The 107,490-nt window shown below is 52.1% G+C and overlaps 5 protein-coding genes, 2 long non-coding RNA genes and 1 pseudogene across 37 annotated transcripts; 3 read left to right on the top strand and 5 right to left on the bottom strand.

The window, feature by feature from the left end:
* Positions 1-4,513, bottom strand: part of LOC140255269 (olfactory receptor 14J1-like) — a 5,298-nt pseudogene extending 785 nt beyond the window's left edge.
* A 45,539-nt stretch (positions 4,514-50,052) lies between these two features.
* Positions 50,053-55,844, bottom strand: LOC140255847 (ciliary microtubule associated protein 1A-like). 10 transcript variants are annotated; one of them, XM_072343800.1, is made up of 10 exons: positions 55,525-55,843; positions 54,342-54,479; positions 53,800-53,925; positions 52,861-53,663; positions 52,566-52,695; positions 52,113-52,313; positions 51,631-51,732; positions 51,168-51,289; positions 50,860-51,000; positions 50,053-50,322 (listed from the first exon to the last, which is right to left on the bottom strand). In XM_072343800.1, the coding sequence occupies exons 5-10, from the start codon at positions 52,681-52,683 to the stop codon at positions 50,239-50,241; spliced, it is 768 nt and encodes a 255-aa protein (XP_072199901.1). In that variant the 5' UTR covers positions 52,684-52,695; positions 52,861-53,663; positions 53,800-53,925; positions 54,342-54,479; positions 55,525-55,843; the 3' UTR covers positions 50,053-50,238. The 10 variants fall into 10 exon arrangements, with proteins under 10 accessions (XP_072199901.1, XP_072199892.1, XP_072199891.1 ...); XM_072343791.1 differs by having other exon boundaries at positions 50,860-51,289; positions 53,788-53,925; positions 55,525-55,844; XM_072343790.1 differs by having other exon boundaries at positions 50,860-51,289; positions 55,525-55,844.
* A 103-nt stretch (positions 55,845-55,947) lies between these two features.
* On the top strand, positions 55,948-57,898 carry LOC140255853 (uncharacterized). The gene is made up of 3 exons (XR_011904571.1): positions 55,948-56,592; positions 56,866-56,975; positions 57,749-57,898. It is a non-coding gene; the product is annotated as an uncharacterized lncRNA (long non-coding RNA).
* Positions 57,899-58,077: 179 nt separating this feature from the next.
* Positions 58,078-62,118, bottom strand: LOC140255845 (uncharacterized). Its single transcript, XM_072343788.1, is given in 8 exon segments — positions 58,078-59,088; positions 59,388-59,499; positions 59,963-60,087; positions 60,578-60,663; positions 60,864-61,120; positions 61,299-61,452; positions 61,756-61,908; positions 61,910-62,118. Coding segments are annotated over 8 exon segments (1,734 nt in total). The 5' UTR covers positions 62,078-62,118; the 3' UTR covers positions 58,078-58,409.
* A 1,378-nt stretch (positions 62,119-63,496) lies between these two features.
* Positions 63,497-77,972, bottom strand: LOC140255850 (E3 ubiquitin-protein ligase Itchy-like). Of its 13 annotated transcripts, XR_011904569.1 has the most exons (11): positions 77,717-77,972; positions 77,163-77,275; positions 75,220-75,315; positions 75,055-75,134; positions 74,382-74,486; positions 73,857-73,993; positions 67,432-67,530; positions 67,150-67,254; positions 66,867-66,963; positions 66,275-66,347; positions 63,497-65,597 (listed from the first exon to the last, which is right to left on the bottom strand). XR_011904569.1 is itself a non-coding variant. In XM_072343812.1 (10 exons), exons 6-10 carry the CDS (start codon positions 67,495-67,497, stop codon positions 65,570-65,572), a joined length of 369 nt encoding a protein of 122 aa, XP_072199913.1. In that variant the 5' UTR covers positions 67,498-67,530; positions 73,857-73,993; positions 74,382-74,486; positions 75,055-75,315; positions 77,163-77,275; positions 77,717-77,968; the 3' UTR covers positions 63,498-65,569. The 13 variants fall into 13 exon arrangements, 9 of the variants coding, with proteins under 9 accessions (XP_072199913.1, XP_072199915.1, XP_072199918.1 ...); XM_072343812.1 differs by having other exon boundaries at positions 63,498-65,597; positions 75,055-75,315; positions 77,717-77,968; XR_011904566.1 differs by lacking the exon at positions 77,717-77,972 and adding an exon at positions 77,372-77,508 and having other exon boundaries at positions 63,715-65,597; positions 75,055-75,315.
* A 2,375-nt stretch (positions 77,973-80,347) lies between these two features.
* On the top strand, positions 80,348-84,138 carry LOC140255846 (uncharacterized). Its single transcript, XM_072343789.1, is given in 9 exon segments — positions 80,348-80,515; positions 80,517-80,669; positions 80,973-81,126; positions 81,305-81,561; positions 81,762-81,847; positions 82,338-82,462; positions 82,926-83,037; positions 83,337-83,650; positions 83,864-84,138. Coding segments are annotated over 9 exon segments (1,521 nt in total). The 3' UTR covers positions 84,016-84,138.
* Positions 84,139-84,526: 388 nt separating this feature from the next.
* LOC140255854 (uncharacterized) lies at positions 84,527-86,477 on the bottom strand. The gene is made up of 3 exons (XR_011904572.1): positions 85,833-86,477; positions 85,450-85,559; positions 84,527-84,676 (listed from the first exon to the last, which is right to left on the bottom strand). It is a non-coding gene; the product is annotated as an uncharacterized lncRNA (long non-coding RNA).
* A 101-nt stretch (positions 86,478-86,578) lies between these two features.
* Positions 86,579-92,372, top strand: LOC140255848 (ciliary microtubule associated protein 1A-like). 10 transcript variants are annotated; one of them, XM_072343803.1, is made up of 11 exons: positions 86,579-86,900; positions 87,946-88,083; positions 88,500-88,625; positions 88,762-88,914; positions 89,046-89,564; positions 89,730-89,859; positions 90,112-90,312; positions 90,693-90,794; positions 91,136-91,257; positions 91,425-91,565; positions 92,103-92,372. In XM_072343803.1, exons 6-11 carry the CDS (start codon positions 89,742-89,744, stop codon positions 92,184-92,186), a joined length of 768 nt encoding a protein of 255 aa, XP_072199904.1. In that variant the 5' UTR covers positions 86,579-86,900; positions 87,946-88,083; positions 88,500-88,625; positions 88,762-88,914; positions 89,046-89,564; positions 89,730-89,741; the 3' UTR covers positions 92,187-92,372. The 10 variants fall into 10 exon arrangements, with proteins under 10 accessions (XP_072199904.1, XP_072199905.1, XP_072199902.1 ...); XM_072343804.1 differs by lacking the exon at positions 88,762-88,914 and having other exon boundaries at positions 88,998-89,564; XM_072343801.1 differs by having other exon boundaries at positions 88,762-89,564.
* The last annotated feature ends 15,118 nt before the right edge of the window (positions 92,373-107,490 follow it).

Genomic DNA, 107,490 nt, shown 5'->3' with positions numbered 1-107,490 from the left:
TGAACAAAGATGACTGTTATCCCACTGTGTATTAAGGATGCCAACTCCTGGACTTACAGCTGCTCCTGTCTTGAGAAGGAGGCAACGGACTGCCTGTGTCACACCTGTAGCAGCATTTGCTGGTGATAAGGACTCTTGCATTTGCTGTATCCAACCTCCAGAGCTTCTGCAAAGGATACCAGGGCAGAAACAGGCATCCAAGAAAAGCAGCGCAGAATTAAAAACACATTACAGTAACCTGTAACTGCTGGCTGGACCATTTTAGAAGAGGCCTCACAGGGCACTTTGTACCTCAAAGAACATCTCAAAACATCTGAAAGCAATACTTGAGAGAGCGTGAATCACATTCACTTTCTCACACTGACTTTCACCTCCCCAGTTACGCTGTGGATGAATCACTCAGGCAAATAAACATCCACCAGTCTGTACATGGTGAAATGCTGCCTGGGAAACACATGCAGTACAAAAAGTAACAGAGAGCACTCACTTGATTAAGTAGTTCTACTTTAGACAAAGGGGTCTGTTCCCCCCTGTAGGGCAAGGACAGAGCCTTTATTTGAAAAACAGGTGCTATAGGAAAAGATATCAGAAGGAATTAACTCACCCCTCCTGGTAACAGCTTGGAGAAAGGGACGAGCTGAGGAATGTGACCCTCCCTCCGTACCTACTTGTAGGTGACGTCATACTGGAATACAAGGTAACACAATATCATACAATATAATTGGAATTGAGGCTAATAAATCAAGTGAAATAAGAAAAAGAGAGGTTTCTGAAGACCGAGAAGCCTACTTTGAAATTGAAGGTGCACAGCTTGGAAGCACAGCCACTCCAGCTGCCAGGCAGTGAGAGACAGAGTGAGCTTCACTTCCATGACGTGTTTCCCTCTCCGACCGTGAGCTCCTCTGGGACATGTAGTTCTTCTTCTCTGTGCTCCGCATGATATCATGATATTGGAATACCAATAGCAAAGATTACAAGACCATGACACCTGTTTCAATTCCAGTGCGTCATTAAGAAACAGACCCATTAATTGCCCAGCAGCCAATTTGTATTTTCTCCCCTGGAAAGGCAGTGTGCAGCCATCCAAAGAGAGGCGCTCCAGCCCCACTTGTCCTTTAAGCAGACTTCATTCCCATGGAAAACTGAAGTAGCCATATTTAGGTCTACTTTGGTTTTTGGCATTCCAGTGCTTGCAGTGTCTCTTAGCAGTGCACGGACCCAAGGGTTTGACTGTGCAATTGTCATTTAAACAATGTTTACACCTATGACAAATATCCCAGTGCTTTCAAAATTTTGACACTTTTGTTTTATTTTTTATTTTTTATTTTTTTTAAGTCACTATTGTAATTAAAAAGAAATAATTGAAATTCAAATGTTTTGTTATTTATCTGTTAACAATACTGTATATTTTATGAGATTCATCAAAGACAGAATGACTTGTGTTGGAAGGGACTCCAGGGATCACCAAGTTCCAACCCCCTGCAAAAGGGAGGTCCACCAACCTTCAGCGATAAGAGCTGCTCCAGAAGTAATGCCTCCTCTTCTATTTCCTGGGCTGTAAAACCAGAGGTGGATGTTGGAGGTTTGGCTGTAGAGGTCGAACCTTGCCACCAACATCCCATTAAAAACTGCTGTCGTGTGACAGATGACAGCAGAGGGGCAGCCTGACAGAATGTCATCTGACATGGAGGTACACATGAAGCAAAGGTTTGCCACTGAATTCCTCCAAGCAGAAAACAGGCGCACTCGTTGACATTCACCAAAGCTTGATAAATGTTTCTGTAGACCAAACAGTGGACGTGAGCAGAGTGAGGCAGTGGGAGGTGTGTTTCAGCAGCAGTAACTGTGGGTCACCTTTGCTGGTGCAGACGCTTATGAGCATGGCATGTAGGCTCCTCTTCCCTCCCCTCAGACTCCCATCTCTGTTCTCCAAGCTTCTCCTGACCTTCTTGTGTCAGTTAGCTCATTAGGGCCAGCTTCCTACCTACCAGCCTGTGCTCCAGAATGGCTCCTGTGGAACCTGGGTAACTTTAATCAGACCTTTGTGCACGATTCCTCTTCCACAGGCCATCCTGGAGGGAGTGACCACCTCTGTGTAGAAAATGGAAGAAGCCCTGAAGGAAGCTTGGAAACTTCTGACATGATAACCCACATCCAAGAACTTGTCCTGTGCAGGGTATCACAGGAAATGAGGAAGAGGGGACGTGACAACCAACATGCAAACCAGCTGCTGCTGCCGCTGGCCTCTCAAAGGCACTGACAGATGTGAGCCTGAAAGCACAGACCCCAGCCAGGAGCCCAGGGATGGCCCATCAGCTGTTGCAGGCTGAAGGCACCGCACAGATTGATGAACAGCTGTGTGCTTCCTGCTGGATTGTGGGTTTCTGAGAACATCCAACCCCGACAGCTCCAGAAATGTCTCACAAGTAGGAGGACAGACAGAGTCACTGCATGTTCTTTATTCTGTTAAGGTTCACAGACAGCCTGATTCATTACGTACAGTGTGTCTGGACTACAATACAAAGGTACAAGCTGAATAAGAATTGGTTTCAATAATGGGGTTTTAGTGAAAAACATTATGGTATTTAAAAAAATAATAGGAAGAATAAATTACACATACAAAATGGCACAAAACAAACAATAAAAGAGAGCCTGATTCAGTAAAAATCTGCATTACAAGACATGAATTCCAAAAGATGGGCAGTTCACAGATTTTGAAACACATCTGGTCATCAGATCTGTCTGCAGATGACACCAAATTGGCTGGGAGTGTGGATCTGCCTGGGGATAGCGAGGCCCTACAGAGGCATCTGGACAGGCTGGAGAGCTGGGCCGAAGCCAATGGGATGAGGTTCAACAAGACCAAATGCCGGGTCCTGCACTTCAGCCACAACAGCCCCAGGCAGCGCTACAGGCTTGGGGCGGAGTGGCTGGAGGACTGTGTGGAGGAAACAGACCTGGGGGAACTGATTGATGCTCGGCTGAACATGAGCCGACAGTGTGCCCGGGTGGCCAAGAAGGCCAACGGCATCCTGGTGTGTATCAAGAATGGCCAGCAGGACTAGGGAAGTCATCCTGCCCCTGTACTCAGCATTGGTGAGGCCTCACCTCGAGTACTGTGTCCAGTTTTGGGCACCTCACTGCAAGAAAGACATTGAGGCCCTGGAACACGTTCAGAGGAGGCCTACGAAGCTGGTGAGGGCTCTGGAGCACAGGCCTTATGAGGAGCGGCTGAGAGAGCTGGGATTGTTCAGCCTGGAGAAGAGGAGGCTCAGGGGAGACATTATAGCTCTCTATAACTTCCTGAAGGGAGGTTGGAATGAGCTGGGGGTCAGCCTTTTCTCTTGTGTAGACAGTGATAGAACTAGAGGCAATGGTTTCAAGCTGCGTCAGGGGAGATTCAGGCTGGACATTAGGAAGTATTACTTCTCAGAAAGGGTAGTCAGGCACTGGAATGCACTGCCCGGGGAGGTGGTGGAGTCACCAACCATGGAGGTGTTCAAGAAAAGTTTGGATGTTGTGTTGAGGGATATGATTTAGCTGGGAAGTATTGGTGATGGTTGGACTGGATGATCTTCTATGTCTTTTCCAACCTTGATAATTCTGTGATTCTGTGATCACTTTCCGCACTGCATCCTTGACCTCCCTGTTCCTCATACTGTAGATGAGAGGGCTCACTGCTGGAGGCACCACTGAGTACAGAACTGCCACCATCAGGTTCATGGATGGAGAGGATTCAGAGGTAGGCATAAATACCAGTGATGATAAATAGGGAGACCACGACCAGGTGAGGAAGGCACGTGGAGAAGGATTTGTGCCTTCCCTGCTCAGAGGGCATCCTCAGCACGGCAAGGAAGATCTGCACATAGGACACAACTAGAAAAACAAAGCAGCCAGAGACTAAACTGATAGTAAAAATGAGAAACACAACTTCCCTGAGATTTGTTTCTGAGCAGGAGAGCTTGAGGATCTGGGGGATTTCACAGAAAAACTGGTTGACAACATTGCCTTGGCAGAGAGGCAGTGAAAACGTACTGGCAGTGTGCAGCAGGGAATTGAGAAACCCAGTGCCCCAGGCAGTTGCTTCCATGGTGGCACAAGCTCTGCTGTCCATCAAGGTCCCGTAGTGCAGGGGCTAGCAGATGGCAACGTAGCGGTCATAGGACATGATGGCGAGAAGGGAACACTCTGCTGAGGTGAAGAAGGAAAAGAAAAAGACCTGTGCAGCACATCCTGCATAGGAGATGGCCCTGGTGTCCCAGAGAGCATTGGCCAGGGCTTTGGGGAGAGTAGTGGAGATGCTGCCCAGGTCGAGGAGGGCCAGGTTGAAGAGGAAGAAGTACATGGGGGTGTGCAGGCGGCGGTCGCAGGCTACGGCTGTGCTGATGAGGCCGTTGCACAGGAGGGCAGCCAGGTAGATGCCCAGCAAGAGCCAGAAGTGCAGGAGCTGCAGCTGCCGCGTGTCTGCCAACGGCAGCAGGAGGAACTTGCTGATGGAGCTGCTGTTGGGCATCTGCTGTTGCTGGGCTTTGAGTCCTGCTCAGAGTGCAGAAGATAATGACCAGTCCAGACCATTCTCAGAGACACTCCTTCTGCTGAACTGTGAAATGTTTTCCTTTCCCTTAGGAAAATGATCATTTAACTCCATAACTTGAATTTAATTTCACAAGCTTCACCATCCCTAAAGAAGTAGAAGATTAAGGTGATCTTACTTTTTCTCATTTCATAATCATGTCCCAGCCTCCTGAATATTTTCCTCTCAGGAGCTGTTTACAGGTCTCATATCTTTACTCTAACTGGTCTTAAAGCCCCCAGCCCCAGCCTCTTTGCACTTCAGTTTGTCTTAGACGAATCTGTTTGCAGGATAAGAGCACTATTAAAGTCTGCAGAAAACAATAAAAACTTAAACTGATTCTGTCCTATTAGAAACGAGAGGCTGAAAGCACAATCTGTGTGACTGTTCACAGAACAACGGATGGATTGAAGAAATATTTGGGAGTAACATAGCTGTCTTTTACATTATACAGCCCCTATTAGATTTCTGTCGCCAATCCTTCCTGCCTTCCCTCAGAACAGGAAATGGAAAATCCCTGCCTTGGCTCTCCTCTTGCAAAGTACCCTCGCAAAATTCTGCTGTGCAGTGGAGCTGTGATCCCCTGCCCCAGGCAGCAGCTGTGGCAGCACAAGCCCTGCCGGGGGGCTCCTTCCCCCCACACGTCTCCCCGCAGCACCCTGGGCAGCTCACCGGGCAGGCTGAGTGCTGAGCCTGGCAGGCGGAAGAGTCCCGTAGCCGGCACACAGCCATGGGGCACAGCAGGGACCCTGCTCTGCAGGACAGCCCTGCAGTCTGCAGCCGTGCTGGGACACGCAGCCCTCAGGGCTGTGCTCTGACGCTGCAGCACGGAAGCCCTCAGCTGGAGCAGAAGGCTTTTTCCACAATAAAGAAACATGCAGTGCCTGAAGCCAGATCAGCTATGGGATGTCTTAGTTTAGTTAACCCTCTATGAAATGCAGCTGCACGGTCTGCAGTGAGTCTTACCGTGTCGTGATCTGTGAGCAATGCTCCTGCAGTGAGCTCACAGCCTGCTCACACTAGGCACATCTTGGAAGCTGTCTCCCCTTTCTCTCCTCTCCTTCTGTCACCTGCAGGCTGTGCTGTGCACAAGAGCTGCTCCTGGGCACAGCTGTCTCTCTGCAGCGCTGCCCACTTGTATGAGCTCCCTGTGTCCCAGGAGCCCGGCCCAGCTGAGCAGCAGAGGATGTCATGTTTATCCTTCCCACTCGTCTCCCCTGAGATGTCCCTGGGTCTTCTTGGCCAACAGCTCCTGAAAGACAACAGCATCCTGACTGTACTTTGAAATCTGATTAATTAAACACCGGATGTTCAATGCTCAGTGATTAATTCCAGACATATGGGGAGTCCTACCAGAGATTGTTTGATGAAACAAAATGGGCACCCAAAGAAAGACAGAGAGGGGTGGTCTTTCTCTGTGCAGGGCAATGATCCAGCTGAGGTACTTCAGGCAACTCATTCCAAATACAAACCATGGGCCAGAAATGGGACACATAGGAGCTGGGATTCTTGTGGTTCTGTTCTGATGTGCACAAGGAGTTGCCTGCATGTGAGCTCCTGCTCTGAGTCCTTGGTCCTTCAGCAGGGAGGCAGTTGCTCACACACAGACACTGGGTGATGCCCAACGAGCCTGGGCTGCTCCTGGATGTGTGGCAGAGCTTGTAAACCATGTGGGAAATCCCTGAGATAGACACCTCCTTCCTGAGCATCAGCTGAGGGCCAGAGAGGCGATAGAGATCTTGGCTATTCTAAATGTCAACAGACCACAGCATTTAGAGCACCTCAAAGTGCCTTTGTCACCCATCTCCCCAGAGTATGCAGAGTTACTCAGCTGACTAAATGGATGAGCTCACAAAAGAAGAGCCAGATCTTTCTCTCTTCTCCATCTGCTGGATATTCTGGAGCTCAAGGCAATACAAAGCTAACACATGTCTTTATTCTTCAACAGACAAAACCTCAGTTTTCTATGGGCTCTCAGCTGAATGGCATCAGAAGCAGCCTAGTTCAGGCCAGTTCCCTGGGCCGTCCAGCACATTCACACAGCTTGGAAGCACACCTACACATACTGCCAGTAAATGAAAGAGAGCGAGCGTCACTTCCGTGACGTATTTCCCTCTCCGACCGTGAGGTCCTCTGGGACATGCAGCTCTTCTCTGTGCTCCACAGGATGTTATGATGTGGAACACCAATAGCAGAAATACAAAACCATGACAGACACAGACAGCGGAGAATATTCCCAAAGCTTTTTAATTTGTACTTCATTCCTGTTTTCTGTCCTGCGCTGTGAAGCAGCAGCCATCAGTGACACGCAGGTATTCCCGTGACAGGGTGAGATCCGCCCGCTCTCCCCTGGCCCCTCTGCTTTGGGAGAGCCATGCTCCCCTCCAGCCTCCTTTTCCCTGCCTGATGCGCTGAGAGCTCCCCCTCCTGTCGCAGCACACGTTCACCGCAATCAACAGATTAATATTATTACCTCATTTAAATTAATTCTTCTTCTCGACCCCTCCCCCCCCAAATAAGTAAATAAATAAGTAAATAAATAAAAGCACATCTGGTGCCTTTCAGGGCCATACAAAGCCCTCTTCTCTCCTCCCACCCTCTCCCGAACATCAGTCGTAGCCTGACTGGGGAGGTGAAAGTCAGTGTGAGAAAGTGAATGTGATTCACGCTCTCTCAAGTATTGCTTTCAGATGTTTTGAGATGTTCTTTGAGGTACAAAGTGCCCTGTGAGGCCTCTTCTAAAATGGTCCAGCCAGCAGTTACAGGTTACTGTAATGTGTTTTTAATTCTGCGCTGCTTTTCTTGGATGCCTGTTTCTGCCCTGGTATCCTTTGCAGAAGCTCTGGAGGTTGGATACAGCAAATGCAAGAGTCCTTATCACCAGCAAATGCTGCTACAGGTGTGACACAGGCAGTCCGTTGCCTCCTTCTCAAGACAGGAGCAGCTGTAAGTCCAGGAGTTGGCATCCTTAATACACAGTGGGATAACAGTCATCTTTGTTCAGTAAGGAGGTTATCATTACCTGCAGTAAAGCCCATCTGTTCTGCAGGAAAGTTGATGTGGAATGACTGCTAATGAAAGTAGAGATTTTCTCTGTCGGGTTCTCAGTCCAGCCCACAAGGCAAAATGAAAATGTGCTAATAGTTCTTGCTGAGTTCTAATTGCAAAGCAAGTGACTGCCTGCTAGTCAGAGCAGGACGGTGCCTGCAGTCTGGGAAACCTCATGCAGAAGCACTGGCGCTTTTGCATCATGTACTCCCACCCTCGTCCCCTGCCTGAGACGGGCCATAGGGCACCCACAGCCTCTGGGCAGCCTGGCCAGGGCCTCACTGCCTCTGGGGGAGGAATTTCCTCTACCCTCTACCTCAGTTTCCACTCCTGGAGGTTAAAGCCATTCCCACTCGTATTATCGCTGTCTGCCAATACCAAGTGACATGCAAGGTCTGGTAATGACACGACAACAGCACACGGACAGCTGTGCTATTACTGTCAATTTATTGGTAGTGCGGAGCCTGGAAAACTCTGGTTGATGACAGCAGTGGTTCTGTGGATGTCAGATGGTGCCCCAAACCAACTCATTGGGGTGCTCCCACCTCCTGATGGATGGTGGAAGGGAGCGAGAGGGCAGAGGTGGTGCTGGGGAGGGCTGGGGGCTGCCGGGCCTGATCTGTTTCCCCCTGGCAGTGGTTTTCCAGATGTCTGATGCCCCTAAGCTGACACGGTGGGTTGGCCGCTCCTACCTCCTGAAGGATGTTGGTGGGGAAGGGGAGGGCCGTGGGGGAGCCTGAGGTGACTGAGGGTGACCAGGCCTGTCATGCTGGGGGGGCTGCTGCCATCCCCTGAATGATGGTGTAGGGAAGTGGTGTTGCTGGGGGGGCTGGGGGCTGCTGGGTCTGGTCTGTTTCCCCCTGGCAGTGGTTCTCCATATGTCTGATGATGCCCCTGAGCTGACACCTCGGGGGGCTGCTCCCACCTCCTAAAGGTAATGGTGGAGAGGAGAGGGAGGGCAGTGGGGGTGCCTGAGGGGGCCACTCCCGTCCCCTGAAGGACCATGGAGGGGAATGCGAGGGGGTGACGGTGCCTGGGGAGGTGGGGAGCTGCTGGGCTGGTTGTGCTTCCCCCAGGCAGTGGTTGTCGGTCTCTTGGACAGTTTCCCCACGTCTGCACTCTGCGTCCCCTGATGGATGGTGGGGGGGAGGAAGAGGGCAGAGGTGGTGCTGGGGGGGGCTGGGGGCTGCCGGGCCTCTCAGGCTTCCCCAAGGCAGCAGTTGTCCGGGTGCTGGGTGATGCTCCGGAGCTGACACCCTGAGGGGGCCACTCCCGCCCCCTGGAGGATGGCGGTGGGGGTGGGGGGTCGGCGTTGCTGCCCGGTGGGGCCGGGGGCTGCTGGGCCTGTCGCTCATCTGCCAGTTAGCCGTTGTTTCAGTGCTGGCTGATGAGCACAAGCCTCCAGCCCGGGTGGGTTCTTTCTGTCCCCCGAAGGATGGTGGTGGGGGACGGGGGGGCGGTGTTGATGCCTGTTGGGATCGGGGGCTGCTGGGCTTGTCAGAGATCCCCCGCTAGGAAGCTTGACCGTGAGCTGTAGGTGCTGGTATTGTCCTGGGCCCATTTTTTAGCTTCAGAGAGCTGCCTGCGAAGAGAGGAATGTGCTGAGGGCACAGGAGAGCCCCTGCTCTGCTTTCTCACAGCGCATGGCAAAGAGCCACCCTCAGCTCCCAGCCTGTCTCTGGCCCAGCAGTAAGAATGGGCTGAAGCCAATGACAGCATCTAACTGTGTCAATCACAGACCATGTGAGCCAACAACCAACTGGTCTCTTTACGCTGCTTTAACTAGAAACGCCTCCTGGCCCACAGCAGCCCTACAGTAAAGAGTTGGGCAGGATGGGGATGGGGGTAAACTACTCACTTTCTCTTCCAGCACCAGCAAATAAGAAGGCAGCACAGAATCGTCATCACCAATAGGGAACCCGAGGCAGCTCCAGCAAGTACCAGGTAGGACTTCCATTCAGCTTTAACTTGCTCGGCGTTTGCACGTCCTGCACCAGCCACACCTGGAGGAACAATGTGGTCATTGCTGTGTCTTGTGCCCTAATGGCAATCTCAAGGAGGTCTGACATTGCTACACAACTCTTTTCCATTTTGTTGGCCTCCTGGAACAAGTGCAAATCCTCAGGCTGCAATGCTTCCCTGATTCCAGGGGAAGCAAAGGGAGCTCCCAAAGGCACCACGCATCGAGGCGCTCTCAAGCCTCTATTTTGCCTCTCAGCTTTGGGTACGCTCTGGCTCTGCCACATTTGCTCCTTCTTCTCCATCATGCTCTAAGATGTCTTCTGCACTGACCTACCCTCGCCTTGTGAGGCTGGGTAGTGCTGCTGCAGGCAGGCACACCATGACTCTTTGGGACACGTCGTTGGACTAAACAAAACTCATTAGAGCAGAAGGAGAGCGTGTGCATCTGTTTAATCAGTTGCTGCTATGAGTGACGTGGACAAGAACCACTGTCGTGTTGTGCAGGGCGTGCTGCCCTGAGCTCTGCCCTCCCACTCAGACCCCACTCCTCGGGGGCAGAGTCAGGGCCCCTCAGCAGGCACCTGAACCTGTTTCTCCCCTTCTCCTTCCCTCCGGCATGGGCACAACTTGCATGCTCCTAGTTTTCAGGATGTTTCTCCTGCTTATGAACTCCTGGCAGATCGTTGCTTACCTGGATTCCTCATAAAATGATAGATCCCGTTGCGGTGGGCTTCCCCGGGCTCTGACAGCGCTGTGAAGAATGAGAGAAAGGCAAAGTCTCAGCACCGTGCAGGCACAGAGGAGGCAGAAGGACGAGGAGGCTCCCTCTATGCCACTGCGCCATCTGTGAGTCAGCGCATCTCTCTGGACCTCAGTTTGCAGGACCTGTCTCTCCCCTTCTCCTTCCCTCCGGCATGGGCACAACTTGCACACTCCTAGTTTCTCCTGCTTATGAACTCCTGGCAGATCGTTGCTTACCTGGATTCCTCATAAAACGATAGATCCCGTTGCGGTGGGCTTCCCCGGGCTCTGACAGCGCTGTGAAGAGTGAGAGAAAGGCAAAGTCTCAGCACCGTGCAGGCACAGAGGAGGCAGAAGGACGAGGAGGCTCCCTCTATGCCACTGCGCCATCTGTGAGTCAGCGCATCTCTCTGGACCTCAGTTTGCAGGACCTGTCTCTCCCCTTCTCCTTCCCTCCGGCATGGGCACAACTTGCACACTCCTAGTTTCTCCAGCTTATGAACTCCTGGCAGATCGTTGCTTACCTGGATTCCTCATAAAACGATAGATCCCGTTGCGGTGGGCTTCCCCGGGCTCTGACAGCGCTGTGAAGAATGAGAGAAAGGCAAAGTCTCAGCACGGTGCAGGCACAGAGGAGGCAGAAGGACGAGGAGGCTCCCTCTATGCCACTGCGCCATCTGTGAGTCAGCGCATCTCTCTGGGCCTCAGTTTGAAGGAGGGACCCCGCTCCGGGCTGCTGGTGTGCCTGGAGCCTCAAGGGAGGCACAGCAAGCTCTGGAATGCAGGGACTGTGTGAGGGAGGTACGTTGAAGGCTCCTATTCCCTCTCATCTCTGCTGAATGTGGTTTTGGTGGCCTTGTTCCCAAAAGTACAAAGTTCCTAAGTCCCTGGGAACTGGGTGCAGTGGGAGGGGTGCTAGCAGCCTTTAAGCATGGCCACGGAGCTCTACCGGTGGCCCGTACCTGGAGTGCCAGCTGTGTGCGTGGCCTCTCTTTCTCCCAGAGGGACGGGCAGTGAGCGACGGCTGCCTTGCTGAAATGCATCCCTGTGAGCAGGCTCTCCATCAGTCCCTTTAGAAAGGAGGGCAGAGAGTAAGGCTGTAAGTAACTGCTTCTCATCAGGAAGATGGGATCTTCAGGAAGAAGGTGATGCCGCAAGCCAGCTCAGACACAGCTCTGATCCATCCTTTCCCACTGTGCACGCTGCAGTTGCTCCACGTATACATCTAGAAACTCAGCTTCCCAGGTCTTTCAGTGGAAAGACAGAAAAACACCCACCGTGTGCCGCCTTCTCCTTTGTGATTTTCTTTAGCATATGGGAAAGTCCCTGCGGGTATCTTCCTCTTCCCAACGCCTCTTTCTGTCTCTCAGGACCTGAACAGAAAGTATTGAGATCAATTGCAGACAAACAAGGTATTGAACTGAGTGGTCTTTTCAGCGAAGTCAATGGAGACAGCAGCCACTCCTGGGATGCCTGTGGGGCTCCAGCACAGGAGGCAGCCAAGTGTTTGGCACGGCCTTCCCCGGAGGCAGTTCAGCACCCAAAGAATGGGAACTTTCCAACACACACTGCAACATGCACTACTGCATCACTGAGGAGCAGATGGTGCCAGGGGGTCGTGCGAGGACAGGGCACGCACACACGGGTGTGCGTTCTCACTCACAGCTGCAAACATGCCTGGCTGACATGAGGGCTGTGAGCTGGCATCTCTCAAAGGAAGCAAAAACTCACGGCATACCCTTAGGAGTTGCTGGGGCTTCTGTCCTGGAGCTCAGCAGGGAAGCTGGATCCCATCCAATGCTACCCACACCTGTCAGCAAACACAGACAGAGCAGCTCCTGTCAGATGTGGCCGGATGGTTATTTAACCTGGAATGGCAGCACTGCTGCACAGCACTCTTCTTTCACTGCTGCACTGCAGCATCTGGCTCAGAGTTGCTGGGTGCCTGCAGAGGCACCGTGCCCGTCCAAAAAGGAACCGTGTGTGGAACTGTCTGGAGAAGAAAAGGAGGTGGAAGGAGAAGGGGAAGATCTAAAGGCCCTTTCCTGTGGGATTGCCCTGAGGCTTATGGACCAGATTACTCTGAGGCTTTGGCAAGGCACTGCTTATAGGCAAAGCTGTAATCAAGCAGCGATGAGAAACATTCCCACTGTGTGTTGTGATCTCTCTCTTCCTTAGGGACCTGCAGTGACTGGAAGGGGCTCGGGTGAAGATGTGGCACCCAGACCTGGACTGAAAGTTGCAGAGGGGCCAGGTGGGCAGTTGGCTGGCAGTCGGCTGGCACTCAGCAGCTTTGCAGATACTCTCTCTAGGCCACGTGAAACAATCCTCAGAGACAGCATGGAAGAACATTTGGGTTTTCTTACTAGAGCGATCTCCGATGGGCGGAGAGAAAGCCAACGGGACTGTGGGAGCACACAGCACCCAAGGAACAGTGCCTACCCAAGCGTCTCATGGAGAAGAATCCACCAGGCAGCCAAATCTGAACCCTTCCTGAACTTCCACAACCAAATATGAGCAAAGATGATGAGGTGAAGACTGGTGACTTACCTCTGGCATCCACCCCAGGCTCAGGGACAGGACTCCATTCTGGTAATCCACCAAGAGGGCCTGCAGGCACAAGTGTGATCAGACACAGGTGAGGAGAGCTTCCACTGCACATTGGGGCCTGGTTTTTCTGCGGTGACCTGCAAAGACTGGCAGCAGGTCGGGGAATTATATGGCCCAAACAGCAAAGGCAAAGGTTCTCTCCTCCAAAGGAGGAGGGCTGCCTTCCCACTGCAATGTGACAACTCTCCAAGTAAAGAACTACTCACAGCTGATCTGTGTATGGCCTTTAAGGAACGAAGAGACTTGAAAGACCTTTGGAGGTTCTTAAGTACCTGAACAAACTATTACAGCGCTCATTTTTCTGCCTTCAAGGAAACAGACACAACTTACCTCTGGGTTTCCCCTGAGGCACAAAGTCAGTATCCACCAAAACATCTGGATAAGGAACTCCAACATCATCACCTAAAATCAAGAACAGATGAGAGATGTTCCCACTGCATGTTGCGCCTCCTCCCTTAGTGACTGGGGACTGGTCAGGTAATGGGATGGGAGACTCAGGCCGTGATTGCCAAAGCTACAGAATGACCGTGGTGACCTGGAGCCTGGCACTCAGCAGCCTTTCAGATGCCCTCTCCAGGCCACTTGCAACACACCTCTGGGACCGCACGGAAGGGTATACAGCCCGTCAGGGCTTTCTTACTGGGAGCTTCCTGCTGGATCTCCCACTAAAGCACCAGAGGAAACGATGCCGGTTTCTTCCTCTGGGCTCCAGCTGGGTGTCTGTCACGGGGTTCTCTCTAGAGCTCGCTCCGTGACAGGGGAACAAATCCAGGGGGGCAGGAACAAAAGTACCTCCCTTCCCTAACAGCGCGGTGCGGCGCGGCGCGGCGCGGCCCGGCCACGTGCGCTCCGGGAGAGGGGAAGGGAAGGGAGACCGCGAATGGGTCTGGGAGGAAAAAAAATGAAGAAAGAAAGGATGATCTGAGAACGAACGGCAGTTTAATAAGCCCAGTAACACTAAACAACAACGAGCGAGTTTCAACAAGGAGAAAACCAAATCCCGATCTCACCGACGGGCTGCGGGAGGCAGAAAGTCCCGACCACGCTGTCTCCTGGCAGGGAGCCGGGCCAGAAACCCCGTCCCCTTCCCGACCTCCCCTCCGGTGCCGCTCCCCACATGCCCGTTTAAGGCAGTCCGCAGAAAAAAAAAAACTTGTCCCCTTAACTCCCATTATCCTACATGATGTTTTGATGTGGAATACCAACACCAACCAGATTACAAAACCATAATAGTGTCTCTGTTGGGAACTGGGATTTGCCTGTGGGGAGCACCAGCACTCTCCCATAGGAAATCTCCAGGGTGAAGGCTGGGCTCAGTCAGCCCTGGGGGGAGTGGTGCTTCCACAACCCACATCCTGCTCCTGGGGTGCTGCCTGGCCCCCTTCCCAACAAACCCCCGTGGAAAGGCAGCCCCGGGGCAGCGTGGCACGGGGCCACAGGGACAACAGCCTGGACCTCTGGCCTGTGGTGCCGCTTGGTCCTATCTCTGCCCACCCACCTGCTGCTGGAGCTCGCCACGGTGCAGCACAAGTCTCCTTGGAACCCATGACCATCAGAAGGAGGAGGAGAGCAAGGCAGGCAGGGGACACGGCCCCCCACACTCGTGCCATGCTGCCACCACCACCACTGTAGCCACAGCAAGTGCTGGGGCCAGCACGGAACACCTGGGGTACACACACTGAGCACTGTGACCTCATCGAGCACGGCAGGCGCTGTGACCTCACGTCCCCCCCAGGATGCAGATCTGTTCCGCTGCCAGGGCCAGGTTCCCCCTGGGCTTGTGTGCGCTGTCGTGGTGGGAGGGGATCGGCACTCATCTGGAGCAGCAGGAGGCCACAGCTGAGGTTTCCACATTGACAGCATGGAAACAGAATCGTGGAAAGGCTTGGGTGGGAAGGGATGCTGGAGACCCAGAGATGCTGTCAAAGGAAAAAGAAAATCACTGTAATGTTGCTTTTATTGCTTCATACAGGTCCAGAGATTTACTTTTGACTTTCAAGGGCACCAAAGAAGCTGTTTCTTCAGTGACGCTATATTTGTTATCGCAACCTCTAACCAAAATGGCAAATTGAGCTGTATCTGTAGCACCAACAGTTCCATCGATTGCCAGAGCATTCTGATGGGTTGATTGATAGATTTTCCTATTTCTTCAGTCTTCCTGGCTCTAGTTTGTTGTAACAGAGCAATTTTAGAAAAAGCCATTTGTTTTTTCACGACAAATGATATCTGCCATGCCGATTTTGGTCAAAATATATCATAAACTCAATTTCAGAGTGAGAGTGTGTCACAATTTCTGTTAGAATATGTCAATAACTCTATTTTGGAGTGTGAAAACATCATAGATTGGGCCAAAATAGGGACATAACCCAACTTCTGAGAGTGAGAACTTCACAACTCGTGTCAAAATATGCCATAAATCCGATTTTGGAGTGTGTAAAGGCCACAATTTGGGTCAAAATACTTCAGAAACCGAATTTTGGAGTTTGAGAAGGCCATCATTGGGTCAAGATTTGTCACTGATTCTATTTCAGAGACTGAGAACATCACAGTTTTGCTCAAAATAAGTCATTATCTCAATTTTGGAGCATGAGAATGTCACGATTTGGGTCAAAACGTGTCACAAACCCCATTACTGAGTGTGAGAAGGCCACAATTTGAGTCAAAATATATCATTAATCCTATTTCAGAGAATGAGAACGTCATGGTTACTTTTATTCTCCCAGGGTCTGCAGGCCTTTTTCCACTTGCACACTGCACTCGCTTGTCCAATGCATGACACAAAGCCCAAGTGAAACACCTGCTTGCAAAATAAGTCTTTGCCAAATCAAGATAAACAACCAAGGTTAGCTCTCTCTACAAAGCAAGATCTTTGTGACCACAGCCACAAACAGCAGCTCCATTAAAACTATCAGAATTCTTTCTTCCATTCCAGGATTGTTCTTCAGTCACAGGCCTTCAGGTCCCCGACAAAACTCCCTGAGAATGTCACTCCAACATTACTCCCTGATATCCCCCCCTCAGCAATAACCCAATGCCACCCCCACCCCGTCACTCTCAAACATCACCCCTGTGTCACCCCAGCATCATGCCGGCAACATCACCCCCCCGCAATACTCCCACATCATCCCCCAACATCACTTCCCAGCATCACCCCAACAACGTCACTCCTTGATGATAAACTCCAGCGATACCCCAACAGCGACACTTCCCGATGTGACCCCCCAGTGATACCACAACGTCAGCCAACAGCATCACCCCCAATAGCAGCATCCCTTGATGTGAAACCTGAGTGTGCTCTCAGCTCCACTCCTGTGTCAGGGTATGTTTGGGTCTGACTGACAGAATGTCTCGGGAGCAGACATAATCAAACTGTACTCAGAGCAGTACAGAGGGTTCTGAGTTGCTCAGTTTTCTGGGCTCCACCAGAAAAGGGGTGGCCAGAAGGGACAGGGAGGTGATTGTCCCTCTCTACTCTGCCCTTGGGAGGCTCCATGTGCCCATGGTCTGGAGCCCCCAGTACAAGAAAGACAGTACTGCTGGAGAGGATCCAGAGGAGGGCCAGGCTGAGGGAGCTGGGCTTGTTCAGCCTGGAGAAGAGAAGACTGCAGGGTGACCTCACTGCAGCCTTTCAGTACCTAAAGGGAGCCTATAAACAGGAGGGGAGTCAACTCTTGGAAAGGCAGATAACAGCAGCACAAGGGGAAATGGTTTGAAGGTGAAGGAGGGAAGATTGAGGTTGGATGTCTTTGAGAGTGGTGAGGTGCTGGAACAGCTGTCCAGAGGGGCTGTGGATGCCCCGTCCATCCCTGGAGGTGTTCAAGGCCAGGTTGGATGGGGCCCTGGGCAGCCTGGTGTTAAATGGGGAGGTCGGTGGCCCTGCCTGTGGCAGGGGGTTGGAGCTTCACGATCCTTGAGGTCCCTTCAAACCCGGGCCATTCTGTGTGATCTGTGTGAGTTCAATTCAGCATACACACCCTCACAAACACACACAGGCATCCATTGCAGATAATCCCAGTAAGCAAGAAGCAGAAACTCCCTAAGCAAGTGCACTCTTACTTATCAACTGCTGAGAGATGGCAAACAGCTGAAAAGGAGAGAGAAGGACCATGCTGGCATTGGATGCAATAGACATTGCTAGCAGGGCATCAAATGCTTCAAAGGGCCCTTCTCCTCTCTCCCCCGATGCTTTTCTCAGGGTCTGCAGGCTTTTTAGCACTCAAATGCTGAACACACATGGGCAGCACATGATGCCTGTAAGGACAGAAAGACAAGGTGGTCTTAATTATTACTTGGGATGTCTGAGTTCTCATCTCTACCACCTGCAGTGCAGAATAAGCAGCCAGTAACTGGTTTTCAGTCATACTGTACCTTTTTTTCTGCTCTGTGCCAAACTTAAGACCAGAACCCAATGGGTTCAAACAGAATTTTGGCACTGCCACAGACAGGAGCCAAAACCATCTTGAGTTGTATGCATCTAGTTCAGCTGGAAGGGTGGGATCAAATACACCCTGTACTGGGGCCTGTTGAACAGCTAGTTTTGCTTCCTGGAATGCCTCTTCTTCCATTCTTCCCCAGACCCATTTTTGGTCTGTCTTTGTGAGTGTGCCTCAGCAGCTGAGCTAGATGAGGTATAAAGGAATGTCAGCATCTCAATATACCCAACAATTCCTGCAGCTGCCATGGCACGGCAGGGACTGGGAATGCCTAAACCTTGCCTATTATTTCACTGACCAAATGACACCCAGTGAGAAGAGAGCAGCCCTGCTCTCGCTGCAATCACCTTTCAGATATTGGAAGAGAGCAATCAGGTCTCCCCTCAGCCTTCTTTTCCCCAGACTAAACAGCCCCAGTTCCTTCAGTTGCTCCTTGTAGGCCTCCAAGCCCTTCACAAGCCTCGTTGCCCTTCTCTGGACCTGCTCCAGTACCTCCATGTCCTTTCTGTACTGAGGTGCCCAAAACTGAACAGAGTACTCGAGGGGAGGCCTCACCAGTTCTGAGGGCAGGATGACTTCCCTAGTCCTGCTCACCACACCATTCCTGATACAAGCCAGGATGCCATTGGCCTTCTTGGCCACCTGGGCACACTGCTGGCTCATATTTGGCCGTATGTCCATCAGCACACCAAGGTCCTTTTCCATCAGGCAGCTTTCCAGCCACACCTCCCCAAGCCTGTAGAGTTGCCTGGGGTTGTTGTGACCAAAATGGAGGACCCGACACTCGGCCCTATTGAAACTCGTTCTGTCATTGACAGCCTTACCTTCATCCACTACACGGGTCACCTTGTCACAGAATGAAATCAGGTTTGTCGGACAGGATCTACCTTTCATAAACCCATGCTGACTGGGCCTGATCCCCTGGGTGACTTTTAAGTGGTCCATGATGGCTCCTGAGATTATCCATTCCATAACCTTCCCTGGCAGCGAGGTGAGACTGATAGGTCTGTAGCTGCCAGGATCATCTTTCCAGTCCTTTTTGAAGATGGCCATCACATTTGCCAGTCTCCAGTCCACCGGGACATCCCTGGTTAGCCAGGACTGCAGAAGAATAATGGAGAGTGGCTTGGCAACCACATCTACCAACTCCCTCAGCACTCCAGGGTGCAATCCATCCGGACCCGTGGGCCTGTGAGCATCCAGCTTTCGGAGCAGGTCCAAAACCATGAAACAAGCTTTTGAGAACTCTGGTCTTCTGGGGGAGGATGGGGTTCATCTCTCAGTGAAGGGGAAGACCATCTTCAGCAGCAAGCTTTCCAGTTCAGTCTAGAGAGTTTTAAACAAGAATCACCAGGGGAGGGAACCCATCCCACTCTGAGGCTGATGAGGCCCAGGGTCTGGAGCTGGAACGCAGGCCAGGAAGACAGCACCTCAAGTGCAGGATAAGGGAATTCCTACTGGTCAATCAGCCTCACTGGGAGCCCAACTCAGATGCCTGCACACTAACACGTAGAGCATGGGGAGCAAGCAAGAGAGTTACAGGTGTGCATGTGCCTACCGGGCTATGAGGTAGTGAGAGAGAGGTGGGATGGCTCTCAAGATTGGAATGTAGGAGTAGAGGCATATAAACTCTTAGGAAGGACAGGCATGGCAGAAGGGAATTGACCTCTACATCAACAACCAGCTGGAGTCCATGGAGCTTCACCTGATGATGGATGAGGAAATGACAGAGAGCGTTTGGGTTAGGGCTAAAGGGAAGGCAGGGGAAGGAGACATCACAGTGGGGGCTGGACCAGGAAGACTGAGTGGATGAGGCCTCTATAAACAGATAGGAACAGCTTCACGTTCACAAAATATGGTCCTCAAGGGGGACTTCAACCACCCTGGTATCTGTGGGAAGCAGGGCACCAACAATCAAAGGGGTTCTTGGAATATGTTAATGAGAACTCCCTCTTCCAAGTGGCACAGGAACCCACAAGGAAAGGTGCTATGCTGGATCTTGGCCTTACCAGCCAGGAGGGGCTTCTGGGTAATGTGAAGCTCAAGGGCAGTCTTGACTGCAGTGACCACAAAATGGTGGAGTTCAAAATCTTTAGGGCATCAAAGAGGGTGCAGAGCAGGCTTGCTATGCTGGACCTCAGGAGAGCACACTTTGACCTCTTCAGGGAGCTGCTTAGTAGGGTGACATGGCAGAAAGCATTGGAGGGAAGAGGGTCCTAAGAAAGCTGGTTACTATTCAAGGACCATCTCCTCCAAGCCCAGAAGCAGAGTAACCCAAGAAAGAGGAATGCAGGCAAGAATGCCAGGAGGCCTCTATGGATCAACAGGGAGCTCCTGGACTGACTTGGTCACAAAAATAAAGTCTGTAGGGAGCGGAAACGGGAATGGGTTACCTGGGAGGACTGCAAGGAAGTTGTCTGAGCAGCCAAGGATTGGATTAGGAAAGCTAAAACCCAGACAGAATTAAATGTAGCCAGGGACATAAAGGGGAACATGAAATTCTACAGGTGTATCAGTGATAAAAGGAAGGCCAGGGAAGACGTGGGGCCTCTCTGAAAGGAAACTGGAGACCTGGTCACGAGGCACACAGAGAAAGCTGAGGTGCTCAGCTTTGCCTTTCCAAAAACATAAAAAGTGCTGAGGTCCTCCTTTGCCTCACTCCTCACAGACAAGTGCTCCAGCCATACTGCCCCAGCTGCAGACAGCAACGGTAAGAACTTGGAGAAGGAACATCTGCCCGCTGTGAGTGAAGATTGGGTTCAAGACCCTCCAAAGAACCTGAAGGTGCACAAGTCCATCGTCCTCAAAAGATCCATCCCTGGGTGCCGAGGGAACCAGCGGACGAAGCTGTCAAGTCACTATCCACCATATTTGAAAGGTTGTGGCTGTCTGGTAAAGGTCCCTCTGATTGGAAAAGGGAAAACACATCCCCCATTTTCAAGAAGGGAAGAAAAGAAGATCAAGACCCACTTCCACCCACTTTTCTCCAGTTTGGAACATTTCCATTACTTATTAGGCCACAGTGAACCACTTTTTAAAAGCAGTGTGTGTGGAACCCAACGAAAATGTCCTTGCACACTGCAAGGCAAAAGATAAAGGTATTCTATTGTCACTCCAATACTTTTAGTGAGGCAAAATTGTTGAGGTAGAAGATGAAGTATTCTGTCATGTCCCAGTGCAAAGTTATTGAGGAAAAACAAGGCTGTTCACCCACTGAAACTGAAATGGAAAGTTTCAGAACTATCACTTATGGATTCCTTTGGCTAAACCAATATATTGGTACTTAAATGAATGTACTAATCCCCATTGCTAAAGAAACCAGCCTACATCACAAGTGACATTGCTGTTGAGGTCCAGCATGTGGCTGTAGTGGTAGGGGAGGTGTAGATCCAGGGATCCTCCGTTGTTTTTCATGACAAATGATATCTGCCATGCTGATTTTGGTCAAAATATATCATAACCTCAATTTCAGGGTGAGAGTGTGTCACAATTTCTGTTAGAATATGTCAATAACTCTATTTTGGAGTGTAAGAATGTCGCCTCCCGATCCGGCAACAAGTTTAGGCTGCCGTGTGAAAGTACTGTGCCTCAGCGCACGGGGAACAGACGGGACACACACACAGTGCGTAACGCCGAAAGTACCAGTTTAATGCCTCGCAGCAAACCCTATGTAGTGGTACAGGTGACCGCCCCTACCAGATACCCGTGACCTCCCTGACCACCCCAGGTGCACGCAGGCACCACCTACCCAATACCCAACATCTCCCCCCTCTTTATCATCTGCAAGCCCCTGTAAAGGTTCCCCCGCATACTCCCTGTTACCCCAAGGGTGATTCTCACATTTAAGGCTATTCCGCAAACAAATCAAACATTAAACATATGCAAAAAACAATTAAGCTCTCACAATAACATACCAAAGAGATGCAGCTGCAGTGCCCACAAACCTGAAAACACATAACAACAGCTATATGCCTAACAGTTTTTGAAATGCTGTATGGCAACACCTAGTCAACTTGAAAAGAACAATGCATTCAAGTTCAAGATAACAGCACAGTATACATCGGAGTTACAGTTTTTCCAAGTTCAGTGTAACACTATTGTACAGAATCTTCATGACATTCCAGATCAGTCCAGTGTACATTACAGATATCACACTCCATAACCAAATAACAAGACAAAAACATATTGGTTGTGCAGAATCGTTCCGAATGTCCACTGCTGGGGGATTATCCAGGACAAGGTCTCCCCCGCTCACGAACTATCAGTCCGGCATGAAGGCTAGATTCCCAGTTCATACTGACTTGCGGAATCAAGCTCTATAATCCAGAGATTGGTTATAAAGCAGGTATGTTTATTCCAGCGTTGTGCAGTGCCGGGTGCAAGGGGGTAGCTCCTCCAAACTTGCACCCCGACTTGTAAAATTGTGACACAGATAGAGGTACACCTCATACATAGTCAATGATTTCCTGGAATTCTGATACATATTCAATAGTTCTTTAGCATGCAGACCCCCTCTTGTTATCACCCATCTTATCAGGGAGATGCAACTCCTCTTCTGATATTTAAACTTCTAATCCCCTCCTCGCCAGGTGTCTCAGGGAGATCTCCTTATCTGCATCCTTCCTGCTCTCACAGACCTGTTCTCTCCATTCCTTGTTATTCTAACTAACTAGATCATTCCTTTTCCCACCTACAAACTACATTTAACTATCCCCCTTTATTCTAAATTCCAACAAAGCCTCTGCTTCTTGCTTCACTGTTCAGTTCGTCTATTACATTATCTTGATTGCTCAGTTTTTCACTCACTTTTGCAATGGCTGAACCGCAAGCTCGTAGAAGGGTTAAATGTAACTTGAAGTCTATTATAGTCAGTTTGTTTGTAAGGGGTCTTCTTCCCCTCTGCCATACATTTCTGCAAATGTACTGACATACCTTTCTGGTGCAGTCTTTGTGAAAATATGCCACATATTTGGTGTACACATGACTCTCTCAGGATCATGCTCTTGGGAACAATAAACAGCAGAGGAAGAGTGAAGATGCGGGTAAAAGAGCGGTGAAGAAAAGCAATAAAAAACGATCATAAATGGTGGGCAGAGGCAGAAGAAACAGAAGTGAGGAAACAAGGATGGAGAAAGAAAAGCAGAAGAGGAGTGTAGGTGCAGAAAAAAGATGAGGGAGGATACAAGGAGGAAAGGACAGCAGAAGAGGACCGCAGCCGAAGGTGAATGAGCAGTGAGAATACAGGGATGAATAATTATGAGTGCAGATGTGTCATGGGTTACCTAGATTTATCTGTGCCTGTGACAGGGGGCAGCCACTCCGTAGGGCCCCGGCCTGAAAGGGAAGGGAAAAGGGGAACGGGAAAAGAGAACAGCGGTGGCAATCTGAGGAAGAAAACTTATTTTATTAAATATGATATTGGAATACAAGATAACACAATATAATACAATATAATTGAGGCCAATAAATCAAACAAAACAGAGAGGGCCTGGCAATGTCTTCTGCTGTCTGATGGCGACAATTAATTCTGTTCTCTGCAGCTCATGCTGGAAGCAGACGGTATCCCTGTGTGAATGAAGGTCAGCGTAGCAGCGGCTGCTGATGGAAGGAAGGAAGTCAAGGCTAATGAACTCTGCAGCATCTCCCGGTATGATACCAGAGGAGGCAGGAATGACATTGCAAAAGAGTGAGGAGCTCCCCAGCAGGAAGCCACAGACCCTGCAGAAAGCTGCAGGAGAGTTGGAGCACGTGTGGATGCCCAGGAGGAAATGCAGCCCCAGTGTCTGAGCAGCGCCTGGCCATGGAGCGCTGCGGCCCAAGAACAGAGCTGTTGTGCCTCTGCCAAGCTGATGTGCCAAGAAAGACTTGTCTGTCCTTGTAGAAAGCAGAGGGCTGGTTTGTCCGAATGCTTGCTGGTTGCTTGGGAGCTCAAATCCTTCTGGCCTCCAAGCTGGAGGCAGCCTGGGGGCAATGCCTCCTTGGTCTGACAGTGCAGTAGCCAAGCAAGCGCTGGCTGCACAAGAGTCATCTGAATTTCTCTCTTAGTTTACCTCAAGTAAGCCCATTGGGTGACCCTGCTGTTGGTTTCTTAGAATTTGGTTCTAGGAGGTGACTGTTCTTTTTGCCTATGATGAAAGCCCAGAAGTGATGCGGGCACAGGCTGAGGTCACAGTCACCACCGGGGTGGGAGCGTTTGTCCCACAGCTGGCAAGCAGAGCTGGTGCTCTGGTGAGAATGCTGCATGCAGAGACTGAGCTGTGAGCCATCCTTGAGAGAGATCACCCTGTGAGAGCCCATCAGAAGCAACGCTGCAGCATGTGTGTGAGCTGGGCACAGCTTGAGCTGAGCAGGCCGAAGAGGTGAGCTGGGCTTGGTGCTGGGTGGTTGCTGGGAGATGTCTCAGCAGAAAATCTGGGCCGGGATGGCACGCTGCATCTGCCCTCGTACAGGCTGGTGGTGAGACCAAGGGAGTTTGCTTCATGACAACAACAGCAGCCACGAGCTTCAAGGTGTATGGCTGTTGAGGGGATGCAGAAGGACTCTCGCTGTCAGAAATGGTGGCAGCTGTGTCTTGGAGATGTATTTTGGGGTTGGTTCTTTTAACTGGCTGGTTTGGAGACGTTGCTCTGCTGAAGAGTCTGAACTGCTTAATAGAAGAAAGCTGAGGAAATGCTTCTTCCTCACTATTTTTCACTTGCAGCTTCTTTCCTTAGGGTTCCTTTCCCAGAGGAGATCTCAGGGATCGATGCAGTTGAAGGAGTGAAGCTAGCTCTTTCCAACAGCAGGCAGGGGATGTCCCTGTGGAGAGGACTCCAGCTTCTTCTGAGACGTTCCCCACCATGTCTCAGCAGGGAGACAGACGCAGTTTCCGTTCCTGCTTTGTGCGTGGAAAGGCATGGCTGGGTTTCTCTAGCTTGGCTTTTCTTCCTCTCTCTGGTTTGAAGGGGAAGGGGTGGAGCAGGGGGAGCCCTCCTCATCCTCTGTTGCCTCAGTAAGCGGTTGGGTTGTGCACATGCTGCAACAGGACAGCATTGCTAGGCTCCTTGAGCTGCTGGGGCAGGCTGGGAGCAAAGAGCAGGCACTGCCCTCTTGCCAGCTGCGCCTGGTTATGGTTTGCCAGGGCCCTGCTGCCCTGCGTTTCTCCTGAGAAGTTTGTTCCAGCTGCTTGCAGTAGTAAAGGGTGGGGAAGAAATGGTGGTCAAGAGCTAAGGCTCTGCACAGTGGTTTTGCGTGGACTGAGCTGTGACATCTGAAGACACTGTTTCCCTTGGAATAATTATGGCATCTTGCAGCTGTGTTGGTTTAACCCCCTGAACTGATGTCTGAGAGCACCTGTCTTCCCCACTGGAACAATAAGCAAGCTGAATTTCATCTTTTTTCCGTAATGTGATGCTTTCTCCCCAAAATACACTTTTTTGTCTCAAATACAGGACTATTTCTCCCCTTAATATCAATTTATGTAATAATTTCAACAACTATTCCTATTGAATGTCACAATTTATCCTAGAAATAAGACATTTTCTCTCTTAAATATCACACTTGAACCCACCAAAATGACATTTCCTTCCCAAAATACTGCTTTTCATCATGAAAAAAAGACAATTTTTACAAAAATATTCTCTATTTAGCACAGTAAGTCACTTTCTCGCCAAAATAATATTTTTGACCCGATAATATGACAATTTCTCCATTTCATATCAATTTATGTCAAAATTTAAACATTTTCCCCTTGAATATCACTACTTATCCCATATATAAATGATCTCACTAAAATGTCACACTTTATCTTAGGAAAAAGAATTCTTCTCCCCAGAACACTGCTTTTCATCTCCAGATGAAGACCATTTCTAAACAAATTTCATCTTTTCAGTGCAATATGACGCTTTGTCCCCAAAATACACTTTTTTGTCTCCCTTAATTCTACCCTTAATATCAATTTATGTCCAAATTTAGATATTTTTCCCCAGAATATCACTATTTCTCCCAAAAATAAATAATTTTCTCTGTTAAATATCACACTTGATCCCACCAAAATGAAATTTTCTTCCAAAAACACTGCTTTTCATCCCCCCCAAGTATACATTTTCCTACACAAAATTCTTCTTTTGCAATTTCTCCTCAATATAATATTTATGCCTTGAAAATGTGACAATTTCACCATTTAATATTAATTTATGACAAGATTTACAAATTTCCCTCCCAAATATCTCTCTTTACCCCAGAAATAAAACATTTGCTCTGACAAATATCACACATGATCCCACCAAAAAGACATTTTCTCCCAAAAATACTGCTTTACATCCCCCAAAGAAGGCATTTTTTTACGAAAAATTGCTCTTTTTAGCACATTACGACAATTTCTCCCCAAAATTAATATTTTTGTCTCAAAATTGCCACAATTTCACCATTTAAGATCAATTTATGTCAAAATACAGGTATGTTCCCTCCAAATACCACAATTTATACCAGAAATAATGCGATCTCACACTTTATCCCTGGAAAAAGACTTTTTCTCCCGAAACACAGCTGTTCATCCCCGAATGAAGACATTTTCTACACAAATTCCATCTTCTTAGCATAATATGACGCCTTTTCCCCAGAAAGAGATATTTTGGTGATGAAAAGCAGTATTTTGGGGAGAAAATGTCTTTTTGGTGGGCTCAAGTGTGATATTTAGCAGAGAAAATGTTTTATTTCTGGGATACATTGTAGTATTTGGGTAAAAATGTCCGAATTTTTTTATATATTGATATTAAGTGGTGAAAGCGTCATATATTGGAGACAAAAAAAATGGTATTTAGGGGAGAAAGCGTCATATTATGCAAAGACGATGAAATTTGTGTAGAAATGGTCTTCATTTGGGATGAACAGCTGTGTTTTCAGGAGAAAAAGTCTTTTTCCTGGGATAAAGTGTGATACTTTAGTGAGATCGTATTATTTCTGGGATAAATAGTAATATTCAAGGGAAAACTGTCTAAATTTTGACATAAATTGATATTAAATGGTGAAATAGTCGCATTTTCAAGACAAAAATACAATTTTAGGGAGAAACCGTAATATTGTGTTAAAAAGAGATTTTTTTTGTGTATACAATGTCTTCCTTTGGGGATGAAAAGCAGTGTTTTGGGGAGAAAATGTCTTTTTGGTAGGATTGAGTGTGATATTTGACAGAGCAAATTTGTTATTTCTGGGATAAAAAGTGATATTCGAGGGAAAAATGTCTAAATTTTGACATAAATTGATGCTAAGGAGAGAAACTGTCATATTTTGGAGACAAAAATGTGCATTTTGGGGTGAAAGCGCCATATTATGTTAAAAAGAATAACTTGGAGTAGAAAAATGTCTTCTTTTGGGGATGAAAAGCTATACTCTGGGGAGAAAATGTCTTTTTGGTGTTACTTTTAACAGATAAAATGTTTTATTTCTGGGATAAATTGTGATATTTGGGAAAAAAATTGACAAATATTTTTGATAAATTGATAAACTGACATTTGAATGTCATTTAAATTGATATTAAGGGGAGAAATCGTCATATATTGGAGACAAAATGGTATTCTGGGGAGAAAGCATCATCTTACGCAGAAAAGATGAAATTTGTGTAGAAATGGTCTTCATTTGGGGATGAAAAGTGGTGTTCTGGGGGGAAAAAGTCTTTTTCCTGGGATAAAATGAGGTATTTTAGAGAGATCATAATTATTTCTGGGATAAATAGTAGTATTCGGAGGGAACATGCCCAAATCTTAACATAAATTGATATTAAATGGTGAAATTGTGGCACTTTCAAGACAAAAACATAATTTTAGGGAAAAATGTTCATATTGTGCAAAAAAGAGGAAATTTGTGTAGAAAATGTCTTCTCTGGGGGGATGAAAGGCAATATTTTGAGGAGAAAATGACACTTTGGTTAGGTGAAGAGTGATATTTGACAGAGCAAATTTGTTATTTCTGAGATAAAAAGTGTTATTCGGGGGAAAACTGTCTAAGTTTTGACATAAATGATATTAAATGGTGAAATTGTCTTATTTTCAAGACAAAAAAACAATTTTGGGGAGAAATGGTAATATTGTGTTAAAAAGAGAATTTTTTTGTGTATAAAATGTCTTCTTTTGGGGATGAAAAGCAGTGCTTTGGGGAGTGTTTCCCTCTACAAAATAAAGACATTTCCACCCTAAAGAAGTATAATTTTCATTCAAAAAATCAAGCTTTTCATCCCTAAAAATAGCATTAACTCCACAAAATACTGGTTTTCATCTCCAAAAGAAGACATTTCCTCATCAAAATGATGCTTTGTAGAATAATATGACACATTGTTTCCAGAATATATTTTCCTCTACAAAATAAGCGCATTTCCATCCGAAATATCAATTTCTGTCAAAATTTGAAGATTTTCATACAAACATCACTTCTTATCCCAGAAATAAGAAGTTCTCTCTTAAGTATCACTCTTTATCCTTGCAATAATATAATTTTCACAGCAAAATATTGGTTTTCATCCTGAAAAATAGAATTTTTCCCCAAAATACTGGTTTTCATCCCCAAAAGAAGACATTTTCTCTATGAAATCATGCTTTTTAGCATAATATGACACATTGTTTCCAGAATACCTGTTTTCCTCTACAGTGGCAGCCATTGTAACAAGCAGGCTTCGCTTGCCTCGGTCATTCTGCGGCAGCGGCCAAGGTTCTCGGCCGTGCCATGCTGGTATGCGCAGGCACGGTCCACCCGGCCTTATCGGGCTCTGCTCAGCTTGATAGCTCTGCAATAGCAGCCAGTGGTTGCTCCCATGACAGCTTAGCTACACCAGCACGGTCTAACCAACTCTGCGGTGGACACTAGTGGTCAATGCCCGACCACCTCGGCTGTGCCAATTCGATCTGCCAGGCTCCGAGCAACAGTTTGCCATATGTGCCAGGCAGCTGACAGTGCTGGGCAGCTTGCGGCTTATGATCTGCCCAGCCCCAGCAGGCTTCAATCCTCTTGGTCATTCTGGGGCAGGGCAGCAACCAGGGGATGTCGCTATGATGGCTCGGATGGACTGGCACAGTCTTCCTGTAACCAAGCGTCAGGCGCAATTTGCAGCAGCAGCAAGGGGTCGCCGCCCAGGTGGCTGGTGTATGTTATCACAGTCTACACGGCTCCACTGTGGATGCTATATGTAGGTGACTGACTGGTTTGGCTGCACCAGCGTGTCTAGAAAGCCCAAGCGGAATATGCGCAGCTCGGTAGCTCTGCAACAGCAGACAGGGGTCTCAGCCGTGGCAGCTTGTTTGCACCAGCACAGTCCACTAATCTACGGTGGGCTCCGCTCAACTTGATTGTTAAGTGATGGTGGCCTGGTGTTGCTGCTGTGGCAAATCGGCTGCGTCAGCTCAGTCTACCTGGCTACGTCGCGGGTGCTAGAGATCGCTGACTGACTGTCTCGGTTGCACTGTTACAGTCTACCAAGCTCCAAGCTACCGGTGCATTTTGTGGCCGTGGCCAGGGTTCACTGCCCAAGTGACTAGCATAAGTCAGCAAGGTATACCCAGGTCCACCACGGATGCTGGAGGTCGCTTTCTGACTATCACGGCTGTGCCGGTATGGTCTGTTAAGCAGTGAACGAGAGGCATGCTTTGTGGCGACAGCCAGGGCTCTCTGCCTGGGTGACTAGCATTAGTCAGTACGATCTACCCGGCTCCAAGGGACTGGTGAGCTCGACCATGGCTGCTTGAGGTCTGTGCCCAGGCGGCCCACGTGTGCCAGCAGGGTCAACCCGGTCCAGGCAGGCCCTGCTCTGCTCAGTTGCTCCGCAATGGTTGCCCGGGGTCACTTCCGTGGCGTCTTGGATGTGCCAGAACAGCCTATCCGGCACTGAGCGCCTGGCGTACTACACCTCAGAGGCCAGGGGTCTCTGTCCAGGCAGCTGGCATACCTTGGCATGGAATACCCGGCTCTGCCGCGGATGCTGGAGGTTGCTGTCTGAGTGGCTTGGTTGCGCCTGCCGTTTGCAGTCTGTGCCTGGGCGGCTCATGTGCAACAGCACTGTCTAGTCCACTGAAGCGGAATTCACCCAGCTCAGTAGTTCCTTGGCAGTGCCACTGTGGAACCAGAAAGTTGAGTGGAGGCCGCCGCGGTTCTGTGGACTGTGTGGGTGCAAATAAGCTGCCATGGCCTGGACCCCTGGCTGCTGCCATGGAACGACCAAGGTGAGCAGGGCCCATTATGGCAGGCCAACCTTAGTAGTGAACACCATCTGCAACTGACAAGACCCCTATCTATAGCTGCGGAACCAGCAAGCTGAGCAGTGCCCACCTGATGAAGTGAACCATGCTGGTGCACCCGAGCCGCCACACCCAAGAAACCTGTCTGCCACCGCGGTATGACCGAGACAAGCGGAACTTGCCAGGACCAAGAGTGACGTGCCAGTGCAACCAAGCCGGCATAAACAAGCTGCCACAGCCAAGAACCCTGTCCACTGCAACAGAACGTCCAATGCGAGCAGTGGCCGCTATGCATGGGAACCCTGACCTGCGCACGCCAGCTGCAACTGACGAGACCCCTAGCTAGCTCCGTGGAACCATCAAATTGAGCGGAGCCAACCTGATCAAGTGAACCATACTGGTGACCCGAGCCACCACACCCGAAAAAACTGCCCGCCACCACGGAACAACCAAGCCCAGTGCAGCTCACCAAGACCGAGAGTAACATGCTGGTGCAATGTTATGGTTTTATAATTTGGTTGGTGTTGGTATTCCACATTAAAACATCATGTAGGATAATGGGAGTTAAGGGGACAAGTTTTTTTTCTGTGGGCTGCCTTAAATGGGCATGTGGGGAGCGGCACCGGAGGGGAGGTCGGGAAGGGGACGGGCTCTCTCTCTCCCCGGCGCCCGGCGAGGAGACAGCGTGGTCGGAGTTTCCCGCCTCCCACAGCCCGTCGGTGAGATTAGGATTTGGTTTTCTCATTGTTGAAACTCTCTCGTTGTTGTTTAGTGTTACTGGGTTTATTAAACTCCCGTTCGTTCTCAGATCATCCTTTCTTCGTTTTTTTGTTTTTTTTTTTTCCCAGACCCATTCGCGGTCTCCCTTCCCGTCCCCTCTCCCGGAGCGCACATGGCCGGGCCGCGCCGTGCCGCGCCGCACCGCGCTGTTAGGGAAGAGAGGTACTTTTGTTCCTGCTCCCCTGGGTTTGTTCCCTTGTCACGAGGGAGCTCTAGAGAGAACCCCGTGACATTTTTGGTGGAGAATGCGGGCAGCGTTCTGGGCAATGTTTTGGGCAGTAGTGAAGTTGCTTATTTCAGCAGCCCTGCATGTAGGACTGCAGGTCCTTATGTTCCTGTGGTCCCGGCTTCAGAGCATAGTGATGTGGGGGTTAGTTGTACAATCATTCTACCTATGGAAGCCAGTGATAGGGATACCTGACTGGCTCCCTTTCAGCCTAACAAACATCACAGACACTGTGCTCGGACTGGCTTATGAATGCTCTGAGTTCCTTAAGTATGACTGGGGTGTCAAATGGGATATGGTGTTGTTAGTCTCTCTGATTATAACAAATATAGTATCTTCCTATAAAACACAGAGAGACTGGCAAACAGTAGTGAGAGACTTAGGAAAAAGGCTAGAAGCATTGGGACCCCTGGTGTCAGGTAATCTTACCCCTGAACACCAGAGGGACCTTGAGAAAGGGTGTAGCTCAGGGGGATCTCAGAACGAACGGATTATGATGGAGATAGAGAGTCTCAAAAATGAGATCCAAACCCTAAAGGAAAACCTCCAAGTCAATCCCAGCAAACCACAGGAAGCACCAGCATCAGTGTCAGTCGCCCCAGTGAAAGGCCAGAGATGGGAACGTGGATCTTCACGTCTGGAACGGAAGGAGGAAGTAGAGGAAGATCCTGGCGAGGGGCCCTCCCCAAAACCACCAAAGAAGGCAACTCAGAAGACTAACAGACATGGAGAGGATAGTGATGATGAGGGGGAAGTCACCATTTCCTCTACTCGTAAACCTATGAAAATTACTGAAATCCAAGGCACGAGAAAGGAGTTCACCCGAGTCCCAGGTGAAAGCGTCGTCACTTGGCTGCTTCGATGTTGGGACAGTGGGGCCGGCAGTGTGTCCCTAAGCTGCAACGAGGCTCGTCAATTAGGAAACATCTCTCGAAACCCATCTGTTGATAGAGGGATCAGCAGATGTCTGGATGGAGTCGCCACTCTCTGGGACAGAATACTATCATCTGTAAAGACAACTTTTCTTCTCAGAAGTGACTTGGAGCCTGTACTGAAAAAATGGAATACGGCTGAGGAAGGCATTCAGTGCTTGAGAGAAATGGCTGTGGCAGAGATGCTGTATGATCCCATGTTTGTCCCTGAGGACCCACATGATGGCCATGACCCGGAGAAGGTGAGCACTACTCCTGAAATATGGAAGAAGCTCATAAGGTCAGCACCGGACAGATATGCCAGTGTACTCTTAGCAGCCGCTAACCGGTATGAAGAAATGGATAGAAGACCTCAAATCTTTGAGCTTATCCTTGCACTCCAAAATACGGAGAGCACACTAGCGCCAACCCGTGCCTCCATTGCAGCCATCTGCCAAGTGGGGAACAGACTGGACCAAGTAGAGAGAATACTAGACGGCTTGCTGAAGAACTGGTCCGCGGCAAGGAATAATAGTGAACCTGTGGCAGTCTCAGCCATCAGACGCAAACGCCCACCTGCTCGAGTGAATGACCGCAGTGAGCCTATGTCACGTGGTGCCCTGTGTAATTACCTGCGTGAGCATGGAGAAGACATGAGGAAGTGGCACGACGAACCCACTTATGCACTACGAGCACGAGTGAAAGAATTACAAAAGAGGTCAGCCAATACTGAAATTGCCTCTGCTGCTGCAGGTAACCAATAGAGGGGCCCTGCCCTCAGCCAGGGGGGGGAGAGGAATAATAGAGTGTATTGGACTGTGTGGATTCGGTGGCCTGGCACATCCGAACCACAGAGATATAAGGCACTGGTGGATACCGGTGCACAGTGCACTCTGATACCCTCAGGCTACAAAGGGACAGAACTGATACATATACATGGAGTGACTGGGGGTTCGCAGGAACTATCTGTGTTGGAGGCCGAGATCAGCCTCACCGGTAAAGACTGGCAGAAGCATCGTATAGTGACTGGCCAGGGGGCTCCCTGCATACTTGGGATAGATTACCTAAAAAGGGGACATTTCAAGGACCCCAAGGGATACCGATGGGCTTTTGGAATAGCTGCTATAGAAACAGACAACATTAAGCAGCTGTCTGATTTGCCTGGCCTATCAGGGGACCCGTCTGCTGCGGGCTTATTACAGGTGGAAGAACAAAGGGTACCAATTGCCATGAGAACGGTACACAGACGACAGTACCGTACTAATAGGGATTCCTTGCTCCCCATCCATAGACTAATTCAACAACTAGAAAGTCAGGGAGTAATTTGTAAAACCCATTCACCCTTCAACAGCCCCATATGGCCAGTGCATAAAGCCAGTGGAGAATGGAGGCTGACAGTGGACTATCGTGGCCTTAATGAGGTCACACCCCCATTGAGCGCTGCTGTGCCAGACATGTTGGAACTCCAGTATGAACTGGAATCGAAAGAGGCAAAATGGTATGCCACCATTGATATTGCCAATGCGTTCTTTTCTGTCCCTTTGGCCACAGAGTGCAGGCCACAGTTTGCCTTTACTTGGAGGGGTGTTCAGTACACCTGGAACCATTTGCCCCAGGGGTGGAAACACAGCCCGACCATTTGCCATGGGCTGATCCAAGCCATGTTGGAACAGGGCGGTGCTCCAGAGCACCTGCAGTATATTGATGATATCGTTGTGTGGGGTGATACAGCAATGGAGGTTTTTAAAAAAGGAGAGCCAAATCCAAATCCTCCTGTCTGCTGGTTTCGCTATTAAGAGAGACAAAGTGAAAGGACCTGCCCAAGAAATTCAGTTTCTAGGGGTGAAATGGCAAGATGGGCGTCGTCACATCCCAACAGATGTGACTGACAAAATTACTGCTATGTCTGCACCCACTGACAAAAAAGAGACACAGTCCTTTCTGGGTGTGGTGGGCTTTTGGAGGATGCACATCCCAAATTATAGCCTCATTGTGAGCCCCCTCTATCAGGTGACCCGAAAGAAGAATAACTTCGCGTGGGGTCCTGAACAGCAGCAGGCCTTTGAGCAAATTAAGCAAGAGATAGCCCGTGCTGTGGCCCTAGGGCCAGTACGAATGGGACAGGATGTGAAGAACATCCTTTACACTGCTGCTGGGGAGAAAGGTCCCACGTGGAGTTTGTGGCAGAGAACCTCAGATGAGACCCGAGGCCGATATGGAGAAACCTGTCCACCACCACAGAACGACCAAGCAACGCAGAGCTCACAAGAACCAAGAGTAACGTGCTACTGCATCCAAGCCGACACGGCCAAGACCCCTGGCCCCTGCAGCGGAACAACTGAACTAAGCGGAATAAGCTAGGCCCGGGCGGACTGTGCCTGCACACCTGAACCACCATGGTAGAGAAATCTGTCTGCCGACACAAAACTACTGAGACAAGCAAATTCCGCTCAGGTGGGCTAGACAGTGCCATTGCACATGAGACACCCAGGCACAGGCCACAAACAGTAGTGGTAAAGCTCACTGGTCACTCAGAGCCTGTTAGACTGGGCCGGCGCAACCGAGCCACTCAGACAGCAACCTCCAACATCTGCGGCGGAGCTGGGTATGCCACGACGGTGTATGCCAGCTGCCTGGGCAGAGACACCTATCCTCCAAGGCGCAGTGCACCAGTCGCTCAGAGACGGATAGACTGTGCTAGCACATCCGAGATGCCACGGAAGTGACCCCTGGAACCTTCATGGAACTACCCAGCAGAGCGGAAACTGCCGGGACCAGGTTGACCCTGCCAGCGCACGTGGGACGCCTGGGCACAGACCTCAAGCAGCCACTGTTGAACTCACCAGTCACTCAGAGCTGGGTAGACTGTACTCACTAACACTAGTCACCTGGCAGAGAACCCTGGCCGTCACTGCAAAGCATGCCAGTGGCTCACTGCTTAACAGACCATACCAGCACAGCCAAGAAAGTGAGGAAGCAACCTCACAACCAGTCGGTTGGAGCTGGGCGGACCACAAAAGTTGCCACAGCTGAGACCACTGGCTGGCGTTGTGGAGCAATCGAGCCGAGCGGAGCCCTCCAGGGCTGGGCAGACCCTGCCAGTGCACAGAAGTTGCCACGGCCAAGACCTCTGGCCAGCATCATGGAACGACTGAGCCGAACAGACCACGTAGGGGCCAGCTAGACCGTGCCAGCTGTCATGGGTTTATAATTTTTGCTATTGGTATTCCACATCATAACATCATGTGGAGCACAGAGAAGAACTACACATCCCAGAGGACCTCATGGTTGGAGCGGGAAACACATCACGGAATTGACGCTCGCTCTCTCTTTCACAGCCTGGCAGTGGGTATGGCTGTGCTTCCAAGCCATAGCACCTTCAGTTTCAAAGTAGGCTTCTCGGTCTTTGGAAACCACTCTTTCTCTCTCTCATTTTACTTGATTTATTAGCCTCAATTCCAATTAGATTGTATGATATTGTGTTATCTAGTATTCCAATATCATAGTTGGTAAACTAAGTTTTCCTCCTTAGATCATTTGCGCTTCTCTGCTTCCTAGAGCCCAGCTCTCCCTACCCCTTTCCCTTTTTCCCTTTGCATTTGCCAGAAGCCAGGGGGTCCATGGGCCTACTGCTCCTCCTGTCACAGACACAGACTGATGTAGATAACTCTGAGACAGTTGTTTGGTGATGAATGCGGGCATAAACATAAGATTTGAACATTACTTCGAAGTTAGGAAAAAAAAAGGGCCAAGGGGCAGGGCCACGGTGCCAAGGGGCCAAGGGGCAGAACTGGAACATTAACGGTTTAACTCCTGGTGCACTACATGATGTTATAATGTGGAAAACCAGTAACAAAAAATCATCCAACTATGACATTCCACTCCTTATTCTACATCACTATGTCGTGCTTAATATACACAAAGAAACCACAATTAACAAGGGTTAAACACATGCACACAGAAACCTATACGTATTTACATGCAATTACTGACTGCACTCCCCCAACATCAAATTCCCTTGTGGTACACACTGACTATCCCCATTTTTCTGCATCACCCACCAAGTGGACCCAGGTCCCTGGACAAAAACAGTTGCACAAAGAGGCTTACCCTTTCCAGAAGCTGGAAAGACCCAAATAGCTTTTCCCAACAGGTTCTTTGCATGTACTACAGGGACCTTATCTCCCTTGACAGAGTGTAGGGAGCTGGCACGACCGTTGCGATTGATAGATCCACGGGTGTTGACCCACCAGGTGGCTTCCGCCAAATGCTTCTCCCAATTTATAAGTGTTCCACCTCCCATTGCTTTCAATGTGGCTTTCAACAACCGATTGTATCATTCAATTTTACCAGAAGCTGGTACACGGTTGGGGATGTGATAAATCCATTCAATGCCATGCTCTTTCGCTCAAGTGTTATTAAGGGGATTTTTGAAATGAGCCCCATTGTCTGACTAAGTTCTTTCTGGGATGCCATGTCACCCCAGGACTTGTTTCTCAAGACCCAATATGGTGTTTTGGGTGGTAGCATAGGGGACTGCGTATGTTTCAAGCCACCCAGTGATTGCCTCCACCATGGTAAGCACATCACACTTACCATTGTGAGAGTGTGGCAAGGTGATATAATTGACCAGCCACGCCTCCCCATATTTATATTTTTGCCACCACCCTTCCTCCGAGAGAGGTTTCATTCTCTTGGCTTCTTTAATTGTGGCGCATGTGTCGCAGTCATGAATAACCGGTGCGATAGCATCCATAGCTGAGTCCAGCCATCTGTCTCTAGATCGCTTGTATGTTGCATCTCTTCCTTGATGGCCTGAAGTCTCATGGGCCCATTGAGCTGGAAATAATTCACTCTTATGTTGCCAGTCCAAGTCTATTTGAGCCACCTCAATTCTGGCAGCTCAATCTACCTGATGGTTGTTTTGTTGTTCTCTAGTAGCCCAACTCTTGGGCACGAGTGCATCCACATGACGCATCTTTACAACCATATCTTTTGTTTAGGCAGCACTGTCTTTCCCTACTCCAGGGGCCCAAATAGGTTTACCCCTTGCTGCCAGTTATTTTGTTCCCACAGCTGTAACCACCCCCATATGGCATTTGCCATCATCCATGAGTCAGTATAAAGATACAGCATTGGCCACCTCTCCCGTTCAGCAACATCTAAGGCCAGCTGGACAGCCTTTGCCTCTGCAAACTGACTTGATTTCTTCTTTACCTTCACTGGAAGGACAGTCTCCCTCATTATATTTATTAGCTTCAGTTCTAATTATACTGTATTATAGTGTGTTAACTTGCATTCCGATACCATATTTAATCAATTAGTTTGTATGTACTCAGATCTTTGCAGCTGTCTTTAATTATTTTGTAGACCCCTGTTTCCCTTTCCTGGACGCATGGATTTTGCAAAATCCCTCTGCCCCACTAGTCACAGAACTGAGCAGGACCAGACCGTAAACCATCGACATTCAGCCAACAGTACCCATAAAACAAAAACAAAGACAAACCGCGCCTTCCTCCTAAGCACCACCATTCCTGCACAGACTCCCATCACTCCACACATACCAACTGCCATTCTCAGCTTGACTAAAGCACGAGGAACTGGGCCCAGGCAGCCCACAGGGGATGAAGTCAGAGAGACCTCCTTACAACCAGCCCGCAACCCCTCAAGTGCAACCCTCAACCCAAAATGGCCACTGTAGGCAAACACAAGAGCAGACACAGCTTTAAATAACCCAAGAAACACTAAGGACTCACTCAGTAAATAACCACAGAACTGCTTACCCCTTTCTGAGGAACAGGACACACAAAACACCACCCAGGAGCAGACCTCCAAGCACTGCTCCCTCCCTGCGGGCAGCCAGCCCTGAAATGAGGCTCCGGAGGGCTGGAACCAGGCCACACGCCTTGCTCATGCAAGTGAGTTGCTTCCACCTGCTCTCTGCAGCACAACAGGGTTTGGTGAAGATTCAAGCCTGCAAAGTCTAAAGGAGAACTGCCACGGTGCTTTCTCCTTTGTGTTATCCAACTGCTGTTTGACCCAGGTGCACTTCCTGTGTCTTGCTCACAGAAAATAATAATAATAATAAAACCTCCCAAAGGAGCAATCTCCAGAAATAGATCCTTCCTTGAGAGCTGCAGCCAGGCTGCACCCCTTCCAGTCACACAGAGGAACTGCCTTTCTCCTGCGCTCCCACAGCTGACTCAGGGCTTGCCTCAGCTGGTCAATCAGAGGTTCAGGCCATAATTCAGCAGTTCCCATACACCTGCCTTTTAAGTTGTACCCACTTTCTGTTGTGTGAAAAGCTCTCCTTTGTTTTGCAGCTTTCTGTATAACACTTGGCTTTGTTAATTCTAGGATGGCCTTCATGAGGCTGTGATTCTATCAGACAACTATCTTTGCAGAGATCTTGCTTGTGAGGACACCTGGATGTGGATGTCTCACTGTAAACATTCTGCTACCATGCAAACGTTCTTATTGTTTTGTTTGTTTTCTTTGTTTTATATATATATGAAAAATGGATATCCCTACCTGAGAGGTTACTTCTGCTATTTGAGGCTAGGAAGCCCATTCCATGTTAAGCTTGTCATAGTGTAATGTAAGAGGCAAGAAATGTAAAGGAAATTGAACAGCTATTGATTTTCCTTTCAGCGTTTGGAAGAGGCTGGGCTTGAGGTCCAAACTCTAGGAAGAGAGTCCCTAGAAGTTGTGGGAACGTTGTATAGGATCTGCAGAGGAGAGAATAATTTCTCCTGCGTTGGTCTAGGATATGGTGTGATCTCTAGGGACTAAGCACCATCAGTGAATGTTGCTGCTGCCCCAGTGCACCAGCTGCACTGCATTGAACTTAATTTGCTATCTGATAGCTAGTGATAGAAACAAAGCCAAAGTTGGAGGCAAAGCCCTACTGTACAGGAAAAAAGAAACTCCTATAACGTGCCTATGACTCTTCTGAGTCAGAGAGAAGTTGTTCACAGAGGGGGAGCTGAGGCCCTGGCACTGCTGCCCAGAGAGGCTGTGGGTGCCACATCCCCACAGGTACACTCAACTCAGCTCCTATTGCAGTGAATGGAGGCACGGGGAGGGATGTGGCTGATGACACTCAAAGACGTGCTGGCATTGCAGGGCTGTGGTGCTTTGACTCCAGAAAGCCACCCAACATCCCCCAGCTCGCTGTCTCCCTTCACACATCCCCCTGACACAGGAGCACAGGGGCTGGCAGGGAGCTCTGCAGATGAGCACACAGTACAGCCTCCCCACAGAGCAGCTTCCCTGCTGCAGTCGCACAGGGGAGTCTGCCTTGAGCTGGGGAGCCCAGAACCGACCCAGTGTTCCACACGTGCCCAGTGCTTCTGCGGCCCTCAATAGCCTCACAGGGCCACCAGTCTTGCCAAGTGTCCCCACGTCAACACAGCCAATGCTTAGTACGTGACCATCTCCTTCCCCAGTGTCACGGTTTAACTGAAAATCTACCTGTGCCCGTGACAGGGGGACAGCCGGCCTGCAGGCTGCTATCCCAAAAGGAAAAGGGAAAAAGAAAATAAATACAGTAGCAACGATCTAAGGAGGCACACTTATTTACTAAATACTATATTGAAATACAGGATAACACAATATAATACAATATAATTGAAATTAGTGCTAATGAATCAGGTAAAATAAGAGAGAGAGTGAGTCCCGAAACCGAGAGGCCTACTGAAACTCTAGGCAAAACAGCTGGAATGCTCCCACACGGCTCACCCCTGGCTGGCAAGATCCAAGAGAAAGTCTGGCCCCAAAGTCAGATTATATAGCGTCCTTGTCATATGACTTATCCCTGACCGTGATGTTCTCTGGGATATGTAGTCTTCTTCTGTGAGCTGCACATTTAGTTAACATTATTCATTCTTACATGACGTTATGATGTGGAACACCGATAGCAAAATTACAAAATTGCAAAATCATGACACCCAGGCACAAAACAAGGCAACAGGGACAACGGCAGCAGCAGCCGTGATGGCAGACTGTCAGTGAGGAAGAGCTTGAGGAGCTGCAGCTCCTGGTTCACCGCAACCAGCCCAACATCTCCCAGCCGCTGACCACACTGTACGGGACAGGCACCTCTGGGCGTGCGCTGTATGGACGTGCTCTGCAGCCTGCCTAGCGCACGGCAGGGGAAGAAGCACGGTGGTGGCAGCGCTACGGGGAGACCTGCCGTGCTGCAGCGCGTGCCTCCGGTCCCGCTGCCGGGCACCACCGGGTGCGCTCTGGCTCCGTCCTCTCTGCACCTCCCTGCGGGCGCCCGCCTGATTCTCTGCCAGGCTTTCACACGTCTCGATCCGTGGGATCGGTCCCTCTCTTTCGGGGCTGCCCGGCTCAGCCAGGAGCTGCTCCTCGAGACCGGGCGCGTTCCGCCGCTCGCGGTCAGCCGCCGCTTCTCACCGCCCAGCAGCGCCCCACCGCCACGCTGACTCCGGAGGACGGCTCAGTTCTGCCCCTGCGCTGGCTTCGCCTGACCGCCCGGCGTCCCCCGAGGCACGGCACAGGCGGCGGCGGGGACGCGGGGCGGCGGAGCAGCGCTCAACCCGCACGGAGCTCCGCAACTCGCGCCTTCATAGCGGACCGGCGTCGTCATAGCGGACCGGCGCCCGCAAGCGCTATTGGCGGAGAAGCCGCGCTCGGCCCCGCCTCCTCTGCGCTCCCATTGGTCGGTCCGCCGAATGGGGCGAGCGCTCCCTGCTGAGGTCTTTCCCTTTCGCCGGTGAGGTCGTCGCGCTCTCGTGACGTCATCACCGAGGCGCCGCCCCGCGCCATGCGCCTGCTCTGCAGCTGCTGTTGTTGAACCTCATGCTATTGGTGGGCATCGGTCGTCGACCAGCCTGTCCGGATCCCTCCGCAGGGTCTTTGCGTCCTTAGGCAGATCGTAGGAGGATGCGAGAGCTGAGGGGCGATGGGGGGGAGGAGCATCCTGCCGTGGCACCGGGAGCCTGGGGACAACGTGCTTTGGGTGCCGGCACGAAACTCCTCCATCCGTCAGCACAGGAGCAGCAGTTCTTGCTGCAGCGGCAGGAACTCAGCGCAGCCCTGCAGAGAGTGGCCCAGAGGCACAAGAAGAAGATGACATCCATCGAGTGTGAGCGCCCAGCAGTGTCTGCAGCCTGCGAGGTGAGCGGGGCTGGGAAGAGGAAGCTGTAGGAGTCCTGGGGAGGGACGCACAATGGCAGCATTAGTGGCAGGATGAGCTGCTTCCTCTTCCCCTCCTGACACCGTGCACTGGTTTCCTTGGAGAAGCGCCCCACAAGCCAGACCCCGCTGTCACATCTGTGGGGTTCCACAGTGCACACAGACATGGGGACGCCGTGTGCTGGGCTCATGGCAGCAGCACTCAGGCACTGTGGGCAGGACGAGGGTGGCGGTCTGCTTCTCTTTGTAACCTCAGCCAGGCTGTCACTCTCGGGATAGAAAAAGCATTTCTTAGCCATGATCTGCTTGTGCGCGGCGTCCTTCTCTCATGTAGAGCTTTGCTAGAAAACTCCTTCTCTTTCTGTCTTTTATTGCAGTTGCCAGCTGCTGGTGGACCTGAGCCACAAGAGACTGAGCAAAACCTCGAGCGATGGTGAGTGTGTTGTTTGCTGTACCACGCTGTGCCAGGCATTTGCTCCATTCAGATAAACATAGGACGTGTAGATGGGGCAGGATTAGTCTGTCTTTTTTTTTTTTTTTTTTGAGTGGTGAATTTGTAACTTCTTTCCATTTCCTCCTTCTAGAAGATTGTCACGGGTTACCCTAAAATCTACCGGCACCCATGACAGGGGTATAGACGGCCTGCAGGGCCGCTATCCCAAAAGGAAAAGAAAACAGGGAAAGAGAAAATAAATACAGTGGCAGCGATCTAAGGAGGCACACTATTTTACTAAATACTATATCGGAATACAGAATAACACAATATAATGCAATATAATTGGAATTAAGGCTAACGAATCAAGTAAAATAAGAGAGAGTGAGTCCCGAAAACCGAGAGGCCTACTGTAACTCTAGGCGAAACGGCTGGAACGCTTCCACACACTCCCCCATGGCTGGCAGAATCCAAGAGCGAGAGTCCAGCACTGAAGTGAGATTATATAGTCCTGGTCATATGACTGACCGTGGTGCTCCCTGGAACATGTAGTCTTCTTTCTGTGAGCAGCAGATTCGTCAAAATTATCTATGCTTAACATGATGTTATGATGTGGAATTCTGATAGCAAAATTACAAAATTGCAAAACCATGACATTCCACCCCTTATTCTACATCATTACATTATGCTTATTACACACACACACACACACATATATAGTTGTGAGTAATCAGCAACCTTATTTTCTTAACAACTTATATCTATTTCATGCAAATCCATAAGCTGAAAATAAAACTCCGTAACACAACACACTATTATTTACTAACTCGAGAAAATGGCAAAACTGCCGGAAAGAGGAACATGATAACGGTGGAGGGAGAAAAAGGGGAAAGGCAGCACTAGTGGGGCCTCCCCCACATCAAGGTGCACTCATCCTTTCCCTAAGCTACAGGGCTGCTGCACGGAGGACTTCTCGGGACTGTCCTCCTCTGTCTCCATCAATCTGGATGTCAGGTCAGGAGCCCAGAGCATAAGCAGAGGGGAGAAGCAGACCAGCATCACTGCTGGTGGTATGGCCATCCTCCAAGTCATCCATTCCCTTCAGTGGAACAGAAGCATCAAGGAGAGGCTCATCAAGAAACTCCCCAGCAGGTGATCACAGTATCACAGTATTGTGCAAGTTGGAAGGGACCTTAGAGATCACTGAGTCCAACTCCCAGGATCCGAGACTTCTGTGTAGCAGAGCGGCACTTCTACCACTTGCGCCACAGGGAATTTGAACCCGGACCTCCGGCGTTGCAAGTAGCACTTCTACCACCGCACCACCGGGGCACACGATAGTGCCAGCAGCTAAACATCCTGGCCTGGAGAGTCCAGCTCCAAACCCTCATAGGGGAACAGCGAACCCAGGCCTCGTGGCTGCAGGATGACCCCCCCTTACTGCGGGGTGGCTCACTTGGCACATCCACACCATCCTCACCATGGGCTTCTGCTTCTTGCCCAGGTGACAGGGATAGGAGTGGAACTGCTGGGGCAGTGTCTGGAGTACCATTACTCCATAGAACTTGCTTCTCCAGCCCTAATATGGTATTTCGGGCGATAGCATGGGATACTGCGTATGTTTCGAGCCACCCAGTGGTTGCCTCCACCATGGTGAGCACATAACGCTTACCATTGCGAGATCATGGCAAGGTGATATAATCAACCTACCATGCCTCCCCATATTTATATTTTTGCCATTGCCCTTCCCCCCAAAAAGTTTTCATCCTCTTGGCTTGTTTAATTATGGCGCATATTTCACAGTCATGAATGACCTAGCAATAGCATGCATAGTTAAGTCCACCCCTCGGTCACTGGACCACTTATATGTTGCATCTCTTGCTTGATGGCCCAAGGTCTCATGGGCCCATCGAGCTAGGAATAATTCAGTCTTGTTCTGCCAGTCTAAGTCTATTTGAGCCACCTCAGTTTTGGCAGCTCGATTGACCTGATGGTTATTTTAATGTTCTTCAGTAGCCTTACTCTTAGGCACATGAGCATCTACATGGCGCACCTTTACAACAATGTTTCTTATTTGGGCAGCAATGTTTTTCCACAGTTCAGCAGCCCAAATAGGTTTACCTCTTCGTCGTTGCCAGTTGTTTTGTTCCCACTGCTGCAACCACCCCCATAAGGCATTTTCCACCATCCATGAATCAGTATAAAGATGAAGCATTGGCCACCCCTCCCGTTCAGCCGCATCTAAGGCCACTCCTCATGCTGGACGGCCGGGCCTCCAGCAGGCTGGACCAGGGGCAGCGCGGCCTCCTGCTCCGTGGCCATAGCGGCAGGCTCCTGCTCAGCCCGGAAGCGCACCAACCCCTTTCAGATACGGAACAGACCCACCAGGAGAGCCGAGACCGATGTTGTCCGCTTGGGGTTGCGCTGCTCTGCTACAGGCTGCCTCGTCTGGGCTCGGGAAGGAGCCTTGCTGTGACCGGAGGTTGTTACACTCGGACTGGAGGGTGTCGTGCTCAGACTGGAGGGCGTTGCGCTCGGACTGGAGAGTGTTGCACTTGGACTGGAGAGTGTCATGTCCAGACTGGAGGGTGTCACACTCGGACTGGAGAGTGTCACACTCGGACTGGAGAGTGTTACGCTCGGACTGAAGGGCATCTCGCTCAGACTGGGGGGCGTCTCTCACAGACTGGGGTGCGTCTTGCCTGGACCAGAAAGCATCAAGTTTGGACCGGAGGGTGTCACGCTGATATAGGAGGTCATTTCTCTCAGCTCTGAGACTCTCCATCTCAGCTCTGAGACTCTCTCTCTCAGCTTCAAAAACTTTTTCCATCTCTGGAATGGTATTGAATAAGGCCTGATAAGCATTAGCCAGGCCCCAAATCATTTGTGCCTCCTGAGATCTGCCTGTGCCGCAACATTCCTGCCTCAAATATGCGATCAAGCTCTCAGGATTCTTCAAGTGTTCAGGAGTAAAGCTCCATGACACTGAAGATGTCTGCCTTTTTAAAGTCTCCTCAAAGCCTCTCCACACTCCCTGCCACTCAGTATTCTCTGGTTCTGGGGAAGACTTCCTCAGAATGTTATAAATCCAGATACTGAGTGAGATTAATAAAATAACCAACAGTATGTTCAGGGAAATTAACAGTGTGGTCAAATGGGCATTCAAAAACTGCATAATGGATTCAGGGAAGGGACGAGGAGCATACAGCACCCTGAAAAGCAGTTTTACTAGCAGTTTTAACAGAGCACACATTTTTTTTCCTCTCTACAATAACGAGATAGCAGAGCTAAAAGTTTACAAAATATTCCGGGGTATTGGCAGTCCGCCTGGACTTTCAAGGTCAAGCTCCCAGGTGCAGAAACGTAAACTTCAGATAGCTCCTTAACGAAAAAAAAACTCGTAGCTCTGTAAAAAACTAAAAGGACAGCAGGAAAAACAGCAGCTTTTGCAGTTTTTGCCCACTTTTGCCCAAATTATGCCCACTTTTGCTGGCAATCTGCCCGCATTCTCCACCAATTATGTCACGGGTTACCCTAAAATCTACCGGCACCCATGACAGGGGTATAGACGGCCTGCAGGGCCGCTATCACAAAAGGAAAAGAAAACAGGGAAAGAGAAAATAAATACAGTGGCAGCGATCTAAGGAGGCACACTATTTTACTAAATACTATATCGGAATACAGAATAACACAATATAATGCAATATAATTGGAATTAAGGCTAACGAATCAAGTAAAATAAGAGGGAGTGAGTCCCGAAAACCGAGAGGCCTACTGTAACTCTAGGCGAAACGGCTGGAACGCTTCCACACACTCCCCCATGGCTGGCAGAATCCAAGAGCGAGAGTCCAGCACTGAAGTGAGATTATATAGTCCTGGTCATATGACTGACCGTGGTGCTCCCTGGGACATGTAGTCTTCTTTCTGTGAGCAGCAGATTCGTCAAAATTATCTATGCTTAACATGATGTTATGATGTGGAATACTGATAGCAAAATTACAAAATTGCAAAACCATGACAAAGATATTGCCCCACACATCTGTGCTTCTCCTGCTTGAGAGTGAATGGAAAACGCAACTGAATGTCAGTTCACAGAGGAAGTATTTTTCCAGATAAGCTCTCTGGGCGTACTGCTCCCTCCTGGTTCAACCCACAAGGTTCCACCCGTGCAGTGGTTATTCCTGTGCCTGTTTCCCAAAGCCCAGGCTCCATGAAGGTCAGCACTGTGTTGGTGTTGACCTTGACTGGAACAGAGTTGGATCGTAGGAGGCAGTGTGATCCCACAGAGATGGCACTGAGCAAGAGGCAGGAGAAAGCTGTTTGTGAATGGCCAGTTTGAGCCAAACACAGCATGTCGTGGTGTGTTGCAGAAGCATGGAATGGTTGATGTTGGAAAGGACCTCTGGGCCCATCTGGTCCAGGCCCTGCTGCAACAGGGCCAGCAGAATTGGTGCCCGGGGCCACATCCTGGGCTTGGAGATCACCTAGAGGAAACTCTGCAGCCTCTGTGGGTCTCTGTGCCAGTGCTGCAGCACTTACACAGTGCAGGAGTGCTCCTGATGTTTGGTGGCAAGCTCTGGTCCTGGCACTGGGCTCCACTGGATGCAGCCTGGCTACATTCTCTCTGTTCCTCCCTGCATGGATTGATGGCCATGGGTGGGATCCTCCTGAACTCCCCTTCTCCAGACTGAGCAGCCACTTCTCTCAGGCTGTTGTCATAGAAGACGTCTTCCAATCCCTTCACCATCTTGGTAGCCCTCCATTTCCAGTGTGTTGTCACGGGGTTCTCTCTAGAGCTCCCTCGTGACAAGGGAACAAACCCAGGGGGGCAGGAACAAAAGTACCTCTCTTCCCTAACAGCGCGGTGCCGCCACGTGCGCTCCGGGAGAGGGGACGGGAAGGGAGACCGTGAATGGGTCTAGGAGGAAAAAAAAAATGAAGAAAGGATGATCTGAGAACGAATGGCAGTTTAATAAACCCAGTAACACTAAACAACAACGAGCGAGTTTCAACAAGGAGAAAACCAAATCCCGATCTCACCGACGGGCTGCGGGAGGCAGGAAGTCCCGACCACGCTGTCTCCTGGCAGGGAGCCGGGCCAGAAACCCCGTCCCCTTCCCGACCTCCCCTCCGGTGCCGCTCCCCACATGCACATTTAAGGCAGTCCGCAGAAAAAAAAACTTGTCCCCTTAACTCCCATTATCCTACATGATGTTTTGATGTGGAATAGCAACACCAACCAGATTACAAAACCATAACATGTGTCCAGCTGTCTCTTGTACTGGGAGCCCAGACCTGGACACTGTTCTCCAGGTGCAGCCTCACCAGTGCCGAGTAGAGCAAAAGTAATGGTGCTGAGTATTGTTCCTTACCTGCTACAAGAGAAGTAGCTAGGGCTATGATGGGAGCACACTGCTTTATGATTGACATGGAGAACTGCTAGGAAGAAGGCCTGGTGGGACTGAACACAGATGCAAGGTGGTCCAGCTTTTGTTTCACTGCAGACTCTGTGGGCAGCAGCATGGAGATATGTTCTCCATATAGTTGTGCCCCTGTGGCTTCTTTCTGATGTGCCTGGGAAGTCCCCTAGAATAGACTGCTGCATGAGACAGAAGTCTGATACAACATCACTTGTGTGGGTGGAGTTTTACTATCTCTGTGTTCACATCTTTTATGTGCTTTGTTTTGTTTTAATTCAACTCTCTGTGTGCATGGGTGCAAGTCTGCCTTTGCTAAATCCTTTTCTTGTGGCCATAGGCAACAATCAAGGGGATCTCGAGTTTCAGTGCTGAGCAAGAAGCACAGCACTCAGGAAGGCCATGAAGAGCTTTGGTAAGTTGATCTCCCTCCGCAGGTCAAGTTTATTTGTTGTTTTTTTTCCCAGCACTGGGAATGGCTGCTCTGGTGGTTTGTTCAAGGGAAGCGCAGCTGCTTGTATTGCTCTGCTGCACAACTGCCCTAAGAATAGTTGGGAAGAGGAAACACAGCTGCCTTTCTGATGTCCTGAAATACGGCTCCTCTGGTGGAGTGGGTCCTGGCAGCTTTGTGTGCATGGATGTAGTCCTGGGGCTGTTGAGAACTGGCTGTGGAGGGGACTTGGGGCGGCACAAGACCAGAGGGCAGTTCTGATTCTTGTGCAAGCAGCCTGACTGGCTTCCATTTGTTTCTTGCAGGCACGGATGAAGATATCATCGACATCTTGACCAAACTAAATGTTTCCCAACGTCAGCAAGTTCTGATCACCTAAAAGATCTACAGAGATGTGTGAAGGTGGTTGTGTCACTTGGGTATAAAGTGACAGAGGACCCAATCTCCATAAGAGAAAGGTCGGTGGAGAATTTCTTTGACCAAGGAAGTTTTGTTTTTGTTCAGTTCAGAGCAATTGTTGATGCAAGGAGGGTTAGAGCCTAAAGAGAAGTGGTGAACAGCTCGGTTCTGTCTGTCCTGGAAGGCCATACCTTCTGCCACCTCCTTCCTCCTCTCTTGGCTTTCTAGGATTTGATTGGTGACTTGATGTGGTTGCTGAGTGGGAATTTTGAGAGGGTGATGGTTGGGATGATGACTCCCACCGCCATGTCTGATGTGCTTGAACTGAGGAGGGCTGTGAAGGTTTGGAAATCTTTCTTTTGTATTGTTGAAGTTCAGGCCAAGGACTTACTGCTTCACTATGAATGTCATCTTAATTTATTATTAACTCTTAAAGAAACCTGATTGCATGTCTGGAGTTGCTGTTGGTATCCAGTGTTGCTTCCAGTAGATGCTGTGGTGAGCTGTGTCTTCTGTCCTTGTACCTTTGCAGGGTAACAGAGATGAGGGAATGTATGTGGATGATGCTCTTGCTCAGCAGGATGCTCAGGTGTGTAGGAATGTGCTTCTTTGCAAGAGCAATCTATTCTTGTGCATGTGATGTGTGGTGAAGAGAAGCCAACCCATGAAATGGGAATAAATGGGTTCTGGTCTTATTTGCAAGTCTCTAATGAGAAGCCTGTAGGTAGACTGGTTACTTGGCAGGGGCAATGACATTTCAGCTGTGAGTTGCCGTGCCTGGTTGGTGCTTGTTGGAAAATACCCATGATCTGGACAAGTATGTTCCAGCATACTTTCTAGCACCAATGAATTAAAGATCTCGTGTATACCCAGTCTTCTCCATGAGCCTTACTTTGTCATCCATAATAAGTGCCTGTACGAAGCGAGGGAGAAGAAATGGGGAACAGATGAGGTGCAATTTATGTCTGTCCTCTATACATGGAACAGGCATCACCTACTGAGAGGTAGGACCCCTCCACAGCGTCCTGGGTTTTTCTTCCCTTCCTTGTTTGTGTGTGATGCTTGTGTAGGAGCTTCATAGGTGTTGAGTAAGTGCAAGCTCTTCTGGGTCAACAGGTGTCTTAGCGAGAGCCCCATTGCATCCATTCCCTTCGGTCTGTTTTATTCCCTTCTGAGACTGGAAGGGATTTCAGAAACCTAAGTACAATTTGCTGCTGCTCTAGCATGTAAAGCAGAGATCGTGGAGTGTGACCACCATTGGGGCAGGGGGGGGAGGAGCTGAGAAATTCATCTGCCAGGCCTTGAAAATGGGAACAGTTGTTGTAGGCCAATTAGTAAGCATGTTTGCAATGGAAATGAATTATTCTAGTGGGAAGGTCCTGATTTAGCTGGCAGTGCTGCAGGAATGATAGGATGTTCATGCAGCTCGTGAGGAGCTTGTTCTTGCAAAGTGGTCCTTTGGATCTCTCTGACTCACTACCATGACTCTTCCTCCTAGTTTTTGATGTGTACAGAGGCATTGCTAACAAGGACATAACAGACAGTATTAAATCTGGGAGGTCAGGAGACCTGGAAGATGCTTTGCTGGTTGTGGGTGATCGCTCTGCTTTTAAACCTTGCATGCAGAGTAATGAAATGATGAGAGGTGCTGTGTGTCCCCTTGAGTGGCTGGTGGCTGTTACAGGTTTCAGGGGGTAGACTAGTTTGTCTTTGTTTATGTGCACAAAGCCAGGCTGGGTGGGACTTGGAGCTCCCTGGTGTAGAGGGAGGTGTCCCTGCCTACTGCAGGGTGGTTGGAACTGTGTGATCTTCGAGGTCTCTTTATACCCAAACCATTCTCTGCTCCCAGCTTCACACCTACTGCCTGCCCTTCTCTGTTCCCTGCTCATGCCCTCTAGGCTTTTCCTCCCCTTGCTGAGCAAGGCCATGCCCGGTAGCTACCCTGGATCCTCCTGCTCTTTACCTTCCTCCACACAGATGCTTGCTTCTGGCCAGCACTTCAGCCACTGCCAAGCCTATGCACCTCATCTCTTGGGGAGACAGCAAGGTGGCCTGGAGCGGCCCACAGCTCCTCCCGGGCATGGCTTCTTAGCTTTGCTTCAAACCCAGAACCCAAAGGAGTTCCTCTTACATTCTGGCCCAGATTCTTTTCCTCCCATGCAGCTCCTGCGGCAAGCAGGGGCACAGCTCTTCCCATATTCCTCCATTCCTGCAAGTTTGCTTTTTTCCATTCTTTGCCTTGCTTTGCTTTCCTTTGTTGTGCTGTGGTTAGTTTTCCTACTTGCTTTCTCTGTCTTTGTTGCTATCCATTACATTTTATCCTCTTTTTGCCTCCATGTTTCATGATTTTCCCTTCAGCCTTTGTTCCAGGAATGTCTTTACGGCCAAGCCAGGTGTTGTCACAGGTACAGGAAATGCTGCCCATCCTGTAAGCTGGCAGATGATCAGCAGCAGGTGTTTAAGTCGCCCAGCCCCAGGCATCTCACTGACATCTACCTGATGGCGCTGGAAGGGCTGCACTGCCCACGGCTGGCCTCCCTTTGCTATTTGCTGCATTGATTCCTTACTTCAGCATGTGGCAGACCTCAGTAATGCAAATGGCTGATAAAGCATCAGCGGTTTGCAATGCGCTGATGTTAGAAAGGCTTCAGGGAGCGGCAGCGCATTCCTGTGTGCAGCGGTGAGGAAAAAGGAGTAACAAGAAGGTATACATAAAGGTACTAAATTAATTTATTAATGACTTACTCCTAACACTGACATTAACAGTATAATGGCAAAAGCCCAACTGGATGAAGGGAAATGGAATCAGAAGGAAACCGGCAGTTGGCTGCTCTTTCTTCTCCTCCCCTCCCGTTCCAGGAAAGCAATCACAGCCTTCCAGACTTTGCTGTCTTATTCCACGATGAGAGGTGTTGTGTAGAGGGAATGCCGGATCCCAAAAGTGGAGGCAGGTGCCTGGGGCTTGATCAGCGTCACCTGGAAGGGCAGGCAGAAAGGCAGATCAGCAAGGGCCCTTCTTTGCTGCCCTTGCTCCCTGCTGTCCTGCACCCCTCCCAATCCCAGACAGTCCCTGGTGCCTCACTGGGAAGGGCTGAGCACCAGTGCAGAGCTGGTGTGGCTCCCTGCTAGAGCAGAGCTGGCTCAGGGAGGTGTGCTGGCCTTACATGTGCTCTTATGGGCCCCTCATGTGCACCTGGGACCTCACAGCTAACTCTCCTATGCTGGGGGTGTGCTGCTTGGAGCCCCTCTGAGCTGCATCCCCCCCGAAGAGCTTGTGAAAGACCAGCACGGCCCATTGAAGGGAATAGGAGCAAAGGGAGGAAAAGCTGCTTGCTGCGCTGTTCCTCACTTCCTCTACTTGGATGTGGCATGAGGGCAAGGAGCAGGCCTGCTGTCCTGCACTTGGTTCCTGCAGCCAGAAGCTGTTTGGCTGGATGAAGCCTCAGAGAAAGGGGGAGAGGCATGAAGGCTGTGCTTGTGAAGCAGAGGGGAAGAGCTGAGCTGAGGCCTTACCCGGCCTACACTGTAGTCTGCTGGCCCAGGCTTCACTGCTTTGCCCTCTCCATGTTTTGGTCGGGCTGCAATGGTGTATGCAGGTGCCCTGGTCTTGTAGGCATCCACAGCCACTTTGGGGAGCGCCGCAGGACCTGGAGTCTGCAAGAGAGGCATGGCCGCACAGGGCTGGGGTCACATTCAAGGCTCTCTCTTTCCCTGGAAGGCTGCATTAAGCAAAGTTGCAGCAGGGTTGGAAGCCCCTGTGGCTCAGGGAGAGCAGCCCAGGTTTGGACGCTAACATGGAAAAGAGGAGCAGCAGAGCTCACCTTGGCAAGGTCCTCATCAAAGCGACCGCGCTGGCTCCTTCCCCTCATGGAGTAGCAGGGGCTGGCCGATGTGTAGGCCGTGTTGGGCCCCATCACCCTGGGCAGTGTGTAAGTGCCAGGACCTGCAGGAGGAGCAGCAGAGAGTGTGTGCGTGAGGGGATGGAGGAAATGGAAGCAGCAGCGAGGGGCAGCCTGCCCAGCCCGCTGGTGGGAAGTGGAGGGACATCTTGCCCCTCTGCCAGTTCCTCCCTCTCCTCTGACACAGGGCCAGTGCCAGCAGCTTCGAGCATGAGCAGCTGGAGACGCTGCTGGCCGAGAGGTGGTGGTCATGTAAGAAAGCTTGTGGCCCAGCGCCGCATCTTGCCGCACAGGCCATGCAGTAGGCCCTCTGCTGGTGCTGAGCAGCAGCCCGTCCCTGGAGGATGCTCAGGCTGAAGGGTCTGCCTTTGCCAGGGTCACGTACCTGGAGGGCGGTCTGTCCGGAGGGGCTCCCGCCGGAAGGCCATGGACTGCACCGGTGGGCACTTGAAGACGTGCCTGTTGGCAGCTTCGGTGCGGTAGTCACCTGGGACAGAGGAGAGGAGGAAGAAAGCTGTGAAGGGCTGGTCTCCTTCTGCAGCCAGAAAGAGTCCTCTGAAGAGCTGCAGAATTGCTGGGGGACACAGGCAGCACGCAGGGACACTTCTCTGTGCCCTGCCACTATGTCCTGCCTTGCTGTCCCTCCTGTCAGCTCCCTGCTCCTTGTTCTTTTCAAACATGGGGGCCTTGTGCCCTGGGCCCATGGTGCTGGGCAGCTGTCCTTCTCCGAGGGCATTTATCGCTGCTCAGAGCAGCTCATGCTCTCTCAAAAAAGACCTACAGCTCCATCAGGGCGTGAGCTGACCCCAGGCAAACATGCTGCGTGCTCGTGTTGTCTGGGAGAAGTGCTGCAGCAGTGCTACTCACTTGGTCCGGGGGTGACGGTGGTCTTTGTCGTGGGTCGTCCCCGGAGGTGGGTGCCTGGAACCACGTACTTGCCATTCCTAGTGATGGCCGGCTCCACAAAGTAGCAGGGACCTGGCCCACAGCTCTCTGCCGCAGGCCGTTTGGTCCCTCTAAAGGTGTACGCGGGGGCACGGTTTTTGGTGGGGCTGTGGCCCACGTAACCTAGGAGGAAAAGCAGAAGAGAGCACACCCCTGTGCAGCTGCATGTTTTGAGCTCCTCTGGACCCAGACCAGAAGCAGGCCCCTTTGTCCTCGGGTCACAAGGAGCAGCGCCAGCAGCATTGGCCTTCCTCGGCCAGGCCTGGCTTGCAGCTGCACCAGAGAGCCAGGAGGCTCTGACAGAACAGGGCAAGGCTGGGGAGCTGCTTTGCCCCGTGATGTCCCCAATGCGCCTCACAGGGATGGTCGCTGTACCTGTTGTCCCCGGGATGGAGTACTGGGGCCCGGGGCTGGGGAACTGGGCCGAGATGAGGCCACGTGGACGATGAGGTCTCCAGGTCCCCACCCAAGCTCCGTCCATGCTGGCAGGCATGTGCCTCCAAACCTAAAGGCAAGAGCAGAGCAGTTACTGATGGGAGTTCCTGAGCAGGAAGGTGTTCACTGCCAGTCCTGCCAGTCTCGTGCTACACGCCCCTCACACACACTGCAGCCAAGCCCGCATCCTGCAGCTGAGCTCTGCAGCCTGAAGTGTGCAGGAGCTCTCCCTCACCTCTCTGAGCCTTGGAGGACGAGCGCGATGAGGCTGAGCTGCTCTGCTGCTGGGGCTGCTCTCAGGCACAGGGCACGGCGAGCGGCTGCGGACAGCACAGCTCACAAATGAGGTGCCTGGAGCCAGTGGCCGGCTGTCCTTGGGGAGGGCCTGGCGTCGTCATGGCAGCGCACTGTGACAGCACACAGGCTCCAGGTGATGCCATCCGTGCTGTGACATCTCCTGGCTGGCCTGGAGCCGCGCCCTCTACGCCTTCTCGGCCTCGCACCCCAACCAGTAAGAAGTCGTAGCTCACGCTGCCGACACCTGCAGGTGGACCGAGCTCTTAGTTAGATCACACAGCAGAGCTCAGCTAGGTCCTGCTGGCTGTTCAGATTGGTAGTTTTTCTCTCGTTTTCTTTTTAATTGACGGAATAACACGTGTGAATGGGAACTGCTGTGCAGTCAGGATTGGTCAGTTATGGAAATGTCACATGCCCAGAAGTGTTATGAAAACGTTTGTCCAGGCAGTGAGAGGTCCTGGTGGGACAGAAGGTGCAGCAGAGATGAGAATTTCCTTTAGTGAGGCTGGAAAGGAGGAAAAGAGGAAAGAATGCAGCAAGAACAGGGGATAGATTTATCTCCAAACAACTCAGTAATCTATGCATAACCTGTCACGTGTGATGTCTGCATATTCCCCTAGAACATGCAACAATTTTCTGCTTCTTGTTGTTTGGAGCTCTCCTATGGCTTGATCAAGTTAGTCTTGATGCCAGCCACGGGTGCACCTTTAGCCATTCTCAGCAGAATGGTAACAGAGGTTGCTGAAAGGGAGAGAGGAAAGGAGGAGCTAAACTGAAGCCAACACTTAGTTGCAAAGAGCTCTGCCTGCATTCCATGTCAGCACCCAGACATGAGCCGTACAGCCCTTGCTCTCAGCACACACACCTCTTCTCTTACCAGCTGCTTGCATCCCTGCGCAGCGCTGCTCAAAGCCCTCCTCCAGCTCTCCCTTCACAAAGCAATACGCAGTCTCTCCCCAGCCATGAGCTCTGGGCTGTTTGATGCCTGTGCCATCAGCGGGACCTGCAGAACAAACCTTGGCTTCAGAGCTTGGAGGAGACAAGTGCTCTGTCCAGGAACATTCACCATCTGAAGCACTTGAAAGCAGCGGCTTCTTGAAAGCCCTGGATCTGTGTGACACACCAGGAGATGCTCAACTCAAGCCGTAGCCCTCTCCACAATGGAAGGGCTCTTCACAACTGGCTGGAGGGGGGAGCAAAGACGCACAGAGGTCTGACAGCTCTGAACCAAAGCAGGGCAGCTGCTGCTGCTGCAGGCAGGGCTTCCCGTGCCTGCCCAGCCTGCAGCAGGTAGACAACGTTGGCGGCCGCCTGCTGCTCAGATAGAAGCACAAGTGCTGCTGGAGAAGCAGCGCAAAGCACAGCCTGAATCGCTGCTACCTTGCGCTGAGGAAGGGCTGAGATGCACCACGGCCTCACCTGCTGCCTTCTTGGAAGGGGAGGTTCAGCATCAGCTCCACTAGTCAGCAAGTTCTCCAGAAACTTCCTTCTTTCTTCCTGAGCAGGAGACTGGATGCTGAAACCTTCTCCACAGTCATTATTAAACAGTACCTGGACCTGAAGCCCCAGGAGAAAACGCAGTTCAGATCCAAGACCACAAAACAGTCATATTCTAGTCCAATACAATTCCAATTCTGATTGAAATTTCGGGACTAGCTTTTCACCCACCCTGCTATGGAAGGGGGAAGGGAGGGGGAAAGGGAAAGGGGAAGCGAGGGAGAGCCTTCTAGCCCCACATGCCCCTATAACTCACTCTGTAGCCCCATGTCACCCTATAGCCCCATACATCCCCTATAGCCCTGTATCCCACTAGAATCCTCCTACTGCCCACCCACAGCTCCCTAGAGACACATATCCCCCATAATCCTCCTATAACCCACCCAGAGCACCCTACAGGCCCCTTTTAGAACCTTATAGCTCTCCCACAGCCCTATATAATGTCGCAGCCCCCCAGCTCCCTATAACCCCATGATCCCTTGTAGCCCCCCACAGCCCAGCATCAGCCCTGTATCCCCTCCACAGTCCCCTATATCCTCCCCAGAGCCCCTGCTGTCCCATATCCTCCTATACCACGTCAAAAGTTCCAGACAACTTTCTATAACCCCATATCCCTCCTATGGCCACTGTGAAGCTCCCCATAGCCCCACATATACCTACATCTACCCCTGCAGTCCCCCTAGCTCCCTACAGCCCCATATCCTCCTATAAACCCCGCACTGCTCTATATCCCTCTATAGCCCCCCAAAAGCTCCCTATAGCCCCAGATCTCTCCCGATAGCCCCTCCATACCTCCACACCCCCCTACATTCCCACAACAGCTACCTACATCCCCACATCCCCCGACAGCCCCCATATTCCTCTCAGAGCAACCCAATTCCTCATATCCCCCCACAGCCCACTACAACCACATATCCCCCACTATTCACCCCTAGATCCCTCCCACTGCCCCCCACAGCCCCGTATTACCCTATTCCCCGCCCCCCCCCCCCCGTACCTGCATATTACTCTATACCCTTCCTATAGCCCCACATTACCCCACAGCCCCCTCAGCTCCCCCATCCCCCCCACTCCTCCCCCACTGCCCCCTACACCCACAGCCCACCTCAGCCCCGGGAGGCACCGGGAGCAGCTCTGGACGGCTCGGGGGGGACGGCCCGGATGCGGGCAGCGGCGCTGCGGCGGTGGGGGCCCCGAGTCCTTCAGCCGCCCCAAATCCCCGCATCCCACGCCGGAGGGCAGGGCGGGCCGCTTCGGGCCGCGCACGGTTCCTCTCCCCGGCCCCGGCCCGGAGCCGTTCTCCCGCACACCTCCGGCGCCGCCGTGCTCAGCACCGCTCCCGTCGTGCCGCGGTTCCGCCTCGGGGCTGCCCGGGCAGCCTCAGCCAATCGGAGCCGGCGGTGCTGCCGCTGACCAATGAGAAGTACGATCGGGACGGAACTGCCTCTGACCAAAGAGTGGCCGGGGGCGGGCCGGAGCTGCCCATGACCAATGAGAGAGCGGGGGCGGGGCGGAGCGGCGGCAGGGGCGGGGCTTGGGATGCGTTCGGATTTGACCGGGGACGGGATGGGGGATTGGGATGGGAATCGGGATTGGGATTAGGAATGAGGGATTGGGATTGACAGGTGGGAGGTGGGTTGGAGATGAGGGACTGGGAATGAGATTGGGATTGGGATTGGGCTGTGAGATTTGGGATTGGCACGTGGGCTGTGGGGATGTGGATATGCGATGGATACGGGATGGGATATCGGAAATGGGATAGATATGGGCTGGGCTCTGGATATGGGATGGACTTGGGATGCATTTGGGATCATGGAATCCTAGAATTGCTCCACCTGGGGAAGAGCTTCGAGGTCCTGCAGTCCAACTGCAGCCCAACCATCGAATCAATGCGGTCTCTCCAGCTCCTTTCTCCCCTCCAGCAGATCAGCACTCCGTCCCAGCTCGGTGCTGTCTGTGAACTTACTGAGGGGTGCACTCGATGTCCTGGCCGAGATCCCTGATCAAGGTGTTCAATAGGAGCGGCCCCGGTGCCGAGCCCTGGGGGACACCACTGGTGACCAGCCGCCAGCTGGAAAAGGCTGCTCTGGGTGTCCAGGCTTGTCTGAGTGCCTGTCTGAAGACAGACCTGCCAGGCCCCGAACGAGGCAGAGGAGCCACGATGCCATGTGAGGTATCTTTATGCCTGTCTGTGTATCTGCACGGCAGGCCCAGCTGCCCCTGCTTCCCCCCTCCATGGGAGCTGCCCCTACTGCTGCTCCTGGAGCCTCTTCTGGCCGCAGTGACCCGATGCGATTCCCCTCAGCTGCCCGTGCCCTGCCTGGTGCCCATCCCCACAGCAGTTCCTGGTTGAATTTCCTTGTAGCTTGCCTGTGCAGTCTGCATGGTAGTGGTCGGGCTGCCGGTAGAGGAGAGGAATTGCAGCTGCTTCCTCACCTCCTTCCAGGCCTTCTGTGTCAGATCAGGAAGGTGCTGGGGGAGGAGATGCTGCTGCCTGCCCTGAGATGTCAGACAGTTCTGCCACAGTGTGCCAAGGAGCGCAGCCAGACCACGCAGGTGAGGACCCAGAATGGAGAGGGAAGTTGGGGGGGCTGTCCTTCCCCAGCCAGGTCTCTTCATTTATGATGAGATGAGGGCTACAGTCTTCCCATTTTCCCCATGCATAGGCACAGGTTGCCCACATTTGTTTGGCCTGGCAGTGCATCACTCCAAAAATACAGCTGTTTGTGCCATATTGAGGTGGAACAAACTGGTCTCCTTTCTTTGGCAGCTCGATTCTCATCTCTTTAGGTGCCCAACCCCCTGTGTTTAATTTTCCCCCATTCTCCTCCCTTTGAGATCCCCCTTCCTCTATATTTGGCACCCCCAAGGCTCTGGGCACCCTAATTCCCTCTGGGCCCCCCAGACTCCTGCCATGTCCCTATGTCCAACCCCAGCCTCGGGCTCCTCCATGGGCAGAGGTGCACACAGACCTTGGCAGCCATGGGGATGAGGGCAGCCCTGGGACAAGCCAGGAGACTTGGATGGGGTCACCCTTTGATCCTCCAGTCTCACAGTTCCCTCATGGCTGCCCCATGCACTTGGGGGGACTCTGGGTGTCTTCGCAGCCCTGAAGACCAGGAATTAGGGGCTGGGAATTAATTGATGGCATGGAGGGGACTGTCTGTGGCCTGTTCCAGGGGGACCTGGGCACTGTCACCTCCAGCCCTTCCTTTGTGCTCTATGGGGCTGTGCAGAGGAACGGATCTGGAGGGGGCAGGCTCAGGGTGCCCTATTGGATGGCCCAGTCACCATGCAGGTGGGACAGGGGATGTGGCTTCTGTCCCCAGGGGACCCACGTCCTGCCCTGGGTCTCTTGGCTGCTGCCAGTCCTTCTCCTGACCCGAGTTCTTGGGACAAGGCTCCTCCTTGCCAGTGCTGCACTCTGACATCCTCGGATGACCAGTGAAGACCCCGATGATCAGTGACACCTTCTGATGATCAATACATCCCTCAGCAAACCTACACTCTCTGTGTCTGTGTCCTTGTTGTCATGCTCAGCAGGGACTGCTGGGATCTGTTCCTGCCTGGCTGTGGCCACCTCCAAGTAGTCGGTAACTCTGTGTATATATATGTATACAGACCCGTGTGCATATGGTGTTTTGATTATTGTTTATTTATAGGTAGATGTTTATATTGAGTATGATGTTGTGATGTAGAATAGCAAGAGCAAATATTACTAATATTATACAAATATTATACTAATATTACATAAGACTATATGACAGTCTTTATCCCTTGCCTCAAACACTTCCAGCAGTAGGGTTTTGCTCCTAATGAGGCAAGGGGTCTTGGAAGAGTCCTCACTCTCTCTCCTTGTTCCTTTGCTTTTCTTCAAGGAGGTGGTGTGCAGGAATGACACAAATGGGTCTCAATGACCCAGATGGGACTCAGCAGCTGTTAAGCAGCCTCCGGTGGAGCTCTGTCTGTCCTGGGCACCCCATGCCCGCATCAGCGTGTGTTGGGTGGGCTCTTCCTGCGGGGTGGGGCTTTGGTCTTTGGAGACTGACGTCTGGGAGACCCCGTTTCTTTCCTTATGGGAGGCAGAAATCCAGATCTGATGGTTGAGGACTCCTTGGGTAGGCTGGACTCAGCACGAGATGCTGCTGCTGCCATCTCTTGCATGGGAGACCCTGTTTCTTCCTTTATGGGTGGCAGCAACCCAGATGGGACAACAGAGGGCTCCTTGGGCAAGCTGGGCTCACCATGAGATGTTGCTGCTGCCATCTTTTTAGTGGGAGACCCCGTTTTTTCCCTTATGGGAGGCAGCAATACAGATCTGTCGCAGGACTCCTCGGGCAGGCTGGTCTCACCACGGGATGTTGCTGCTGCCATTTCCTTGGCTTGTTCCCACTGTTCCCTGCTCTTCTCAACCCTCTTCCTCAGAAGTGTCACCGAGTCGCATGCCCGAAGCGCCAGCCTGGATGGTTTGTCTGGGGTCTCATCTTCCTGCAGTTCGGGCAGCGCACCCTCATGCTGGGCTTCCTCTGCTTCTCCTTCTTCATCGAGGAACTTGACCCGTCTTGTTCGGCCCAGCCCTTCTTGGTTATCCGTTTCCTCATGGTCCAGCATCTGGCAGCTCATCGGCTGCTCTGGGGCTGCATGCACTGCCCGGATGGGTGGCAGAACACTGAAAGGACAGAGCGGGAGGGGTCCGCCTGAGTGGCTGATGGCTTTGGGGCTGCATCCCTCAAGACTGAGCCAGGACCCTGGGCTGTAATGCAGCCTTCCTCACAGACAGCTGACCAGCTGCCCCGTGGCTCTCCGGAGATGTGGAGAGGGGCCAGCCCTGTGAGCTGGGGGGATCCTGGCATCCCCATCCCAGCCCTCTCGGGCGGCCACAAACAAGCAGCGACCCTTTGGTGTTAGGGAATGGGCTCTCGTTGGGTCACCTCCATGCACAACCCAGCCCACAGCCGCCAGCCTCACCTGCAGGCAATGCTCTCCCTCCGCAGTCTGTTCTTTATCTTTCGCAACTGCCCTCCATCAACAATTGCAGTGCTCAGGCGTCTGATGAAGGTTGGAGTCTTGTCAAATCTTACTGCAGTTGGGAAGGAAGAGGAGATTCGCCATCAAGCCTTTGGCTCGCTCACAAGCAGCACTCAGGCCTGTTCCCAGAACCTGCCCTGAAACCATCTCTGTCCCCACTCCTCCTCTCTGCAGTTCAGCTCTGCTTTGGGGCTGCAGGAGGGACGCTGGCTTTGGGAAAGAGGAGCTGTCTGGTGACAATAAGGCGGCAGGGTGACTTTTGAGGTCCCTGCCCTTCCACTGGGGGAGGGCAGGGCCTGAGATCCCCACATCCTCCTGCCATAGCCAGGGATGGGGGTACGTCACACCCTGCACCTTCCTTTTGGGCAGGCCAACCATAACCTAAGGGGAAGAGGCCGTGCTGAGCTGGCACAAAGGTTTGAAGCACATCAGAGCCCTGGGCTGATGGTCAGCAAGGGACTGCCCACCTCCAGTTGGTTGTCCGTGCTGTGGAAAGGAGCTGGAAGCCACATTACCTTTCTTGCCCCCAGTAAGAGGTGGCAAAGTCTCTACTTTGGTTGCTTTCCCTGACCCAGAGAAGCTCCCGGAGGACTGGCGGCGTATCAGGGGCGGCAGTTTGGGGACCAACTCCATTTGAAACCTGTAAGCGAGGAAAAGGCAGTGAGCGGTGTGACAGTGCAACAGCAATCCTTGCCGCTCGCTCTGCTTGTCTGCTCACAGGCACGTTTTCGTGCTGCATGAAGGCTTTCTAAAGCCGTTAGCAGGGTCACTTGGGATAGGAGGAGGGAAACAGTTTCAGGCGGAAAGAGGGAAGACTGGCTTTGGATGGGAGGAAGAAGGTTTTGGCTGGAGGGTGCTGAGGCACTGGGATGTCTTGCCCAGAGAGATGCTGGGTGCCTGGACAGGCATTCAAGGCCTGGCTGGACCAGGCTCAGAGCAACCTCATCTGGCAGTTGGTGTCCCTGTTCCCCGCAGGGCAGTGGGACCGGGTGCTCTTTTTTTCCCTTCCTGCTCCAATCGTTCTGTGATTCTCTGGCACATCCTCCTGGGCAGGACACTGACAGACACGAGGCACAAGCGCTACAGAATGAGAGCTGAGCAGCTGCATCAAGCAGCAGAAAAATACTCACTTGGGAAAGACGACAAGGCAACCAGAGAACACCAGGGAAGCCACCGGTGTCACGCGGGACACCCCCATGTCCAGCAGCGAGGGGGCCTGCAGGGGAGGAACAGGGAGGTTGTGAGATGTCCTGGTCATGGCTGAGGCACTGGGGACACGAGGAGCCCGAGGCAGGGAGAGCTGACAGCACCGCAGCACCTGCACGGCTCAAGCAGCTGCCCAGGTCCTGGTGGGCCGTGTGCGGGCTGAGTGAGGCTCACGGCACTGCCCGGGCTATGGAGAAACCTACGGCTCACCTTGCGGACGGCTCTCCTGAAGTTCTCTTTCCCCGACAGCTTCTCGAGGAAGTCGTAATAGAACTTCATTTGGAAGGTCAGCCCGTCAATGAGCAGCACTCCAACATCCTTCAGAACCACAGCCACGTTCTCCCCATTCTGCAGGCAGCTGGAGAGCAGTGACACGGTGCTTTGGATGCACTTCTGTGCTGTCTTCCAGCTCACAGAGGCGGCTGCGGCCACCTGGCTGCTCTTCAGGGCCTCCACCTTCCTGTCAACTGAGAAAATACCAGGGATGGGGTTGATGATAAGGTTGCTCTTCCACCTAGAACTGCTTCTAAGGGACATCATCCAGAATGGCCCCGTGTTTGGACGGGCTCCTCAGAGGGAGAAGGGAGGCGGTGGCCCTGTTTGCCCCATCCATGAAGCCAGCAAGGGTTTAATCCCCCCTCCTACCTGCCAGGGACCCCCTGCGGGACCTGAGGCGGTGCATTGCAATGAGGTTGCTGGCCAGTTGAAACACGGGCCAGCACAGGGTCACGGTCCTGTCCTCCATCCTGATCTCCTTGGAGATGATGTCAAAGGAGCCGAAGGTGGGAATCCAGACCCCCTGCGAGCGGAGGAGGAAGAAACGGTGGAAGAGTTAAGGTCTGGCTGGAGGAAGAGCTGGAGCTGGTCCTGTGCGGGGACAGTGCTCAGGAGCCCACTCCTGCTGTTCAGAGGCACAAGCCAGGGCAGTGGGGACGGCTTTGGGGGCTGCACAGCCCGCTCCTTCCCTTCTCCCTTCCTCCCAAATACAGCTCAGCAGGGAAACACAGGGTGAGTTTCCTGCTGTGTGTGCAAGGGAAGGCTCAGAGGAAGTCCAGGCTGAGCCAGACAGGGCTAGGAGGAACCCGACCGCCAACAAACACACCTTGTGCACCAGGAGCTGATCTCGGATGAAGGCGGCCACCGCATCCCAGACGGCAACTCGCTCTGGAGGGCAAAGGAAAAACAGGTCACACTCTGCATCTGCCTCTACCTGGCACCCCTCCCACTGCTGGGCAGGATGGAGGTGGCAGATGGAAAAGTGTCATCTCCATCCCAAGACTGGTTGCAGCACTGCTCCCATGGTGGCTGTGGGCCCGTGTACCTTCAGTTTCACTGCGTATTTGTCCAGAGGCACGGCCCACCATGGGGCCATCCTCGCTCATCCCATGTTGCTCCTTGTTGGCGTCAGCCATGCTGGAGCTCATCCTTCAGATGCGTCTGCTCTGTACCAGATGCTCCTTCAGGATGCAGGACCCACCTCCGTGCTCTGCCTTCACCCCCCTCCCGGGTGGCCGTGTCACAAACACCACCACGGCAACGCGGTGACATCATGGCCAGCTGCCCATTATGATGCTGGCACTGCTGCCTGCCCCGCCTGGCACTGCTGACCCATCTCTGCTTTCTCCCTCTCCCGGGCCTGTGAGTTGAGGGGTGACCCTGGGGCGAGGATGGGGCTGGGATGTGTTGCTGTTCTCTCAGTTCCCCTGGGCCTTGGGGACACCCCTGGTGTTCCAAAGCCTCTGTAGGGCTCCCTCTTGCCATGGGTGGGCAACGGGAAGGGGAAGGAGGCAATGGGGGCAGTTGGGGCTGAGCAGGCTACATGACCGTGACTTGGCCATGTAGTTCTAGTGCTCACAATGGGTCCCTGCACCACAGGGCACTTGGGGGACCCTGGGTGTCTCCGCAGCCCTGAGGACCGGGCATCAGGGGCTGGGAATTAATTGATGGCATGGAGGGGACTGTCTGTGGCCTGTTCCAGGGGGACCTGGGCACTGTCGCCTCCAGCCCTTCCTTTGCGCTCTATGGGGCTGTGAAGAGGAATGGATCTGGAGGGGGCAGGCTCAGGGTGCCCTATTGGTGGCTTCTGTCCCCAGGGGACCCACGTCCTGCCCCGGGTCTCTTGGCTGCTGCCAGTCCTTCTCCTGCCCCGAGTCCCTGGGGACAAACCCTGCAGGGACAAGGCTCCTCCTTGCCAGTGCTGCACTCTGACATCCTCTGATGACCAGTGCTGCCCTCTGGTGAGCAGTGAAGACCCCGATGATCAGTGACACCCTCTGATGATCAATAAATCCCTCAGCAAACCTACACTCTCTGTGTCCGTGTCCTTGTTCTCATGCTCAGCAGGGACTGGCCACCTCACAGTTCTGGGAGGCCTCCCCAGCTCCATGCCATGCACACCATGTCCTGCACCCCTGTGGGCTTCCCCTCCCTCATTCATCATCTGCTCCAAAGTCCTAAAGGATGGAGCTCCTCGTGCTGCCATCAACCCCAGTACCCTCCCTCTGCTCTCTCTCAGTTCCTCCGTATATTTCCTCCCAAAGCCTTCACCCTTTGATCCACCTCTGCATGGACACAGTGTGACCACAACACCCTACTTTTAGCCCCTCTCTTATTGCAGCCACTTGTCACTCCTTTGGCTCTGCTTTAGGCCGCGTGCCTCAGTGCCCCAACCCCCTACCCATCACCCAGAACAAGGTCTGCATATCCCCTCCCATGGACACCTCCAATCTACTGATGACCAATGAAGCCCTCTGATGACCGGTGACACCCCGTCTCGATCAATGAAGCCTTCTGATGGTCAGTGAACATCTGACAACCAGTGGAGCCCTCCGACAACCAGAAAAGCCTTCAGATGACCGCAGCCACCTTCTGATGTCACTGCAAGCCCTCTGATGGCCAGCAGCTTGCTGCTTCGCATGCAGGGAAGAAAAGGGTGGGAAAGGAAGATGTTGACATCTGTAATGGTCTGTAATGTTTGTGTCACCACTCCTGCAGAACCACGGGCTAGTGTCTGTGACAAGTTGGTGATGTGTGCTGTTGTAACTCAGATGTTTGTACTTTGTGTGATCCCGTGTTTTATTCACCTTACACAACGTGATGTATTCTCCGTGTGCTTTGTAACCACTGCAACTGGTGACAGACAAGGCCAGCAGGTCAGGGCAACATTTGGAACCAAGCCCCAAAACTCCTTTGGAGCAATTGTGTCCCACTGAAGTCCCTCTTCCCACGCCAAGCGGGAATGAGATGCACAATCAGCCAGGGTTGGCCTTGTCGTGTCTGCACCCCATCATGTGTGGGTACCTGCAGTGCCCAGGCCAGATGATGTGCCCGGCCGTGCAAAGCCGGCCCACGTGTGTGCAGATGGCAAGGAGCGTGCCTGCAGCATCGTGCACTGACAGGGCCGTATGTGGAGGGCATTCCCCATTGCAGCTCCGTCCCACCTGTTGTGGTTTGGGGATGTTTTGTAGATATCCCACATCAGAACATCATGCAGAGCGGTGGCAGTTCAAGAGTTCACCTTCTGGTCCTGTGGCCTGCCTTCTTTGGGCACTGTGGCTCTCAGAAGGGAGGGGAGGAGTGGCATTGCCCCAGAGGACTTTGAGCCCAGAGGAAGAAAGATGGAGCTCCCGGAAGGATGCCAGTATCTGACTTACAGAGATATTGTTACTGTTACCTGAGTATTGGAAATTACAATACAAGGAAATTTCGACAATGAATTTCAGTACAGTATTTTACCATCCAGTGCTGCTGATCCCAGTTCATGGCCTTGTTCAATAGAACACATATACACACACAGTCTGGAATCCATGTACAAACTTTCAAGTCCTCAGAGAACTGATAATGCTAATATTGCATCATCAGTTCATCACCAAAAATGGTAAGTACCATCATTTTCAAAACCCAGTTATTTTGTACCTCTTCCTGAGACACCAAAGAAGTCTCCAGAGAAGACACACAGCATCGTGGAAGAATAACACTGAGGATAACGTCCATTAACACTCCTGACAGGAAACATCGGTCTGCAAATGAGAATCTAAGTTGAATCAGTGCAATCCCAGGTGGTCTTGTCTTTTGCAAAACAAGTGAAGAACCACAGTGTGAACATAGTTTGAAAAGTTAGATGTGTTACACAGAAAAAGATCAGAACTCCTCAGAGGGCACAAGCAAATCTCCAGCAACTTTGGGCAGACGGTTATTTTGCTGAAATTAGCAAGACTGTGAGGAAAACAAAGCAAAGCTACGCCCTGGATTTGTGCCACAGTTTGACATCCCCTGAACAGCAGTCTGAGTCCCACTGGCACGTGAGCAGACTCCAGGCAAGGAAAAACAGTCCAGCCACACCTGAGTTAGAAGAATAGCTTAAGCGATGAATTTGCTCACAGTAGGCAGAGGACGGTTACAAGCCGGCTCTAATAACACTGCTGTCAAGAGGGGATGATGTTGCTGCAGCACTGCAGCTACTAATGAACTTCCAAGTACATCAGTAGCCAAATATGCTACTGAATAGGAAAGACAAAACTATTTAAAAAAAAATCTCTCAGTCCTTAAGGACGCATTCTAAGTAATGAAAGGTAAAACAAAGCAGAGACCAAAGCTGTATTAAATCTCTACTCAGGTCACAATTCCTTTGTCGCCATATCTGATTGCTCTTTTGGTTTCTGAAAGTGCTCGGTAGAAATCCAGAGTTTACGTGGATAAAACCTCAGGATAATATCCATTTACTTACACGCTACTATTGCTAAATAATCCAAGTCAAGTCTACTTTACAAGGAAGTGTGCAACAAGCAGAAGAAGTGAAGAAGAACGTCACGTTGAGTTCACATTCTTCAAGGTGCAAATCGCAGCTATTCCTGCCCAAAACCTTCTGTTTCTTCAATTGCGAATAACAGCTTTTCCTTCAGCTGCTCCTAATTCTTCTAGGGTGGAAGGTCCAAGCGACTGAAACTGAAAACAAAGAGAAACCTTAAGTATTGAACAACAGTTTAGACCACCAAAAAAATCCACTAGGAACACAGGCATGTGAACTGTCCTGTTCAGAGGGATAACTGCATTTGTACCCTCTAAAACTGCTGTATCTTGATGTGCACTTGTCTGTGAAAGTGAGAGTTAAAGCACAACAAGCACTTGAGCAGGGATAACTTTCCAGAACTGGCAACGTATTTAGTAACAACTCTCACCTTATCTCTCTTCTGTATCTGAAATTTAAAATCTGAGCATCTTCACAAAGCACCAGCAGAACTGAGCAACTGAGCAGAAGCTACATTTTCTCCAGCCAAGAGGGAGCACGAATGCGGCTATTTGTTTTCATTGCCAAGATCGGGTCTGGTGATAATGAAAGATCGATCCCAGACTCTTTAGAAGAAATACTACCTTCAGTACTAAAAGTAACTTTATGTTTTTAGTGGTGTGCAAATCCACGGCATTTACAATGGAATCAGCTCCACAACAAAACTGCTTTTCAGAAGTTCAACTATTACTCAGCAGAGCTTACTGCCATCACCCAGTGATTTGCTTTCACACAATCTCAGCCACTTCCATATCACACCCACTTCCTACAATCTGAAAGGAGATTGCCATCCGTAAGAACAGAACCACAGCAGACTTTGATCCTTTGTACTTACCAGGAGTGACTTCTAGGGAACCAGTTTTCCTTCCCAACTTTCTCAATGCAAAATTTTTGGGGTCCATTGCTCCCTGTACAAAAATCAAACAATGAATTCTTAGGTCTAACTGCCCGTGTCTACCAGTAGGTAATACATGACAACAGCGCGAGAAAGGCTCGAAAACAAGATTAGAACTACTTGCAGAGCAGAAAGACATCTGTCTCTCACTACATCCCTCTGAAGAAATCCACGTAGTGAAATGCAAAACTATCAAGCGGTTTTCAAAGAAACTCAACCACTGCATCACATCGTTGGTTTGGTACTGGAAGGAATCCCTGGAGTTTACCTAGTCCTTCCACTCTGAGCAAGCAGGGATACCCAGAGCAGGCTGCCCTGCCAGGACCACGTCCAAACCATCTCTCAAGTCACTAGTGCAAGGCGTGTTCACATTCCCTCCGTCCCTTTTTCTATCACAGCTCTACCTATGCAAGACTCAGAAAAAAGATTCCAAATAAACTCATTAAAAAATACCCTTAAACACACAGCTTGGACCTTATTAGGAAAAAAGGAATTAACACAAGCATAAAATGCATTAAAGAGGGCTCGTTACCCATGAGGTCAGCAAATCCTCCCACTGGTAATCCACACGTTCCAGTAACAAACAGTAGAAGTCTCATTCTCTTCTCATTATCCATTTCTTTCACAAACTGAAAAATAATAATTAACACTGATGTTAAGTTTAATATTGAGACGTTTACTTCCCCATCACCCCTCGGACAGCTGGATCAGCAGTTATCATTTATATTTACACGCTACGTATCTGTTGAGTAATTCGGACTGTTGTTCACTAAGCTGTTGCTGTGTTCTTATGAGGAAAAAAGAAGTCTACAAACCTGCCAGAACCACAGCATCTGTCTGCTGGTTCTGGTATAACGCCGATAGATGGTATGCCTCTGCCAGTCATTCGGATCCATTTCTTGCATTCCACACAGGAGCATCTTTAGGAGAGAAAATGGATCATTAACATGGAAACTACAAGCTACTACTTGGCTTCTACAGCAAGACCTTTGTACTTCAATACTACTGTACTTCAAAGCACCTGCAATCACAGTACGCTCGTTTTCAATATTAATCTCTCAAGCTGTGCTTGAACGCTTACGGTAAGGGACGCCTACCTTGCAATGGCCACACGGGAGCTTTAGGACACAGCCACGTGTTGCTCTCCTGAGTCCCGGCTCCATTTCTCAGCCACTCACACTCTGCTCCTCCATGTTCTGCAAAGGAAAAGTCCCAAGAGGGAAATTCAGTTCATCACAGATGTCTTCAAACCTCCGCTCTCAGGGCAGTTGCACTCATTGCTCGGGGTGAGCAACCAGCTGTGTGCTTACCCAATGAGCAGCGGTTACTTTTACTTGAGTGTAGCAGCCAATGCCTAACTCTACAGTACAAACAGTAACCTATGCTTAACTCAAAAATAACAACAGGAACCTATACCTAACATTAAAGAACAGACAGGAACCTATGCCTAATGCTAAAAAGAAACTGAACACTAACACTAACCTAACACTACCCTCAACCACAAAGCCTAGAACTGGCGCCTAACTCTGACAGGGGGAAGAAGGAACTGGGGGCCCACAGAACCGGAGGAGCAACAAGGTGGAGGAGGAGCAGATGTTAAATAATGCCACCCAGCTAACGCCGGGGGCAGGGGCTGCACAGCAGGTAAGGAGCCGAGCGCCTGGACCAGCAATGGTGAAGCTGTGACCATGCCAACGTGGGGCCTGGCACGGTGGTGTGGTGCCAGGCCAGCTGTGCCGCAGGCGGATTCACATCCATGGGCTTCTCTGGAGGTGGATCCACTTCCATAGGCTCATCCGGAGGGAGATCCACCTCCATCGGCTCCACATGGTTGGTGGTCACCAGCCTGGTCCAGGCACGATGGAAACGGGCTCTCTTCCCCCTCCTCCACTTGATGGTCATGGCGGGACCCCTCCTCCTCTTTGGTTCTGGGGCCCCCAGCTCCTTCTTCCCACTTAAAACCACGCTATCCTGGTCTCTCACTCTCTTCATGCTGGACATGGCTGCCTCCTGCACAGCACTCTCAGAGGCGAGTGCGCCAGGTGGGGCAGCAGCAACCAAGGTGACAGCTGTGACACGGGGAAGATTCCAAAATGGCACCTGTGCTGCTGGGAGTGGCATTCTGCATAGGATGAGGAGGGGGCTGGAGGGCAGGGAACGGCACGGGATCTACAAGGCGTTCCCTGAGCCCAGCGGGCAGCCCTTCTGTCCAACCAGCATGAGGGCACAGAGGAGCAGGCCCCAAGAAAAGGGCCCTCAGCCTCCTTCACCCTCCCCCTCCTTCCACAAGGGAATCCCCCCTTGGGTCTGGCGCACGCAGCAAGCAGCGGCACACTCAGGGATCTCCTGAGCTCAGCACCAACAACAGCAGGCTCCAATGGGGACCTGACTACGCCTGCCTCCTGGGACACAGAAGCCCCGGCTTCCATTTCAGCACCCAGCGCCTTTTCCTGCAGGTCACCTCTGGGCATTGAAACATCACCAACAAGAAATACGGACAACTGAGTTCTGAACAAAAGCTTCAGAGTCTCTGAGGGAAGACCTCATAGGGAACAAGCTTCCTCAACAAGACTGCTTGTTACTCGCCTGGCTTAGAAAGCCCTTGCATTCAACAACCCCCTTGCATTCAACAATCACACCCCCACTGCTCGCCAGATCATCTCAGGCAGCCTTGCTGGCAAAGACGGGCTAGGGAAGTATTGCAGGACACAACTTCCAGAGGACACCCAGGGACTTGGAAGGACAGCAGCCACCGCAGGCCTGTGGACAATGTTGGCATCCTTTCCCCGCTGCAGATGTTCAGCGACAGCAAGAGAGCATCTCCTCCTGCCACAAAGCAGGCAGCCAACAGCAGGGAGCAGGGAAGCAGCAGCTGGGGTACAGAGCTGTCAGCAGAACAGGAAGCGCACGCTAAGTGAACTGCGGGAGGTGCACACCGAGCCCAGCAACACTTCAGCTGCACCGAGGGGATGGGTACATGCTGGAGCTGCGGCTCCGTGCCCAGGGGTGCAGCTGCTGCAGGGCCAGCCTACATCAGCCCGGGCAGCTTCTGCCAGCTCCCACACAGCTTCTCCCCTTTGCACTTTCCCAGGGGACCAGGGAAAACCAGACCAACAAACAGAGACCTGGTGTGGGTCGCAGGCTGTCCACCAAGGCCACCGAGTCCAACTGCCGGCCCCGCACAGGACCACCCAAATGCAAACCCCAGCTCCCAGAGCATTGTCCAAATGCTCCGGAAGCTCCGGCAGCTCGCTGCCGTCACCACCGCCCTGGGCAGCGCTTCCACTGCCCTTGCTCCTGCCACAAGACACCCAACATCTGCTTCTAATGCAGCTCCACGATGGTATCCTGTTTGCAATAGAAAAACACATGGAGGCTGCCAGCCACTGCAACACGCGCGCTGTGAAACCCCTGGCACTGCTGAGCCAGAAGACCGGATGAGAGAAGCATCTGCCTGCGATGGACGGGCTGCGGCAGGATGGAATCCTGCCTTCGAATCGGGACACCGGAGAGCCTCCCTGGGGACCCAAAGACTTACGGCAGCACCAACACAGCAGGCAGAAAGGCAACGAAACTGACTGCACTGTTAAAATCTCCCTCTGCCTCCCTCCCTCCGGCCTATGAAGGCAGCCCTTCAAAGCAACAAACACCACCACGCCAAACCGCAGTCCGGACTCGTCCCGCCCACTGCAATCCAGACCGAGTCCGTCCGTACCGACCGTCATCCACGCCCACCGCCCCGGCCAAACGCGGCACCGAGGCGTGCGGATCCGTTCCTCGCCCGCGCTTTGCTCGGCAACGATTCCGGCGGGGAGTCCTCATTCGGACACCTGAAACAACAAGGCACACCAACACGTCGCACAACAGCGGACCGAAGCACGCCGGGGAGTCGCGGCTCGGCACCCGGCGCCACCCGGATCTTACAGCCAGCGAGCGACCGGCAAACAAACGGACGTCTTCCTGCCGCGCGGCCCAGCACGGCCGGAGCCGCACCGCACGATCCGGGCCGGCTCAGGCTCTGCCTCCAGGCTTTTGGGGCCGGCCGGCTGACTCCGCAGCGAGACCGTGGAGCCGCCCGGGAGCCGCCTCTGGGTGCCGGCAGCGCCGCGAGCTCCTCCCCCGGCAGCCCCTCCGTGCCCCCGCACCGAGGCCCGACCCCGTCCGCAGCGCACAGCCCGCTCCTCCCGGCCCCGCCGTGCCGCCATGTTGCATCGCCCCGGAAGTGCTCGCCGCCGCCGCCGCCAAGCACTTCCTGTCATGTGGCTCAGGCCGGGCTGGGGGCGGCCCGGGGCCTGTTGGGGGGGGGGGTGGCTGCCGGTAAAGGACCCCATCATGAACGGCTCATGTCGTGTCTTTCCTCTCGCTTTCTTTCCTTTCCCTCCCCCTTTCCTTCCTCTCCTCATACGGTCTGTGCTCCAGACCCCTCACCAGCTTCGTAGCCCTCCTCTGAACGCGTTCCAGGGCCTCAATGTCTCTTGAGGGGCCCAAAACTGAACACAGTACTCGAGGTGCGGCCTCACCAGTGCCGAGTACAGGGGGACAATCACCTCCCTGTTCCTGCTGGTAACACTGTTTTTAATGCAAGCCAGGATGCCGTTGGCCTTCATAGCCACCCGGGCACAATGTGGGCTCATGTTCAGCTGAGCAGGTCCGTTTCCTCTATGCAGCTCTCCAGCCACTCCATCCCAAGTTTGCTGCCCTGCGCCTGGACCAGCGATGCTGCAGCCCTGGTGGTACTGATGCGGGGCCTGGCACGGTGGTGTGGTGCCAGGCCAGCTGTGCCGCGGGCGGATCCACCTCCATGGGCTCGTCCAGAGGTGGATCCACCTCCATGGGCTCATCCAGAGGTGGATCCATCTCCATGGGCTCCACGGAGGTGGTCACGGGGCTGGTCCAGGCGCGATGGGAACGGGCTCTCTTGCCTGTCTGCTGCCCGATGGTCATGGCGGGCCCCCTCTTCCTCTTGGATCCTGCGGTCCCCGGCTCCATCTTCCCACCTCCATCCTGCCCATCGTCCAGCCTCGCTCTCTTGGCTGCCCACATGGCTGTTGACGGCCAGAGCTCGGAGAGGCGAGTGCGTTGCGTGGGGCAGCGGTGACTGAGGCGATGGCTGTGACATGGCCAGGGTTCTAAAATGGCGGCCGCGCTGCTGGCACTGCTGGCACTGGCGTTCCACATGGCATGAGGAGGGGGCTGGAGGGCAGGGCACGGCACGGCAGCCAGAAGGCACTCGCTGTGCCCAGCGGGCAGCCCTTCTCTCCGGCCAGCAAGAGGGCACAGAGGAGCCGGCCCTGAGCAAAGGGCCCTCGGCCTCCTTCGGCCTCCTTCGGCCTCCCCCTTCCACCACAAGGGAATCTCTTCGGGCTGCCATACGCAGCACGCAGCACCACGCTGATGGGGCTCCTGAGCTCAGCGCCAACAACAGCAGGCTCCAAAGCGGACCTGACTACGCCTGCCTCCTGGGACACACAAGCTCTGCTCTCCATGTTGCCATCCAGCGCCTCTCCTTGGGCGGCCTCTTGGGGGATTCAACCACGACCCACCATTAATACCTCCAGCTTCCACATCCAACAGACTCACAACAGCAGCAACAAGGCGGGCAGGAACAGGCCGTGCTGCTGACTGCGGGCGCTTGTCAAGCCTCCCTCTCGCTGCCCCCATTCTGCTCGGGCAGCCGGTCCCAGCAACAAACACCATCACACACAACTGCAGCCCTGACTCGTCCCGCTCGCCGACAGCCAGAGGAAGGACATGGATTCACCAGCGAGCTGCTCCCCCGCCATCCCAAGGCCGGCCCGGGCCTGTGGGGGGGTTCACTTCCGGATTCCTGGCGGGTGGCGCCAGCAGCACAGAGCTTTCCTTCTCCTTTCCTGCTCTGGCCTTTTGGACTCCTCTTTTCCTTTCCTTTCTTTGCCTTCCTTCCCCTCCTCCTTTCCCTTCACGTTCCGCCCACACTCAGTACGCAGATCTCCAACGGAGGTGCCTGCAGAAGCTCATCTGTGCAGGCAGTCAATGGCTCGTGCTGTGCTTCGCTGCTTTGTGCTCTTCAATGACTGCTCTGTTGTGCCCTTTCCTAACCCCTTGTGCACTATCAGGATGGCCTGGCTGGCTTTGCTGCAGAGCCTCATCGGAGAGTCTGCAGACGTGGGGGAAAACCTCAGCAGCTGCCGAGGGAAGGTTTCATGCCCTGGCCTGCACACAGCCCGGCCCTCCCTGCTCTGCGCTCCTGGCGTCCCCTGCAGCCCCTGTGCTGTGACCAACACGAGCGGGGCTCAGGCCCAACGCCCTCCCTGCTGCCGGCCCTCCCCCATGCCCATGTGCTGCACCCACACCGGCTGCCCCAGCCCCGCAGCCCTCCTGCAGGCAGCACAGCCCCAGGCACCGGGCTCGGCCCCAGCCCCGAGGTGCTGCTGCACGGGCTGAGCCCAGACCTAAGATGCAATGACCACTCCGAAGTATTGGGTTTCCCTCCTTCACAGAATCACAGAATTATCAAGGTTGGAAAAGACCTAAAAGATCATCCAGTCCAACCACCACCAGTACTTCCCAGCTAAATCATATCCCTCAACACAACATCCAAACGTTTCCTGAACACCCCCATGGTCGGTGACTCCACCACGTCCCCGGGCAGTGCATTCCAGTGCCTGACTACCCTTTCCGAGAAGTAATACTTCCTAATGTCCAGCCTGAACCTCCTCTGGTGCAGCTTGAAACCATTCCCTCTAGTTCTATCAGTGATTACACGAGAGAAGAGGCCGACCCCAAGCTCACTACAACCTCCCTTCAGGAAGTTATAGAGAGCTATAAGGTCTCCCCTGAGCCTCCTCTTCTCCAGGCTGAACAATCCCAGTTCCTTCAGCCGCTCCTCATAAGGCCTGTGCTCCAGACCCCTCACCAGCTTTGTTGCCCTCCTCTGAATGCGTTCCAGGGCCTCAATGTCTCTCTTGCAGTGAGGGGCCCAAAACTGAACACATTACTCGAGGTGCGGCCTCACCAGTGCCGAGTACAGGGGGACAATCACCTCCCTGTTCCTGCTAGTAACACTGTTTGTGATGCAAGCCAGGATGCCGTTGGCCTTCTTGGCCACCCGGGCACACTGTGGGCTCATGTTCAGCTGAGCATCAATCAGTTCCCCCAGGTCCATTTCCTCTATGCAGTTCTCCAGCCACTCCATCCCAAGCCTGTAGCGTTGCCCAGGGTTGTTGTGGCCGAAGTGCAGGACCCGGCATTTGCTCTTGTTGAACCTCATCCCATTGGCTTCAGCCCAGCTCTCCAGCCTGTCCAGATCCCTCTGTAGGGCCTCGCTACCCCCAGGCAGATCCACACTCCCAGCCAATTTGGTGTCATCTGCAAACATACTGAGGGTGCACTCGATGCCATCATCCAGGTCATCAATAAAGATGTTGAAGAGGACAGGCCCCAGCACCAACCCCTGAGGAACACCACTCGTGACCGGTCACCAGCTGGATTTAACTCCACTCACCACCACTATCTGGGCCCAGCCCTCCAGCCAGCTCCTTACCCAGCCAAAAGTGTACCCGTCCAAGCCACGGGCTGCCAGCTTCTGCAGGAGAATAATGTGGGAGACAGTGTCGAAGGCTTTGCTGAAGTCTAGGTAGACGACATCAACAGCCTTTCCCTCATCCAGCAGATGGGTCACTAGATCATAGAAGGAGATCAGGTTGGTCAAACAGGACCTGCCCTTCATGAACCCATGCTGGCTAGGCCTGATCCCCTGGTCATCCCGCACATGCCATGTGATCTCCCTCAAGACAATCTGTTCCATAACCTTCCCTGGAACCAAGGTCAGTAACAAACTGTAGCCATCTCATACTCTTCTCATTATCCATTTCTTTCACAAACTGAAAAATAACAATTAACACTGATGTTAAGTTTAATATTGAGAAGTTCACTTCCCCATCACCCTTAGGACAGCTGGATCAGCAGTTATCATTTATATTTACATGCTACGTATCTGTTGAGTAATTCTGACTGCTGCTCACTAAGCTGTTGCTGTGTTCTTGTGAGGAAAAAGAAGTCTACAAACCTGCCAGAACCACAGCATCTGTCTGCTGGTTCTGGTATAACACCGGTAGATGGTATGCTTCTGCCAGTCATTCGGATCCATTTCTTGCATTCCACACAGCAGCACCTTTAGGGGAGGAAAAGGATCAGAAACATGGAAACTACAAGCTAGTTGCTTCTACAGCAAGACTACTGTACTTAAATACTACTGTATCATGAAGTACATACTACTGTACTTCAAAGCACCTGCTCGTTTTTAATATTAAACTCTCAGACTTCCACAGCAAATAACAACATCCGCTCACAAAGAAAATGTGGAGAGGCCACAAAAGAGAAAACCCAGTCACAAAAACGTTTGTATTTAGACATTCAAACTAGGAATGTATACTTTGCAATTGCCTAACCATACCATTCTGTGCTAGAAATACGATGTTCTGCTGCAGAGTATAATTTGGAGAGAACAAAAGCAGCTAAAACCTGGTCCACTCAGTAATTTAACCATCCACTGATATTCGGTTCTTATCTCCCTTGCTTTCCAATTGCTCACTCTTTAAACACACACAAATAACATTGCAAAGGATTACAAAAACACCATTAGCCAAAAAAATTATGCTGGCAGAATCTTAACGTTAGAAATGTGTCTAAGTTGGTTGCAAAGAATAAAGTGAAGAACAACACACTAACCAAATACTCACTGATACATAAGGCTTGTCTCACGTGAGCATCCTTAAAACAGAACCGCCAGCCTTAATGAACTCTGCTCTTCAGACACTGACTGAAATTGAAGGATTACGTCTAGCAGCCTGGATCTGGCAATTGTCAAAGAATCCTTTACCTCCAGCTCCTTAGCATCAAAGTACCGCAGACACTGCTGTGGCAGAATTGTGCTGAAGCCTTCAAAAAAAGCTTGTGTCTGTTCCTCAGTGCCTCGGGAAAGTCCCCATTCTGCTACCAGCCTGGAAAAGACACAGAAGGATCATTTAAAATGGGCTACGCTAACCCAAGTTCATCTTTGTTAGTTTCTTTTATAATGAACCGTAAGCTGTGTTAAGAAAAATGATGGAAAGCTCTGGGGATAGAGCACTGTATAACTGTATTCTAATTGTATTCGCAACCTTCACTCTGTGCAAACAATTTTAAGTTAAAACCCTATGTTTCCAACCACTCAACTAAGGAAAGCATTTTAGGCTCAAACAGGAGGCAGCATCTACTCGCTGATGACATTAATGAAAGCACAGCAGTCCCTTGTTATTCAGAGGAAGAAAAAAATGCAGAGCTGAAATCATCTGATATCTAATATCCTCCCCAGAAATCTCAGTCATTATCCACGACAAGGTAAAATGGAGGTGGTACTGGTGAAGATAAGGAGGACTGCTAGCTTACCAAGAAACAACTATGTCCATTTGGAAAGCTCCATATTTGTTTATTAATCATGAAACTGCTCTGTGGTAGAAACTCCACTCTCCATTCATAAAAGGGAGAAAAGCAGGCAGGAGACCTGAAGAACCTGAACCCAGGGAGAAGCAGATATGATGCTGAATTCAAGCCTAACCCATCAGGAGAACTGGAATCTAAAGGAGAGATGAAACTCTGGGGAGCGTAAAACAGGACCCAGAGTGTGACAACAGAACATTGCTTAAGCTGGAACCTGAGCTCTCCCCGGCTTCCTCAAAACCAGAAGAGAACGGCCTTCTGCAGGAACTCCCTCCTCCCAAGGAGCATTTTGCACAACTGCCAATGCCAAGACGTTCCTTCTGCAAACATCACCATTTCTGTGAAACCTTTCCAGATGACTCGTGACAAAAGCAATTTCTACTCCCTCATCCCTCAAAACCTTCCCACAAAAAAGCCTTCGCAGATCTGATGGTAAGAAAGAAGGAAATTCTACGGCCGCAGAAATAAAGCGTGCAGAAAGCCCATTGACTTGCGGAACCAAACTCCAGAGACTGGTTATAAAGCAGGTATGTTTATTCCAGCGTTGCGCAGCGCCGGGTGCAAGGGGGATAGCTCCTCCAAACTTGCACACCGTAAGGAGAAAAGTGTGTTACAGATATAGGTCAAGCTAATACATAATCAATAGTCTCCTCCCCAGTTTGATTACATATTCATTACATTCCTTATGGCCCCATTCCTCGCAACCCCATTCCCCCATTCCCTCTGACCCCATTCCCCGCGACCCTTGTTGTTGTTTTGGGATGACAATTTCACTTCCAGGGCCCCCAGCTCCATCCTCCCGCATGAAACTGGGCAAACTTCAACCCTCGCCCTCTTTGCTGCTGACATGGCTCTTATCTGCCACAGCTCTCAGAGGCCAGTGCGTTGCGCACGGCAGCGGTGACCAAGGTGGGGAGGGTTCTAAAATGGTGGCCGCACTGCTGGCAATGATGTTCCTCATAGGATGAGGAGGGGGCTGGAGGGCAGGGCACGGCACGGGAGCTACAAGGCGCTCCCTGTGCCCAGCGAGCAGCCCTTCTCTCCGGCCAGCAAGAGGGCACAGAGGAGCCGGCCCCGAGAAAAGGGCCCTCAGCCTCCTTCACCCTCCCCCTCCTTCCACAAGGGAATCTTTTCGGGCTGCCATACTGTCGTGGTTTTGTACTTTTTCTATTGCTATTGCACATCAGAACATCACGTGCAGATCACAGACTGATCTATCATGCTCCTGACTGCTGCCACTTTCCACACCTCCCTCTCCCTGCCCCCACTCTGCTAAGGCAGCCGGTCCCAGGCAACAAACACCATCACAAAGTCCGCAGCCCTGACTCGTCCCGCTCACCCACATCCACAGGAAGGACATCGGACACACCTTCCTTCGGCTCCACAGCCTCAGTCCAACACGGCACCCAGGCCTGGCGCTCCGTTCCTCGCTCCATTCCTTTGCTCGCTGCCGATTCCCACGGGGAGGCCTCGTTCACACACCTGAATGAAACCCCAACGCGCACCAACACGTCAGGCAAACGACAGACACGCACGCGACGCAAACACAAACCGCCCTCCTCGGATCCCGACACTCACCCTCCCTTTGCCCGCTTCTCTCGCTTCCCTTCAGGGCAGCGCCGGCCCCTTCAACCCGATGCAAACCGGCTGCCTACACCTCAGCCTTCCAAGGCCGAGCAAAGCACGCCGCCGAGCCACGGCTTGGCACCCGGCACAGCGCCCGCTGCGCTTCCCTGCAGGCAGCATCCCAAGGCCGCACCGACAGCTCCATCCTCGCACGGCCTTCCCCGGGAGGAAGCTGCCCCCCGGCCCCCGCCGCACTCGCTGCCACTGCACGCCGCCAGCGCCGCCAGCTCCTCCCCCGGCAGCCCCTCCGTGCCCCCGCACCGAGGCCCGACCCCGTTCGCAGCAGCCCGCTCCTACCGGCCCCGCAACGCCGCCATGCCGCCACGGCCCGGAAGTGCTCTCCGCCGCCGCCAAGCACTTCCCTTCACGAGGCTCAGGCCGTGCTGGGGGCGGCTGCCGGCTCGGTCTCGGGTTCCGCCGGACTCACGGCGCTTTGCTTCTTCCCTTCCCGCCTCATGTCGCGTCTTTTCTCTCGCTTTCCTTCTGAACAGTGACAAAGCAGATGGAAAGGGAAGACTTTGCTACGGAAAGGGAAAAGGGGCCTCACTGAGGCAATGGGTAGTTACAGATAGTTTATGCTAAGGGGGGGCAGAGTTCTAGTTATAGATCACGCATATACATATTCATCAGATCTCCAAGAAATCATTAACATATTCGTAGTGTTTCCAGGAACTCATTTACATGCTGTCCCTCCTACTGACGCGTGTGCAGTCCGTAGTGGGGGTCTCGCTCCGGAGGTCATTGGGACGAAGTCAGAAGTTCCTCAGGTTGCTCTGACCAGCTCCTCCACTCACTCAGTCAAAACCAGTTTCTTCGGCTACCTTTCCCTTATGTATATTGTCTTAAATACACACCCAGCTGTACTGTAACTACAGCAACGTCGACATGTCCCACTAGTCCTTTTCTGCTGACATTCCCCAAAGCCGAGGATACTGTATCTTCATGAAAGGCCCCTGTTTACCTGATTCCTACTCTCAGGTGCACGATGCTGCAGGCACGCTCCTTGCCATCTGCACACACGTGGGCCGGCTTTGCAGGGTCGGGCACATCATCTGGCCTGGGCACTGCAGGTACCCACACATGATGGGGTGCAGACACGACAAGGCCAACCCTGGCTGATTGTGCATCTCATTCCCGCTTGGCGTGGGAAGAGGGACTTCAGTGGGACACAATTGCTCCAAAGGAGTTTTGGGGCTTGGTTCCAAATGTTGCCCTGACCTGCTGGCCTTGTCTGTCACCAGTTGCAGTGGTTACAAAGCACACGGAGGATACATCGCATTGTGTAAGGTGAATAAAACACGGGATCACACAAAGTACAAACATCTGAGTTACAACAGCACACATCACCAACTTGTCACAGACACTAGCCCGTGGTTCTGCAGGAGTGGTGACACAAACATTACAGACCATTACAGATGTCAACATCTTCCTTTCCCACCCTTTTCTTCCCTGCACATGAAGCAGCAAGCTGCTGGCCATCAGAGGGCTTGCAGTGACATCAGAAGGTGGCTGCGGTCATCTGAAGGCTTTGTTGGTTGTCAGAGATGTTCACTGACCATCAGAAGGCTTCATTGATCGAGACGGGATGTCACCGGTCATCAGAGGGCTTCATTGGTCATCAGTAGATTGGAGGTGTCCATGGGAGGGGATATGCAGCCCTTGTTCTGGGTGATGGGTAGGGGGTTGGGGCACTGAAGCACGTGGCCTAAAGCAGAGCCAAAGGAGTGACAAGTGGCTGCAATAAGAGAGGGGCTAAAAGTAGGGTGTTGTGGTCACACTGTGTCCATGCAGAGGTGGATCAAAGGGTGAAGGCTTTGGGAGGAAATGTACGGAGGAACTGAGAGAGAGCAGAGGGAGGGTACTGGGGTTGATGGCAGCACGAGGAGCTCCATCCTTTAGGACTTTGGAGCAGATGATGAGTGAGGGAGGGGAAGCCCACAGGGGTGCAGGACATGGTGTGCATGGCATGGAGCTGGGGAGGCCTCCCAGAACTATGAGGTGGCCAGTCCCTGCTGAGCATGAGAACAAGGACACGGACACAGAGAGTGTAGGTTTGCTGAGGGATTTATTGATCATCAGAGGGTGTCACTGATCATCGGGGTCTTCACTGCTCACCAGAGGGCAGCACTGGTCATCAGAGGATGTCAGAGTGCAGCACTGGCAAGGAGGAGCCTTGTCCCTGCAGGGTTTGTCCCCAGGGACTCGGGGCAGGAGAAGGACTGGCAGCAGCCAAGAGACCCGGGGCAGGACGTGGGTCCCCTGGGGACAGAAGCCACCAATAGGGCACCCTGAGCCTGCCCCCTCCAGATCCATTCCTCTTCACAGCCCCATAGAGCGCAAAGGAAGGGCTGGAGGCGACAGTGCCCAGGTCCCCCTGGAACAGGCCACAGACAGTCCCCTCCATGCCATCAATTAATTCCCAGCCCCTGATGCCCGGTCCTCAGGGCTGCGGAGACACCCAGGGTCCCCCAAGTGCCCTGTGGTGCAGGGACCCATTGTGAGCACTAGAACTACATGGCCAAGTCACGGTCATGTAGCCTGCTCAGCCCCAACTGCCCCCATTGCCTCCTTCCCCTTCCCGTTGCCCACCCATGGCAAGAGGGAGCCCTACAGAGGCTTTGGAACACCAGGGGTGTCCCCAAGGCCCAGGGGAACTGAGAGAACAGCAACACATCCCAGCCCCATCCTCGCCCCAGGGTCACCCCTCAACTCACAGGCCCGGGAGAGGGAGAAAGCAGAGATGGGTCAGCAGTGCCAGGCGGGGCAGGCAGCAGTGCCAGCATCATAATGGGCAGCTGGCCATGATGTCACCGCGTTGCCGTGGTGGTGTTTGTGACACGGCCACCCGGGAGGGGGGTGAAGGCAGAGCACGGAGGTGGGTCCTGCATCCTGAAGGAGCATCTGGTACAGAGCAGACGCATCTGAAGGATGAGCTCCAGCATGGCTGACGCCAACAAGGAGCAACATGGGATGAGCGAGGATGGCCCCATGGTGGGCCGTGCCTCTGGACAAATACGCAGTGAAACTGAAGGTACACGGGCCCACAGCCACCATGGGAGCAGTGCTGCAACCAGTCTTGGGATGGAGATGACACTTTTCCATCTGCCACCTCCATCCTGCCCAGCAGTGGGAGGGGTGCCAGGTAGAGGCAGATGCAGAGTGTGACCTGTTTTTCCTTTGCCCTCCAGAGCGAGTTGCCGTCTGGGATGCAGTGGCCGCCTTCATCCGAGATCAGCTCCTGGTGCACAAGGTGTGTTTGTTGGCGGTCGGGTTCCTCCTAGCCCTGTCTGGCTCAGCCTGGACTTCCTCTGAGCCTTCCCTTGCACACACAGCAGGAAACTCACCCTGTGTTTCCCTGCTGAGCTGTATTTGGGAGGAAGGGAGAAGGGAAGGAGCGGGCTGTGCAGCCCCCAAAGCCGTCCCCACTGCCCTGGCTTGTGCCTCTGAACAGCAGGAGTGGGCTCCTGAGCACTGTCCCCGCACAGGACCAGCTCCAGCTCTTCCTCCAGCCAGACCTTAACTCTTCCACCGTTTCTTCCTCCTCCGCTCGCAGGGGGTCTGGATTCCCACCTTCGGCTCCTTTGACATCATCTCCAAGGAGATCAGGATGGAGGACAGGACCGTGACCCTGTGCTGGCCCGTGTTTCAACTGGCCAGCAACCTCATTGCAATGCACCGCCTCAGGTCCCGCAGGGGGTCCCTGGCAGGTAGGAGGGGGGATTAAACCCTTGCTGGCTTCATGGATGGGGCAAACAGGGCCACCGCCTCCCTTCTCCCTCTGAGGAGCCCGTCCAAACACGGGGCCATTCTGGATGATGTCCCTTAGAAGCAGTTCTAGGTGGAAGAGCAACCTTATCATCAACCCCATCCCTGGTATTTTCTCAGTTGACAGGAAGGTGGAGGCCCTGAAGAGCAGCCAGGTGGCCGCAGCCGCCTCTGTGAGCTGGAAGACAGCACAGAAGTGCATCCAAAGCACCGTGTCACTGCTCTCCAGCTGCCTGCAGAATGGGGAGAACGTGGCTGTGGTTCTGAAGGATGTTGGAGTGCTGCTCATTGACGGGCTGACCTTCCAAATGAAGTTCTATTACGACTTCCTCGAGAAGCTGTCGGGGAAAGAGAACTTCAGGAGAGCCGTCCGCAAGGTGAGCCGTAGGTTTCTCCATAGCCCGGGCAGTGCCGTGAGCCTCACTCAGCCCGCACACGGCCCACCAGGACCTGGGCAGCTGCTTGAGCCGTGCAGGTGCTGCGGTGCTGTCAGCTCTCCCTGCCTCGGGCTCCTCGTGTCCCCAGTGCCTCAGCCATGACCAGGACATCTCACAACCTCCCTGTTCCTCCCCTGCAGGCCCCCTCGCTGCTGGACATGGGGGTGTCCCGCGTGACACCGGTGGCTTCCCTGGTGTTCTCTGGTTGCCTTGTCGTCTTTCCCAAGTGAGTATTTTTCTGCTGCTTGATGCAGCTGCTCAGCTCTCATTCTGTAGCGCTTGTGCCTCGTGTCTGTCAGTGTCCTGCCCAGGAGGATGTGCCAGAGAATCACAGAACGATTGGAGCAGGAAGGGAAAAAAAGAGCACCCGGTCCCACTGCCCTGCGGGGAACAGGGACACCAACTGCCAGATGAGGTTGCTCTGAGCCTGGTCCAGCCAGGCCTTGAATGCCTGTCCAGGCACCCAGCATCTCTCTGGGCAAGACATCCCAGTGCCTCAGCACCCTCCAGCCAAAACCTTCTTCCTCCCATCCAAAGCCAGTCTTCCCTCTTTCCGCCTGAAACTGTTTCCCTCCTCCTATCCCAAGTGACCCTGCTAACGGCTTTAGAAAGCCTTCATGCAGCACGAAAACGTGCCTGTGAGCAGACAAGCAGAGCGAGCGGCAAGGATTGCTGTTGCACTGTCACACCGCTCACTGCCTTTTCCTCGCTTACAGGTTTCAAATGGAGTTGGTCCCCAAACTGCCGCCCCTGATACGCCGCCAGTCCTCCGGGAGCTTCTCTGGGTCAGGGAAAGCAACCAAAGTAGAGACTTTGCCACCTCTTACTGGGGGCAAGAAAGGTAATGTGGCTTCCAGCTCCTTTCCACAGCACGGACAACCAACTGGAGGTGGGCAGTCCCTTGCTGACCATCAGCCCAGGGCTCTGATGTGCTTCAAACCTTTGTGCCAGCTCAGCACGGCCTCTTCCCCTTAGGTTATGGTTGGCCTGCCCAAAAGGAAGGTGCAGGGTGTGACGTACCCCCATCCCTGGCTATGGCAGGAGGATGTGGGGATCTCAGGCCCTGCCCTCCCCCAGTGGAAGGGCAGGGACCTCAAAAGTCACCCTGCCGCCTTATTGTCACCAGACAGCTCCTCTTTCCCAAAGCCAGCGTCCCTCCTGCAGCCCCAAAGCAGAGCTGAACTGCAGAGAGGAGGAGTGGGGACAGAGATGGTTTCAGGGCAGGTTCTGGGAACAGGCCTGAGTGCTGCTTGTGAGCGAGCCAAAGGCTTGATGGCGAATCTCCTCTTCCTTCCCAACTGCAGTAAGATTTGACAAGACTCCAACCTTCATCAGACGCCTGAGCACTGCAATTGTTGATGGAGGGCAGTTGCGAAAGATAAAGAACAGACTGCGGAGGGAGAGCATTGCCTGCAGGTGAGGCTGGCGGCTGTGGGCTGGGTTGTGCATGGAGGTGACCCAACGAGAGCCCATTCCCTAACACCAAAGGGTCGCTGCTTGTTTGTGGCCGCCCGAGAGGGCTGGGATGGGGATGCCAGGATCCCCCCAGCTCACAGGGCTGGCCCCTCTCCACATCTCCGGAGAGCCACGGGGCAGCTGGTCAGCTGTCTGTGAGGAAGGCTGCATTACAGCCCAGGGTCCTGGCTCAGTCTTGAGGGATGCAGCCCCAAAGCCATCAGCCACTCAGGCGGACCCCTCCCGCTCTGTCCTTTCAGTGTTCTGCCACCCATCCGGGCAGTGCATGCAGCCCCAGAGCAGCCGATGAGCTGCCAGATGCTGGACCATGAGGAAACGGATAACCAAGAAGGGCTGGGCCGAACAAGACGGGTCAAGTTCCTCGATGAAGAAGGAGAAGCAGAGGAAGCCCAGCATGAGGGTGCGCTGCCCGAACTGCAGGAAGATGAGACCCCAGACAAACCATCCAGGCTGGCGCTTCGGGCATGCGACTCGGTGACACTTCTGAGGAAGAGGGTTGAGAAGAGCAGGGAACAGTGGGAACAAGCCAAGGAAATGGCAGCAGCAACATCCCGTGGTGAGACCAGCCTGCCCGAGGAGTCCTGCGACAGATCTGTATTGCTGCCTCCCATAAGGGAAAAAACGGGGTCTCCCACTAAAAAGATGGCAGCAGCAACATCTCATGGTGAGCCCAGCTTGCCCAAGGAGCCCTCTGTTGTCCCATCTGGGTTGCTGCCACCCATAAAGGAAGAAACAGGGTCTCCCATGCAAGAGATGGCAGCAGCAGCATCTCGTGCTGAGTCCAGCCTACCCAAGGAGTCCTCAACCATCAGATCTGGATTTCTGCCTCCCATAAGGAAAGAAACGGGGTCTCCCAGACGTCAGTCTCCAAAGACCAAAGCCCCACCCCGCAGGAAGAGCCCACCCAACACACGCTGATGCGGGCATGGGGTGCCCAGGACAGACAGAGCTCCACCGGAGGCTGCTTAACAGCTGCTGAGTCCCATCTGGGTCATTGAGACCCATTTGTGTCATTCCTGCACACCACCTCCTTGAAGAAAAGCAAAGGAACAAGGAGAGAGAGTGAGGACTCTTCCAAGACCCCTTGCCTCATTAGGAGCAAAACCCTACTGCTGGAAGTGTTTGAGGCAAGGGATAAAGACTGTCATATAGTCTTATGTAATATTAGTATAATATTTGTATAATATTAGTAATATTTGCTCTTGCTATTCTACATCACAACATCATACTCAATATAAACATCTACCTATAAATAAACAATAATCAAAACACCATATGCACACGGGTCTGTATACATATATATACACAGAGTTACCGACTACTTGGAGGTGGCCACAGCCAGGCAGGAACAGATCCCAGCAGTCCCTGCTGAGCATGACAACAAGGACACAGACACAGAGAGTGTAGGTTTGCTGAGGGATGTATTGATCATCAGAAGGTGTCACTGATCATCGGGGTCTTCACTGGTCATCCGAGGATGTCAGAGTGCAGCACTGGCAAGGAGGAGCCTTGTCCCAAGAACTCGGGTCAGGAGAAGGACTGGCAGCAGCCAAGAGACCCAGGGCAGGACGTGGGTCCCCTGGGGACAGAAGCCACATCCCCTGTCCCACCTGCATGGTGACTGGGCCATCCAATAGGGCACCCTGAGCCTGCCCCCTCCAGATCCGTTCCTCTGCACAGCCCCATAGAGCACAAAGGAAGGGCTGGAGGTGACAGTGCCCAGGTCCCCCTGGAACAGGCCACAGACAGTCCCCTCCATGCCATCAATTAATTCCCAGCCCCTAATTCCTGGTCTTCAGGGCTGCGAAGACACCCAGAGTCCCCCCAAGTGCATGGGGCAGCCATGAGGGAACTGTGAGACTGGAGGATCAAAGGGTGACCCCATCCAAGTCTCCTGGCTTGTCCCAGGGCTGCCCTCATCCCCATGGCTGCCAAGGTCTGTGTGCACCTCTGCCCATGGAGGAGCCCGAGGCTGGGGTTGGACATAGGGACATGGCAGGAGTCTGGGGGGCCCAGAGGGAATTAGGGTGCCCAGAGCCTTGGGGGTGCCAAATATAGAGGAAGGGGGATCTCAAAGGGAGGAGAATGGGGGAAAATTAAACACAGGGGGTTGGGCACCTAAAGAGATGAGAATCGAGCTGCCAAAGAAAGGAGACCAGTTTGTTCCACCTCAATATGGCACAAACAGCTGTATTTTTGGAGTGATGCACTGCCAGGCCAAACAAATGTGGGCAACCTGTGCCTATGCATGGGGAAAATGGGAAGACTGTAGCCCTCATCTCATCATAAATGAAGAGACCTGGCTGGGGAAGGACAGCCCCCCCAACTTCCCTCTCCATTCTGGGTCCTCACCTGCGTGGTCTGGCTGCGCTCCTTGGCACACTGTGGCAGAACTGTCTGACATCTCAGGGCAGGCAGCAGCATCTCCTCCCCCAGCACCTTCCTGATCTGACACAGAAGGCCTGGAAGGAGGTGAGGAAGCAGCTGCAATTCCTCTCCTCTACCGGCAGCCCGACCACTACCATGCAGACTGCACAGGCAAGCTACAAGGAAATTCAACCAGGAACTGCTGTGGGGATGGGCACCAGGCAGGGCACGGGCAGCTGAGGGGAATCGCATCGGGTCACTGCGGCCAGAAGAGGCTCCAGGAGCAGCAGTAGGGGCAGCTCCCATGGAGGGGGGAAGCAGGGGCAGCTGGGCCTGCCGTGCAGATACACAGACAGGCATAAAGATACCTCACATGGCATCGTGGCTCCTCTGCCTCGTTCGGGGCCTGGCAGGTCTGTCTTCAGACAGGCACTCAGACAAGCCTGGACACCCAGAGCAGCCTTTTCCAGCTGGCGGCTGGTCACCAGTGGTGTCCCCCAGGGCTCGGCACCGGGGCCGCTCCTATTGAACACCTTGATCAGGGATCTCGGCCAGGACATCGAGTGCACCCCTCAGTAAGTTCACAGACAGCACCGAGCTGGGACGGAGTGCTGATCTGCTGGAGGGGAGAAAGGAGCTGGAGAGACCGCATTGATTCGATGGTTGGGCTGCAGTTGGACTGCAGGACCTCGAAGCTCTTCCCCAGGTGGAGCAATTCTAGGATTCCATGATCCCAAATGCATCCCAAGTCCATCCCATATCCAGAGCCCAGCCCATATCTATCCCATTTCCGATATCCCATCCCGTATCCATCGCATATCCACATCCCCACAGCCCACGTGCCAATCCCAAATCTCACAGCCCAATCCCAATCCCAATCTCATTCCCAGTCCCTCATCTCCAACCCACCTCCCACCTGTCAATCCCAATCCCTCATTCCTAATCCCAATCCCGATTCCCATCCCAATCCCCCATCCCGTCCCCGGTCAAATCCGAACGCATCCCAAGCCCCGCCCCTGCCGCCGCTCCGCCCCGCCCCCGCTCTCTCATTGGTCATGGGCAGCTCCGGCCCGCCCCCGGCCACTCTTTGGTCAGAGGCAGTTCCGTCCCGATCGTACTTCTCATTGGTCAGCGGCAGCACCGCCGGCTCCGATTGGCTGAGGCTGCCCGGGCAGCCCCGAGGCGGAACCGCGGCACGACGGGAGCGGTGCTGAGCACGGCGGCGCCGGAGGTGTGCGGGAGAACGGCTCCGGGCCGGGGCCGGGGAGAGGAACCGTGCGCGGCCCGAAGCGGCCCGCCCTGCCCTCCGGCGTGGGATGCGGGGATTTGGGGCGGCTGAAGGACTCGGGGCCCCCACCGCCGCAGCGCCGCTGCCCGCATCCGGGCCGTCCCCCCCGAGCCGTCCAGAGCTGCTCCCGGTGCCTCCCGGGGCTGAGGTGGGCTGTGGGTGTAGGGGGCAGTGGGGGAGGAGTGGGGGGGATGGGGGAGCTGAGGGGGCTGTGGGGTAATGTGGGGCTATAGGAAGGGTATAGAGTAATATGCAGGTACGGGGGGGGGGGGGCGGGGAATAGGGTAATACGGGGCTGTGGGGGGCAGTGGGAGGGATCTAGGGGTGAATAGTGGGGGATATGTGGTTGTAGTGGGCTGTGGGGGGATATGAGGAATTGGGTTGCTCTGAGAGGAATATGGGGGCTGTCGGGGGATGTGGGGATGTAGGTAGCTGTTGTGGGAATGTAGGGGGGTGTGGAGGTATGGAGGGGCTATCGGGAGAGATCTGGGGCTATAGGGAGCTTTTGGGGGGCTATAGAGGGATATAGAGCAGTGCGGGGTTTATAGGAGGATATGGGGCTGTAGGGAGCTAGGGGGACTGCAGGGGTAGATGTAGGTATATGTGGGGCTATGGGGAGCTTCACAGTGGCCATAGGAGGGATATGGGGTTATAGAAAGTTGTCTGGAACTTTTGACGTGGTATAGGAGGATATGGGACAGCAGGGGCTCTGGGGAGGATATAGGGGACTGTGGAGGGGATACAGGGCTGATGCTGGGCTGTGGGGGGCTACAAGGGATCATGGGGTTATAGGGAGCTGGGGGGCTGCGACATTATATAGGGCTGTGGGAGAGCTATAAGGTTCTAAAAGGGGCCTGTAGGGTGCTCTGGGTGGGTTATAGGAGGATTATGGGGGATATGTGTCTCTAGGGAGCTGTGGGTGGGCAGTAGGAGGATTCTAGTGGGATACAGGGCTATAGGGGATGTATGGGGCTATAGGGTGACATGGGGCTACAGAGTGAGTTATAGGGGCATGTGGGGCTAGAAGGCTCTCCCTCGCTTCCCCTTTCCCTTTCCCCCTCCCTTCCCCCTTCCATAGCAGGGTGGGTGAAAAGCTAGTCCCGAAATTTCAATCAGAATTGGAATTGTATTGGACTAGAATATGACTGTTTTGTGGTCTTGGATCTGAACTGCGTTTTCTCCTGGGGCTTCAGGTCCAGGTACTGTTTAATAATGACTGTGGAGAAGGTTTCAGCATCCAGTCTCCTGCTCAGGAAGAAAGAAGGAAGTTTCTGGAGAACTTGCTGACTAGTGGAGCTGATGCTGAACCTCCCCTTCCAAGAAGGCAGCAGGTGAGGCCGTGGTGCATCTCAGCCCTTCCTCAGCGCAAGGTAGCAGCGATTCAGGCTGTGCTTTGCGCTGCTTCTCCAGCAGCACTTGTGCTTCTATCTGAGCAGCAGGCGGCCGCCAACGTTGTCTACCTGCTGCAGGCTGGGCAGGCACGGGAAGCCCTGCCTGCAGCAGCAGCAGCTGCCCTGCTTTGGTTCAGAGCTGTCAGACCTCTGTGCGTCTTTGCTCCCCCCTCCAGCCAGTTGTGAAGAGCCCTTCCATTGTGGAGAGGGCTACGGCTTGAGTTGAGCATCTCCTGGTGTGTCACACAGATCCAGGGCTTTCAAGAAGCCGCTGCTTTCAAGTGCTTCAGATGGTGAATGTTCCTGGACAGAGCACTTGTCTCCTCCAAGCTCTGAAGCCAAGGTTTGTTCTGCAGGTCCCGCTGATGGCACAGGCATCAAACAGCCCAGAGCTCATGGCTGGGGAGAGACTGCGTATTGCTTTGTGAAGGGAGAGCTGGAGGAGGGCTTTGAGCAGCGCTGCGCAGGGATGCAAGCAGCTGGTAAGAGAAGAGGTGTGTGTGCTGAGAGCAAGGGCTGTACGGCTCATGTCTGGGTGCTGACATGGAATGCAGGCAGAGCTCTTTGCAACTAAGTGTTGGCTTCAGTTTAGCTCCTCCTTTCCTCTCTCCCTTTGAGCAACCTCTGTTACCATTCTGCTGAGAATGGCTAAAGGTGCACCCGTGGCTGGCATCAAGACTAACTTGATCAAGCCATAGGAGAGCTCCAAACAACAAGAAGCAGAAAATTGTTGCATGTTCTAGGGGAATATGCAGACATCACACGTGACAGGTTATGCATAGATTACTGAGTTGTTTGGAGATAAATCTATCCCCTGTTCTTGCTGCATTCTTTCCTCTTTTCCTCCTTTCCAGCCTCACTAAAGGAAATTCTCATCTCTGCTGCACCTTCTGTCCCACCAGGACCTCTCACTGCCTGGACAAACGTTTTCATAACACTTCTGGGCATGTGACATTTCCATAACTGACCAATCCTGACTGCACAGCAGTTCCCATTCACACGTGTTATTCCGTCAATTAAAAAGAAAACGAGAGAAAAACTACCAATCTGAACAGCCAGCAGGACCTAGCTGAGCTCTGCTGTGTGATCTAACTAAGAGCTCGGTCCACCTGCAGGTGTCGGCAGCGTGAGCTACGACTTCTTACTGGTTGGGGTGCGAGGCCGAGAAGGCGTAGAGGGCGCGGCTCCAGGCCAGCCAGGAGATGTCACAGCACGGATGGCATCACCTGGAGCCTGTGTGCTGTCACAGTGCGCTGCCATGACGACGCCAGGCCCTCCCCAAGGACAGCCGGCCACTGGCTCCAGGCACCTCATTTGTGAGCTGTGCTGTCCGCAGCCGCTCGCCGTGCCCTGTGCCTGAGAGCAGCCCCAGCAGCAGAGCAGCTCAGCCTCATCGCGCTCGTCCTCCAAGGCTCAGAGAGGTGAGGGAGAGCTCCTGCACACTTCAGGCTGCAGAGCTCAGCTGCAGGATGCGGGCTTGGCTGCAGTGTGTGTGAGGGGCGTGTAGCACGAGACTGGCAGGACTGGCAGTGAACACCTTCCTGCTCAGGAACTCCCATCAGTAACTGCTCTGCTCTTGCCTTTAGGTTTGGAGGCACATGCCTGCCAGCATGGACGGAGCTTGGGTGGGGACCTGGAGACCTCATCGTCCACGTGGCCTCATCTCGGCCCAGTTCCCCAGCCCCGGGCCCCAGTACTCCATCCCGGGGACAACAGGTACAGCGACCATCCCTGTGAGGCGCATTGGGGACATCACGGGGCAAAGCAGCTCCCCAGCCTTGCCCTGTTCTGTCAGAGCCTCCTGGCTCTCTGGTGCAGCTGCAAGCCAGGCCTGGCCGAGGAAGGCCAATGCTGCTGGCGCTGCTCCTTGTGACCCGAGGACAAAGGGGCCTGCTTCTGGTCTGGGTCCAGAGGAGCTCAAAACATGCAGCTGCACAGGGGTGTGCTCTCTTCTGCTTTTCCTCCTAGGTTACGTGGGCCACAGCCCCACCAAAAACCGTGCCCCCGCGTACACCTTTAGAGGGACCAAACGGCCTGCGGCAGAGAGCTGTGGGCCAGGTCCCTGCTACTTTGTGGAGCCGGCCATCACTAGGAATGGCAAGTACGTGGTTCCAGGCACCCACCTCCGGGGACGACCCACGACAAAGACCACCGTCACCCCCGGACCAAGTGAGTAGCACTGCTGCAGCACTTCTCCCAGACAACACGAGCACGCAGCATGTTTGCCTGGGGTCAGCTCACGCCCTGATGGAGCTGTAGGTCTTTTTTGAGAGAGCATGAGCTGCTCTGAGCAGCGATAAATGCCCTCGGAGAAGGACAGCTGCCCAGCACCATGGGCCCAGGGCACAAGGCCCCCATGTTTGAAAAGAACAAGGAGCAGGGAGCTGACAGGAGGGACAGCAAGGCAGGACATAGTGGCAGGGCACAGAGAAGTGTCCCTGCGTGCTGCCTGTGTCCCCCAGCAATTCTGCAGCTCTTCAGAGGACTCTTTCTGGCTGCAGAAGGAGACCAGCCCTTCACAGCTTTCTTCCTCCTCTCCTCTGTCCCAGGTGACTACCGCACCGAAGCTGCCAACAGGCACGTCTTCAAGTGCCCACCGGTGCAGTCCATGGCCTTCCGGCGGGAGCCCCTCCGGACAGACCGCCCTCCAGGTACGTGACCCTGGCAAAGGCAGACCCTTCAGCCTGAGCATCCTCCAGGGACGGGCTGCTGCTCAGCACCAGCAGAGGGCCTACTGCATGGCCTGTGCGGCAAGATGCGGCGCTGGGCCACAAGCTTTCTTACATGACCACCACCTCTCGGCCAGCAGCGTCTCCAGCTGCTCATGCTCGAAGCTGCTGGCACTGGCCCTGTGTCAGAGGAGAGGGAGGAACTGGCAGAGGGGCAAGATGTCCCTCCACTTCCCACCAGCGGGCTGGGCAGGCTGCCCCTCGCTGCTGCTTCCATTTCCTCCATCCCCTCACGCACACACTCTCTGCTGCTCCTCCTGCAGGTCCTGGCACTTACACACTGCCCAGGGTGATGGGGCCCAACACGGCCTACACATCGGCCAGCCCCTGCTACTCCATGAGGGGAAGGAGCCAGCGCGGTCGCTTTGATGAGGACCTTGCCAAGGTGAGCTCTGCTGCTCCTCTTTTCCATGTTAGCGTCCAAACCTGGACTGCTCTCCCTGAGCCACAGGGGCTTCCAACCCTGCTGCAACTTTGCTTAATGCAGCCTTCCAGGGAAAGAGAGAGCCTTGAATGTGACCCCAGCCCTGTGCGGCCATGCCTCTCTTGCAGACTCCAGGTCCTGCGGCGCTCCCCAAAGTGGCTGTGGATGCCTACAAGACCAGGGCACCTGCATACACCATTGCAGCCCGACCAAAACATGGAGAGGGCAAAGCAGTGAAGCCTGGGCCAGCAGACTACAGTGTAGGCCGGGTAAGGCCTCAGCTCAGCTCTTCCCCTCTGCTTCACAAGCACAGCCTTCATGCCTCTCCCCCTTTCTCTGAGGCTTCATCCAGCCAAACAGCTTCTGGCTGCAGGAACCAAGTGCAGGACAGCAGGCCTGCTCCTTGCCCTCATGCCACATCCAAGTAGAGGAAGTGAGGAACAGCGCAGCAAGCAGCTTTTCCTCCCTTTGCTCCTATTCCCTTCAATGGGCCGTGCTGGTCTTTCACAAGCTCTTCGGGGGGGATGCAGCTCAGAGGGGCTCCAAGCAGCACACCCCCAGCATAGGAGAGTTAGCTGTGAGGTCCCAGGTGCACATGAGGGGCCCATAAGAGCACATGTAAGGCCAGCACACCTCCCTGAGCCAGCTCTGCTCTAGCAGGGAGCCACACCAGCTCTGCACTGGTGCTCAGCCCTTCCCAGTGAGGCACCAGGGACTGTCTGGGATTGGGAGGGGTGCAGGACAGCAGGGAGCAAGGGCAGCAAAGAAGGGCCCTTGCTGATCTGCCTTTCTGCCTGCCCTTCCAGGTGACGCTGATCAAGCCCCAGGCACCTGCCTCCACTTTTGGGATCCGGCATTCCCTCTACACAACACCTCTCATCGTGGAATAAGACAGCAAAGTCTGGAAGGCTGTGATTGCTTTCCTGGAACGGGAGGGGAGGAGAAGAAAGAGCAGCCAACTGCCGGTTTCCTTCTGATTCCATTTCCCTTCATCCAGTTGGGCTTTTGCCATTATACTGTTAATGTCAGTGTTAGGAGTAAGTCATTAATAAATTAATTTAGTACCTTTATGTATACCTTCTTGTTACTCCTTTTTCCTCACCGCTGCACACAGGAATGCGCTGCCGCTCCCTGAAGCCTTTCTAACATCAGCGCATTGCAAACCGCTGATGCTTTATCAGCCATTTGCATTACTGAGGTCTGCCACATGCTGAAGTAAGGAATCAATGCAGCAAATAGCAAAGGGAGGCCAGCCGTGGGCAGTGCAGCCCTTCCAGCGCCATCAGGTAGATGTCAGTGAGATGCCTGGGGCTGGGCGACTTAAACACCTGCTGCTGATCATCTGCCAGCTTACAGGATGGGCAGCATTTCCTGTACCTGTGACAACACCTGGCTTGGCCGTAAAGACATTCCTGGAACAAAGGCTGAAGGGAAAATCATGAAACATGGAGGCAAAAAGAGGATAAAATGTAATGGATAGCAACAAAGACAGAGAAAGCAAGTAGGAAAACTAACCACAGCACAACAAAGGAAAGCAAAGCAAGGCAAAGAATGGAAAAAAGCAAACTTGCAGGAATGGAGGAATATGGGAAGAGCTGTGCCCCTGCTTGCCACAGGAGCTGCATGGGAGGAAAAGAATCTGGGCCAGAATGTAAGAGGAACTCCTTTGGGTTCTGGGTTTGAAGCAAAGCTAAGAAGCCATGCCCGGGAGGAGCTGTGGGCCGCTCCAGGCCACCTTGCTGTCTCCCCAAGAGATGAGGTGCATAGGCTTGGCAGTGGCTGAAGTGCTGGCCAGAAGCAAGCATCTGTGTGGAGGAAGGCAAAGAGCGGGAGGATCCAGGGTAGCTACCGGGCATGGCCTTGCTCAGCAAGGGGAGGAAAAGCCTAGAGGGCATGAGCAGGGAACAGAGAAGGGCAGGTAGGTGTGAAGCTGGGAGCAGAGAATGGTTTGGGTATAAAGAGACCTCGAAGATCACACAGTTCCAACCACCCTGCAGTAGGCAGGGACACCTCCCTCTACACCAGGGAGCTCCAAGTCCCACCCAGCCTGGCTTTGTGCACATAAACAAAGACAAACTAGTCTACCCCCTGAAACCTGTAACAGCCACCAGCCACTCAAGGGGACACACAGCACCTCTCATCATTTCATTACTCTGCATGCAAGGTTTAAAAGCAGAGCGATCACCCACAACCAGCAAAGCATCTTCCAGGTCTCCTGACCTCCCAGATTTAATACTGTCTGTTATGTCCTTGTTAGCAATGCCTCTGTACACATCAAAAACTAGGAGGAAGAGTCATGGTAGTGAGTCAGAGAGATCCAAAGGACCACTTTGCAAGAACAAGCTCCTCACGTGCTGCATGCACATTCTATCATTCCTGCAGCACTGCCAGCTAAATCAGGACCTTCCCACTAGAATAATTCGTTTCCATTGCAAACATGCTTACTAATTGGCCTACAACAACTGTTCCCATTTTCAAGACCTGGCAGATGAATTTCTCAGCTTCTCCCCCCCCGCCCCAATGGTGGTCACACTCCACGATCTCTGCAAGAAAGAGATGCTAAATGCAACCAAAATGCATTTCAATGGGAAATCAAATAGGCGGGATACTGGTAATGACTAAAGACACAGCTTCCTTAGTTCCTCTCTGCAGTCCACAAAAGGGAAAGCACGGCCATGCCTGAAAACAGGACCACGCAGTCTGTGTCCTTTGGTGCACCTCTGAGGAAGCATTCCAAGCGATTCTGCTGTCCTTTGCGCCTCACTGCTCAAGCCCTTATCGTTTCTTTTTGCTTTCCTTCTTGGCTTTCTTGCTCAGCTGTGCAGCACTTGCCTTGGGTTTCTTCACCGTCTCCCAAGTCTTAGACTCAAAACCCTCCGAGTCCTACAAGAAGCAATTGGGACACAGTCAGGGAGCTCCCTAACAACTAGCTGACAGCTGGCTTTGGGAGCTCAAGTCACCTGACTGAGCAGCTTTGGGGACCAGCACTGGAAATCGCCTTCCTGACCTCAGGGCACATTAGAAACTCCCCCTCTGTCTAGTTCCCAAAAATCCCATGAAAACAGAGCCTGAAGTCCTCTATAGCAAGGCTGTCCGAGCTAATCGGGTGGACCCCCTGCCTGGCAGCTCATAGGGCGCAGCAGCAGCTGCAGGATAGGACAAGCTGGCACCTCAAGCCTGCTGGAGTGTGGAAGGAAGGACAGAACCAAGTGCGTCACTCTCAGCAGTGCCGGGGCACTCTGCCGTAGGCAACAGCTACAGACGGCTCCCTCCCAGCCCACTGCCTGAGCATTGCTATCAGTCTCACACAGCGCTACTTACTGCCTTTGGGGACTTGGAAACTGGCAGGATGATGGCCAGAACACACAGGAGCTGGAAAAGGGCTCCAAACAAGAGTCCGCAGCGCAGCACGTTCTCCATTAGTGTGGGCTCAGGGATCTCAGGTGGCGAGAAATGCAGTTCAGACCTAAGATGCAATGACCACTCACAAGTATTTGGGTTTCCCTCATTTTCCCACTTTGCTGCACCCAACCCGACAATCCTGTCTCCCATCTCCAGCAGTGCTTCTTGCTGCCAGGCAGGCAGGCAGGCAGCAGGAGGCAGTGCCTCGTGGCTCGCTGTACCGAGTCCACCGTGCAGGCTGGAGGAAGGAGGAAGAAGCCAACAAACCAATTGAAAATGGCCACCAGACACTCTTGTCCTCCAGCCTCTCCTCTTTTGGCTCTCGCTCAGCAATGTGCCCTTGCTGCCCCCTGGCACTAAACACGCGGCGCTGCCCATCATGAAGCCATTGGACTGAAGCAGCGCAGCACGGTGTAAATGGGTTACCTAGATTTACCTGTGATAGAGGCTGCTGCCCCTGGAAAGAGGGGAATGGACAAAAACAGTGGCAGCAGTCTAAGGAGAAAACTTATTTTACCAAATACGATATTGGAATACAAGATAACACAATATGATACAATATAATTGCGGCTAATAAATCGAACAAGACAGGGAGAGAGACAGAAAGAGAGAAAAAGAGTCCCCGAGAACAGGGGGGCCTACTATGATCTCTAGGCAACGGGCTGGAACGTTGCTGATAGAGGGAGACGGCAGGGATGGAGCGCTCCAAAACGATAGACAGAGCAAAAAGAAGGACGTTCCAGCCTGGGAGCGAGATTATATATGTGTCCTCCTCCGGTGATTCGTCTCTGGCCGCATCGTCCCCTGGGATATGTAGTTCTCCTCCAAGAGCTGAGTACTCGGGATGCTGCCATTCCACAGAACGGGAGCATGAACCTTCCACATTTCCACATACCCTCTATTACACTTCCACATACCCTCAATTACACTTCCGTATGCCATTAACAACTACACTTTCTTATACCACCAAAACAGTTTGCCACTATTTGTACCCTCAGTTAACGATTCATACTGCACATGATGTCATGATGTAGAATATTGACAGGAACAGCACAAAACCATGACACACGGCTCGGCGTCCTCCTGGCTCCTGGTGGACTCTGCTCCGATCCACTCGATCGTTCCCCGGCAGAGGCCAGGTGTCGCTTCCGTGGCGGTTCAGGTGCGCCGGCGCAGCCTACCCGACTCCAAGCGGCTGTCCACAGCTGGGCTGGCGGTGTGGTCTCCATTAGGAGAGGGGTGGCCAGCAGGGATAGGCAGGTGATTGTCCCTCTCTACTCTGCTCTTGTGAGACCCCATCTGGTGTACTGTGTCCAGGTATGGAGCCCTCAGTACAAGAAAGACATGGAGCTGTTGGAGAGGGTCCTGAGGAGGGCCATGAGGATGGTCAGGGGGCTGGAGCACCTGCCCTATGAAGACAGGTGGAGGGAGCTGAGTTTGTTCAGCATGGAGAAAATAAGGCTGTGGGGTGACCTCACTGCAGCCTTTCAGTACCTGAAGGAAACCCATATGCTATATCCAGGGGGTGATCTCATTGCAGCCTAAAGTACCTGAAGGAAACCTATATCCAGGAGGGGAGTAAGCTCTTGGAAAGGGCTGATAATAGCGGGACAAGGGGAAATGGATTTAAGTTGAAAGAGGGCAGATTTAGGTTGGATGTCAGGGGGAAGTTCTTTGCTATGAGAGCGGGGAGGTCCTGGAACAGGATGTCCATGGAGGCTGTGGATGCCCCGTCCTTGGAGGTGTTGAAGGCCAGGTTGGATGAGACCCTGGGCAACCTGATCTAGTCAATAGTGGAAGTTTGGTGGCCCTGCCAGGCATGGGGGGGTTGGAGCTTCATCATCCTTGAGGTCCCTTCCAACCCAATGAGGTTGAGGTGCAGCCGTGAGGGGTCTGGAGAACCTGATGGGGCTGATGGGGAGCCAGGATGGGTCAGCGTGGAGAAGAGGAGCACAGGGGAGACTTCAAGGCTCCTGAAGGGAGGTTGTGATGAGCTGGAAGTCGGCCTGTGCTCCCGTGTAACAGTGATAGGATGGGAGGGAACGGCCCTGAGTTGTGCCAGGGGAGATTCAGGCTGGACGTGAGGAAATAGTGCTGCTCCTAAAGAGTGGTTGGGGGCTGCAATGGGCTGCACAGGGGGTGGTGGAGATGGAGATGCCGCGTTGAGGGCCGTGGTTGAATGAGAGCTATTGGTGATGGGTGGATGGTGGGGGAGCTTGGAGGGCTTCTCCAACCTTGGTGATTGTGGATGGGGGGTTGGGGGGGATATGGGGGGTGGAAGAGGATTAGAATGGGGGAATAGGAGGGGTGGGATGGGGGAGGGACCCTTCAGGAAGGGACAGGGGGACTCACTGGGGTGATTCTGGGAAGACAACAGGGGACTCTATGGGTCAGAATGAGGGAACTGAGAGGGATATGAGAAGGGGTAAAAGGATAATAAAGGGAAATGTGGAGAGTGTTTATGCAGAGTGGCTTCGTGAGAAAGGACATGATGAGATTCCATTAGTTAAATTGTAAGAGAAGGTATGTGACTAAAGGCAACAGTGAGGAGAAATCAGGATGTGAAAGACAGGATATGTAGCTAAAGACAGAATATGTAGCAAGAGGCAAGGACGGCCTAAAGGGAAAAACAAGATGTGTAGCAATGTGTAGGCATAGCTATGAAGAAAAGTAACCATAAGGCTAACCACAAAGGTCAGATGAAGTAATGTATAACCCACCAATCCTGAGCTTTACTTTTGCAATATGCATGAGCTTATTACTGACTGTATAAACAAGATGCTGTAACACCTAATAAATGAGACCTGTTGACCATGATATATGAGGCACGTCTCCCACGGTCTTTTCCAACAAATGGCACCTGAACAGGGACCATCTTCTTCTGCTAAGTAAGAAGAGATGGGATCCTTGCCAGGGAAAAAAGAAGTTGCCACGAACGGGGACTGCGTTGGGTTCGGGTCCTTTAGCAGCGAGGATGACGAAAAGAGCCGAATTAAAGCTCCGCGTCTCGAGCGACCACGAGAGGTGGGCTCGACCGATACGTGCTGCCGAAGCCTGGAGGGCTGCAACGGTACCGACGTGAGTAAACTTGGATAGGCAAGCAGCATATGATTTATTTTCCGAAGGTTCGGATCCTTAAGCAGTGGGGATAGCACGCGCCAGGAAAAGAAGGTGCAGGTGCTCTAGGTGACCTTATAGAAGGGCCTAGCCGATACGGGCCGCCGACGTCCTTTAAGGCTGCAACAGCGCGCTGACAAATAGGAATGGAAAGGCAAGCGGCTCATGAATTATTTTCCGTTTTTCTTAGGCGGAGACAATTTAAAGGTATAGACTTAGAAAAGGAACTCCCCGAGTTATTAGCGTACGAATATGCTAAAGAGTTATTTCAGAATCCGCATTTGGTGCATGATCTTACTGAGCAGGGAATGATAGAAGGGGAGAAAATGGCTAAAAAATGCGGAAAGTGGTGGCGTGTGTTTATGTGTGTGTGGATGAGTGTGTGGATGAGTGTGTGGATGAGTGTGGTTTATAATGAGTTGTTGCGATATCAGGCAGAAAAGAAAGCAACAGAGCAAGCTAGTGTTGTGCAGGGAAGGAATAAGAATTATAGTGAGTGGTCAGATTGCCCGATGCCCCCTGCTGTGTCCACCGTAAATTTGCTGCTGGCCGCCGAGCCTGCATTGCCAGTGGCCCCGGAGCCGAGTGCCCCGTCTCCGCCTCCAGGCACGTCTGTATCAGATGAGCCGCCTGCATCCACCATGGCGCTACAGCCGGCCCCCTCGACCCCCCTTAGCAATGAGCCGCTCCCTGGGGCAGGGACTGACCTAGCGGAGGCCGTCGCGCGGGAGCGGAGGGGGGCCTGGGCTGCACTGGCGCGGGCTTGTTTAGAGGCAGGGGACGGTGAGGCGTTGGAAGCTGTGCAACAGATGGCATTTCTGGTGGTGTATGCACCTAATCCTGCAGGCGCGATACAGGCTACTATCACTGCTTTAGATTGGAAATTGTTGTCACAATTGTGGTCTACGGTCAGTCAGTTTGGAGTAAAAAGCGAGTCAGCGAGACAGATGTTGGATTATATCTGGAGTACTCAAGTTTTGTTGCCATCAGATTGTCGGGCTATAGCTAGGCTGATTTTTTTGCAGCACCAACAACTGCTGTTTAATGCTTATTGGCAGGAGATGTGCCAACAGAGCGCGGCGATAGTTAGGCAGCCGGGAGATCCCTTGTATAATGTAACCGTTGAAGAACTTTTAGGGGTGGGTCCTTTCATCCGGACGGGGGCCCAGGCTTTATTAGGGCCAGTTAAATGTAGGGAGTCAATGTATCTGGCCAGACAGGCTATGGATAAGATCAAGGCACCAGGTGGACTGCCGTCTTATATGGGAATCCAGCAGGGAAGAAATGAGGATTTTGGAGCGTTTATAGATAAGGTAGCTGGAGCCATAGAGAAGGCTGGAGTACCAGAATACATGAGGGAAATAATGCTGAAACAGTGTGCACTTCAAAACTGTAACGCTACAGCTTGTGGCATTATAAATACTTTGAGGAGTAATTGGTCAATAGAGGAGGTGTTAGACAGATTATCGAGTGTGCTCACAGGGGCTCAGGCTTTCATAGTTAAGGCTATTAAGGAGGTAGGGGCAGGATTAAAGGCACAGGCTGAGGCTTCTCAGAACCAAGTGTTAGCCGCCCTTGCACCCTTACAAGCGTCTGCGGTAACCAATTCAGGCCCAAGCACCTATTACAAATGTTTCCGGTGCGGCATCAAGGGACATATGCGACGGAATTGCCAAGCCGCCGGTGTATGGTGCCAGAACTGCCGCTCGGACAACCACAACACCGTCAGCTGCCGACGCCGGTGGGGAAACCTCCAGCCCAGCGCAAGAAAGAACAGCGGCCGCGCTCCGACACAAGCAGCCGTTACCAGCCAGCTGCTGCCTTCCGCCCTGCCCACGTCACTCGTCGTGACGCTGCCTCTCTCCACCGCGGCTATGACTCCTGCGTCTGCGTCTCTGCAGCCCGCATGTAACGTGGTTAAAGACACAGACGGATCGAAACCAGGGGATCGTTGTGACCCCGGTCCAGTAGATCAAGAAAGCGAATCGGACGCATTTCCTCCTGATGATACTTTGAAGGGAGCAGGAATGACAAATTTCCCTACGGCGTACTGCGGCATTTTAGAGCAGTGCAGAAAAGAAGCAATATTAAGGGGTGATGCTGACACGTTGCAAGCCTTTCCTATGTTGTATCAGCCGAATCAGGTTCCCCAATGGGAATCCCTGCCTTGTGAGGCAGTGAAGGAATTAAGGAAGTCAGTGAGAACATACGGAGTTCAGTCAGCCTTTACATACAATCTTTTGGTTGCAAACAGTGACAGTTATGTTATGACCCCTCATGACTGGAAAACTGTGTTACGAATGATCCTCTCTCCTATGCAATACACTGCGTTTATGACTGAATACCAGCTACATAATTTGACTGATATCCCCCTTGCTACTAATGCTTTACTTTCACATGCTCCAATACCTAATGCTGTTACTGTATTTACAGATGGCTCCAGCAAGACACACCAAGCAGTGGTTCTCTGGTGTGCGACTGCTACACGATGGCAGTCAGATGTACATGTTGTTGATGGATCACCTCAAGTTGCAGAACTCACTGCAGTAGTTCGAGCTTTTCAAATTTTTTCAGAACAGAAGCTTAATAACTGACTCTTTGTATGTTATAGGTATCATTCAACGGATCGAAGAATCCTTTCTTAAGGAAGTTAATAACCTGGTTTTGTTTGTACAGCTCAAGCAAGTTTTGCATTATGACACTCACCGTACTTTTCCTTATTTTATTATGCACATTCGATCGCATACTACATTGCCTTGTCCTTTAACTGAGGGCAACTGCAAGGCTGATCGAGCCACAGTCACTTTTGCTGCCCCTCAATTATTTGAGCAAGCACGACTCTCCCATCAAATTTTCCATCATAACAGGAGAGCCTTACAAAAACAGTTCCAACTGACAGTGGATCAGGACCGTAACATTATTCTAACATGCCCAGACTGCCAGGAAATTGCCCCTTTGCCTCAAATTGGGACAAATCCACGTAACACAGCACCTCTTCAACTGTGGCAGGCAGATGTCACTCACATTCCTGAATTTGGCTGTCTAAAATATGTACATGTAACGATAGATACTCATTCTTCTTACATATTTGCCACAGCACATACAAGTGAAAACAGTCACAATGCCCGTAAACACTGGTTATCAGCTTATGCTGCTATAGGAATCCCACATATTACAAAAACAGATAATGGGCCTGCGTATACCTCTAAGGCCACTCAAACTTTCCTCCAAGAAGGGGCTGTTGAACATACTACAGCCATTGCTCGTTCTCCCACTGGACAAGCTATCACTAAGCACGTTTATCAAACATTGAAATCCATTCTTGTTATTATTAAACAAAAAAGTGGGAATATGGGAGACACACTACAAGAAATATTATGCAAGGTTTTGCTTGTTTTGCTTGTGCTGAATTTTTTGAATCATGTTCATACAGATACAGCTCATGTGGATCGTTCTTTTGAAGCTTCCCCAGTGCTCAAGGAACAGCCTATGGTTAATGTTTGGAATATGGCCACAGGACTTTGGGACTGTCCCCTACCACTGACAACTTGGGGTTGTGAATATGCTCATATTTCCACAGAGACTGGCCATACGTGGGTTCCAGCATGATATGCTCAGTCTCATTTGAAGGCAGAAAATAGCATCCAGCCTTTATAGTAACTGTAATTGTGTGTTTCTTACTTAGTGGTATTGTTTTGTAACTTGCTGTGTTAGAGATAATATTAGTAATAGTTTAACATAGTGTGTGATTTTCTGTTTTACCAATGCAGTCTCAAGAATTAGAGAGTTTAAGACATTAGCTAGGATGTGTGCTTCTTCTATTTTTAGTAATAGTTCAAATGTGTATTATATTCTATAGGCTTCATTATATCCTATGGAACTTGCTGTTATAGCGCCCCCTACCTGCAGGAGGACTCTATTATGGCTCCCATTATCCCCTATGGGCTACATTATCCCTTATGGGCTCCATTATATCCTATGGGCTCCCATTATTTCCTATGGGACTCTCTGCTAGAGCGCCCCCTACATGCAGTAGGACATCATTGCAGGACTCCATTATCCCCTATGGGCTCCATTATCCCCTATGGGCTCCATTATATCCTATGGGCTCCATTATATCCTATCGGCTCCCTTATATCCTATGGGTCTCCCCATTATGGCGCCCCCTACCTGAAGGAGGACTGTATTTATTCCCTATGGGCCCCCATTATCCCCCATGGGCTCCATTATATCCTATGAGCTCCCATTATATCCTATGGGGCTCGCCGTTATTGCGCCCCCTACCTGCAGGAGGACTGTAATTATTCCCTATGGGCTCCCATTATATCCTATGGGCTCCCACTATATCCTATAGGCTCCTTTATATCCTATGGGCTCCCATTGTATCCTATGGGGCTCGCCGTTATAGCGCCCCCTACCTACAGGAGAACTGTAATTATTCCCTATGGGCTCCATTATATCCTATGGGCTCCCATTATATACTAAGGGACATCCCTTTAGAGCGCCCCCTGGTGGCAGGAGGTTGCCATTGCAGGACTCCATTATCCCCTATGGGCTCCATTATACCTTATGAGCTCCCATTATATCCTATGGGCTCCATTACATCCCATGGGCTCCCATTATATACTATGCGCTCCATTATATCCTATGGGCTCCCATTATATCTTAAGGGACTCGCTGCAAGAGCGCCCCCTACATGCAGGAGGACGCCATTGCAGGACTCCATTATCCCCTATGGGCTCCATTATCCCATATGGGCTCCATTATATCCTATGGGCTCCATTATATCCTATCGCCTCCATTATATCCTATCGGCTCCATTATATCCTATGGGTCTCCCCGTTATAGCGCTGTCATGGTTTTGCAATTTTGTAATTTTGCTATCAGTATTCCACATCATAACATCATGTTAAGCATAGATAATTTTGACGAATCTGCTGCTCACAGAAAGAAGACTACATGTCCCAGGGAGCACCACGGTCAGTCATATGACCAGGACTATATAATCTCACTTCAGTGCTGGACTCGCTCTCTTGGATCCTGCCAGCCAGGGGGAGAGCCGTGTGGGAGCGTTCCAGCCGTTTCACCTAGAGTTACAGTAGGCCTCTCGGTTTCGGGACTCACTCTCTCTTATTTTACTTGATTCGTTAGCCTTAATTCCAATTATATTGTATTATATTGTGTTATTCTGTATTCCGATATAGTATTGAGTAAATAAGTGTGCCTCCTTAGATTGTTGCCGCTGTATTTATTTTCTCTTTCCTTGTTTTCTTTTCCTTTTGGGATAGCGGCCCTGCAGGCCGTCTATACCCCTGTCATGGGTGCCGGTAGATTTTAGGGTAACCTATGACAAGCACCCACTACCTAAAGGAGGATTGTATTTATTCCCTATGAGCCCCCATTATCCCCCATGGGCTCCCATTATCCCTTATGGGCTCCATTATATTCTATGGGACTTGCCGTTAGAGCGCCCCCTAACTGCATGAGGACCGTATTGTTGGATCCCATTATCCCCTATGGGCTCCATTATCCCCTATGGACTCAAATTATCCTTTATGGGCTCCCATTATATCCTATGGGACTTCCAGTTATAGCGCTCCCTGCCGGCAGGAGGACGCTATTGCTCGCTCCCATTATATATTATGGGCTCCATTATCCCCTATGGACTCCATTACTCCCTATGGACTCCCATTATTCCCTATGGGACTCGCCGTTATAGTGACCCCTGGTGGCAGGAGGACGCCACTGCAGGACTCCATTATCCCCTATGGGCTTCCATTATCCCAATGGGCTCCATTATATTACATGGGCTCGCCGTTAGAGCGCCCCCTAACTGCAGGAGGACCGTATTGTTGTATCCCATTATCCGTTATGGGCCCCATTATCCCCTATGGGCTCCCAATATATCCTATAGGGCTTCCAGTTATAGCGCCCCCAGCCGGAAGGAGGGCGCTATTGCTGGCTCCCATTATCCCCTATGGGCTACATTATCCCCTATGGGCTCCATTATATCCTATGGGCTCCCATTATTCCCTATGGGCTCCATTATATCCTATGGGCTCCATTATATCCTATCGGCTCCCTTATATCCTATCGGCTCACTTATATCCTATGGGTCTCCCCACTATAGCGCCCCCTACCTGCAGGAGGACTGTAATTATTTCCTATGGGCTCCCATTATATCCTATGGGCTCCCATTATATCCTATGGGGCTCGCCGTTATAGCGCCCCCTACCTGCAGGACCCCCTGGTGGCAGGCGGTCGCCATTGCAGGACTCCATTATCCCCTATGGGCTCCAATACACCTTATGAGCTCCCATTATTTCCTATGGACTCCATTACATCCTATGGGCTCCCATTATATCCTATGCGCTCAATAATATCCTATGAGCTCCCATTATATCCTATGGGTCTCACCGTTATAGCGCCCTCTACTTGCAGGAGGATTGTAATTATTCCCTATGGGCCCCCATTATCCCCTAAGGGCTCCACTATATCCTATGGGCTCCATTATAGCCTATGGGATATCCCGTTAGAGCCCCCCCTGGTGGCAGGCGGTCGCCATTGCAGGACTCCATTATCCCCTATGGGCTGCAATACACCTTATGAGCTCCCATTATATCCTATGAACTCCCATTATATCCTATGGGCTCCCATTATATCCTATAGTCTCTATTATATCCTATGGGCTCCCATTTTATTCTTGGGACTTCCCGTTATAGCGCCCGCTACCTACAGGAGAACTGTAATTATTCCCTATGGGCTCCATTATATCCAATGGGCTCCCATTATATCCTATGGGACATCCCGTTACAACGCTTCCTGGTGTCAGGAGGTCGCCATTGCTGGACTCCATTATCCCCTATGTGCTCCATTATACCTTATGAGCTCCCATTATATCCTATGCGCTCCAGTATGTCCTATGGGCTCCCAATATATCCTAAGGGATTCGCCGTTATAGCGACGCCTACCTGCAGGAGGACTGTAATTATTCCCTATGGGCTCCCATTATATCCTATGGGCTCCCATTAAATCCTATGGGCTCCCATTATATCCTATGGGCTCCCATTATATTCAATGGGCTTCATTATATCCTATGGAACGTGCCGTTATAGCGCCCCCTACCTGCAGGAGTACACTATTGCTGGCTCTCATTACTCCCTATGGGCTCCCATTACTCCCTATGGGCTCCATTATATCCTATGGACTCCCATTATATCCTAAGGGGCTTCCTGTTATTACGCCACCTACCTGCAGGAGGACGCTATTGCTGGCTATCATTATCATCATCATAGTATCATAGTATTGTGCGAGTTGGAAGGGACCTTAGAGATCATCGAGTCCAACTCCCGGGATTCGAGCCCTCTGTGTAGCAGAGCGGCACTTCTACCCCCTACTCCACAGGGGGGATTCGAACCCGGGCCCCCTGGTGTTGCAGACGGGAATTCTACCGCTGCGCCACCGGGGCACACATTATAACCTATGGGCTCCCATTATATCCTATAGGCTCCATTATATCCTAAGGACTCCCATTATATTCTATGGGGCTCGCCGTTATATCGCCCCCTACCTGCAGGAGAACTGTAATTATTCCCTATGGGCTCCCATTATATCCTATGGGCTCCATTATATCCTATGGGCTCCCATTATATTCTATGGGACTTCCCGTTAGAGCGCCCCCTACCTACAGGAGAACTGTAATTATTCCCTATGGGCTCCATTATATCCTACGGGCTCCCTTTTAATCCTATGGGACATCCCGTTAGAGCGCCCCCTGGTGGCACAAGGTCGCCATTGCAAGGCTCCATTATCCCCTATGAACTCTATTATACCTTATGAGCTCCCATTATATCCTATGGGCTCCATTATATACTATGGGCTTCATTATATCCTATGGAACTTGCCGATAGCGCCCCCTAACCTGCAGGAGCACTCGATTGCTGGCTCCCATTATCCCCAATGGGCTACATTATCCCCTATGGGCTCCATTATATCCTAAGGGCTCCCATTATTCGCTATGGGACTCGCTGTTTGAGCGCCCCCTACATGCAGGAGGACGCCATTGTAGGACTCCATTATCCCCTATGTGCTCAATTATCCCTATGGGCTCCATTATATCCTTTGGGCTCCATTATATCCTTTGGGCTCCATTATATCCTATCGGCTCCCTTATATCCTATCGGCTCCCTAATATCCTATCGGCTCCCTTATATCGTATGGGTCTTCCCGTTATAGCGCCCTATGCCTGCAGGAGGACTGTAATTATTCCCTATGGGCCCCCATTATCACTATGGGCTCCATTATATCCAAAGGACACCATTATAGCCTAAGGGACTAACCGTTATAGCGCCCCCTATCTGCAGGAGGACTGTAATAATTCCCTATGGGCTCCCACTATATCCTATGGGCTCCCATTATATCCTATTATATCACTCCTTATCTTTGCAATCAATATAGCTTTCTTTCCAAAATGATGCCATTCCTCCCTAAATATAGCATTTTTCTCCAAATACTGATTTTCATCTCTATAAGAGGTCATTCTATCTACAGAATGCTGCTTTTTAGTATGATATGACACACTGTTGCCAGAATACTTCTTTTCCTTTACAAATTAAGGACATTTCCACCCTAAATATCAGTCTCTGTCAAAATCTGGAAAATTTTCACAAGACTATCAATAGTGACCCCAGAAATCAGAAGTTCTTTCTTAAGTATCACTCTTTATCTTCGCAAAAGTAGGATTTTCTTTCCAAAATAATGCTTCTCAACCTTAAAAACATCATTTCCTCCCAAAGTGCTGGTTTTTATCCCCAAAAGATGACATTTTCTCTACAAAATGAAGCTTTCTAGCTCAGTTATCAAGCATTGCTTCCAGAATACCTGCTTTCCTCTACAAAACAAGATTTCCACCCGAAATATCAATTTCTGACAACATTTAGGCAATTCTTCATGAGAATAACAATACCAGAAATAAGAAGTTCTCTCCTAAGTATCACTCCTTATCCTTGCAATAAGTGGAATTTTCTTTCCAAAATAATGCTTTTCATCCCTAAAAATAGCATTTTCTCCCCAAAATTCTGGTTTTTAACCACAATAGAAGATAATTTCTCTACAAAACAATGCTTTCTGGGAGAATATGACGCATTAATTCCAGCATGCCTGTTTGCCTGTACAGAAGTAGGGCATTTCCACCCGAAATATCAATTTCTGTCTACATTTAGACCATTTTTCACCAGAATAACAACACTTATCCCAGAAATAAGAAGGCTATCACTCCTTATCCTTGCAATAAATGGAATTTTCTATCCAAAATAATGCTTTTCATCCCACAAATCAGCATTTTATTCCCCAAAATGCTGGTCTTCATCCCTGAAAGAAGACGTTTTCTCTACAAAATGATGCTTTCTAGCAGAATATGGCACTTTGTATCCAGAATACCTGTTTTCCTCTACAGAATAGAGACATCTCCACCCAAAATATCAATTTCCGTCAAAAGTTTGAAAATTTTCACACGAATATGGATACTTATCCCAGAAATCAGAAGTTCTCTCTTAAGTATCATTCTTTATCTTGGCAAAAATATTATCTTTCCAAAATAATGCTTTTTAATGCCTGCATATAGCGTTTTCTCCCCAAAATTCTGGCTTTCATCTCCAAAGGAAGACATTTTCTCTA

Source organism: Excalfactoria chinensis, chromosome 8, assembly GCF_039878825.1.
Source record: "Excalfactoria chinensis isolate bCotChi1 chromosome 8, bCotChi1.hap2, whole genome shotgun sequence".
In the NCBI taxonomy this organism is placed as follows: domain Eukaryota; kingdom Metazoa; phylum Chordata; class Aves; order Galliformes; family Phasianidae; genus Excalfactoria; species Excalfactoria chinensis.
This window is presented reverse-complemented; position numbering and strand designations above follow the sequence as displayed.

Coding starts and splice junctions, on each gene's coding strand:
- LOC140255848 (XM_072343809.1), top strand. CDS start 89,742: ATGCCTGCCAGCATGGACGGAGCTTGGGTGGGGACCTGGAGACCTCAT. Junction 89,860..90,111: donor CTCCATCCCGGGGACAACAG/GTACAGCGACCA, acceptor TTTTCCTCCTAG/GTTACGTGGGCCACAGCCCC. Junction 91,566..92,102: donor CAGACTACAGTGTAGGCCGG/GTAAGGCCTCAG, acceptor CTGCCCTTCCAG/GTGACGCTGATCAAGCCCCA.
- LOC140255847 (XM_072343791.1), bottom strand. CDS start 52,683: ATGCCTGCCAGCATGGACGGAGCTTGGGTGGGGACCTGGAGACCTCAT. Junction 52,314..52,565: donor CTCCATCCCGGGGACAACAG/GTACAGCGACCA, acceptor TTTTCCTCCTAG/GTTACGTGGGCCACAGCCCC. Junction 51,733..52,112: donor CACCGTCACCCCCGGACCAA/GTGAGTAGCACT, acceptor CCTCTGTCCCAG/GTGACTACCGCACCGAAGCT.
- LOC140255850 (XM_072343814.1), bottom strand. CDS start 67,497: ATGGAGCCGGGACTCAGGAGAGCAACACGTGGCTGTGTCCTAAAGCTC. Junction 66,964..67,149: donor AGATGCTGTGGTTCTGGCAG/GTTTGTAGACTT, acceptor ATTATTTTTCAG/TTTGTGAAAGAAATGGATAA. Junction 65,598..66,274: donor TTCCCTAGAAGTCACTCCTG/GTAAGTACAAAG, acceptor CTTTGTTTTCAG/TTTCAGTCGCTTGGACCTTC.